Below are 144,179 nucleotides of genomic sequence, written 5' to 3' on the forward strand. Positions count from 1 at the left end.
AACATTTTAAAGATATCTCAGCAAAAAACTTAATCAAAAGGTACTTTGCGTATTTATTTCCAATAATGATTTCAAGATAATGTCATGTAGGTTAATATATATATATTTTTTATTAAGTTTTTCTGTTTATTAAGTCTACTATGAAAAAGGGAGCATCACTCAAGTTTTGATATTTCACTACTGGATTTTCATTTTCCACAATGTGTATTACTGTTGTACAATGTTAATTACCTTTCCTTGTTTCAAAATTATTTCGTGTTACGTTCTATATTCTATTCCAACCATAATAGGAGAAAAGCCAAATAAACATTTGACAGCAAATTGACGCGATCTTATTGGCCGAGAGCTTGATTAATCTATAGTATTCACTATGGATTTACGAAAAAATTGCATTTTGAACGTCGACGAAATATTATTGGAATTTCGGAAGTAAAATTAAAGTGGATATAAATAGGTAACTACCTATATCCACTAATTATTACACTATCTAAGTGTAATAGTGTTATATTACAGGGTGGTCCGATGACCTGGTGAAGGTCGCGGGAAGCCGCTGGGTGTAAGCTGCACAAGACCGGTCGTTGTGGCGATCTTTGGGGGAGGCCTATGTCCAGCAGTGGACGTATTTCGGCTGAAAGATGATGAGATAAATAAAGACATTTTAATCATAAATTCTTGGCACAATATAGTTAGCTGAGTTATTAGCAAATAGCTTGAAATTCGTAATCTAAGTTTGTTATATCTTTATTTCTAATTCCATTGGAATAGGAATCCAACACAGAGCACCTCGAATTATCGACGATCAAGCCATTTCCGATCTGCTTGACCCTTTGGCTGCATCTTCTACCGATTTTTTCACGGGGAATGTTCCGAGGAATTGTTTAGATTAATCCCGGCTGCTGAATTTCACCGTCGGACATCTCGTCAAAATTCTAAGTTTCACCCGTACAATCTAGATATCCAAAAACCCACAACAGCGCAATTTTTAAGATATTTTCTGCCTCGCACAACCACTCTATGGAACCAGCTTTCGCCGGCGGTTTTTCCGAACCGATACGACTTAGGAACCTTCAAGGAAAGAACGTACTCTTTCCTTAAAGGCCGGCAATATAAGCACTATTTTTTAATATAGACGACGACGACGATGCGAAGCAGCAGAAGCTTTCGGCACTGTTTTTCTTCATCTCTAATACTTCGAATGGGATAGGTTCTCGTTACTATAGTAAACTAAATATTTTGTACATTTTATTAGTAAACGTGTTCGAGTATTTGGCAAATAAAAGACTGATTAGTTTTTATTCTTTATTGACATTAATATTCAAAAGTGGTTTCATATTATAAATACAAAAATGGTTTTCCTTAGTCGGAAAAGAAGACAAATCTTACATTTTCTATATTTATATCTAAAGGTCGTCCTAATTTTTGAACCTAAAAAACTAGTAAATAATATACATCACACCAATGGTTAATTTTGAATTAACGCGAAAAGGAAAAAAATAATAATAATCGCAAGGTATGACCAATCACAAACGACGATACTGACGAAATAACTATACACATCTAGGGGTAATAAAGACTACATTTTAATACAGTCAAAGAGTTATTCAATAATTAAAAAATAATATGCGACGCCTTTCCTCGGCCGCCTAAGAGGAACTACATATTCTAAAGTCAAATACTGTGACTCTAAAAATATTAAAAAATCTTATCCAACCGGTCCAGCTCCGTCTTTCGCCAAAGCAACGCTTCGCGCCTTTCCCTGTCAATCAGCTTAAAATACATTACGACTAATTACAATGTATAGATTATACTCTAACTCTAGCTATTTTTTAAATTCTACTTCAATTAGCTCTGGACTATAATTACTGTAGTTTTGGACAGATCGATTAATGTCACAAAAATAATAATTTTATAGCGCATGTGACACAAATATATATGTTAAATATAGTGCGGTACACAAAATATACCTCCACCGGAGGAACGCGTGTCGATGGTCGCTATTGCGAGTGCTCAACTTATTATTGCATTGTAATCTCACTTAAAATTGATACAAATATACAGTTTTGTATATTTTCATATCGAAAATAACTTTCATTTCCATAAATGTTTATCAGACACCTGAATGTTTATTTTAAATTAGAACTCTCTACGCATTGTCAAATTGATTTCGCCTCAAATGTTTGATTTTTGTTTGACATAATTATTCAGAATTATCCTCCTTCTTCACTACTTTGTTATCGCCTGAAAATAAATAAAAATGTATTAATAACTAACGAATATATTAAATAATAACTAATTAAGATAATAAATATTGTCTTAATTATTAATGTTAGAATTCTAACAGAGTTCTTATTATATAGTAGCAGAATGAATTGTTGTAACGAAAGATATAACGACTGAGAAAGCAATAATATATAAAAGAAAAGGATAATTTGTTTACATATTATCTTTGTAATATGTAGCTGTTTTCAAGTCTAAGATATAAAAATGTGAGTGCCTACCATTAGGCGTGTCGGGGTCCTGGTCAGTGTTGGAGCGCCTGCGCTTGCGCGGGAACTTCCAGTTGCCCGCCGCGTGCTTCACCTTCGGTAGCGGCTCCATGTCCAAGACCTGCGGTAATGTATAACAAAAAAAAAAAACGTTTTTTCATACTAAAGTAATAGGACTTAGTAATTGATTTATATTAATGGATTTATAACATGACGTGTTTAAATAAATAAGGTCTTGTATTGTTAATAATTGTAACTTATTACATTAGGCATACAAAATATTTACTATTACCTAGACCCTTTAAAATATTCTATTATCCTATGTGAAATCTATATAACACACCAAACTACAATTATGTAAAAAATAAGTAATATTTTTGAAATAAAGTTGTTTTGTTTCAAATTTATTTTTAAAATAAAATAGTTGCCATTTTATTTGAAGAATAAATTTGAAATAAAATAAGTCAGTTTAAATTAGTTAATTAATTACTTTCAAAGTGAAAGAAATTTTTGTATCTATTTAGTTTCCATTAACTTAAAATAATCATATTTCATCATAAAAATGTCAAAAATAATAATCTCTTGGTGGTAGGGCTTTGTGCAAGCCCGTCTGGGTAGGTACCGTCCACTCATCAGATATTCTACCGCCAAATAACAGTACACTGTATTGTTGTGTTACGGTTAGAAGGGTGAAAAAAACAAAAAGAAAATGAACTAGTCTATTCCAATCGAAGATGAAAAAAATAAATAAACCTTAGATACATTTAAGCATTTCATCCGATTTGCTAATAGCTGCTAAGCTATATTGTGCACTACTATTAGTTCTTGATTAATAATTTATTATTTATAGCACAACGCCATTTCACTATATTATTCAAGTTCTGGACTATTGATATCCCGTTAATTCGATGTAAAATTTTGTTTATTTGGCTTTTGTCCTCTTGTGGTTGGAATAGACTATATATATTTTAGTATTACTGACATATTAGTGACAACACAAGTAACAATTTAGTGTTAGAAAGGGAGAGCACATCAACGAAAATTATCGTTTTTTTCTTCTAGTCCAATTAACTAAGTAGCAGGATTTATCGAAACATCTTCAATAAACTTTACTATATTTTTACAATACCTTGTGTATCTGTCTGAAGGCAATTTGTCTCAGGAACTGCTGAGCCGATGCCGTTAAGTCTTCACGTTTCTGTGGCGGTAAGTTTCCGAGAGCATCCTGTAATGTACATTAACACAATTGAAATCAAATGCACTTTGCTATTCAATTTCATAGTCAATATTCGAGTTAGATATTATGATTCAATTTTGCTTGGGACTTCCGTGTCGAGTTTTGATTATATATAGTGTTAACATTACAAATTTGATTTTTCACCCTACCCTTCACTCATATTTTTGCAATAGTTCCTATTTATTTTTGAGATTATTTAGAATCAATTCAACGGAAAAATTACAGCCTTAATGCTTGAAAGCCACAGATGGCATTTAAGCGGTGCTGTATCAGCTGTGGATTCTAAAATATTTAAACAAACTACTTTACATTTATGTTACTTCTGTAGTCAGTGTCAACCAAAGCAAGGCAACCAACCATTTAGATATAAATTTTAACAATCACTAATTGCCCTTATAAATATTTTAGTTTAAATGCATATATAATAATGGTATACAGTGGGCAAAAGGAACTTTATTTGTACTGTTTGTAGGTTATGTATATTAGTGTAGTAGACTCACGACGAGGTCCTTCTCGCAGGGGTCACGCAGGCCGGGCCCGTGGTCCAGCAGCAGGCCGCCCGCCGCCGCCTCCATGACGCGGCGCAGCGCCTCGCCCGGCGACAGCGCGCCTCCCGCAGACTGCATCACGCCTGACACCAGCAATTCCATCGCCTGCACACACGACTCAAGCTTTATTGCTTTGTACACGAGTTGTATAATTATTTCTTATATATCGTTAGTATATGTAAAAGTCAACTTTTCTCGAGTAAAAAATAATATAAGTGTTAATTTAACGTGCAGTTGCTTCGATACGGACGAACCCTTATCTTATCAGTCGATAATATTTTGTACTCACGTATGGATTGAGAGGTGTCCAGTTAGGTATCCGCCGGCAGAGGTCACGCATGATGCGGATGATGATGACACAGGACTGCAGACTGGCCGCCCTAGCCTGCATGTCAGCATACTCGTCAGCGGTCTCGCTCACCACACACACGCGCCACACACGCTCTTAGTTCTCACTCACACCGCGGGCCGCGACCCGCTTATTACAACGTGAGGACCAACTGCGTTTCCCTTACTTGCCCTCGGCGTAGCTAGGCAGTCCTCACAATGGCAGGTGTTATATGAATCGAGTAGACGCTTGTTGGATTCGAATCCAAATCTAAGATAGTCTAATGCACTATATTATATGTTTTAAGTTAATGATATTCGAGTCTAACCGATTCCACCTGACATTATTTTTTTACGATGTCGTTCATTCCAAAATGTTATGCGATTTAAATAAAACCTATCGTATGACCGATGATTATTAAAATCCTAGCTACGCCCCCGACCCCATCGGCTATCAGAGTGCTAGGAAACGCAGCTTCGCTCCTACGACGAGCACTTGTAGCCACATGTTCAAGGGAGCGGAATAGTTATAGCAAGTTTTTTCAACTAAAATAAAGGCTACTCTGAATGATAAAAAAAAATAAACATGTGACTAAAAAATACGTGCGCACTCCCTTTGTCTAATTAATTCATTGTAGTCAGTTTATAAATAAAGCGGTCAAAAATTGTAATAAATAATTTTGTTAATTCTTTTTTTTTCTTGTAAAATATGAATGCAAATTTCCAAATAATTTTAGGAGCAGCATCTAAAGCAACGTCATCTAGCTATCCACAATCGTCGTCTATAAAGAATTTAAATTACCAATGCTGCCCCACCCTCTTAGCAAAAAGATTATTCAGAAAATTATAAGAATGAACAAAAATGACATAGCTCTGCAAGGTATTCATGAATCGAGTTGAAGTCGTCAGCAGTAGGGGAGTGCGCACACGTTGTAATGTGGGCGAATGTACCTGGAACCACTTGGCGTGCCGAAGGGCGGCCAACGCGTCCAAACACTTCTGCCGCGGGAGCACGTCCTTGTCGTCTCGCTTTATGTCGCCACCCTCTAGCGACAACAATACAAAGGGTGTTTGACCATCGAGGTATCGACAAAAACGGGACAAACGAGTCCCTGTCGGCCCGCAAACGTCCGCCGCATTCGCTTCCGCGGTTTGCGTCGAATCGAACGAGACGGACTCCAGTGAATACATAATTTTTTAAGAGATAAGTATAGTGTAAATGGAGCCGACAGGGACGAAGATCGTTTACTCCGTTTCAGTAGATATAATATACCACTGCGGAGGTCGACGCACGTGATATATAGGAGATGATCAAAAATCCTTTTCTTCTCGCTGCTTACCCTACTCACACCTAAAAATAAGCATTCGACACAGTGCCCGGCAAAGCCGGGCGGTAACTTTGAACAAATTATCTTTATATTAAACGATAAATATTATTAGAATATATATAAAGTGAAGATATAAAACATAAATTACATTTCTTATAATAGATAGTTTGTTCTGAGAGTTTGGGGAAAGGATGCGGATAGACGACTTCGACAACCGGTTACATTAAATTATAAATGGTTACAGTAATATGGTGTTATATGTTAAATGGAAAAACATTATTTACATGTTTCGAAGTGTTCGGGTGTATTTTAAGATGAGATTTTACTAGAAGATTGGTAAAAAGGTATATCTAAGGCAAATTGAAAGGTAGTGTAATAAGTGCTGTGCAGTAAGTAAAGTAAAATATTATTGCTTAATTTGAAGCAAAACTAATGTAATTAAAGATTTACTACAAAAAGCAATTTTATTAAGCGAGAATAATTGATAATTTTATTTTACATCGAATGTTGAATTGTCATTTTCTTCTTCCGAGTATTATTTCACTATTCATCTGCTTATGAGCATGTGTTTATATGTTTATATGGCACGTTCAGAGTGAGTGTATTAACCCGAACATAACGAAACCGTCCCGCGTCGATGGCGAGCGAACCAGTTGTCGCTCATCGTGTGGAGGCAGGTAAACGTCTTGCTCACTAACCTGCGGGCTCGCGCATGATGGCGGACGTGAGGCTCACAAGTACGTTGACAGAGCCGTCTGATACAGACACCGCGCCTTCTGCCGGCAAGAGCTCCACTTTGTACTTAGGCTCCTCACTCGAACCCTGGAAACAAGTTTAAATATTTTAAAAGTACCGATAATTAAAATTAGTTTGAAGTGTCAAAAAATATTTTATTTAAATAAAATAAACAGTACCGATGGCACATGCGTGAATGCTGTGAAGAATTATAAAGATTACGTATTTGTAATTTTTTCATTTTCATAATTTTATTATAAATATGTATCACATATGTATGTACTTGCAACATGTTTTGCCCGAAAAATTGTAAATATTGTCAACCTTCTTCAAACATACCAATAATATCATACCTTGACTCTGGAGAGATGGTGCGGCAAGTCAGCCGCGACCCGTTTGAGCAGTGTGACGGTGGGGCGGTCGTGGCACAGTACGACGAGGCGCACGTCGCGGTCTCCGCGCAGGAGTAGCCCCTTGGCCAAAAGCCCCACGCGCATTACGCCCTTCAGTGCGCGCGCACCCGCTGTGCCCGGCCCCGGAGTTGCCGGAGACCCGCTCGGCGCCGCCTCACCTTCGCCCACGAACGAGAATCTGCGCGAAAACACGTGTTATATGTGTGATACGTACTGGTACGACATTTGTAGACGCGAACTACTCACAGCTGGTTATCTCGACCGTCCTCCTTCCCTTCGGGTTTTTCTTCTTTCTTATCGTCCACTTTAGCTGCGACCTTTGCAGGTTGTCCCTGAAGAAGAGTCACCGTTTTTGTTTTGTTTTGCAAATATTTCAAACCTTGTGAAGATGAAAATACAAGTCTCACCTTGAGCTTGCCCTGATCGGCGAGTGCGTCAGAGAGCGACTTGAGCGCCTTCTCCGTATGCGAAACGGCGCGCTGGATGTCCTGCAGCTGCTGCTCAGGTGGGTATATGTCAGCGTGCTTGGCCAGCACGTGTCGGTCGTCCGAAGTCTCGGGCCGGCGGCCGACAGGACCGTATCCCATACCCATAGCCTGAGTGTACATATAATTATATAAATGTGTGTTTGTATTATAATAAGAGTTAAATATTTATATTAAACGCACGTGATGATGATGGTGATGTGGTCCGCGCCACCAGTCTGCACCCTCCCAATACACGCGGTCGTCTTCTTCAACTCCCTGACAACATTATTTACAGATATAAAAATACTAACTCCAACAAAATGTTTTCTTGTACTAATAAATCTTAAAACCATTTTATGTGAAACTATATTTTGATATTACTGATAGTGTTGATTTCTTCCTTTAACATAACATGTTACACCTTTGATATAATTATCTCTTGGCTTGCTTTTTTTAAGTCATAAAACCATATTATATTTAAGAAGCATAGACGTTTTGCGATACTAACATCGTGCATACGTCGTCGCGCCCACAGCTCGTCGCGTACGAGCATGCGTTGAGCTTTGGCCTCAGCTAGTTTGCGCTGGTGCATGGACGGCTTAACTTTAACTTCAAGGTCTGGCTGAACCTGTATATAATACCCAACAAATTATAAATGTATGTAGGTTGTAAACATTCACAAAAAGGATAAAATATCAACAATCCTCATTTAAATTTGTAATCATTGGAACTTCGGAACTCTTGGCAGCTTTAAGCTATCAGGCTCTACAAAGATCTCAAACCTTTTACTAAGTAATCATTGGACGATCAATCAACTCTTTGCTCTAAATAAGAAATATCTTATTCGGTGTTATTTGCTTACAGAGATATAATGTTATGGATGTAATTTCTGAAGAACATTTCATGTTCAGGCTTTAATTTCTGTACTTTTCTGAACAATGTTGGTAATTGTTGTCAGTCCAGGCAGAACATATAAAATTTGAATATATGTTAAAGCCAATCAAGAATATTCTTTTCAGGTCATACTCTACATACAGACTATACTCTAAAGAATACATTAATTTTACGTCACTAGTGACTCACTTTCTTCTTATACTGAAGTCGATGACGGCGACCCTTCATGTGCATCTCTTTGGCGTTGGGGTCGTTGAACTTGCAATCACAAAGCTTACAGTTGAAGCTGAGCGCCTTGCCGTCGTCCCCGCGGATCTCCTCGATGTAGTCCTGCCCCACGGGCTGCACCTCGGGCTCTGCGTCGGCATCGTCTTCCCGCTCGTCCTCCTTGTCGCCTGGCGGGCAGTCGGCGCTGCAGCCCACGGTGCTGAGGCCCCCGGACGCCACGAAAGCGATCTTTGGCGCTCCGGCGACGGTCTTTTTGGCTAGTGGATTTGGAAAAGTCAAATTTTCTCTCAAGTTTGAAATTGACACGTTCGTTTATCGACTTTTGGGCCTTTTTTACGAGATTATATTTCCTTGAAAATGACGTATTTTAGAAGTTCTGCTTCTACGCCATTGTCAGGTGTAAGATACACCTTTCATATTTTGAAACATGTATTAGTTTTTATTATAGAATGCACATTAAGCTTATCAGTACATTACACTTTTGAAACTTATTATTTTGGAAGGCGATGTGCTTGAGATGCAGTAACGAAAATAAATGTACCGATGCATAAAAAAGGCCCACACAACACACACTCCATATCTGTACCGAGTGTTTTTAAATTGATCCGATGAGAAAATTTGACTTAGCAAATCACAACTGCCGACCGCGCAATACAGATATGATACTGTGGCGTTCAGGGGAGTCAGCTCAGTGGCACATCGCAAATATGTTCTCCATTTGTAAACAAACATTTCTTATTTGGAGATCATATCCGGTATGAGTTTATACATCTAATATACTAATTTATTTGAAATCTTGAAGAAATTATTCAATTATAAACAGAATATTGTGTATCCTGTTTAAAATTGACGGTAGATCTCATAGAACGACAGAATAGACGTACATGTCGTAACATTCGAAGGAAAATCGGCTAACTCGCAATGTGATCACTAACCGGGCTGAAGCTTGACGGGCTCGGTGGAGGGGATGGGTTTCCCCAGCATGGTATGCAGTTTGACGACCTTTTGGTGCTTGATGCCACGTACGTGCGCCGCATACGCGTCGGCTCCCGTGCACGTGACGTCACACAGCTCGCAGCGCAAGGCCGAGGCGCCGCACGCGCGCGCTCCTCCGCCGCCGCCGCCCGCCGCCGCCAACTTCACAGCTGCCTCCTTCTTTTTGTGTTTCTGTCCCTCCAGGTGCTCCTTGTAGGTCTGCGGGCCGGCGCAAGAGATGCGACACACGTCGCAGTAGTGCAGTTGCTGTGCTTTGGGCGGAGGCTTGGGTCTCCGCCCGAGTCCAGCGCCGACGCCACTCTTGTTGTAGTTCTTCCAGCCGCTGCGACCACCGCCGCTACGTTACGTCATTTTATCAACCGTTTCACCCGGTTCGGTTTATGTGTGCAAGTGTACCCGAATATGGAGGCATTTAAAAAAAAAGTATTACTTTGATTAACGTTGATATTATTGCACTGTGGTGGAATATCGTGAATGCATACACTGTAGCTTTAAAGTTTAGAAAAGAAAATTAACGAAAAATAAATGTATGTATTAATTCGCCGTAAAGCGTGTACCGCAGTGTTTCATAAAAACCTAATAAATATATTAAGGAATAAACAATGCTTTAGAAGGTTCGTGTCTAATCACACCGAACTTAACCTGTAACCATGCTTTTTGAAGAATCTAAGGAAATATATTGTATTCTAGTTTTATCTTAAGCGGATAAATGAACATCTCCATAGTCGGGTCATCAACAAATAATCTACAACAATTTTGGATACTATATTGATCTCAATACTATTTTATATAATTATTTAATAAAAAATATTGATTTAATAATCTTTGAATGAACATAACTTAAAATGCGCCTGAGAACGTTGTAATAAAACTATTTCTATAGAAACTAAACAGAAAAGATGACGAAGTTCAACTCACCCGCCTCCGCCCGTTTTGTTCTGCTGCGCCACATACATGGTCGCCGCGTTGTAGAGAGCTGTATCATAAGCAGAGGTGCCCCTGTTAGCCGTCTCTACAACAACATAGCGCGATCGCCTCTAAATTTTATATTATTCGATTAATCAACTCTTTACTCAAGCTTGATACTATTTTCTTTTAAGAATAATGTCAGTATTTATTTGTTTAATAATTTACATGAATTTATAGGGCGAAATCGCGTATGGCTGTATTTTTATATTCTATATGGTGCTACTACACTGCAGTTATAAAATTTTATAAGACATTATTGAAAATTCCTTTTTTTTTACAAATTTAACCAAACATTATCATGTTTTCATGTTATGTAACATTATGCATTATAAATATAACAAAACTAATAGTTATACAATGGTATACAACAACTATGTTAGTAAATATTTACACTAAGTTAATGTTCAATAATGTTTTAAAATAATTTATTAATGTAGTGTGGCAGCACCAATACATATAAATAACTATACTACTATAGAAGGGAATATGTATATAATATTTTTTAGGCATTGTATAAAATATACCACAGACAAAAATTACTAAAATAATATTCTTTGATTTGACACAAAACATTATACATTACATTCCCCACTTATTAAGACTAAGAATAAATGTAATATGAACTAATATAGAAAACCGAATGGTAATGTCAGATATGACAGTTAGTATATCTGAGAGAACCATTACAACTACTAGAAAAACCTGTATATAGCGTTTGTAGGTGGAAGTGATAATATTCAATAACAAAAAATATTAATTGATTATTCAACCTTTTATTCTTATGAATTAAGACTTTATTCTCTAAGAAATTAAATTCAATGATAAGAACAATTACATGTCAAATTTTTATATTTTTTGAGCTCTAGATAGTTCTAAATGAGGTTTATATAACGAATTAGATTTAACCAAAAAATAGCTTGTGAATCGATATTCTTACTTCTATCTACAAACACTATTTATAAAATGATTATTATTATTCAATTGTATATATAAAAAGCAGATTTTTATTATTATAGGTATTATTTTTATATACAATTTTTTTTTATAAAATACTTCTAGAGTGCAAAAATTAATACCAACTATTCTATAGTCACTGTGCTCACTAATTACTCTAATTGTAAACAATTTTATCCTGATGCCATAGATTAATTTAGAATTTACATATGTATAGTTTCTTTGATTCAAAATGAGTATAAGGATTGTTCACGTATTTAAACCCTTAGATAAGGATTGTTTGTAATATTTAAATGTGAAGAACACTGTAAACTAAACAGTTTAGCATTGATAGCTAAAAATATATAATGTTTGTTTATATTACGTGTCATGATAGAGTGCAGCACAGTACTATCCTGAACAGATAATTATTCTTAAACTTATTCAATTTTGAATATTCTTATTAAAAACAGTAAGTATTGAGTAAGTACTTTTAATTCATTAATTTAGTCGTTAAGTTGCGACCAGTTAGAATTTCGTAATTTTCTAGAGCAGAACCAGACAATAAAACAAACTAAGTATTACGGCTAACCTGCGATTAACCGGCAATTGGTTTGGTTGAACCCTTTAATCCACCCATAATGATAACATAAAATAACATTTATTGAGATAAATTATTGTTATTTTTTTTATTTTTTTACTTGTTTATTTGTTGTAGCTACTATATTCGTTTTCTCAGATTACAAGGTATCTCAATAAGTTCCACCCTGCAAGGGGTCACAGGCAATACATATTTAATCATCTGACATCTTCGGACGGACAAAACGTTTGCCGGATTGTCGCGGGTTAACTATACTTAAAATATAGCATAAAATCTTATTTAATTAATTTATAATTTGATTTTATTAGTGATTGTCAATAGAGTTTAAATTAGTTACTTGCATATACATGCAAGTAAGTAATTTCACCTCTTTTGATTTGCATTGCTTATGGTTTGTTCGTTCGCCAACTATTAATATTTCCAATAATTTCTGTTTTCAATTCTTCAGCAAGTCACTTATTTGGATAACACATAAATTGCCAGTTTTCTTTTTGTGGGCAATCAATTTTAAATTTAAGCAGTGTCATACAAGGGTACGGTACTTACGCTTGGCGGGCTGCGCGGGCGCGGAGTAGGGCTGCGAGGGGTAGGAGGCTGCGGGCGCGGGCGCGCTGTACACGCTGCCGTACGCCGCCTTGGCGCCGCCGGAACCGCGCGCGCCCTGCGCAACACGGTCAACATTAACTTTATACCAGTCTTCATGTGGGCTTGTTTATTTTTTTGTATTTATTGTATAAAACCCACAAGTAGTACTACTTCAGAGGCAAATCCACAAAGAAAAAAATTAAATTGGTTTTAAATGTAACCTACTCTTAGATTTAAATTATATGAATATGATTAATGAATATCCGATTGGTTAAAGCCAACCAATCATATAATTATAACTGGCTTATAATTATGATAACAGTAAAATTTCGAGTTAGCCATTACCAATAAAATATAAAAAATAAAAAATTTATTAGATAACTATACAGCTAAAACAATTTGATTAATAGGAAGATACAGAACTAAGTGCATTAAGCTCGATATATATTTCACAAACGCTACTTTAGAACTATCAAAAAAGAAGTCAATGTTACCCTTTCGCAGATATCGATCGAAATGCTTTATACGATATTTTTTTCCGCGTATGGTTAACATCGACAGTCACCTGTGCGTATGTGGCAGGCGTAGAGTAGGCGGGCTTGGCGGTGGCGTCGTAGGTGGGCTGCGGCTGCGGCGGTGCGGCGGGATACGCGGCAGCCGCCTGCTGGTAATACGCGCTTTTGCTGGCGTCGTATGCGGAAGCAGCGGCCGCTGCCGCGTGCGCGTGCGCGTGAGCGGCTGGACACAACACAATTTTTATACACCAGGAGATATGGATAAGCCTTATGATATAATAAATTAAGGGAACTGAGGCCGGATTTCAGAGATACAAGGACACCATCACCTTAATCATCAATCATCGATGGACTTAAGTATAAAATGTATATTAATATAGGAGTTTTTTTTTTCAAAATGAATATATACTTCATTCAAGCAGGCTTTTACAAATATTTTTTAATCGTCATTTAACAAACTATATTAAGTGAAGCTACCACCGGTTCGGAATGCAGATTCTACCAAGAATCGGCAAGCAACTCAATAGTTACTCTTTTTCAACATTTGAAAATACAAAGCCATGTTTGAACTATCAATACAATTTTATGCCTATTATATATATAATCCATCTTGCCTGGAAGTCAACAAGTATTAGCTCCACGCTTTTTTATCATATATATCTTTTTTGAATAATATGCCTTCTTTACCCAGTTTTTTATAAATTATTAGAATTTATGAATCAGCAAACTTAAAAATATCTGTGGAATTTTAGAATAGAAACGGATACCTTGCCCCAAGAATGATTTATTGACTTTGCGGAGTTGGAAACTTGGCGTTATAAGCTTATTGTCACTTCTTGTACACATGCAATGATTATCACTGATTCTATCAAAGAGTTTTGACTGGAGGACTGATTCTATCAATGTTACTATGATATATATAATATTGTTGTAAATATATTGTGCCGCAACAGTGAGTATTCCTACTTTGTTAAAAACATCCCGAAGGTAGTCTCTAGGACTGCTCTCTTTTGTAAAATAAAAACAGATTCAATATCTGCAGCATTACCCAGAGTAATATGCCATATGACGTAATACAATGAAAATAATATAGGTTGTTTTTTCTATTTATTTGGAAAATAATGAGGGCCTCCAGTCTTTTGTCACACCTTCAGACCTCTAAATCTGGCCCTGGTAAACCAACTTGCTGAGTAAAAATATTTCATATAAAAATAGTAACATAGTTTTTCCTGACAAGTAATGTTTATGCAAAATGTTTAAAATTGGACCAGGTATTTAAGGTTTACTTATGTAAAATCAGTGTTTGACACATTCCCTAGGTTGGTTATCACATATAGTTTCCCTGCTAGCTAGGTTTTAGAAATATAACAATTGCTTTAATTTTACTGTTGTTTGGTATTAAAATTACCCAAGCTCGGGGTGATTTACCGCTTAATATAATAATTGGGGTTAATGATAAAAACTTTTTATCTAGGAAATAATCAATTTATTTTAATGGTCATTAAACATGATGGATATTTTAGTAAACATAACAAACAATAATAAACTACAATTAGATTATGAAATTTTTCGTTTTGTGTCAATAACCATTCTTATTTTGGTTCCTTTAATGATAAAATCTTGTCATGTTTGATAAGATTGGACTTGTTTTAGTAACCTTACGAATATAAAAAAGTTATTCTTCATACCTTGTGTAGCGGCCGCAGCCTGATACGCAGTATCGTATCCTGTTGCTGCGGCACGTTGGGTCCCGTACGTCGCGGCGGTCGCAGCCGGTGCCACGGCGTACCCCGTTTGGCCGCCGTAAGCTGCACTAGCTGTTGCAGCGCTAAAATTACGACATCTAAGGTTAAGTCAGCGAATCGCGTTATTTTATTACGAAAACTGCGATCAATACATACCAGGCGCCATTTTGATTACATAGAAATGCTAGCACAAGTCTACATTCGACTCATGTTGGATTACAACTTTTTTAGATGCATTTAATGTGATAAATTAGTTCGAAATCACTTACCCATATTGGGTTCCTCCATGGGTAAACCCAAAGTAATTATTTGCTGCCATCATTTACCACTTTTTCACGTAGAAACTATTCATTCACTTCTGAGCGTAAAACGAGAAATAAAAGGCCGGCGTTTTGTCTTTGATAGAAAAAAATGGCGACAAATTGGCATAGACAATAATTGCAAGCGGAAACGGATTTCACTTTATAGATGCGTTCAATTTTAATAAAACCAAAGAAAAATCTAGGAATAGGCGAGCATATCCGCAGATTTGAAATTTATTAGATACCACGAGCCTTCAAACCCTTTATTCGTTAATAGTGATGTAGAAATAAATAAATAATAATCTAAACGTGGCAAAAGCACAGATTAAGAGTTACATTAAATCGTGGAGGAGTATACTACGTGACTATGAGACCGAAAATTTATTTCTCTTCATATTACTCTTCAATATTTAATAATATCCGAACTTTCTTCGGCATTCTAAATATGAATATAGCAACCCGAATATATAAAACCCGTTTTGGCTTGAATTATTAAAAAAATATATTTTGGAAATACTATCTAAACCGTATGATGAACCAAAATCTTTATTTAATGGATCAAAAACTTTTTGTCGAAGATTTTGACATCTTAAACATAAATGTTTATATAGGAGTAAATAAACGATGTTTTAAACGCTTGCACGTTTCATAGGATCGAAAGGATCGAGCCGATCGAGAAAAGAGCTCGTCTACAATTCGAAGCGTTCTCCGATAAAAGCGGTCAAATAAATGAAGCGCGTTCTGCGGAGTACTCGACCAGACGTGAAAGCAGTATTCCATGTCGGGCCGGAATGTGTTTTGTATAGTTTCAATTTAAGTAATAAGCCGACGTGAAAAAGTACTGTCGTACCTTTCGGAACGCATCCAGATTTTAAGATTACAATTTGGTTTCGCTTTTCAATTGGCCGTAGAAGTGAACGAGGCTTGAAATATCAAAGACAAGTATTCCGATAGTCGTTGTTGGAGCCAGGAAAATGTTTTCAAAATGTGAGTGGAGACTTTTTAACGGATAACTTGTTTGAATTAAGTTTGGTCACTTAGTAATTTTAAATATTTAGCGAAATACTAAAAATTTTGCAGCGCCTTCCATCAAGACTTGCATCCCATAGTAGTAGAGTATTCTTCCAGAATAAAAAATGAGTTCTGATACAATGCTGACAACGGAGACAATTTTTTATACATTGCTTAACGAAGATTCACCCTGAAACTTATGTTGTCAGCATATAAACTTTTGTTAAGTAGATTGCTAACTTACCGTGTCCTATTAAACTTTTTACTGAACTGTAAGAGTAAATAACCTAGACTAACAGATAAAAAAAAGGTTTTTTAAAATTTCAATATTACCTGCGCTAAGTAATTCAAATTTCGAGATCCTATCGATAAAATGGAGTGTTTATGTGCTTTGTTTTTTATAGAAATAGTGGTTACCTATGTAAGTTTTAGAGTACCTAAATAGCATTAATGTGTATCTGTATGTTTGAAATGTTGTCGTATGAACTTTTAAGTAACTGTAATGGATTGAGAGATGAACAAATAGTTTTGCATGTAAAAGGCATTATAAGATGTTCTTTTTAAGAGGCAGAAATATATATTTTAATTGTACTTTTTATGAAGATTACACTAGCGTGGAAACGTTATAAGTTTTAGGAAATGAAAACCAAAGACTGGGAATGATTGTATAAAAATAAAGGGATTTTATGGATAAAGTAAGCGATGAGTTATTGAAGTTATTAGAGCGAATAATTTTGCTTTTATAAAAAAATACAGCTTATAAAGAAAATAAACATTTTTCTTAATTTAGTGAGTTCATTCAATATGTTTTTGAAAAAAGAATGGATGGTATAAAAATTCTTCGGTTTTTTTGCAATTACTTGCAATTACTGCAATTACTGCGCCTTTATAATCAAATGTATTGATACGATACAAGTTAGGATATTTGAGGCTAACTCAATAATAATAACAAGATTTAGAAAGTTTATCCTATACCGAAGTATTTTCACAAGATAGAAAGATGGAATTTGGCTTAGATAAATGTAAGACTAATTTTGTTAAAGTTAGGAAATATACATCATCTACATTGCTATCTACTAAAAACCGGAGAGGAAATAGAATCACTTGAATTAAATGAAACATATAAATGTTTGGAATATCATCAGTCTACGCCTATAAATTAGTAAAACCAAAACAGATTTAATAAAACAGTTTAAGCATCGAATCAGTGCAATGTTAAAAACCCAATTTAACGCAGAAAAGACACGACTAAAGCAATTAATTCTTATGCCATTCCTATTTTAACCAACTCGTTCGAATTATTAATAAGACAATAACTGACTTAAGTAAAGTACAACGCTTTATAATGCGTGAAATCCTTAGTTTATTACGTCTCGTCTGTGTCATCCGCAAAAAAATCAAAATAAGAATTATTAGCAGCCCGTAAATGTCCCACTGCTGGGATAAAGGCCTCCTCTCCCTTTGAGGAGAAGGTTTTGGAGCATATTCCACCACGCTGCTCCAATGCGGGTTGGCGGAATACACATGTGGCAGAATTTCGTTGAAATTAGACACATGCAGGTTTCCTCACGATGTTTTCCTTCACCGCCGAGCACGAGATGAATTATAAACACAAATTAAGCACATGAAATTTCAGTGGTGCCTGCCTGGGTTTGAACTCGAAATCATCGGTTAAGATGCATGCGTTCTAACCACTGGGCCATCTCGGCTCAAATAAAAATAAGAATTATGAACGCTTCAAATACAATGCGGAATAATTTGACTAGTTTGGTACTTAAGTCATAACTTATTAAAAGAATGCGACTTTGCGTTCGCAATAGGGGAAGTCACTTCGAGCAAGAACTTACAAAATATCTTAACTGTAACTAAATTTTATTTTAAATTTGTATTAAGTAAGTAAGTTAAGTAAATAAGTAAGTTTTTTGCATTGGTTATTAATATTATTTTAAATCAATTTTGTGGGAATTTTAAAGAGCGACCTTTTAGTACGAATTCGGGCATGTTCGAATACGAATTTCCATCAGCGTCCTTTCTGATCATTTTATTTCGGTTGCTTTGAAATAAATTCCTAGTTTTTATACATTTTCGGAAAGCTAAGTAAACGATTATGTTTTTAAAATAATCTGCAGAACAAGTTTCATAATGTTTTTTTTGGGTTTTTTAGGCATATTTGAGGGAAAAAAATAAAAAAATATATTGAAATAATATCGTTTTCCGTCTCGCATTTTTAAATTTGGACCAATAATTATTGTTTAAATATTGAAAAATATTCAGTATTTAATCGTTTTTCTCAATCAGAAGAAAAAATTAGATTTTAATCGATACTTTTTTTTAAATAAATTTTTGAAGTTGCAATTTTAACTTATATTGAAAAAATCTAAAAAACATGATAACTCAAATGGTTCACTTTTGCACTATGCATATGGGGGTTAAAATTATCGCAAATAGTCACCCCTATTACCTCCTAACGGGAATATGTCGAATTACCAATAATCCTGTATATTATGAAGAAAGAAAATATATGATATTCTCTTCTTATTATCATAAGAAGAAAATAGGAGGATCCTGAAATCTCTTCATGAAGGACACCGCCACGATATCAACCATCCTAACGTTGACAATAATGCATCAAACGAGTGGTTGAGTCGAGGCGATCTTTTCCAAGAGACGGAGGGGTTTATGATAGCCATCCAAGATCAAATTATAAATACCAGAAATAAATAAAGATATATCATTAAAATACCAAATTTACAATAAATAAACAGATGTTACAGTACTTCGGAGACAATACAACACATCACGGGAGCTTGTAAAAGTATCGCAGAGACGAACTACAAGCACCGTCATGATCAAATCGATCGGTCAAAAATTATACATCAAAAGCTGGCTTTAAAATTAAATTGAATACTATCTAGTCAACCAGTTCAACCCGTTGAAGTTCAAACTAAAAATATAATCCGGAGACTATATTAGAATACCACTCACAGGTTGTACTTTGACCGAGCAATCCTAACAGACAAGACTACACATTATAATAGACCAGATATAACACTTGTAGATAAAATTAACAAAACAGCACCGATAATAGACATTGCAATACCAAACACTCAATACAGGTTAAATACCGCATGTTGATTAGATAGTTGAATTTTGAATTCATTCAATAGTTGGAACATTAAATTCCCAGTGTGTCATTTTTTTTGTTTCTACGATGACGTCGCCGCAGCCATACTTGGACATCAAAATATAATTTTAAAATTAATTATAGTTATTTGAGCAACAAAAATTCAGGCAGGTTACCTCTATTGATGCGATTTAATACCCTAGAAGAGTTTTTGCAGTTTGTTGTTAACGGCACAATTACACAAACACTAAAAGCGGCGTGTCAAGTTTGAGCATAGCAACTTTTGTTGTTTAAGAACGAACTTTGGGCACGCTTGATCGAATGGTTTTTGGTATCTATCCTACTCTAAATCTATAGTTCAGACAATTCTTCTTATTTATTTACGCTGGCCTTGTAATAAACTTCCTTATTTGAGTTCCTGATTGAGATTTGATTTCCTTATTTCCTAGAATATTTTTATTGCAGAACATAATCATGAACATTGATATATAATTGATACGAGCATGCCGTGTACACATGCTTTGGAATGTAATCTAGCTCAAAATTGTGTAATTCCATAATTTTAATGTATGTTCTGATTGTATTCTGTTTGTGTACCTATGAATAAATAAATAAATGAACGAGATAATTATGTTATATTATATATTATGATAAAACGTGGCTTAGTAATAAAGTTGTTTAACTGTTATTATTTTATAACTGATATATATTCGTCCAGAAACAATTAATCTAGGCACCTTTAAGAATGATTAGATTAAAAAGGTTTATATTCAATTTAACATACAGCTAACCAATGGAAGTAGGAAAAAAGATAAAAAAACCTTAGATTTATTATGTATTTAATGCGATTTGCTAATATCTCAGCTATATTGTGCACTACTGAGAGTTTATGATTAACATAAATTTATTTATAATACAATACTATTACACTTAACTAGTAATTTCCACTTTAATTTTACTTCTAAAATTTCGATGAGTATCGTCGACGTTCAAAACGCATTTTTTTCGCAAATCCATAGTAATTATCATATATTAATCAAGCTCTCGTACTGACCTGACTGATCAGGTTGGTCTGAACCAATCATATTGCGTCAATTTGCTATTAAATGTTGTTTATTTGGCTTTTTTCCTCTTATGGTTGGAACAGAGTATAGCTACATAAGCATTAAAATACTTTATAATCTGTTCAGTTTATTTACCCTTTAATAGAAATGACACTAAGGACGGGTTGAGTTGCTTTAAAATACAAAAACAAAATACTATCACAAAATAGTAAATACAAATTAACATTGAAATTGAAAATTGAAACATTTAATCAAGCCAACTGTCACAGAAAAAGGTAAAATCAAAAGAACATTTCGTCATTATTCAAACAGTTGGTAAATACATTTGAGTTGAGAGTTTAATTATAAATTGACTGTTTACCTTTATTTTAGTTTTGCAAATTATGTCTTTCTCAAGAGTGATCTTGCTAGCGTTTGCGGAGAAGGAGCGTCGCAAAGATCAACTGAAAATAGGAGACGCATGCTTCGGGATGTTCGTAATCAGCTGTTGCTCCCTCAAAAAGAATTCATTGCACAGTTTCGATTGAACAAAGATGCGTTTTTGGAACTCTGCAGTGACGTTATTCCTAAGCTGCGGGCTACGGAAAGGTCTCATGCAATTCGTATTGAACTAAAAGTAAGTTAATAGGCAAATACCAAGTTGTCTATGCCAAAAAATCGAGTTTCCCTAATTGCTCGTTTTGTCATCTGAATTCTTGCCGCACTGTACTTTTACAGTAATGGGTCATACCAGCGGCGAGTAAGAGGTTCCTGCCTGCACAATATGTTTCAGCCAGCACTGTCCAGATGCCTTGAGGAATTCACCAATGCCCTTAATTTGCCAGAAATATTAAGAAAATATATAAAATTCCCATCTCATAAGGATAAAAGAGAATCAATCTATTATGACCAAGTAAGTACATACCAGGTACAAGAAACAATACTCAACTGTTAGTAGATTAATGCATCTTTAATAAGTGCTTTAATTCTCTCATGACATTATTTTGACATATAAATATAACGGTTATTTAAAATAATGAATTCCTTTTCAGATATGTGATGCACAGTTAAACATAATTTATGTTGATGCATCTTATGGTGGTGCCTCTCATAATAGTTTCATCTGGGCTCAAAGCCCTATAAAACTATATTTGGAGCTCAGGCTTCACTCTGAGGAAGATAGATGCTGGCTCTTAAGTATTTAATATAAGATCATATATCTAATTTGGTTCCAACTCAATTATCCTAGCATACTATTATACCATTAAACATTGTTTAAAGGTGATCCAGGCTTTCCTCAAAGGCCCTATTTAAGGACGCCTATAATCAGAGTATCAGAAGGAGCTGAAGAATATTACAACAAACTGCAGCATATACCCATAATGTGATAGAGACCATATTCTCTTAGAACTTTTGGAGGACAAGTTTTAATATGGCACCAAATTTATCTTTGTTTTATTTGAGTTCAGCTCTATAATTTTTCGATTAAATGATATGTTTCTAAACCATTTTTTTTTGTGGACTTATTATTTGTCAAACCATATTATAAATAAAAAGACATATTATGTATTGAGAAATATTTTTTAAATATGCATATCATATCAAATCCACATACTGATTTTAATAACTTTTGACTTTTAAATATGTGCTTTAAAATTATATTGAAATCATCTGGCATAATAATCCTCTAAACCAAAGGCTATCTTGTATATGTTAATCATGATAATAAATTGTATATGACAACCTATAGGTAATACTGTTAGGCTGTATGCAGTTGATTAAATAGAAACAATGCACATTTCTTCTTAGAAAATATGTAGATTCTGGTACTCCACTGGCTAATACTATTAACTGAGAGTGTCTGTGGTAATTTGCGATATACGCTTTCTCCTAATTGATTAGATATGTCATGTTTCATTAATATTCTCCAAAATGTTTACAGCATGTGGATTTTCTTTAATTAAAACTAGAAAACTATTTGAGATTGCTGCTGCAATTCTGAAATAATTGAACATATTTATAAAGGCTCTATTACAATCACTTCTACAATATGTTCATCACAAGACAACAACTTTTTAGATTATATCATATTTATGATGTATGTAAGACACACACATCACAAATAGTCTTTTGTTAACACTGTAGCAACGCTGTTCCGTCGTAAAGTTCTAGTTTGGTACAATAAATAGAAGTATGTCAGTGAGACAAACTAAAAACAAAACGATACTAAACAGTTTACAACGCAGCCACTTCATTCTTTTATTATTTAGGACTTTCTATACTTAATTTAATCCAGAAATATTATAAAAAAAACAAATATATGTAGAAAATTTGGTACAATAATAAAATTAAAAAAGACAGAATATAATATCAAATACAGTACTGAACATTTAAAACAATACTAGATTTATGTTTACAAAACAAAAATTTAGGCAGATATCAAATTATTAACATTAATAATCTATTATCAAAATATATCAAATAAAACTATAATAATATAATATAGAATGATATTTGAATGAGGACAAAAAAGACTTAACATTTTATTGACCAAACACTACTATACTCTCGGGGGCCAATTGGAGATTTTTTTCTTAGTATTCTTAATTAATGTACCTTACTGCTGCTTTGGTTTGGTTGTGTTTCAAAGGCTATGTCACCTTGTATGATTTTATAGAGACAGCGGACTTGAGAAAATAAAATATCATTTGTTATATATTATTAGTTATTATTTTATAAATAAAAAAATGTAGGCATAAATTAGTTTCACCTGAGGTCTTGCACTTTAATAAATGTGTTCTATTTTTTTTTCTGATAATCTGTCACCCCAGTAATAATTTAAAAATGATTGTTAAAATATTCAATATGATGAGTGGAACTGAAACAAAATAAAAATGGCATATTATATAGTTCAAATTTGTGTTGTCACATTAATTTGATAAATACTCAAGTTTTATAGTGTGTATTTATAAAGTATGGTTGAATTACAAATTGTTAGTAAATCCACATTTTTAAATTTAATATTAAGTTTTAATGTTATAACAGTGGTAACTTTAGAAGGCAACATTAGTTTAATTACAGAAAAAAAGGTCAAAAAGACTGTTTATCAAATTTATGGTTTTATAACATTGTATATTTGTAACCCTATTTGGGTTACACAGTGAAAACAATAAATGTTTTATTTAATATTGGAGTTTAAATTGATATTAGAATAATAGCAATTACTAATTATATTACAACTGTAGCAATAATCCAATATTTACTTACTTCTTGTAACTGTTCGTATCGATCTTACTAAATTTAAAACTTGGTATTTCATTGAAGACTGGTCTTCAAAGCCTTGATTTCGGTTATTAGCACCCCATCCCACTGAAAGTAAAAATCTTGTAAATAGTAGTACTATGTTTATTAAATTAAATATTTGAACACATCAACAAATTTATAACAAAAAAACCAGCCTGAAGCCTTCATAAGATTAATTTTAATATTTGTTATACTTTAAAAATTTATATGCAACAGATAAAAGGTTATAATTTACTCTTTTGCATGAATCTTTCCTCATGGAGAACGCAGACGGCATTTAAGCACAGCAAAGAAGCTTCAAATAGGTTCCACAATGTAAGCATTTTAATAGTATATAATTAATTGATCATATAATTATCAAACTTTGATGTAAATAAGAATTAAGTAGAGACAATTGTTTTGACTTTTGACAGCAATTTAAGTATGACAAGACACGAATTTCTGTAAAGTTGTCTTTTATCGGATACTTGTCAGAATCTAAAATAATGTTTTAATATTTTTTATAGTTATTATTTTATTTTGTCCTTTTAAAAAAATCCCATTACATATATTTTGTCCTTATAAAAAATTTTCATACGCAGGAATATACTATACAAAAATTCTATTTCAAAAGTCATCTATTGGCAAAAGCTAAAACTGTATGAGAAAAAACTTTTGCTATTATCTAAATGGAAAAATTAAAAAAAAGAAAGTCATAGATTTTTTTTTGTTATTTTAGCTTTCAAATATATTATGAATTCTCCCTTAATCTTTTTTTGTTTTCTAAACAAAGGTAGTGATTGTAAACTCTTGTTATTTACTTAGGTTAACTTTATATATTTTCCTAACCTAGTAAGTACTAACACTATTAATTTTTTTAATGATATATAATATTTGTTGTAGCTACGTTAATGGTACTATGTTATCTTTATAGTGATATAGGGTAATAGGGCATTTTACAATGTATTTACAGAAGTGACTGCTTTTTACTAAAAAAAAAAATGGATTCACAAACTAGGGATATTTGTGAACATCAATCTGTATCAAACGACGCAGCTTTGTTACAACTTAAAGATAATTCTGTGGATAATATAAAAGATAAATCAAACGAATTAGAACCAATAACATCTTCAAGTACAAATGAAATCTTAAGTAATCCTGAAAATACTCAAAACAGTAATCTTAACACGACAATAGACCCAGAGCCATATAAAAACTGTCACTTAAAATTATATGCAGAAGATAAAGGTCCCAAATGGTACCCTGTCAGAGGTAAAATAGTTACACCACCAGTTATCACTAAGAATCTGCCAGAAGCATTTAAGTTTATGCCTATATTTGGAGCACCTAAAAGTAGGCTTGAATTGCAAGATTTTCAGAATGCTAAAGTTAGAGAATATGTGGGATGTGATTTAGGTGATGAAGAATTTAACAAACTTGCATCTTACTGCAGGTAACAAATATATTTGTAACAATTTTTTTTTTTGTTTAAATGGAATGTAGATGTGTAAATAATGCCACCCGACACTAAGGTATATTTACAATGTAAACTGCTAAAATATTTGCAATTTAACTTACACTAATATTAATGTGCCACAAAACATGGGAACAGGCATATTATGTTCTTTTTGCATGTAATTAAACTGGGTTATTGACCATTTAAACCAGTATAAAACCATACAAAATGATGTCATTTGATTTGAACTGATATTTGAGCGATTTAATTGTAGAAAAATTGAATAACAAAATAATTCAAAATAATTTAAAAAAACATTATTACAATTTATGATATTAAATATTTTTTATCATGTAGGAATTTTTGTTTTGCCATTTACAAGAATATTTTTATTTTAGTCCTATGCATTTAAAAACTGGAGCTGAATTAGTAATGCCAACCACTTATCCCACACAAGGCCCATTACCAGATAAAAATGTGGATAATCTAGATTTAGATGGAGCAGGTGAAAATCTTTGTATTGTGAAGAAGTTGAAACTTAGAATCGAAAAAGATGTAAATAACCACTATACAAGAAAGCTTAAGTACAGAGGTGTGCGAGTTATACCACCATCGCTGGTAAAATACATTTTGTTGTTTGTAAAAGACTTTTCAATGAATAATCTGACATTTTATTGTTTGTAGTTCCTAAAGAAATTACTAATATTGTAAAATATTAAATCACATATGCAATGACATGTTTATATTGCCATAGTCAACATTCATGAAAATTGTATCATTGTTAAAAATTTAAATTAAAAGAAAAACTATTTTTTTTTCAAAGATCATATGTAGCTCATACTTTTTTAGCTAAAAGCTCTCATTTTTTTAAAATTCTGATAAATTGGCTATCAATTGGGTATAATTTTGTTTTGTAGGATGATGACTACAAAATTCCTCTAACACCTTTGGAGCCCGGTAAAGACCTAGTATTTCATATAAGGGTATATCGGCCCTTCTACTGCAATGGAAGATATAGAAATGTAAGTTTTACAAGGCTTTTTATTTTATGAAAATTATTGAAATGTTATATTACCATATAATGTTTTTGCATCTCTGACAGTTTTAGTGAACTTTATAAAAATAGTGTAATAAAATCATAAAAATAATCAATGTTAACATTGAATTGTAACAGCCTGTAAATGCCACTGCTGGGCTCAGGCATACTTTGGGGGTCCATAATATAAATTATAAGTTAACATATGAATATTCAGTGGTCACTTTTAACTACTTGGTCCTTTTGACTCAACCATTATCATGTGCAATATTTATTGCGTATCACCTTTTAATTTTAGATTGGCTATTTTACCTAAAGGCCTCGAGAGATCGATTTAGCACATTATTTTGTGTATGCAATGATAACAAATACTCCCGTCATGTCGGTTCTTAAGGGTTAAGATTGAGAAATGTATTCAAATTAATATGGAATTACCGTTTCAGAACACCCGCCATTCGATATTCAGTAACGAGTTAGTGCTGTTGGGCAGACACAAGCTGTCGGTGTTGCGCGACCACATCGTGTGCGCCAACGACGTGGGCATGCGAGTGGACGTCTCCGAGAACCCGGACGATCTGCCCACCACATCCGCCAAGGTTACACTATAAACTATTTCACTCCCCATTTTTATGGGATTTAAAAATAACCCGAAAATTATAAAAGTGCGATATAATTTCTCATTAATTTCAATTTATTTTTAGGGTCATTAATCATAATATATAAATATTAAAAAAAATGCAGTACAAAAGTTTAGCCTCTTATGAATATAATCTTTTGAAAATATCCTAAATAAACATTACTAATACTTGATAAATTATTTGTTAAAAGTGCATATTTTCAAAAATGTTTTAATTAAAACTTTTGGACGGTACTTTTTGTTTAAGTAACTGATAAATACTTTGCTTAAAATCACTTTAAAAAGTCTCGCGATAACGGCTAATCCGGTACAAGCGCTCTTAAATCTATAAAATTTAATTCTCACAAGAGTAACGGACGTAATACTTATATCATTTCTTATTAGTTCAGATGTTTTTGTATATTCTACAATAATATAAATATATTGTATATTGCAGGAAGTGTTCCCGTCTGGTTTCCTGTTCATAAATAATGTATTCTATGTGGACACGCGCAAGGGATGCGTCGACTACTCAAAGCCCATTCGCGAATGGGCCGCCAAGAGGGGCTTAGGAGAATTTCCCCACAAAGACATGACCGAAGTGACGTTAGACCAAATCGTCATTAGACTCGGCCATCCAGATGTAAGGAGTAGTGAGAAATATAATGTTATTGATATTTAGTTTCAGACAAATGAGTGAAATGAGGTACAGCGTCATGTAACTTTTCCGTTGTGAGAAAAATGTTTTAATCATTTTATTTACCGATAGACTTTGCGGAGACTCCCCATAAACATTTTTTAGTTTTGGCTATAAATTTGACGTGCTATCATTGTTTATCAAAAGCAAAGACACGAATAGACGTTTTGGTATTGATATTAATTTTGACCATTGTTCTGTCGATTGATGCCTGCTTCAAAGCGGCAAATATATATGACGCCAATTTTGATGTTTGAGAGATAAAAAAAAAGATTAACATGGATATATTTTTAAGAAGAATAATATAAATTAATTTTGGTAAATTGGTTCTAATATTTATTGTATGCAGCTTATACATATAACTTAAGATATTATAAATTTGAGAATATATCCATCATGATCTTAAGTATAGACTACTATAGTAAAAAAAAAAATAGTCAAAGTTCCATTGATCCGGGCGAGGGGCGGCTGGGTGGCTAGTAACGGCAGTGCGTGGCAGGTGTACGTGCACCAAGGGCGCTGCGAGCACCCGCTGTCGGTGTCGCGCGTGCGCGTGCTGCGCGCGGACGAGTGCCGCGCGCGCTGGCCGGCGCACGGCGCGCTGTCGCACAACCAGACCGTGTACTGCGCCACGTGCGCGGAGTTCGGCGCGCGCTGGATCGTGACGGGCTGCGAGCGCGTGCCCTTCGACCCCGCCTTCTTCTGCGACACGTGCCTCAAGCTCTACCTCTACCGGGACGGCAAGAAGATCTGCTCCTTCCGCGCCTACTCCTACCGCGGCAACGAGCTCAACCTCCTCAAGCCGCCCGGCTGAGTGCGTGCCGTGGCGTCTGCTGTCATACTTATCTTACGCTGACTAGTTTTGTTAAAACTCATTTTTTTTTTTTAGCATTAGCAGCCCGTAAATGTCCCACTGCTGGGATAAAGGCCTCCTCTCCCATTGAGGAGAAGGTTTGGAGCATATTCCACCACGCTGCTCCAATGCGGGTTGGCGGAATACACATGTGGCAGAATTTCGTTGAAATTAGACACATGCAGGTTTCCTCACGATGTTTTCCTTCACCGCCGAGCACGAGATGAATTATAAACGCAAATTAAGCACATGAAATTTCAGTGGTGCCTGCCTGGGTTTGAACCCGAAATCATCGGTTAAGATGCACGCGTTCTAGCCACTGGGCCATCTCGGCTCTTCTCAAAACTCATTCGAGTGACCTTATCGGATATGTAGTTACGATTTTTTAGCACTGATCAGAACTATAATTTCTATCTATGTGTCTTCAGAGACCTAACGTGAATACGTAGATCAGTTTGCAGTATTTCATTGTTTCTTTAGTAATCTTGATAAGATCGTCTATTTACATTCGGCTCGTTGCCATGTAAGTTTATTGTAATAGTTAATAAGCTAATGTAAATAAAGTACGACGTGTATATTACACTTGAAAATTAGAATAATTGTTAACACTAAAAATAAGAGGATTTTTTATTCTGTGATATGAAATAAATAGTTAAACATTATTAAGCGATTGATTAGTTTTTATTTTTCAAAAATGGCTATAATTTATTGTCCTACAAATTGATAGGCTTAAACGCAAATTGCACCGATTTAAGAAAATTTTAAATATCCTAATTGGGTGACTATTTCTCTTTATCAGATCTTAAAAGTAGAAAAAAGATTTTTTTTCTGACTTCATGTAGCACTAGTATGATCATTTAGATGAGAGGCATTTATGCATCATAGAAATCAATAAAAAAATACTAAGTTTTTGAATACAGTGCTTAGTTGTAAGTTTTTTTTTCTGCAAATATATAAAAAAACTTTTTACATGTCATACCATAGTCTAATGTGTTTTTTTCTGTCTGCTTATTAGTAAACACAGCGAAAAAGTAGTCTCAGGCACACTAAGCACGACCGTCACTCACACATACTTTTATAGCTCATTTATCAATATCGAAAGTTGCGTGGAGATTGCCCTGGTCGTTGGATTCTATTTTTTTTTTGTTGTTGAAAATCACTTTATTTTCAATTTCTTTTTATATTCAAATTAAAATAAAAAAAAATTTAAACTCAACTAAAAAAAAGTATTTATATACAATATTTTGAGTTCATTTTGTTGACCGTGGAACTGTACTATAGTGTAAAATTTCAACTCCATTTGATTAGAAGCAGTGATTCTAATTCAACCTACAAGATTTGACCAAAAAAGCATTGCAAGGTGAACTAAAGCTTGTAACAAAACTAAAAATCTTATATTGTTATAGTCGATTTTTGTTGATTAAATAAAAAAATCAAATTAGTGTTGCTTATGTCGTAAACAACCTTTCAAATTAACTTAAAAAAGCATAATTATGCTTCTGATTGTTATTTTAATAAACGTTTTTAACAATGCTAAATCTATAAAATTTAGTAACACTTAGATGTGCAGATCCATAGCTACGCCTATGTTACGTAAGGAGATGGTAAGAAGTTAAATCGGTAAAAAACTGGTCGATAGTTCAAGTTACGCTGGTTAAGCATCCACTAAATGAACTGATCGATGACGAGAGGGCTTGATCAATTGCAGTGCATGAAGAACCGACACGCAAACTTATGCTAGACTCAATAAATAGAGTATTTATTTAAGGTGTTATTTAAAATTTCTGTGAACAAGTGAAATTTCTTACAGAATTTCGAATTCGAGAAGCACAAAGTATTTATTGACAAAATTGAAAAAGAAAAATCTTGCATATCCAATTTAGGATTCATACGGCCCCTGGAGTTTAGTTCTACACTACAGGCTAACTACTACTTACTACATTAATGTATTGGGTATCTTGTATAATTTCTATTAATTTGTCTTTATAAATTTTAGATCTTCCTGTCAGTAATAATAATTCAACGACTCAGACTAAACAATAACATTGTGCGTTTTTTGTAACTAACTGCTACGGTTGATTTTATAGCAGAGTGGATTATGGTTTGTTATTGTTAGTAAATAGATGATGTCACAGGACGGAACAGATGCATCGCGTGTGACTTCTGATTGTACAGGATAAACGTTTGTGAATGTAACTGATATGTAGTTGCTACTCTACTTGTATTATTATAATTACGACAAAATTAAAGGAAAATATATGTTGGATTGTGTTCATAGCGAACAATTAGGATTAAAGCGTAACACGTAGCTCACTGTTAGCATCACCTTAAATTTAGGAAAACTGGAACCTTTTTGTCTTAGCTACACACCATATCTCGACATTTTACTAATTTGCGTAATATGGATTGAGAAGTTAATTTGTAACGTATTCAATCAAAAGAGAATATTATTCGGGTAGGACTGTAACTAATAAAATCTGTTTATACAAAATTTTCAAGATGAAAATATTACAATTTTATGGAAAATTGTTCCCATCAATCTTTTTTCAAATAAGTCATTTACAACTTAGCTTATTAACTACGACTTGTTAGATAGTCGTTCCATCTTCATTAAAACGTAGGTGCAACTTGCATATCTGGGACATGCAAATTTGAGCCACAAGTGTTTTCGTGAACTGATTTGTTGATTGGACCACACGCAGTTGAAATCTTCACTTCTCCTCAATTGACATAAAAAAATTAAAAATACCAATTATAAAAAATATACCTTAAAATGTATTCATGGTTTGAAACATTGCAGTGCGTTTATAATAAAGTAGTATTGAGCCAGCCTTTTATTTTGTTACAAAGGGAGAACATTTAAATGATACTGCCAATCTCCCTTTGCCAACTTCTTCGAGTGCTTGGACTTTTCTTTAGGAGATTTGCACTTTCGAATAGAGCTACCTCAACCTAAAAAAGAGTTTCGTACCTAATGGACACCAGTTAATGAAGTAAGCGAATCATAAATTAGTTCACAAACGCTTAGAGGTTTAATTATGCATATTAAATACTGAGCAATGCAAATAAATGCTATTTGTATTTCTGATTTTTTATCATATCATTACTTCATACATACATTCTATATCATTCTAGAAGATTATAGATCGTGATCAGTGATCATACCTGGTTATATTTATACCTCTAATGCATTTAGTGGGCGTACTTTATGAATACCTATGTCAATTGCTGAATTAAGATAGTGTCGAGTCCAGGTGGTCGATGTTTCCGCGGGGGCGGCTCGCACGTGAACTGGAACACGTGAGTTACTAGTTAAGGGAGATCGTTAAATGTGGGAAAATATAGTAGTTGTTGATGTAATAATGGAAATTTTACCTCACAACCTCACATTTAAGAACTGAATTGAAAAAATATTTTTTTAATTTACCTACTCCTCGTTTGGTCTCATTTAAATTTGAAGAAAAAATATGATTCGGCTATCTAATTTTTTGTTAAAAATTTATAATATTATTTAAACCTTTCTCCCGCTGGAAAATAGCTGCACACGCTAACTGCACAACTATTTAAATTGTGTTATCTTAGAAATTACGCCACCTAAGATGCCTACTAACAAATTATTTAACCGGGTTAAGCTAGAACAATACCTTAATAGTTAACAAGTGGCACACTTGTGTATAAAACTTTGAAAAATAAGGTTACAAAACAATAAATAAATAAAATAAAATAAGGTTTTTACAATGATCTGTTGTGTAGTAAAACATCAGAGGATACAAAACATGGAATATTTTATTCTTTCCCAAATCTTAGTCATGAGATCTTATTTTTTTACTTCTTTATTTAGCACTGATCTATTTAACCAGTTTAAATTAATTCTTCATCCATTCCATCGGGCTCGGAAAGGGGGATAGATACAGGCATTCATATTCAAATACTCTACCATAAATTAGAACTTATATGTCATAAATTTTATAAGTAATGTTTTTGAGAATAAACTTATAACCCCTACTTTCCGTTTGCATACGGTACAGAGAACGTTTTTGGGCAATAGTATTCTTATTAAAGCTAAATAAATTAATAAATCTTATTATTCATTAAAATAATAATGTGAGTTTCTTGCCGTCTCTTCTCGCTGGAAGCTTCTTTCCGAAACGGTGGTAGCGTTTAAATATTGACGATTCAAAGACGCTTGAATGTGAAGTTTACTTGAATAAAATACATTTGATTTGGTTTGATTTGAGAACAGTGACACTTTATTTTAAATTCGAATTAATATTTATGTTTTCATAAAAAAAACTTTAAATATATTTTAAGCATGTTAAAAATATATCTTGCTGGCTTCCAGTCGTTCTATAATCAGTAGATTCCAGTAATCGGAATGAAATATTAAATTATGATAGTAGTAATATACCAAAAAAAGCTGTACCTGATATGTTACGTTTCATGGATATACTTAATACAAAAAATGTATCGGAGGCTTAAGTTAATCTTTTAATTGCAACTGTCGCTGTTCATGTGTCGATAATATAATATAAGAGAAGCATACTTTGATTATAAGTATATACTAGTATAAAATCTATTTATATGTTAATTGGAAATCGGGATAAATGTATATATAATTTTATTATGACACTATATTTAGGTCACATACCGATGGCATGAATATTTGCTATCAAAATTTATCTTTTAGATATTCTGACAGAAGAGCCTCCACTGATAAGGCTAGGAATTTCAGATGTCTATACGACCTAAGCATCTGTAGAACAACTTGTAGCCAAGAGATAAAGAAGGGTAAATAGGTCACCGAATAGTAACTGTTCACCTCTGACAATAAATAGTAACATTGTAAAATTGGACCAAAATCCGTGCTCTGGTTTCCCAAAATATTTGGAAGTAGTCAATTTAAATATGGATTTATGGAGCTATCTACATGTAGATAGATATAAACTATTAAAACTATTAGCTATTAACAGTATCAACTAATTTTAAATGAACTTAAAGAGAAGATGCCAATTATTTAAATGAAGACAAGCTGCTGTAATCAGAAAATATCTTTGGTTAGCTTAGTTATCCTTCCATTTTAGCTTTGCCTGAATCTATCTCTCAATTGTTGTATGTAATATTTGAGCATAAGTGTATATGTATGAAATATTTAATAATTTCTACAAAATTTACAACATCGGATTAGTGATACTTTTTGCACTTATCAAAGATGATGAGAGTACAATAATATGGTATAATCATATGTGCTGATGAGATATGGAGCCCGAAGTTGGGAGACGTAACCCTTAAATGTCTACATATAAAGCCATCGAGTTTGAGCTCGTTTAATTCAATAATATATTTTCTAAAACGACGAGGAATTGATGATGGAATTGGAAATTGGCTTATGGAACCTTGGAAATCCAGTAAGCCCATTGAGTTTGAACTCATTAGTTTTTTGTTTTACCAAAAATATTATTTTAAATAGGGATAATTGTGTTGATTCTTACTTGTCCCTTTTTTGTGCTGTAAGTACTGATAAAAGCATGTTTTATACTTTTTTTAACTTATTATTAATTTGTCTTTTTTTCTAATTAATTAGTAAGTTTTTCATGGGTACGCCACTCCGAGGTCCCGGGTTCGATTCCCAGCCGAGTCGATATAGAAAAAGTTCAGTAATTTTCTATGTTTATTGTCTCGGGTCTGAGTATTTGTGGTACCGTCGTTATTTCTGTTTTTCATAATACAAGTGCTTTAGCTACTAACATTAGGATCAGAGTAATGTATGTGATATTTTCCAATATATATTTATTATATTTATATTTAAGTTTGAAGACCTATTATTTTGTACATTTGTACATGTGGAAGAAATATATCTTTAACCAGTAAGCTATAACCAAAAATTTATATTAGCACCTTTAAATATTCCTATAAAGAATAATTGATAATGTTTAATAAATAAAAAAATATATGTATATCAAAATACTGGACTCATATCTATATAGTATATACATAATTTCTTAGCTGTGTTAGCAATTTCAAAGAGCGTATTTATACTATATACATAGAGAAATGAGTATTCATTTATTTTAGACCGGAAAGCTCAGTAAATCATTGAAATATGTAACGAAAAATACACAATTGTTAAATAATACGTTATAAACATTATATAAGATGAAATAACTATGTATAACTTCGAGAATGATATCACCGCATGCATACACATGTTCTCGCGATTATTATGTCAATATTACCTCATCGCCTCTTATTTGAACTAACAGCTCCCGCCTTCTACTATGTCATTAATAGTTTTTATAGTTTAAAAACGTTTATAATACAAAGATGACATATGAATATTAAGCGCGCAACACGGTAATGGTATTATAAACATTGGTATATATAACAAGAAAAATAAAATTGTATTTACGTATGTCATTTTTAAAAGACTTGCAAATAAATGTTCATTATGTATTATACAAAAGTGTAAATTTTTGTTATATATAATATCACGTAATTAATTAAGATTATATTGCAATAACAGAAGAAAAATAAAAATTAGCTCAAACGATATTAGCCTTTTGATATCAATCTCAACGAAGATATTAAAATCTAGGCATTTAAGTCCACTTCTTTAAAGAAACAGTTTAATGCACTTTATAGATATGTTATGACATTTGTGATTTGTTTGTTTATTAATTTGGATCAAATGCTGGAGTTGGGAGAGTAAGTTCTTAATATCTTATTGGGTCAAAAAATTGTCGGTACCAGCCTATAGTTAGGAACTCGGCAATAGCCTTAGAGGAGGCTCATGTGATGGAAAGTGACTACCATCGCCTAAGGACTATAATACCGGAAAGCTTGCAGGTGAGTAGCGTTAAAAACCGCACTGTTGTAGATTTCCGTACATCAAAGTGTTATGCATGAAATTTGAAATTCAGAAGCAATGTCCGAAAGTGAAATTCAGCGGCTGGAATTATTCCAAACAATTTGTGGGAACATTCCTCTTAAAAAATACGGTAGATGACGTAGAGTAATCCAACAGAACTACGAAAAGCCAAAGGATCAACTTTTCTTTGAATACGGTCATATTAAAGACGCTGGTATTGGCGAGCTCCCGCCCAAATGTAAGAGTAGTATCCATATGAGGCCGAATTGGTCCCTTGACAAAGCACAAATAGTTTTAGATAGATGGACCGATGTGAACTATACGAGATACGGCAAATGGTGACTTTTTAACAGTTAACACGAAACCTAGTGTTTTTTTAGGATTGAATTTTACTAGTTTTTTAAATAAGGCCTAGTCCTAGGCTTTATTTAAAAAAGACTCGACTTCACACATAAGTTTACTCCGTTTCTCATCGACGTGTTCCCGAGAAATACTGGCATTTCTTGAAAAGCATAGAAAAAAAGTCAAAGCTAATTTCCATCCCATCGCACTATGTGAAGGAATAGTGCACCTGTCTACGCATTCAATGGTGTTCTGTACGATCCCCTGCATAGGTGCTTATTCCTGGTGAAGGTGAAGACATGTTCTTCACCTTCAACATTAATACACTAAAGACACACAAAATGGTCCCGTAGGTACTTATTTACGAAAATAGCTTTGAAATAATACTAAAAAAAAAAATTTTTCTTAATAAAAGACTGGTTAATTTGAAAATAAATAAATTAACTAGATAAACGATTAAAAATTAGGCTAAAGTTAGGTCATTTGAAAACTAAACCGGAACAAATAAGCAAACAAGGTGATGTTATAAATTAGCGCATCTCGATAAAAAAAAATTGATAAATTACTTCCCTCTAATTTATATTGAAAATTCTAGCGGTTTGACTCATGAGATTATATTTGATAATATATTCTATATGTAGGACGTTGGGGTAAATAATAGAGCTCACTTCAGTTTCAGTATATTTCACGGAATAACTAAATATTTTAAGAGACTCTTGAAGAAGATATTTTAAATTGACAATACTCTTAAGTAAGTATTCGTGGCTAGTAGCAGACAACTCTTTTATTGTAAAAGAAATAAAATACTTTTTACAAGAGACTAAGTTTTGCTTATAAAAATCATTTGATAATCCAACACTATAAACGCAGGTTTCCTCTCGATGTTGTCTTTCACCGCTGATCAGAAGTTGAATTATAAATTAAATTAATCAAAAGATATATAGTGCATTCCCTCATTTCAATCTACGATCTTTACGAGGTTTAATCCTTATTCCTTACCTGTATCAATTGAAACTTCTTGTTTCAGCAGCTTATTAATTTACTTTCAAAATATTATGTACAACTTCATGAAATAGTATCCAAACAATTTATTAGTTAATCACTAACTGTCTGGATTACTTTATTATATTGCATTGACCATAGATAGTTAAAAGGTTTCAATTGATTGATAGAGCTATAAAATTTACAAAGCGGCTCAGAACAATGGGATAGCAGAGATAAAGGCAATTTGTTCAATCAATTAACGGGATAATCTATGAATTACGTAACAGGGATGATAGCATTCTGATTACGTAAGACGTATGTTGTTTTAAATCTTATATAATTAGGAAGATTAGCTGTTAGTAACACGATTTGACTTTACACGTGGCATATTTAGCTTTATGGTGAATGCGGCGGTAAAATTTTGACTTTGAGATAAACATCTCAAACATCGATATTTTTTATTAATTTAATTTAAATTTAACAATGTATGATTTTCGTAACTTAACCTTACATGGCAATTTTTCGTAACCTTACATTGCAATTTTTTTTTGCGAAGTGTGTTTTGAAAATAAAAAGTTTTATGTTTTACTAGTTATTACTTAAATATCTATTGAAGTCGACGAAGACGAAGAACCGTTGAAGTATGAGAAAGATTTAAGATAAGTATAATTAAATGTGTACGTTTTTCAGTGATATAAGCATTGTCTATTAATTTAATTATGATTCGCGAACGCCATCTAGTGATTAATAAATTGTTAATGTTTCTTGAAATTAATTATAGCCAACAACTGGGTCACGTTGCAGCTAAAGAGGCTGCAAACACAGATTAGATATCGTTCGCAAACATCTCCACGATAATGTTGGCACAGCCCGATAACTGAAAATAATTACACTATTTCGAAAATGTAACTTTTGTGAATGTTTAGTGTTTAAACTAAATGGTGTAAATAGAACAAATTAAGTGTACAAGTAAAGAAGTTTTTCTTTATAAATGTAACAATTATAATTTGTAACGGAATTTACTAATTATCCTTAAACTATGTTAGTTTAGCAATGTTATTTCAAAAGCTGTCTGTATGTTTTGAATATGTATAAATTATGCTTTTAGTATACGTTTTTTTTTGGTCATGGTTTCCTGTAGGGTTATTTTTAATATCTTATTTTTATATGTTCTATATAAAATCACCTTCTCTTAGCAACACACGCTTATCAACATTCTTAAATTAATCTTCGTAGCATTTTTTTGGCTTGATGAAATTTTAACATCCACATATACATAACTATTATATTATATATTCATCTTGTACTCGTTAAGATGGTGATTTGGTAAATCGTAGATTGCCTTTTTCAATATCTGATATATTATAAGTACTCGTATATTTATTGTTTTAATTAATTTTGAATAAATGTGATCGATTGATTTAAAAATATTTTCTTATTTTAAATTATATCACGAGGGTCGCATTTGCACAGACGGGCTTACGCAAAGCCCTACCAAAATGTAAACAATGCCCCGATGGAATAATTACTAACGTACTAGTCTACTAACTAGTCGAAATGATGTTCTTTCGAAATTTTTATTCTGAGGGAGGCGCGTCCACTTCATTTTTCAATTTTACCCAATAGAATGAAGTAAAAATTTTTGTTGCTGCTTGAGCATAAGGAAACTAAATTTCGATTGTTTGGAATTTGTTAATTTTACTATTTGTGCGAATACTGTTATTATGTTTTCTGCATAATTACATAATTAGCTTCACCATCATGAGCATATTATTGTGTCAATTAAAAGAGCTATACTATTAATAGTCTGGATAGACGAGTTAGCTGTTAAAGGTTGAGTATCTGTGTTTTTGGGAGAGCAGTCAGGGGTAACGGAAACGTTTTTAGTGGAAGCTTTTGAGTTCAAGATTTAGAAACAGATCGATTGGTTTGTCTGGATTCTCGGGGTAATAACGTTCAACAACAACAATAAAGATATAATGTAAACTAAAATGAAGGCATCATCAATAAAATATATTCTATAATAAAAACAATACAAACCGAAAACGTAAGGTAGACACAAGATCCACAATAATCAAACTATTTGTACTTTAAATTTAAGAAAATGATGTACCAGACGTATAAGAAAAAATGTGTTTTTCGATCAAAGCTAAAGTCAGCCCAAAAATACCTCAAAAGGTACTCTACTCGTACAAAGTCAATTTACACGTATCATACAATTATTACGTTAGACAGAGAGAGAGAGAGCAGATAAACTTATTTGTACCTCATTATTATGTATACGAGAAAAATCCAAATTTTAAGAATTCCATCGCGCAAAGAATTTATAGTAATCCATTTTAAGATGTCAGTGTACGATAACAAAGTAAACATTGTAATTTAATCAACGCTATGTTTGAAAAAAAAAGATGTTTGCAAATATTTTGTTTTATGCCTCAAGATGTTTGCCCTATCTTAAGTATTCATTGGTATAGCCAGTACTTTTGTCTTAGATCCTTATTCTAGAATAATCTTCCGATGTGTTCAAAATAAGTCTGATATATTTTTTGTAATGTAGTTTGAAACTTGGTATTTCGAACAACATTTACTTGTACAAAGTCTTACTGAGGCGCGTTTGGGTAGGTACTACCTATCACATATCGTACCGCCAAACAGCATTTTTTATGTTCGGGTTTGAAGGTGACTGAACCAGTGTAACTTGTGCTTGTTACAAGGGACATACCATCTAGGTTCCCAAGATTGGTGGCGCATTGACGATGCAAGGGATGGCTACAGACGCTACAGCACCATTGTCTATGGACAGTTATGATCATCAGATGACCACTCTGCCAGTCAACTTACTTATTTAGAAAATCCAACGTTTCAACATTTTCGTGTCTTGTAAAACACATAAAATCGTAATTACTATTCAGATCAACCACACTCCAGTCCGATTCTTTCAAAGCAATTCGTATAGAAAAGAATATTTGGTTGATATTTTCTAAAATTCATCGAATTAAGCATTATGATGCTGCCGGGTTTTAAATAATAAAATGTTCTTTTTAAATTGGTCAGACATGGAAATTAAATAAAATACTTCGTAGACTACACTGCGTTTGTTTAGCGCAGGCGCTTTGTTTTGCGAACATTGTGATTCCCATCATGGACAAGTTTGGCTCTGAAATCAATTATTACTGCTGTATTTGTCTTCAAACATTGACTGACCTATCATTTATAATTATTATTTATAAGTATTAATTGTGGTTTAATCTTTCTTGGGTTCAAAGACATATGTTAGAACCCGAGGAAATCATATACGTAAATAACTATTCATTGAAACGTCTTTAATATTACTTACATTATTGGACAATAATTTATAAAGAGTTATAATGTTTTAGGCTGCGAGAAAGGATCTTGTTTGCCACAACTGCGCGATAGTAGCTAGTACGGGCCTTGTTAGCAAGAAGAACAATAATTAGCAACTCCAAACAGAAAAATTGTAAACAATCTACCGAGTGAAATTATAAATGAAAATAATATATAGATACTTACTATATTACATATCCAGTTTTAGGCGTGACATTATTCTTCCCAAGCAGGAAAAAAATTAAAAGACAGATTAAGCACGTGATAACTTTAAAGTTTACCTAGATTTTGATATAATCAATTATTCGCGTATTCACTTTTGCTATCTTAGCTTAAAATTTTACGTACTTGCATATAATAAAGACAAATAAAAGAAATCTTCTTATTCTTGTTTATTTCAAATTGTAGTTCCAGTTATTTTATATCGATGGTTTCCTCTTATTATTCGATATATTAACTATATTGATCGAACATTGTGCACATGCTTAGGTGATATATTGGGGGTGTAAAAGTACAAACGCCCCTTCTGCAACACATTATTTTTGAAGTGTTATGGTCTGCCTTAAGTCAATATAAAACGTCTAATATTGCCTTTATTTCATCGGGTCTACCACTAAATGTTTCGGTAGATCATTTGTTTAATGCAAAAACATTTAGTCTTTGTTTAAAATATCAATTTACATTATTTATTTTTTTAGCATTAGCAGCCCGAAAATGTCTCACAGCTGAGATAAAGGGCACCTCTCCCTTTGAGGAGAAGGTTTGGAGCATATTCCACCACGCTGCTCCAATGTGGGTTGGCGGAATACACATGTGGCAGAATTTCGTTGAAATTAGACACATGCAGGTTTCCTCACGATGTTTTCCTTCATCGCCGAGCACGAGATGAATTATAAACACAAATTAAGCACATGAAATTTCAGTGGTGCCTGCCAGGGTTTGAACCCGAAATCATCGGTTAAGATGCACGCGTTCTAACCACTGGGCCATCTCGGCTCTTTTAATTTACTATTATTATAATTAAGTCCTTAAATATATCTACAATATACCAATATGGATCAAAATTAGCTACTGTATAATTCTTGACCGCGTGGAATGGTGGTAAGAATTCTAGATTGATACTTAAAGTATGAAATCATTTATTATTATATCGTAATAGCTTCATTCCTCCTCCTTATATCACACATACATAAGTATAATAAAATACATTTATCATAATCTTTTACACTTGAAGCATAGGAAAAAAGAGACACGTTGGTTTATACCACTGTTAGACATAATATCCTTTTGTGAAATAATCAATAAAATATCTGTGGCCTTTTTTGCTTTGATTTATAATTCTGAAACAATAAATATTTTGAAGAAATAAAACATTAATCATTTTTGCTGTCCATTCAAGATACTATGCAGAATGTGCTTCCTCTTTGAGTACAGAATAAATAAATAAAAAAAAAAAATGTTTTATTCTGATATAGGTTAGCACTACCATTTTCTAGCAATTTCTAACAAGCCTACATCTTAATCTACATCCGAGTATGCCTGTAAGAGATCGCTATTAAAGATAAGTCTGCCATAAGACTTGCAATTTATATAATTGAATTCAATGATGTTATTATATATCTACATATCAGTCAAAAGGTAATTATAAATTTTAAATACAGACTCAAAACTGTTTTCAACAGAAGAAATCTTAAAAAGAACTGAATAAATTGAATACCATATTTGTAAATATATGTGAAAACGTAAGAATTCGTAACACCTGCGCGTGCGTCCGTGAGACAAACGATCAACATTAAATATATAGGACAACGCACAGTCTGCGTACACAGAGTATAGAAATTTAGTGGCTATTTATGTTTTATAAATTATAGTATTGATATAAATAATTATGTGAATGTTTAAAATGCTGCCACGATGAAACCGTTCACTATAGTAGGTACTGATATGTCGTTTTTATATCTGGATATTATGTAGTACATATATGCAATGTAAATATATATTTGTACTAAAGTTACTATGAATATAAAGGTTAGGTTTTATGAAACTATCAATCTGGTAGCTAATCGTTATCGTAATAATTCTAGAGAATTACATTTTTTTTAACCAGGTCATACCTGATTGTTTAAATATTTAGAGTATCTGTATTTGTCACGAAAAAAAAAATGATATTTATTTATTTGTCGGAGCTCATCAATCGGGTTCGTGTTAATTATTTACTTGTACGGAACGTTTTTTTATATATTGGTTTTCATGTGTGTACTTTACACATAATACATGTTAAAAAATAAGGGTTCTCTTAAATACTATAATTGTTATTGATGTTAAGATTACCGGTAATATTTACCAGTTATGTTACCGGTTAGATGTGCTCTGAGATGAGTTAAACCTTCGAATTTTATAAATATATACACGAGCGATATCATTTGATATTCATAGTTTATTATTCAACACATTGCTATGGAACTAGCGACCATCTTTTTCATAAATAAACAGTTGAACTAAGCTCCATTTGAATACAGTTATTAATACTGAAATGTGTGTTTAAATTGAGATTAATGTTGTAAACAGGTTCCACTTGAGTGTTAAATAAGCCATAATTTAATCAATATTAGTAATTGGAATGAATTATACTATAACTTTGATATTGCTAGTTTCCAGGTCGAGATGGCGATTGTGAGTGAAGATTGTGTATCGAATTTAAATATAGGCAAGCACCACTGATTATATTAATGTGGTAAATTTATATTTAGAAATCCATTGTGCTCGGCACTAATAGACAACTTTGTCAACAAACCTTCATTAATGAAAAATTTAAATTAGATTGGCTGTAGGGTATATATGGGATGTCATTTTAATTTTAACTATTGTTTAATTCTTTAATGTTCTATATAATTTTACAGATATTTTTTAAGATTGAAAATATAACACGTCTGTCTATATTTTGAAAGCTGTTCTTTGGCAATTAGCCCCAGAAACACATTTTATAAGAGAACAATGATCATAAGTGACGCATGTACTTCGATTACACACTGCTGAAGAATTTCAATGAAGGTCGTTTCAGGGTTATTACAGAATTCACGTAAAAACAGAATCAATCGATAGTGTTTGAAATTACTTGGATTGTGCTACGGTAAATATATAATTCGATGATTTACACCCGGTAGTGAAGCGAAATACTTTTTTTATTTGCAATCAGCCCTAAAGTTATGACCAAATCTGTTCAGTGATGGAGTTCATCCCATTGGAGGCACCACTCATCTGTTGCTCAGCTTCTGCCGGTCTTCTAGCACTAAGATATGATGACGTTTTGGTCGTCTCATATATTGGTTCATGGTGAGCTGGCGAGCGAGTTCGTTAGGATGACGGATTAACCGCTCTTTGTTATATGAAGTTAAATACTTAGTCAAAATTAATGAATATGCAAGTCTTTGTTTAGACACTTAAATATGGTGTTTACTCTTAGGGATACTTTTGTAATCGGGGTTAGAAACTGCATCCTTAGAGTATACGTGTACTCTACATTAAGTCAATTACTTATGTGTATTTTATTATATTTACTTTGCTTGTATGTGTGTAAATACTGCTAATAAAAACGTAAATAAATGAACAAAACAATAATTTATAAATAACAAACCATGATTACAGCTGTGGTTGGTTTATGTCAGTATACTGACATCATTTAGTAGAATTGTTCAATTCAAGTTATAGGAGGTGGGTATTATCTATATGCGGTTTTTCTAAGAAGACAAATTCCGTGATTTGTGGTTTATAAGCCGTAAGACAGTTCAATGAGCTACACTTTGATGTTGTTATATATTTTGGTCTTTTAAAGCGTTTTCTATTCTATTTATTATATATATATAAAGCTATTGGCACAGTTGATAAAATATTTTGTATTTCATTTATGAAAAAGAAGTTTGATGATCTTCTTGCCAATTCTTTTCGGTAGAGTCTACATTCCAATGTTATATAAATTCTGTATATTTAAATGCCTTACTTCAATATTGACAGACCACTACTAAAATGGATTAATATAATATTTGAATAAAGATAAATGTAATTGTAATTATATCTAGAGTTTGAAATTATATATGTATGACATTCATTTGTTATATATTTTTAATTAATTTCTTCAATCTCAGACATCTAAAGTAAGCACCCTAATCAGAAATATTCACGTCAATATTGATTACTTCCTTATGTTATACGATTAATATTATTAAATGCTTCAATTTCACTTACGTTATTTATTGAGGAACGCTCTATAGGTGTCCGGTAGACTACGGTCCCCATCATCTTAAAGCATCGTAATCATGACGCCGACCAAACTTTGCCAGCCGGTAAATAACGTACATATGTAAGTAAAATGGTAACGTTTAGTAATAATTGATATATTTTTTATAAAACAGCTTATATTTATTCCATCGGTATGTTGTTTTTTTATGGTATAGGTCGATGGACGAGCAAATGGGGCCACCTGATGGTAAGTGGTCACCGCCGCCCTTACACAATGGCGCTGTAAGAAATATCAACCATTTCCTACATCGCCAATGCGCCACCAACCTTGGGAACTAAGACGTTATGTACCTTGTTCCTGTAGTTACACTGGCTCACTCACCTTTCAAACCGGAACACAACAATACTGAGAACTGTTGTTTGGCGGTAGAATATCAGATGAGCTTGCACCAAGCTCTACCACCAAGTAAAAAGTAAAATAAAATAGTTTAAATCATTTCTCTCTTTTTAGGATGCAGTACAACAACTTGCATTTAAAATCTAAATAAATATTTCCAGGCATCTTGCCGATGAAAATTTGAAACAGACGAAAAGTGTATTAAGTTAATTGATTAATCTTATAATATTTAGTTCTTAAAGAGTCTATTATAAATTAAACTTATTTATATAAATAAGCCAATCTTTATGTAAATAATATGAAATAACAAAGTACATGCCGAATACAAAATTTTAGTTATGTTGTGTTATATTAGATTCTAGGAATAATGGTTTCAAAACAGTAATTTGATTATGTTCGTCCTCAAAAATGCCTTAAACTTGTGCTATGAGCACGACAATAGGTCAGCTCTATTGTTCCAGGACTGGATCCAGTCGAACTTTCACACCGCTAGTCGATCCGTTAACCGTTAGCTTATCGAGTCTCCCTAAAACTCACGAAAGTCTTTAGAAATTATTATAACTATTTTTTTTTGTTGATAATATTTTATTATTATTATATAATTAAATACTGAAATAAAAGGGAAATAGAAAGAGTTTACAACTTTCGAAGTATTGAGATAAATAAATACACAGAGAGTTACATAATTATATAAATCGTTAAATGTATACATGATAGATAAGTTATTCTCAAATATCTGTCTGAAATTATATAAAAATAAAAGATAATATCGTATATCGTCTTAGTTGGTTACAGATTATTATGAAGGATAAAACATTTTTTTACACTTAACCAGTTGAAGGAATCCGCCTGATTGTGAGGTGAGATTGTGTAAAGGAATAAAAAATAAACATATTACACGTAATGAGTCTACCGTAATATAGAGTTTTTATTGAACGCTCTATGTTGCTTGGAAATTATTACGCTGTTGATCTTGATAGCAAAACCGGTATAGATGGTCATATTTTCAACTGAAGTTGAATTTATATAATATTTTATCCTTTATAAACGACAGTAAATCAATCAATCAAAAGCTAAATAAACTTTATCTCAGGAGCTATTATACACTTTATCTCATACGTACTTATAATTTACTTCGACAATTAGCCAGATTGAATTAAATGTAAAGCTTACACAGGCTCGGAATGCAATATATGTAAAATATCATACTAATAGAACAATTAAATAACCAGATTTTATGTTATAGTGCAAAGTATCCAATTACATACAATTTATTTCACTTACAATAACTGTATTGAAATCATTGATGATTTTATTGGGAACTTATATTGTGTGTGCAAAAATTTTGCATGCTCAAGATGTAATACGGATGTGATACAGATCTGATATCTTTGGGAAAATATTGATAGAAAAACAAGCACCCACTCGATCGAGGCAATAAACAAACATTAGGTAAAGAGCACTAATAACGTAACGGAAGCATAGATCTAAGTGGTAGAGCATACGTGCGCGTGCGCATAACATGCGCCCATTGATAAAGCTCGCGATTTCAGTCAGTTGGCAGTGCGCCGCCGTCCCGGACGCACGTGTCTCGTTGTTCTCAGTACGTAGCTGTCGCGTGTCCTATCAGAGACCAGTGGCATGGTAATTGTGATAAAATAATAAAAGGATAATAAATAAGCGGACCCCGGGCGCTCGACCGCCCATTGCCTAGCTACGAATAGGTATCGTATTACGTAATGTTTAAAAAAATATATATATTTTATTAATAAATATTTTAAGAGTATGTCATTATTTTTTGTAAATTAAAGATAATTTATTCAAAGCTTATGTCTAAGTAAATCACAACTAGGGATGTTTTTGTTATTGTTACACTGATTAACGGTTCTGTTTCGTATCGTTAAGTTTTATAATAAAATTACCCTGACCATATTATGTTCTATTAATCGTCTAATATCGAGAAACCATATAATAAACCTTACATTTTTCATGAAACGATAACAATTTATAACATAAAATAAATTATTTAAATCCTACATGAAAAGATAATTAATTAGCCTTTAAGATAAATAAAATACATATTATGTTTAAATTTAAATAATATTAAAAATACTATTCCGAGTTCAGAAATTCAATTAAAATCGACATTTGATTTCGCAATTATTCGAATGCATTAGTGTTTCAAAATCGTATATTTAATTTTTAAATGCTCAGATTTAATATTAACACAAATTAAAAATATTTTTTGTACAGTTGATTAATTTGTGAAAAGCCAGGTGCTAAGTGGAATATATTCGATACTTACCGCGAATGCCGACCCCATACAATTCGTAACAAAATACGAGAACTCGACGGCTAAAATTAATTTTATTTACGAGAATTCGTTTAAAATCTCGTCGTTCCTTTATTCATAGGCCTTTGTCAGCGATCTTTATACAATAAATTCAATAAACAGCTTTTTGAACTACCCACTCAAAGCGTTTCATTAAAATAAAATAACACGATTTTCTTATTCCAATTTTTGTCAAGGAACAAAAACCGTGTTAATGAAAATGGAATTACGTAATGTAACTTATAAACGGACTAACTTATTAGGAGAGTTTCTATAATAATGATTTATTAATGATTAGTTTTTGAAGATGTTACAACGATGCTATACGTATAAACTCAACTACATAATAGATTTCGGAGTCCTAATTAAAATTTGCTATCATCCAACAATTAGCGTGTGCGTACATCCTCAGTAAATAGGGCCAGGGTTATGCTACTGTTATCAGTATAGGAACAGCAGAAGGCTAATTTGCGCAATCGCAATCACGTCCGTTGACAGTTACTAAGTTCAGTGTGGGAATTTCGTTTATATTCATAGTTTTTTTTCATTGTGAATCAGTAAATACGTGTAATGAATTAATTAATATCTGTTATATGAGTAAGGTTTCTGGAAGAGTACGATAGAGGTTTTTTCAATATTTAGTGTTCCGACACTAGAGATTTAAAAACCAGTAAAATATTAATGGTAATCCGCGTGGAGGTGGGAAAACAACCAAATAATAACAGCTTTATTAAGGATGGTTAGCATCAGGTGAACGGTTAGCCGTGACAATCTGCCAAATCAAATCATTTTTCTTGCAGTGTTATGAAACTGCTGCACCGACCCCTGATAACTAATATAAGCAAGTGAAGCTTAATATGATATAATCTATGTGTTAAAGAATATTTAGGGTAGAGACAGTTCCTATGTTCAAAATTCAAATCTAAGTTATTTACAGTCTTGTGTTCATTATCAGATTCTGTGCGCCTTTCTTTCAATGTAAATTTTCGTTTTTATTCGTATTTTTATGTAATCAAATAATGTTCAAAAAAAAAAAAACGTGGATTAATAAGCGTAGGATCATTATGAGTTTGTCATGTAAATAAGAAATATACAAGTATGTTATTGAGTAACAAAAATAAAATTTATTAAATTGTAAGCTTTACATTGTTTAATAGAGTTAATAATTCTTTAGACTTCAAGCCTTCTAGGTATTTTCACGTTATTGAGAAGGATATGCTTGGATTGATTTCAGGGAAAACTTGTTCCTTTTTTCTCAAAAGCTGTAAACATATTAAGATTTGCAGCAACCGCTGGCGCCTTATGACAATGATAATTTATTTCATTATTTTAAGAAAGCAAGCACACAAGTAGGAAGTTTCGGTGCGTAGACATTAGTACTGCAGTAGCAGATAAATACGAAATCTATGTGTTATTTGTTGTTACGCCAATTATCTCTGTAATCACATTGTCCATTGGCCACACTCACCGTTTAAACGAAATCACAGAAAAAATAAGTATTACTCGTTGCGAGTAAAATAACTGTTGACTGGGTAACATCGAGATTGACCTGCAGAAAGCAACACTTTATTATACAATTTCAATATTACATTACCCTACGTTTAAAAAATTTTCACCCGTTTATTTGGTTAAAGTATTATTTTTATTGTGATCGAGATCTAATAAAATGTATAATTTGATCTCATATTGTTGTTCATCAATTAATTGAATTTATTCATGAAAACTTAAACAATTTTTTTTCTACATTATCTAAGTCACATTAATAATATTACATTACATATAATTTATTGTTTAATATCTGTTTCCGGCATAAGTTACAGCTCATTATCCGGATGAATCATGTCATGTCGAAGCCTACAAAAGCTCGTCTAATTATTTATTACTCATAAAGCCCTAGGTTCTTATGTCAAGACTCAAATCGACCTTACCCTTTAGTTCCTATTCGGTATGCGTTTGTATTATGCTGGTTTAGTTAAAATTTATTTCTTTATTGTATATAGATATACATCTTATATAATGAAAGTTTTATTTATTGTAACATTAAATTTTGTCGTTTGACGTTTGACAGCGTGCTTCAGTTATACAATTCGCATATCAGAAAGAAATACACAAATAAATTTAGTGTATAATTTCTAAAAGGTATTTGTATACATTTATAGTACTATAAAGATTAACCTTAAATACATTAATTCACTCATTCATTTTTTCAAATATGTATTTTAGCTTTTAACGTGAGTAACGCACCTAATTTTTTAAGCAACTAGTCCGTTAAGAATATAAAAAAAAAAACAAATTAAATCAAATTTTGCAATATTTTATCATACTTTCTTCTTCTAATTTTTAAACTTTTTTTTATCATGTATATTCTGTAACTTAATTATCAAAATATTATTTTATTTAAAATACAATAATTTAAAATATCTTATAGATTTTAACTAAGTTTCATTTATTTTTGCCTCTGTGAATCAAATTCGGATGCAAAAACATACTTTTTCTTTTAGGAACATTAATAGTTCGCTGTCAGCCCTGCGTCTAGGTCTAAGATTAATACGACTGTTGTCATTGGCCTGTATGGGTTAATTTGTCATTGTATTCGCGATTTTACTAGCTCAAACTCAAATACAATGGGATCTCATAAATATGACAGCCGCTGTCAAAATTGATGTTTACTACCCCACGTTAAGGATTATTTTCATCTGGTTCCGTATAAGAAAATTAAGTGTTCGAATGAATTATGAATAATTCGCAGCTGTTTAGACTGTCATTTGTTTATGTGGTAATAAAAACTATCGTCGAAGTGGTTTGAATATTAAAAATAAGGTAAAATAACAAAGACATCGCTAATTCGGTATCAGATTATATAAATGTTTTAAACGAGTTGTGATATTTTAATTATAATGACATTTAAATCGATATATAATTTAAAAATATACATCGATTTAAAAATCTAAATATCGTGTGTTGTAGACAAAAAAAAAATCTTATAGATTGTACCGTATCTATTGTCTCCTCCATCTAAGCTTTAAGCAAGCTTTAGAACAATAGTTCAAAGGGTCATGATCGAACGATATCCACATTGTTAGACCTCATATGTACCGTTGAGCCACCGATAATAAATAAATTCAATATTGATTTAAACTTTTAACTACTAAATTTTGTCTAACCCTTACTATTAGTAGGGGTTTAATAGCGAATGCAATTTATGCAAAACTATAGTTGAAATCTCGTTTTCGTTTCCGTCCAGGATTTTCTGTTAATAACTTCTCAGAAATAGGTTGTTTAAATAGTCAGTATTTACACTCCCGTGTTTCGGAAACCATGTAAAATTGATGGTTTTCTGCCCGATGTTGCGCACACTCCCTTAAAAGTAGCTAGTAGTCGCTGTAGCCGAAATTGGTTTGGAAGTCATGATTACGTCGACAATGTAACTATTATTGTTAACATGATATAGTAATTAGAAACATGATAGTGGTTTTTTAAATTATTTAACTTAACAAACATGCCTACTTTACGCTTAAGATTCACACGTCTTAGATTTGAATCTCAAGATGCTAAATTTTATAAAATTTACCTATTGCAAAAAATCCAATACTTGTTTGTCTGTAATACTTAGTTTTTATTTCACAATATTTAAATGAAACTCATTCACACCTTTGATTATTGTATACTTAATATTATAGCTTAAGGCTTCCTTGAGCAATTTAATTTCGAATGCGAAGATCATTTCTTATGATATCTCCACAGTAAAGTATAATAAATTTCCCAACGCTGGGCAACGGCATCCTCTCATGTCATCCTCTCTTGTAAGTAATGTATTTTCGCGTCTGTTTTTCTCGTTTTATGACGAGTTAAGCCGGTTAGATGTGTACCGCAAAATAATTGCGCTATCAGTGTTTACACTCACATATCTGCTTGGAATTTCTGCTATTTTAATCATATTTACATTCTAATCTACATCTTGCGACATATAATATGTAAAAAAAAATATTAGTAAAAATGTGAACATTTAACTTCTATTAAGGAATAATTACTTTTTGTTTCTCGCCAAATACTTTTACAATAATAAGTATTCATAACAATATCTCAGAAATCTAATAAGAACTGATGGAAGAAACTCAGCAGGTAATTCCAAAAATATTTCACTTATTTAGTTATAAAGGGTAGACTAATATAAAATTGATAGCTTCTTTCTAATATTATCAATATAAATAAGTAATAATTACATAATACTTATTCATTTTGTCACAAATTCAACAAAATAAAGTTTAATAGTACGCAAGCTGTCAACTTTAAAGCTAATATAAAAAAATGAACGCGGATTCCTCGTAATCGTTCAATGAGATGTAACCAAGGCTGCGTTGTCATTATTTGTCTATTTAGGTCTGTTAGAGGAGCATTAGTGGTGCAGTTTTTAAGATAATCTTAAAACTAAGATAAATTGATGAATTGTTCTCAGACTTGATCTTTGATATCATAACCAGGGAATCATTAAGATAACATTTAATTTCATTCCTAATCTGAATTGCGATGCAACGGGAAAAGCTAATATCCCACCAGGTCATGATTATTAGAGTAGTTATTTTTATTTTTTTATGAACATTAAAATATGACATGTTGTTACAAATTATTTATATAAATATGTAAAGGCTTTAGGAAAAGAAATGATATCCTCTTAAAATAATTTGGCCAAGGAGAGACTAGCCAATTGAGCGATATGTATTATAGTTAAGTTATTAAGTTTGTAGGCAAACACAGATATACTCTTTATTCCCCCACCCTCAAAATCCAAAGGGATCTCAAGTCCGATACGACTGCAAAGAGTTCAGGCGTTTTACATTCTTTACGAAAAACACAGTAACTTTGTTACGGCCCGACCAGGAGCTTGATGATAGGACGTAGATTTCTAGGCCCATAAAGCTAGCTACGAAACAAGTAAGGCTGTTAATAGAAAATAATGCATAAATTTAATATAAAAGTTTTTTTAATAAAAATGTTAACAGCTAAATTGTGGAGACTAGGGCTGATTAGTTATGTTACATTGACAGCTTCACTTTTAACATAACCTTTACGCTTAACTAGAGGAAAAAGATAGGAATATTAGTAATTTTTCGAACACAACTATAATAACTTTTATAGATGTAGGAATAAAATCCAGGTCGTGTTAGGCTGATAGAAAAATCCGCAAAAGCTTTTTCGTATAATATTATAAAATACATTGCAATGATCCTTAATAAAGGAGAGGCCAATAAGGGTATTGTGTAGTTTATTATTTGTCTGGAATAATAATTCAAAAAAAGTCATACAACATATTATAGCATCCCGTCTTATTGCCTTCATTGGTGACAGTTTCATTTTTCGTCAAGATAATCTTAATTGCGATACAACGGAGAAATACTGGCTACAAAATTTCAGTTGATTTCCTCCCGGCTATAACTTATACAGTTGCTATTCTTGTATAAATTAGTACAGCATCGGCAGTCTTATTATTGCACTTTCAATTATTTCAGAGCTAAGAGATACCAGCTGGTCACCATGTAGAGATCTTTGTTCACCGAGATCAAGGAAATTGTATGAATGTTTATGCATTAGTTAAGATAATAATATCCCAAGATGTGCTCCATAACATATCTTTGATCTGATAGCCGGCTGCTTCCGTGTGCCCTTTCTTCGACTATGAACAGCTCTCTGTCCTACGTTCGCGTTATGATATATGATACAAGCCAAGTTTGATTTATGAAATTAGGTATTATGATAATGTAATATCATAGGATACAATTATCATTTAAGTTTACACTTTAATGATAATTGTACTAGTATTTGAAGTCATCCTTTTTGTTTGTACTCATCGTAATTAAATCGTTCCTATTAATTTCAAGCCAAGACATCACAATTTATGAATTTAGGTTTTTCATAATGTTTTTTTTTTTACTTTGATTGGATACATTTTCAATACTTTAAAGAATAAAGATATTTTAAAATTTTGAGCCGAAATGAGAATAAATATGGCGGGTTTGAAACCAAACAGGCATACAAGTGCCAAGTTTTCATGTGCTTAATTTGTGTTTATAATATTTATCTCTTGCTCTTCGTCAAAGGTAAACATCATACGGATATGACATAATATACGGATAATATTTATATAATACGGAACCTTGTATGTATAGAATTAAACACATGTGAAATAAATTTTAACCCTTCATTTCAACAAGAGACTACGTAGCAGTTTGACACTCACTGACTGTTACTATTTTACTCCAAATACAAAACCTATGACCAAACTTTGAAGAGGCTGTGTTATGATGGTTATTCAAGCTAATACAACTTATTAGGTGTTATCTACATTCTAACAAGTCACCAATTAACGCCGGTACTACAACCTATAATATGTACAATCAATAGTTTAACGTTTTAGACGTTACTTGTTTAAGCTTAAAGCTAGTCGACTACTGTGTCCAATACGATTTGTCTGTAAGACATTGCCTGAAAATGTGTTGTATTGAAATAATTTGCAACAATCTTACGGTTAAAATTGCTAAATATTTTTTTTATTAAGTGTTCTAAAATAAAGTGAAAAAACACGTAATTTACGTAAGTAATTTAATTAATATTGTAATGGAATTTGAATAAAAATAAAGGAATAAAACACGTGGGGCCTTCAGCAATTTTTAAAATCTAACTAATAAGCTAGCTCTATAAGATTGCACTGATTATATTACGGCTAAATATTATTTTAGCCTACACTACTATTCGCTTTTATGCTCGCTTTTACTAAAAGTGGATATATATTTTTTATTATATTTCCACTTGTAGTATATTTTGCTTGATTTCGTATTCTGCTACTTCATTTCTGAATATATTTAACGACAAATTTCTCTTGTGCGATCTACGATTTTAAACTCGATTAATCGTACGAGCCACATTGGGCGAAAGGTAGGACCTCTCTTTCGGCATCAACCGTAGCCGAAACCTTACAACTAGAATAAGAGCATAGTCCTCCGGGTCGTTTCATGTTCCGAATGTGAAACACGTTAAATAATATCGTCTATCTGCTTTTCGTGCTGTGTTTTGAAATAAACTATTCCTGTGTTTCCGCACATGTGTTTGTAAGTACTCAAATTTTATTTTAAATTGAATTCACACATATATACAAATGTATGTATGTGTGTGTTATTTTATAAATTAAGTAAATTTTTTGTAGAGGGATGTCGTATTTCATTTTATAATGGAAATTTTACTAAAAAAAAAAATGACTGAGATATCCAATTTAAAGTTTTATTAACTAGAACAATTTTTTTCTAATTTTCATCTCCATTGTTACGGATGTCTCTCCGGATCAAATTGTGAGCGGTTACTGAGGAAGAAATAGCATGTATATCTTTTTGTATATTTTTAATTTTTTCCAATATACCTTTTTTAATATTTTTTTTTTATAATTTATATAAGTCCAAGTAATTGCATCACATATTATATAAATTTAGTTATTCGAATGTTTTTCTATTCTGGAAAATAATCTATCGTGTATAAATTCTCTGTCGTAGTTTTGTTATATGTATAGCAAAACTACGACAAGCCGTTTATATATAAATATATATATATATATATATATATATATATATATATATATATATTATTTTAAAACGTATACAAATTTATTCAATATATGAATTATCTCAATGAATTGGTTCTTTTTTGATATTATTAATTAATAATTATGTTATTATAATAGTTTATGAATGACCGTGGCATAAATAAATGATAGATCGCCTAGTTCTAGATAATGCAACTGGACCAAATTTAGGAGTTAATTACTCTAGGGTCATAGAGATAACCTACTTCGTTAAGATTATAGTTAACCGATGTACTTGCATTTTGTTAATTTAGTCTAGAATAACGCATGCGGTTTTTGTGGAATGTAATCAAATCACATTGATGTATTCTACATCGCTGTGTTATATAGCAAAATAGTAAGAGAAATCGTTTAATGCAAAATATGACCGATATGGAATCATGTTACACCAAGAAACATTGTATCTACATTTTAACTTAATCGCGCTTTTATTTATTTTAATTATAATTCTACATCAAACACATTAATGCGGTTTGGGATATTGGATTTTATTAAATAATTAATTACTCTGACAGCTGAGATGGTCTAGTGTTTGGAAAACGTAAACCAAGATAGGCTTGGGTTTCAATCTCACTGAAGGATGAATATGTCTGTATGTAATTTTGATGGGTAAAATAAAGTTAGACCAGACACGATACAATAATTCTATAATACGCAAAGCTATTTATGCTAGAGTCAGATGTCAGAAATATGTATGAATGCAATTATATTAAAATTACAAAAGAGTTCAACTGTAGCCCCGGATTTGTAGAATGACTTGTGGGTGGTTGATACCCTGACGCGATTAAACTGCACTCTACCACCAGTAACTAGTATTTTAAGACAATTACCCAATATTAGACATTTTTTTTAAGAATGTTGACTACTGTATTTCGTTTGTAATGTATGAGACTATCACAAATATCTATGGTCAGCCTCTATTCACCGGTACAGTAACAACTAGCTAATTGATATATTTTCATTTCGTTTTCATCAAAAGATTAAACTCTTTATTCACGAGATAGTTTTACACTTTCATTCGTGAATTTTTTGCGCAAATTTTAGCTAGTGTTTTGGTTACATTGTATATTCTGTACTTGAGTTTTTATTACTCGATTTATGCAAATCATACATCGCAGAATACTTTTTTTAATTAGCTCTGAAGAAAGTCTAATTATTTAATTCTTAAATTCCAAGTAAAAAAGAAACATATGCTACAAATACTAACCGAAAATATTTTTCTTAGAATAATATCAACTTGAAACACTTACGTAATTAACCCCGCGCTCCACTTTAGTTTAGTGTACTGTTTAAAAATCTAATAATACAAGAATCGGGGTCGTCGTACGTGCGTTTGTTTACTTTCTTTAGTTTAAGATGATAATCTATCAAGTTGATTGATGATTTTGATACATTCCGTTTATTTTGTTAATTTATTAGGTCGGGGCTGTTCCAATAATGGAAGCTTTGCATACAAAAGTACATTTCAATAAAATACAATATTCATAATAAATCTCGAGATTTTTTAATGTGAAATATCTCACGGAACCTCTCAGGGGTAAGACCGACTCGTATGGCTCTCTTATGGCATCATGCCGTTTTCCAAACCAGTATGTTTTTAAAAATGCTTAAGGAAATAATGTTTTAGTTTATCTATGTTTGTTTATTCCTTTTCTTCAATTATAAAATCTTTCACTAAACATTAATTTCGATGTTTCATATCTCTAGGTCATACCGCGACGATATTTTTAATACAATAAACGAGTCTTCGATGTTCGTAAAATATTTCATTGATATTCGTAGTCGCGAAACATTGTAATAGATATCATTTTTTTTTTTTTTTTTGATAACATGTTACTCACTAATAGTTAAATAGATGTACAATTATTTTAGATAGTGAAACATATATACTAATCCTGCTAAATCTAGATTAAATCTAATCTAATAATGTCTTCCTGAGTGATTTTAGCAATGGCAACTGCGCAAGCTACTGCCACCGAAAGACTTTGGCACTGTGAGAAAATAATATTAACCAACCCTCATTATCGCCAATGCGCTATCAACCTTCGGAGTAAATTGGATCAGTAAGATATGATCTCTCTTTCTTTTATTCCTGAAGTACACAGCAATTCGTATAATGTTTCTGTTTTAGTGGTAAAATATATGATAAGTGGCAGGTATCTACCTAGGTTTGTATAAAGCTCTAACACGAAATATATAAAATAAAACTTAAAAGTTATATTATCGATGATTTCGGATATATTAGTCAAAGTCAAGTCAAAGTCAAAAATCTTTATTCAATATAGAAGTGTTTACATTTGCTTTTTGATAGTCAAAAATCTACCACTAGTGTTAAGCCGTTTCGTTTTTTAATTACGTTCTCCAAAGAATACTAAAGAAAATATTATGATTGGGCATAATTGAAAACTGTGTTGTAACAACATTAGTAGACACGTTTGATAGCACAGATAAGCTTATTAAGGCTTGTACAGTTATTCGCATAATGCTCTTAACTGGTTATATTTTTGAAGAATCATCGGATAATCATTCATCAATCATTTAACATCAACGTCGGACGCCAGGCGCCTCGCTGTCTACTTGTCAGAGTTCGACGACCTAAAAATATTTTATTTTAATTTTAATAACAGTTAATTTAGTTTTTTTTTAATAATAATAATAAAAAAATATTCACGCAAAAATTAAACATATTAAAAAGAAGTTTACATATAATATTTGATGTAACGAAATAAGTATTCCTTTAATTAAAAGTTGTAAGTAGTCTATTTATTTTAACAAGAGTGAAACTTAATATCCTTTATGGATTATTTATATAACCTGTGTTAAGGCTTTAGCTTAATTATCCTTAACACACTTAATTTTTTTGAGAAAATTAAAAGTAACACAGTATCACATGATATTATAAAATTGATAAGCATTTGCAAATGATACGCATAATCTACTTTTTTTTTCATTTGAAATTACTTATAATTAAACGATCAAATTTTAATTTTTGTAATAGGTCTTGTATGGTTTCATCTGGTTAGAATATATTCACCTCGATTTAACGCGTAAGTGTCATAAGAACTCTTGTTAAACACTATCGATTGAGTGAAATCGAGTAATCAGCGGCCATATAATATGTATTGTGACGGAGAAGTGATCACCTTGCAAAAGTATTCTCAAAGAGGCATCAGTCAGACCAACGAAAGTTAAAGTTTGCCAAATCTGTTTTTCATGCAGTAGGCAACTGCACCGACATTACATATTGCAAGCGAATTAAAATTGTTCTAGACCATCTGCATACCTTCGAAATCCAATCGAATTCAACCCAGATGATTAAGGCAGTTGTTTAAGGCTCTTACCACTGCGTCTTATAAGTAGTCATTAAATAAAAAAAGAATATGCTCTACTTCAATATGACTATGAAGTAGGAATATGTAAAAACATGAAATTGGAAACATTTATTATTTTAAACTTTTCTATTTAAATATTCTATTTCAAGGCTAATTCTATGAAACATTTTTCTACCAAACATTTAGTTTATGTTTTATCGATTTGAATGTTTTGCAGAGCACTATTTCAGTTGAATGTATCGATTTTTTTAGGTCAAGAATACAAACGAAATTATCAGAACCTAAATTACTGACACAATTAGAAGTGAATTCTTTCAAAAATAGGTCACCTCTATAAGCTGTTCTGATTGTTTGTTAACATTCAACAAATAAGAAAACTTACAATTAGGACATAAAATCTTCGAAAAAAACTCACACACTCTAGTTTTATAACGCACTGATTGAATTAAAAAAGAACAACATTGCACTGTATATAAGAATCACTTGTATGTGCCTAGCAAGGTTAGTTTAACCAAATCTAGGAATGCAATTAGAACATCCTCCAATTATGGCATCAAATTGAAACTTTGTAAGTATTAATAAGAACAATACAATAACTTCTTTTGCTATCAAGATGATCTGCAGCTGCAGTGCAGCTTTTATGGCTTCTAGTATTCCGTCGTTTTTGGATTAATTTGGTTTGTCATGAAGCGTCCGATAATAATTCAATTTTTTTATAATCGTTTTGAATACTCACAATTTTATAAGTTATATTAAATATCTATTAAAATATACAGATTATTAAAAGTCCATATCTAATTATGAAGTGAACATTCGAATGGAATTCCACTAAAGTTGTAACCGATAAATCTTAAACAACAATTAATCTAAAGAATTAACATAAATGATACACCGGCGTGTTTTGAAAAGAGTATTATTAATTACACGTGTAGCTTGAATCTTAATTAATGTACGACGTTATAAAATGAACCATTGCTCGCTATTAAGGGGTAACATTATTCGAATTCGGAATACGTTTCATTTGTTTATTATGTTTTCGATCATCACAAAATTTTGTATAGCTGTTGTCCGGAGTCTGTACTCCAAAGTAGTTTGTGTGAATTTCTGTAAATATGTTATTATTAAATATGTTAGTGTATCTAACAACTGCTTACCTCATACGCAGTCGAGGTAAGCTGTGAGTGGAAATTAGATACTCGTTAAAATATATTAAGTTAGCTTATTATAATTATACGCATTCCATCGATATATCATTTTTTTTTCCCCATTTCCCCAAAATTTAACTAAAGTAACTTAATAACTTTTTTATTTAACTTATCTAAATACTAATTAGACACAGCAGTAAAACACACATAGACAGTATTTAATAATTATAATATCACAAATAAATTTTTGTACGTAAAATCTTGCTTCTCCTTAAAATAGTACATCACTATAATATTAAAAAAATAGGATCGGAATCCTGTTGTAGAGAACAGATAGGATAATGAACGCGTATAGGTTTGTTTATTTGTGTGTATAACTGATGCGCGGGCGTAGCATGCGTTAATAACCGGCCAATTGGGGACGATCGATTTTAAGCGCCGACTCACATCGGGGAGCGGAGCGTGTAGCGGGTTTATACAATATGTTTAACTACAAATTAAAATATATCTAAAATCCAGTCTTCAAAAAATCAATCGCGCTATTTTTATCCGTTTTCCTTAAGTTACACAGTTACATTTTTATTAAATTTGGATGATTAAGGGCATTGTAATATTTTCCTCGGTATAAAATGTTGTTATTTCAATACAAGCCTTACTTTACTTTTAATTCTCTAAACAAACGTAATTTTTTGCATAAACATTTATAATCATTCTCAATTCAAAAATTTGGTTTTTCATAGTACACATATGAGTTCAAATGTCGTTTACAAATTTTGGCACTTGATTTCAAGTATAAAAGGTTCTTATAAATATATATAATTAAAAAAAAATTGAGACTTGTGATACATTTATTTAAATATTACGATAAAAGAGCGAAACTGTGTATTATAAATTATATATGTATACATAAAAACATTTATACGTATCGCTAAGCGTTGTGTAACACGACCTCACATCTTGAAATTGATCTAAAGCGCCGACGCATCCTGCAGTCGCATCGTGTAATAACGGCACGCACGCGCACGCACTCTTGACGCACATCGATGATCGACTCGAGTATGTGACACTCAGGAAATTCAGGACAGGAATTCTAATGAGACGAGACGTATTTATATTGTTAAAGCTAGTTTAAGATCTTCCTTGACCCGTCACGACTTCGCGGATTATTTTTTATTCTGAGATATTTTTTAGGAATCAAAAGATCATTTGTGCCACAAATGATCTTATCAGATGTCACATATACGTATGTTACGTATACAGCAATCTTTTACAGATTATACCTAAAGTTACAATATTACGGTTACGGTACGGTACGGTTATAATTGCCTAGTTTGGTAACTTGTTTTTTTTTTATTAAAAAGTTTAGATTTAGCATAATTATATAGATGTGATAATTTATTGTCTAAATTTAAGCTCATCTAACTGCGAATCACACGTATATATGTATATGACATAATTTCGCGCTGTGTCTTCTGGTATAAGTTTCATGAACATGGCTTTAGGATTTTTTTTAAATAAGACATTACAAAAAAGTGTCTCCGCATTTGTCAAGATTAATTAAGATAAATGGCGTTTTGGAGAAGGTTTTAGTATTTCACGCTTCTCAGCTTAATCCTCTTTCATTTAAGACTGTTAACGTGACAAGCGTAAAAGCCATGTTATTGTTTAATTATAATTTAATTCTTCTTAGCATCTTGTATTTCTTAGTATTCAAGAAGAGCCCAATTTGTAGGCATTGAACACGAACGCTAAAATAATGTTTATATATTTATAAAGCAAGTGACCTTTTAGTAAAAAAAATGTTTTATTTATCTCGATGCATTAAATATCGTTATCGTGTTAAAGAGTTATATATTGTGTATTATACTTATGAACAAACTTGGTTCTATATTTTTATTTATATATTACTTGTTGACTTGTTTAAACTCGACGACGTAATGGTAGTTCTAAGCAAAATAGGATTTACAAATATTTTTTTATTTATTATTTTTATATATACCTAGCTGATCGACCCAACTTCGTATGAGTAAAATTCATATTAGTTTACCCGTTGCATTACCCCCTTTAAGTCTAAATAAAAAAATAATCCTTTTTTAGGTGATGCTTACATTATGGAATATACTTTTGTTCTAAATTCCAGGTATATAGCTGGAATTGTCTATTGAGACTTAATAGTTTTAGCGTTGATACGCGTCAGGATAAACGAGTTTATAAGTGTAGATTTTATTTAAATAAGCGCGATTTTACTCATTCATAATGTTGTCTCGCATTCATTAAAACAATTTTTACTATAAATAATATATCAGATTTATAAAGCTTAGTATGTTTTATATATAGTTTTTGTTTTATATATATAGTAACAATTAGTAACAGTATATCTACTATTTGTGGGTAGAGACCTACTGTCCTCTTGAACAGAAGATTGACTTACGGATAATTAAGAAAAAAAAATCCCAGTCACTTAAATGCTTATTACATCAAACGTCTACGTTTTTAAATTGTCTTTCAATTTGCTGTATTTAGCGTTGGACTCTATATTATAAAATACTTGTGTATTGTACGAAATTATCATGCCCTTCAGATTTTTCTAAAGAGTAAATAAATTAAAATATTTAATAAATTGTATATATTTTTATTGGAAGATTGCTGAATCCTAAAACGTTGAGAAAAGAAATGACATATGATTAAGTAACAAGTAACAACACCCGTAACAATGACCTCTGAGATAATAATACTGCATTTATCGTTTATAATTAATGTTTTTATTGAACCCGGTATATAGGACAGCGATTATAAGATTTGTTACCATATAATATAATCATATTTATTCGCACAAATTATTTTATAACTGACTACGCCTCGCGGATTCATCGATTGTTTTTGGTTTTAACAAATATATGTACATGTTTATTGGTATTGCTATTGTATGAAATAGGTAGGTTTTAATTATTGTGAATGATTTTGTAACAGATATAGCATATCCGATAAGATGACACAAATTCGTGATTTTTTTAATAACTCGCATATGGAATAAAACCATTTTTGACATTAACTTAAGTTACCTATACTAATATTATAAATGCAAAAATGACTCTGATTTTTACTATTGGATGGCCAAATCACTGAATCGAATTAGATGAAATTTGTTATAAAGCAAGCTTGAATCCTAAGGAAGGACAATGGCTATTTTATATACCTGACGACCAATCCCTTAAACGCGAGCGAAACCGCGCGCGACAATTAGTATTTATATGGTTTCGTATCGAACTGCCTCACTATATCAGCTCGCTTGGTTGGTTATACAATATGTGTCTGCAGGTTAAAAAAATATATTTTGGTTAAAATATTATCATACTATGTAAATACAGGTGTACGCTTTATTTGTTTGTGAGTCATATAGTTTTATGAATTTAACCATAATCTACATTTTGTAATCCAAATATAAACTTTCACAAAATGTTTGTAATTTCAAAAACAGAAAGACCTATATGAATAGGTATGAAGTATATTTATGATTCCTATATTTTTCGGAAAGTATAGAATAATGTCTGAAATTCTAGACGAAGATTCAAAAAAACTATACTAGTATCACATGATCAAGGAATAAATCACGACAATTTATGTATGTACTACAATTGATAAGTTTTAAAAAAATATTAATTTGTGTTAAAATATTTTATAACTAAATTAACCATAATTAATAATAATAGTATATTAAAATAAATTTTATTTGTAAGTAAAAATTATCGTCCCCATTTTGCTATTCGGAACAATAGTTTTAAAGATACAAGAAGAGATTTAAGAAGAAAAGACGTGAGCGTGCGTTAAGATATTTTATCACAGTGCGGGCAAATTGTTCGCTTGGCTGGATATTTGATGGAGATTGTATTATAATACCCATTTGATTGCATCATATTGCTTTAATTATAATATGGTATAACATTAATTTCACTAATAAGACAAATTCGGTTACCTAGTACTACATTATTTAGATTAGTTGGAAACATTTTGTGGTGAAATTAATTCAAGGTAAGGTAAACTTTGGTGGGAATATGGAATCCACACAAACAATTTCGTACAAATAATTAGTTAATATAATTCAATTCAAAAAATATGATTACATTATTTTTATACTTTAAGCGAAGGTTATAAGTCAAATTCTGAATGAGTTTTATAATAATTCAGTGCGTAAAAATATCACGATGAATTTCGGCCACATGTGAATCCGTTACACCGCTGATTAGCAAAATGGCCGAATAAGTAGTCCTTTGTCCATCTGTAAAATTTTAAATAATGCCTTCCCTTAAAAAAAATACTTTCAATAAAAACTTTTTAATACTTTTGACCCGTTGGACTTACTGCATGTCAACTTGGGTGGGTACAACTCATTAATCATTTATCATACTTGTATTATACAACACGAATAAATTTGCGTGTAACTGTTTGAATGGTGAGTGAGCTAGTGTAATTAAATCCTATAATATATATAAAAATAAGTTTTTTTATTGACAATGGACATATTTTCGTCATCGTAAGTTTAAAATATCATAAGCGCTCAGTTATTATGATAAATATTCTACAAGCATCAATTCCAACATTTGAATTACTTAGTTTCATTGTTTTTAATCTTTACTGAATCCTTTTTTTTATCAACAGCCACAATCACATCAGCAATAATAATATCGGAAATTAACTTGTCGGAATGTTTTTCAATGATCTTTCATAACACATCGAATATTGCTTCACGTATTACGAATTCTTCTAAATCATTCCCAGTAACGCCTACAAGACTGCACTGATATAGAAGATAATCGAAATTGATCCAAATAGGTTACCATTAAAAATACACTTTATAGACATTGATACAAGGACTAAAATTGTATGAAATAAAATTTTTATTTCTGTTTTTAACTATGTGTTTATACAACGTCAAAATGTTCATACTTTAAGTGTTTAGGGAGAGTTCGTTTAATACTATTCATTTTTATCAAGGTTACTTGTTTATTTATTTTAAGGATACTTTATACGAAAGTTTTACCGATACGTCAGTGTTACGTTTCTTTTTTATTTTATTACTAATACTAAAAAGAGAGCATTGATTCGTTTTGGCAGTTTTTCGATCGTATCTTTTGAATTTAGAAGTACTTATAAGTTTAAATATAATATTAATAACGATTTTATATGTGCTATCCTGATTTATAAATATTAAATATACATTAGCAGCAATAATATTTTGTCTGAGATATATACATATATTTTTAAAAAAAACTTGTTAAGTTTCCAAAAAAAGGTGGCATGAGTAATAAATGAAAAATGTATTTTTTTTTAATAATAATATTATTACAGCGACAGAGGGCCAAGGTCGCTCGGTAAAATGTTTCCAAAGCTAGTGGTAACGGTCGGTAGTGCGGAAGATGGGTGGTGGGCGGCAATGGACCAATGAGTCAGATGCGCTAGAGTCGAGCGACACTTGTTCATACCTACTCTTACCGTTTATCTATAATAATACTAGCCGTTACCCGCCCGCTCCTCTCAGCGTAAATTAAGTGTGTAAGGATTCATGACTAACTAGAAAATATCCGGCGAGCTTCGCGTTTTTTCTGAAAATAATTAACCGATGCGAATCGTGCGCCACTTCTTTTACATTGACAAGGTCGTTTGTCGTAAAGGCCTTTTCGTAATGAATGAACAGCAAATGAAAGTGAAAAGTATATACGTACGAGACAAACTAAGGAATAATTATTTCACATTATTAAAAAAAAAGTCACGATATAGTCGATTTATTCTAATGGCCATATTGGAATCCTATCAAGATGGTAAGGAGGTTGTAATTGTAACAAATATTACAAATTTTGGAAAACATGAATGTTGTTAATATTTTAATCAGAATATGTTAAACTGTTAAATAAAACGGATTAAAAATTTTACATTAATCAGATCGTCTAAAGACGTAACAATGCAACGTCACGTGGCTATGACTGACTTAATATTGGTAATCACTTCATATTATAACATAAAATCTCTCCGCCGAGTTTGTCTGTCTATCTTAATTCGATTAACTCAAAAACTACTAGCGTAGAACTCATTAGGTTTTGTTTATATAGTCTGAAATATGATGATGATTGTAGAAGTCGGAAAAAATAATGCTGAATGTACCTTTAATGGCGTACACCGCGTAAACCAATATATTTATAGTTATGTGTGTACGGTTTAAACTTTTTATGCATTTCCTTCAGTTCCTTATTCTAACCGTGTGTAGCCGGTATGTGTAGTTACCAGTAACTAGTAATATGATATATTTTTTTATATTATTTCACTGTTTCCTATACGGATGTAAGCAGAAAAAGAATATTAAATTTTCTATTATATGACAAAATGAAATTAATTTCCTAGTTTTAATTATGATGATGATAGGTATTCATTTAAAAAACAGTAGATTCATTGATTCAAATTATTTCCTATATGAATATACTACATAATGAATAAATAACTACAAGAATGAATAAATCTCTTAAATTAAATATAACTAACCGAGAAACAATTAAAAAATAAACGTTTTAAACAATTGTAATGAGAGTGATTGTAGAGAGAGAGATGTAGTGCAATAGTGCGGGTCGTCGCACCGTGTTATCATTTCGGCACGGATCCCTCCCCCCGCCCTGCCTGCCCGCGCCCTATCGTATCTCCGCTGTACTATGAGCGATGCTGTAGTGATTCTACTCATTATGATAAACAACCATTACCGAAATTCTGCTATCTCCTATCAACATTATTAACACTTAATCGTTATAATATAAAAACAGAAATAGATTAATAGAATTGAAAATATTAACCGTCTTCATAATAATCTTAATCATTTTTCGATATTTTTTTTATCATGATAAAGCATGTTAATTGTATTCCAGGGTGATGGTGGCGTGATGAGGCTGCTGCTAGTGACACTAGCGCTGCTCCTCGGCGCCGCGGCGGACCCGCGACTCCCGCAGAGCACGCCAAGACCGCGACACTGGTCGCGAGGCGCACGTACGCTAGCCGATCGCGTACCTACACAATTTGTCGGGTAAGCTTAAACCTACTTTACCTATGTTCGATTAATTACAGTTTGCAAGTTATTAAAAATCTCTCTGCTGGACCATGACCTTCCTTTGAAAGCCTAATTTACCTAATTTTGTTCAAATGCCATGTTTTCCTTCACCGCCAAACAAGATATGAGAAGTAAATATAATTAGCCTTTAATACATTTATTTTATATTTCATATATATATCTATACTTCAATCAAAGATTTTTGTACACAATTGCCATTTTTATCTACTAGGCTATCTCAGTTACGTGAAAAACAAATGATATTTATGAGGACTTAATAAAGCTATTTGTTACTATGCTCAAAACTTAGTTCTAATACAAATAACCAATCGAGGCTCAGTGACGCGTGCTGGCCGTATCAGTGCTTTTTTCTATTACAAAATAGTTCACGTATAAATTAAATCGGACTTACATTTATGGAAATCATCGCAAATATCTACGAATGGGATCACTTGATTCAGAGAAACGTGAGTCACGTTCAATAAGTGAGAGAATGCAGCGGCGAAGGCGCAGGCGCAGCTAATCGTGGGTGCATCGATCTTGTAGCGCGTGGACGTTCGGGGAATATTTAGAATATTGATCTAGGTTTACCATTTCTCGATGCAAAAATCCTTCTGTTTTGCATATTATATTTATATATGATTAAGATGTATTATTTATAATTAAATTCACTATTCAAATATATTATCGCTCATATCATAGTATCGCTTTGTTGGCACGGACATCGAGTATCATAGAGAAAAAATGCCAATTTCTTAGACTTCTGACTAAATATTTATAGTTAATGCAACGTTTTCTTTCCTATATTCAGGTTTTTATGTTTATCTTGTTTATTTTCTATTATATGAAAATATTTTTTTATTGTGCAATAATGAGGATATAATATTAATATTTTATAAGATACATAAAATAATTCGTTTAAAATTCTTTAACACAAGCAAATAAATAACGTTCGTACATATCGAAGTAACTATACTAGTAGAGGGAATGATGGTTAAAGTTCCTACACTTATCCCTTGGGAGGTTACACGACCTTGGCTAAATAACCTGTCCCAGTGAACCTTGGTTGTTCCGCTCTTTCGCTTCGGACCCGAAATTTGTAAGCGTGAAAATTAACAAGGCGTGACCACCCACTATTCTACGCAGTGTTATCTTACGGAGTATACAATTCGGCTGTAACCTTTGATGATACGAGCGACACTATTACGATATTCGGTTCAAAGGGTGTACACAACTAACGTTTCATTCTATTCTTAGATCTGATATGTTTTATAGTATTTTTACTTGAATTTAGTTTGTATATTAGTTTCGAATTATATGCAAAGCTAAAGGACCAGTGTTATCCTTTGTTCAATATGCATTCATTTCCTAATATGTCATTCCATTTGACCTACATTCAGAATTGCCTTCAAAAACCGTAGCAAATTGATCATGATGCTTTAATTTAGACAGCTGATTTTATTACAAGGTTATTTATTACACATGTTGATGAAAATTGTTCTGTGTTATCGTATTTTATTATTAATATTATACGTTTTCAATGTCTTCTTCCAAGTCGGTAATTTACATACAAATATCCTTTACTGTTGTGTTTGCTAGATGTAATGATGGTTATGGTTTAATTTAATTATAGGATTACATAAGATTAGTGTCATATCGGTGTGAGTGTTACTCGAGTAATTACTCAGCCAGTCAGTAATTGTATGACATCCCTAATGGGATGTTCTGGTTCTGTTCTGATCCTTGCATTGTCAACCGATCCGATTTTATTTTCTGTAGATTCTATATTTGAATGCCTATATCTTTGTCCTAAGCTACCGGAATATTAAATTTAATTACAATCGCTTCAGTAACTTGATCGTGATATAAAAGAACAAACAGCCGGGGTAATTTTGCATTTATAATATAAGTATTGATATAGTTTCTGTTTATACAAAAGGTACCTATGTAACAATTTATTTATGAATAGTTATGTTACCATGGAAACAGTAGCAGAAAAAATAATAAGACCGTAAAATATTACGAATTATATTTTTTTACGCTCTCCTATAAACTTTTGCAACAATGGTCACTACCACAAAGGTATAATAGAGGTCGATTTTATGTTACCCAACAAACAAACTAAAACTCCGTAGAGTCATTAACATAATGTCTTATGTCATTTTATTGCTTGCTTACAAAATCCTATCAAGTAATTAAATTATTATCATCCGTTTCTGAATGAAGTATAAACATATGATAATTATGCCTGTTATTTTGTAATTTACTGTCGTAAGAAAGATTCTTCATACATAAAAATAATGGTTTGTATGTTCATCCCTCGTGCGTTTCTAAACTATTCATCCGATTGTGATGAAACTTTACTGAGGTTTTTTGCGTAAGCCATCGAAGATCCTAGCCTTTGTTAATTCTACCCGTGCGCAGCCGGGACGGGTAAATAATTATTTATAATAATAAGGAATGTTATAAGTGTAAAATGTTTGTTTTAGTCCCCACGTGTGCCGGAGTCGTAACAGCACGCATTGCTGTCCCGGATGGACATCCAGACCTAATTCACTACTATGTGTCGTTCGTAAGTATTTGATATATATTTTTTTAAATAAATAAGTTAAATCATAATAAAAAAAATTATCATCAGGTTATTAGTTATATAACCTCTTTTTTCATATTAATACATTTAAAAATCATTTTAAGATATAGCCATATATTTTTTACATGCCGACTAGGTATACGTATCATATGATTAATTATTTTATGTGTTTTTTAGCAATTTGCCGGCCCGACTGTGGCTCGCCAGGTTCATGCGTGGCGCCAAACATGTGCCGATGTCCAGGCGGAGTAGAGGCGCCGTCGTGCGGTGGCGGCGGCTTTTATCCTTACCCTGGTCTGTTTTCATTGATTACATGCATATTTTATTACATTATTAAATATCATAGATGTCTATAGTATAATTAAATAGTCACTTTTAATATTACTTATTCAAACAATATCATATGACGATAGATTTTCAATCATTTCGCTTTCCATTAAATCAAATTGATCTCAAATTTACTTGGCGTGTCTATTACACTGCAAGGTAAAAAAAAACTATTCAAATGATTATCCGACGCATATTATGTATTTCCTTGGAAATACATTTGATAAACGGTTGGTTCTCCGCCTACAGCTGTTGCTTGTTAAACAAAATATTTTAAGTTTGCTATTAAAAGATTCAACAATATAATTACTCTATATAATGATAGACTAATACTAATACTTAAAGGAAATTCGTCTTTTACAAACAAACAATTACAATGATATCATAGTCATGGTACATTAAGGTTTGGTTGTTAATTAAGAAAATTATATACAAGGCCGGATTAACCAAGCCGGGACACGTTTAGGGGCCTTTCACCCTTTTCTAGCTTCCTAATATATATATATATATATTTCTTGCCATTGCATTTTTTTTTTCATTACGACGTATTTTCCTATATCATAAAGATATTCCATCACGCTAAAATAAAAGAAATAATACAAATTAGGGAAATATTTTTAACACATTATGCCCCAATTTTCGGTCTGACTAGGCAGTTGCCTACACTGCGTAATAGATAATCCGCCCCGATCACATATATCTATGTTTACTGTATAGTGATATATTTAAACATAAAACTAATTATATTTTCAATTTTTTAACAGCACGTACGCGTGGTGGGTGCAGACGGATCTGTATGAACGGCGGTACCTGCACTAATGGTACTTGTGCATGCGCGCCAGGTTGGAGCGGAGAATTTTGTACAGAACGTAAGTCAAAATAAATGTTTTACGATAAACATGCAACTACCTAATATTATTTTAAGTTTATTTAACCATTATCTTTTGTTACAGCAATTTGTAAAGAGCCATGCTTACACGGCGGGAGATGTATAGCTCCAGATAGATGTGTGTGTTTCCATGGTTTATCCGGTACTCGGTGTGAAATCGATCGTAGAACGGGTAAGTATCTTTAATTTTACAGTCACAAATAATGCAAGTTAAGATAAACGAAATTTTCTTTCCTACTTATCTCCTAATTAAATTGTATTAATACCACATGTTTTGTTAACTACAAAACCTGTGTTCAATCTCCATTTATGATCATTTTAAGGACCCTGTTATACTGACACAAGAGGCGCACTGTGTACTGGGGCGTTAGAAGGCGTAGTCTGCACGAAACAACTTTGTTGTGCCACGGTCGGTGTTGCTTGGGGACATCCTTGCGAGCGCTGCGGTGACCTAGACTGTCCAACAGGGCATTTGAGGAATTTAGCTACTAAGGAGTGTCAGGTAAAGCCTGGTACAGTTTTAAATATTTACCAGTTAACTTAAGCTACCAGATATTACAAATGTCTTTTAATAGCAGTCATTTTATTGCAGTTATTTTATTGATTAATAGTGTACACTGAGCTGAGATGGCCCAGTGGTTAGAACGCGTGCATCTTAACCGATAATTTCGGATTCAAACCCAGGCAGGCACCACTGAATTTTCATGTGCTTAATTTGTGTTTATAATTCATCTCGTGTTCGGCGGTGAAGGAAAACATCGTGAGGAAACCTGCATGTGTCTAATTTCAACGAAATTCTGCCACATGTGTATTCCGCCAACCCGCATTGGAGCAGCGTGGTGGAATATGCTCCAAACCTTCTCCTCGAAGGGAGAGGAGGCCTTTAGCCCAGCAGTGGGAAATTTTTACAGGCTGCTAATGCTAAAAAAAAGTGTACATATTACATAATTGTGCTTGGAAGGAATTTCAATAGTTGATAACGGTATTTGTATATTTTTTATTTAGTTACAGTAAATAAATAAAAAAAATGACCAGAGAATATCGAATACATAAAGAAACAATAGTAAAGTTTTTAGAAAAGTTGGTAGCTTAGCTTTCAACCATTTAAAATAACTTTTATTCTTTAGGATATAGATGAATGTGCAGCTGTACCAGGGCTGTGTGAGGGGGGCCGATGTATTAATTCGATCGGTTCATTCTCTTGCGAGTGTCCCCCTGGTCAGAGGAGACATAGAGTCACGAACAACTGTGAAGACATCGATGAGTGTGAAGATCCAGATATCTGTCCGGTTAGTTGATACAAAAATAACATGCTTTTAGGAATGTGTCTAACTAGTTAATAAAACTATTAATTCTAGTCTATGCAATTATCTTGATAGAATTGTCTTTGATAGTTAGTTACAAAAATTGAATTTGTTCGTTGCAGAATGGTAAATGTGTGAACACTGAAGGCGATTATTATTGTCTCTGTAACCCACATTTTATCCCCAGCCCCGACAAGAAGTTTTGTATAGGTAAATATATTTAAAGATATTTTTTAACATACACTAAACTTTAAAGTATTAATTTGATTATTTATTCTGAAAAAAATATTACAGACGGTCGAGTTGGCAGTTGTTTCACGTACTTAGGAGAGACAGGGGAGTGTGCAGACCGACTACCGATGCCCCTTTCAAATAGAGATTGTTGTTGTGGATATAACATGGGCCGAGCTTGGGGTGATCTCTGCACGCCTTGTCCACCAAGAGGGTCCAGTGAGTATTTTTGAAGATTTAGTTGGAGTATTACTAGTTTTAATTAATTTGTATAGAATACATTTAATTACATTTAACTCATATGAAGAGGCCCTTGTCAAAGTTTTGCTTTTCTTATTTCAGCTGAATGGACACATCTTTGTGGTGGTGGTATGATCCCACCAGATTGGCGACGCAACGACACCAGTGGGATAATCTCAGGTGGAGGTATTGATACCGCACAACCCATCGCCAAGATTAACGAATGTATGCTGCGAAATGGCATTTGTGGTTTAGGAACATGTATCGATAAAGATATCGGGTAAGAAGTTTCCAATGCAACATCGATATAAAAAAATTAAATTAAATTTTACACATTAATCACGATAAAGAAAATTATAAATATCAGATTTTTAGCGAAATGATAGTGTTTAGTAAAATATTAAACTTAATAAAATAAGATATGTTTGTAATATGTTCTATGTTTTTATAGATATCAATGCCAGTGTTGGGACGGCGCTGAGTCCGCAGAACAAGATGGAAACCCAACGTGTATTGATATTGACGAGTGTGCGCTCGAGTATTGTAAGGGTGGGACGTGTATTAACAAGCCTGGTGGATTTGAATGCAGGTTAATAAATTTAAGATTTTCATAACCATTTGTATTAAGAGTAACTAGACCTATTGTTACGGACTATTGAAAATTTTCTAAGAAACTAAAACATATTAAGCGCTTTAAAATTGTTATAGTGAGATTTTTCTTCTATATTTGTAGATGTCCTCCCGGTTTCGACCCTGTAGAGAACGGGCTTAGATGCAGCGACAAAAACGAATGTGAAATGACGAATGGAGGCATGTGTACAAATGGAGTATGCACCAATATCGGTGGAGGGTATGGATATGGATAACTTATTATATTTTCATTTAGAAAATTATATTAGGAAAAAAAAGTTAAAAAAATAAATTAATTTATATGTTGCATTTTCGTCCAATTTTATTAAAACTGATTGTTTGATGTTTCTCATTATGTAATATAATATATAATTGTAATAAAATATACGTAAAATAATATAGCTCTAACCAATATGTACAGCTTTGAGTGCACATGCAACCCTGGCTACGAGTCAACGGAGACGGGTCACGCTTGTCGTGACGTGGACGAGTGTGCGGACAACCCGCGTGTGTGTCGCCGCGGGCGGTGCCGCAACACGCCTGGCGGGTATGAGTGCGTGTGCGAGCCGGGCTTCTCGCGCTCCGCTGCAGGCTACTGCGCAGACGTGGACGAGTGCATCGACAAGAGTTTGTGCCAGGTTATTAAAGTAAAAGTTTTATTTAAGAAGAACTTTCAAAATTAATAAGATTTCTCTAAATTCCTCACTTAAGAAATAAATGTCGTCAAAAATGTCGCGAAACGTTGCAAAATCGCAATCTTTCTTAAAGGTACACTTAGGTAGTTTTGCATTATATCAATTTTCAAAGAAACAAAATTAATAACTTGTATTTAGATTAAAATTTATTATTTAATTACAAAGATGTACATCAACAACACAATTTCCAAATAATACTTTTATTATTGGTAATTTTAGGGCGGACGATGCGTTAACGGCGAAGGCTCCTTCCAATGTGTCTGTGAAGCGGGTTATCGGCCCACTCCAGACCGTAGCGCGTGTGTCGACGTAGACGAGTGTTCCGAGCTAAAAGTTTGCCGAAACGGCCGGTGTCACAACACTCCGGGCTCATTCCGATGCGAGTGTCTCCCTGGATTTACTCTCAGCAATGATGGACGAACGTGTCTCGGTAAAATGAACACTGTTAACCATAAATTTAATATATTTATATTAACAATAACATCGGTTTTTAATATGTGCGTTTATGTTATACCAGACGAAGTTCAAGATTTGTGTTACGAAAAATACGAAGAAGGTCAATGCACGGGACCTGGTACAACGCCGGTTACCAGATCTCAGTGTTGCTGTAGTTCTAGTAAAGGTAAACAATATTCTTGAATAATCGACAAGATTAATAGAAGTGACATTATATTAATTTTTTCTTTTTATTTAGGTTTACATCTGGGCTGGGGTGTATCTTGTAAGTCATGCCCCGTACAGGGTACTAAAGATTACGAAATTCTTTGCCCTGAGGGTGCCAGTAAAGATAACGGGGGTGCCGACATCAATGAGTGTACCATGATTCCTGGTATCTGTCCACACGGCACGTGTGAAAATCTTGAACCCGGTTACAAATGTATCTGCGACCCTGGATATCATCCCGATGCTGATGGTATTTGTAGGGATATCGACGAATGTGATATGCATCAGTCGGTGAGTGGTTCAACAAACGAATTTTGTTAAAATAATAATATAAATGTTTTTAAACACTTATAAAGTTATCGCATATTATATCATAAGGGTAATAAAGGAATGTATTAAACAAAGTTGTACATTATTCTTTTTACTGTGTTTCAGTATTGTACTGGTGGACAGTGCCGGAACTCAATGGGCAGCTTCACATGCGTATGCCCACCCGGCACTAGATACGAGCCCGACGAACAAATCTGCAGAGACATAGACGAATGCGAGGGTGAGGTTATTTTCATCGTCAAGGATTATGACAGGGGGGACATACCTCCCATGTTCCCAGTCGCAACAGGTTACAACTTTGTGTGAACGTATCATCACACTGTCTCATACGCATTGGCTTTTTAACATAAGGCCAAGTGTCACGTGATTCCATTGATCGATGATGATGATAATTCTAGTCTTTCACTTGTTGTTAAAACATAAATATTTTTTTGTAAAACTTTTGAAACATATATGATGAGCAAGTGAGAGGCTACACAATATTTTCTAAATTCAGATAGGTTCCGAAACGATTATACTTATACTATATTTTGAAATGTTAAATTTCATTGAATACACTTAAATCAATTCATAAACGCAAATGTAAAATAATCTTTAATAATTAATGAGTCCTAACATTCTCGTATAACTCATACCCATGAAATCGTTATCATTGCACTGCTTAAGCAATACCATATTACTTTAAATCTAAAAAAATCATGAATTAAAAAATAACGTTTTCAGTAATAAATACTTACTATATTTGTAGTTCTAGTTTATATAGTATTAATTTTTATAACACAATAAATTAAAATATACCAAAATATGTTCGGTAAAATTATTTGCCCAGTAGTTTTCATTTGTGCCAATACTGCAAAGTATATGATATGACTATATAGGTTGACATCAAAGTTACTTCATTCTAAAGTTATATTGATTACTTAAATCTAGTTCCGTACTTGTTATATTTTTAAAGGAACCTTAAATATTTTGGTTAAATTACAGAACAATCCAATCCCTGCGACAACGGAAGATGCATCAACACTCATGGAAGTTACGAGTGCGAATGTGAACATGGATTCGTTTTAGACGCAACCGCTCAACACTGTCTCGGTAACCATACCTTATGTTTTTCCTACTGAATTCTTACTAAAATATGCATTCATTTTAATTTTGAATGATGACAATATTAAATATAAGTTATGGACAGGAATAATGAACTGTCCATTTACTTGTCTTATTCCAATTGCGCATTTGGTTAGTCCCTGGGGTTAAATGCCGTGACCGATTTACGATCAGTGAAATATTGTAGACATATTGTAGGCTGGCCTGAATCTCCGGACCATGCGGGTTCTTGATAAAATAAAATAAAAAAATATACATTGCACACAGAATTTACATATAATTGGTCTTCATTAGATAATCGTCGCGGCTCATGCTGGCGAAGAGTTGTCGACGGGCAATGCGAAGCGGCTGCTCCTAATACGCTGCTAAGACAGGAGTGTTGTTGCAGCGTGGGACTAGCGTGGGGGTCTCCCTGCGAGCCCTGCGAACCTGATGATTGTCCTTGTCCGAAAGGATTTGCCAAGGTAAATACTTTTGGCTTTCTATTTTACTTGTTTAAATATGATCAAAACAGTTTTAATTAAAACTGAGCCCTACCTTTTTATAGTTGGATGGTGCAACATGCCGCGATGTTGATGAGTGTATGCTGGATCCAGATCTTTGCATTGGTGGAGATTGTGTAAATACTGATGGTTCTTACCGCTGTGACTGTCCTTCTGGATTGACACTTGATGCTTCAGGTATTAATCCCTTTTGATCCCCTATTTATTTATTTATGTAAATGCTACAAATAGTGTAGTAGTATTATATAAACTTAAATTAATAGACGGAAGTCATACCCGTCTAATTTATTGTGGAGATGTTATACTTAGTTGCGTAACAGAGGCTCAATGAGATATTGAAATGCTCCGTGAATTGTTTCTGTTTAACATTTTCACAATAAATTCTTTGAAAAGATCAGCTAAAGGAATTTCGAATTTAACAACATTTGCAATTGTGTAAAAAACTATATACTCGGAAAAAACTGTGATACACGTGTATGGCGTATCTGGTTAAATCTCATATGAAATATCGTGTATAGTGAAAACATTATATATCTCCATCAACTTCTTTCTTAAAGACAAACAAATTGCGTAAAATTAATAAAGCAAAACAGCAAAAAAAAATCTTTGATAATTTATTATTAAAAATTAATAATAAATTATCAAAGTTTTTTAAACTGTCATTTAGAAATATTTATTCTTATTGAATATCGTAGGTAACCGTTGCGTGGACACTCGTCGCGAGTATTGCTACACTGACTACGTCGGCGGTCGCTGCTCTAATCCACTGCAAGTTACTGTTTACCGTGCTATTTGCTGCTGCTCCTCACTTGGAAAAGCCTGGGGTGACGGACGATGTGAACCTTGCCCTAAAAAAGGTAAGGTTATTTTTTATTAAACAAACGTAACACAAAACATTGTTTTATGCATTCCATTTGATTCTATTTGCTACCCGTCCTATTTTTACTTACAGTATAAATTGTTGTATAATAATAAAGTTATTTAAAATATAACATTATAATATTTTCAGGCACGGACGCATATCGCAACCTTTGTATTTCTGACGTCAGTGGACCACCTACTATCTGGGACCGACCTGTCCCGGGCGGTCCGAATAGAACTGATATATGGAGCCACACAGGTGACGGTGATACGATCGGCGGTGGTTGGGACGTAGACACTGGGGGTACTTGGGGAAATGGATCTTTGGATAACTGGGGAACTGGTACTGGAACGGGATTAATTCCTGGACAAATGGAAGTAAATGAGTGTGCTGCATTCCCGGGCCTATGTGGGCATGGCAGGTGCAGAAATATGCTCGGAACATTTACTTGTGATTGTTTCCCTGGTTACGAGAAGGTAATTAAAATCCGTTATAATCCGTTAGTGTATATTTAAAAAATTGTAATTAATAATCCTTTAAAAATAAAGTATGAATTGATAAATATTTGACATATTTTTACTAGGATTCAAAGAATCATACGTGCGTTGATGTGAATGAGTGCGAAATAGTAGACGATGTTTGTGGTGCCGGTGAATGTCGCAACACCGAGGGTAGCTTCACGTGTCAATGCCGTCCAGGGTACATAACCGACGAGTTGTCAAAGGTTTGCGTTGGTGAGTCTTGTATACATATCGTATTCTTTTGCTTATAAACTATACTCACTATTTATATTCTGCATAGTCGTCACATTTAATTTGTACATGTCATGTTCCAATTCAAAACTTTATTTGTTCGTGTTAGATATCGACGAGTGTACAGAAAATCGCGCGTTGTGCCGTGGTGGTCGCTGTGTCAACACTCCAGGCTCATTCCGTTGCGAGTGCGCACCGGGTATGGAGCTCGCTCCCGACCGATTGTCTTGCAAGGATGTCGACGAATGCTCAATAACATCGGGTATGTGAATTATATTGGAGAAAGAATGAAAGTGACTTGACTGTGTAAAATTTTAAAAATACTTCTATTTAAATAATGAATGATTTATTAAACGTGTGATTTTTTTAGGAATTTGCAGCAACGGTGCTTGTGAAAATTTAATGGGAACATACCAATGTGTTTGTGATGAGGGTTACGCACAATCAACTGTGAAATCCCATTGTGAAGATATTGATGAGTGTACTGAAGATCCCACTCGTTGTCAGCATGATTGCATTAATACACCGGGGTCCTACCATTGTACTTGCAAGTGAGTACGATCCACATGATGGTTTTTTTTTATTTAATCTATCACAAACTTTATTTTACTATAACAACATAATATTATCGTGTGTTTTGTTTTTGCGTAGGTTAAAATTTCTACGCATATAAAAATATACTCGTAATATTTTTATTTTAGCAAGCAAAATTGGTAGAAGTTTCAAGTAGAAGCTAGCAGTTTCTGTATATTTTTTTAAACGGTTTTCATTGTGAACTTAATCTTTTTAGGGATGGTTGGCATCTTCGAGCAGACGGTAGAACCTGTCGCGATATCGACGAGTGCAGTGGTGGAGCGCGCGTTTGTGGTGGAGGAACTTGTCGCAATACGCCCGGTTCCTACATCTGCACCTGTGGCGAAGGGTTATTACCATCGCCGGAGGACACCAAACCCACATGCTTAGATATCGACGAGTGTTCTGATGTGAGATTATTTTTATTATTCGATTTTATTTGACGCATAAACCAGAAATTTTAATAACATTTAGTAACAGGTTATGTTATTCAGTTTTTTTTAAAAACAATTGGTAATATTATAATATTTTTGTACTATATAGATACCTGAACTATGCGGTGCAGGCGAGTGTCGCAATACCATCGGTAGTTTCGTGTGCCGCTGCCCTGACGGCTACAGTGTCAAACCAGAACAAGGCCCTGCTTGTACTGATGACGATGAATGCGAGCTTGGCACCTGTGACTGTCACCCATCATCCGATTGTATTAACTTGCCAGTATGTGCACTTATCTAAAACTGTTTTACCGAATGCCTCTGAGAGATTCAACACCTATCACTTTCCTTCTGTGCTTATTGTTGCCACCCCCACATGAAGTTCACTTTTATGGGCGAGAACATTATAAAAGTAGAATAATTAAAATCATCAATTTCAGGGTTCATTTCAATGCCGTTGCCGTGACGGCTGGAGAGGGGATGGTACCGAGTGCGAGGACGTTGATGAATGTCTCACCAACAATGGTGGCTGTCATCCGCGCGCTACTTGCAGGAATACTGACGGATCGTTCATGTGTTTGTGTGACACAGGATACAAGGGTGACGGGTTAGTTAGTCTTATTGAAATGTATTTTTTTCTATTTTTTAAGAGTACCAAATGATTATTGGAGTTATGCATAAAAGTTTTCAGTTTAAGATAAACGTTGGATTGCAAAATAGCCGTATTCTTAACGGTTCATATATTTTTGTTTTAGATATTCCTGTGTAGATATCGATGAGTGTGCGAACGACCCAACACTTTGTGAAAACGGACATTGTACAAACATTCCGGGTGGATACGAGTGTGATTGCGACGTCGGGTTCACCAAGTCGCCTGATGGAAAATCTTGCCTTGGTTAGATAATTTACTTAATCATTATTTAAAGTTAATACCCATAAATTTTTCACACCTTGGTCAAAGTCAAAGTCAAAAATCTTTATTAAATATAGAAGTGTTTACACTTGCTTATTGATTGACAAAAATCTACCACCGGTTCGGAATTAAACACCTCGGACCCGAGAAGAACCGGCGAAAGAAACTCAGCGGGATATATTTTTTTCTTTTTTTCCATATTGCATGTACAATAATAATTATATTTTAGTTATTTGAAACAGCCTGGAGGCGATCACTTCATTCCCAAGGTGTGCAGTCAACTAAAAAGTCATTAGTGTTGTAATATCCTTTAGCACACAAACGCTCTTTAACGATTCTTTTGAATTTTATAATTGAATAATTTTGAACGTTTTCTGGGATCCTGTTGTAAAAACGTATACGTTGCCCCAAAAAAGAGTTACTAACCCTGTGTAATCGGGTACTTGGAGTAACAATTTTATTTTTGTTCCTAGTGTTAATAGAATTTACGTCACAATTTATGGGAAAATCATTTATGTTTTTGCGTACATGATCAAAAACAAATTGAGAAGCGTCAGTCATTATTTTAATTTCTTTAAATTTACCTCTTAACGAATCTTCGACAAAGGGTTCGCCAACTTTCAAACAGAAGCCTTGTAGCTTTAATCACATTATTTTACTGCATGATACATATAATATAATGTTTACCTTTACGTACTGAGTACGAGATAAATACTAGGCTAATGAGGTGGTTGATCATAGTGGTGAACTCATGATCTTCTTCAAAGATTTATGTGTTCTATCCAAAAACTATTTCGGCTTAGAATTTATTATTTGCTTCAAAATAGTGTACATAATCATCAAATAAAAGATTTTTCTAAAGTAAATTTTTTATTTAAATGTATTTTTTGCAGATATGGACGAGTGCGCGACTTTCGACAACGTGTGCGTGTTCGGTCGTTGCGTAAATACTTACGGCATGTTCAAGTGTATCTGTGACAAGGGTTACCAATCAGACAGTATTGATGACTGTAAGTATTAAATTATTCTAATTCAGTTAGGAAAGATTCTTAATACACTAATTGTGTTTTTTTTGGGTGTTGATGGCGTTGAAAGGTTAATAAAATCATTTTATTTTGTTTCTTTTCATTTCAGTGATGCCTGGTTTTAACTGTACTGATGTGGATGAATGTAAATCGCCTCAGTCTTGTCAGTACGGCACATGTATAAATACGCAAGGATCCTATATTTGTCGCTGTCCACCGAACTATGAACTAGTCTCCGATGGAACTGCTTGTTACGGTATTATCGAGTTGATAAATATGCCTCTTTATATTTATATTATGATATAAAAATTTACCATCTAAATTGTATAATTCATAAAAAATTAATCGGTATATTAAATTTATCAATAATATTTAAATTTTATTTCCAGATTCCAGAAAAGCTCGTTGCTATGGAAAAGTAGATTTGCGCTCCGGAACTGAACAGTGTCGTGACAGTGATGAATTGTCTGAAGATGGCACCATGGCAGCATGTTGTTGTTCTGTCGGTTCGTTATGTTATGAAAATTTACAATGATTTGGATTTTATGCTTTTGACTGTTGTAATATATTTTCGTCGAAACGACATAATTAAAATTGTCTTTATCAGGTGCTGCTTGGGGTAACTACTGCGATCTCTGTCCGGAACCAGGCTCAGAAGCTTATAGACAGCTATGTCCGGGTGGCCCCGGCTATCAACCAGTTTTAGAGCCGGTCAGTTTCTCTTTTTTACAATGCCTTATATTTTATATGTTGTTTGTTAACTAAAACAATGTTTTTCAATATATTTCAGCCTTCATATGTAGTGACGTTGGCCGATATTGACGAGTGCCAGCAGCACCCGGCATTGTGTGAGCATGGTACTTGTACCAACACGTTCGGTTCATTCGTATGCACGTGCGGCGAGGGCTGGCAGCTGACGGAGGATGAGCAGCGCTGCGAGGACGTGGACGAGTGCGCTCGACCCGATGTATGCGGACCAGGCGTGTGCCGAAATATGCCCGGCTCCTACGTGTGCCTCTGTCCGGAGGGATACGTAGCCATGCCCAATGGCAGTGAGTATAAAGTCCTATTATATATTGTTATCAGACAACATTTATAAGTATTATTAACGCGAATTGTAAAGATATTATTGAACCTTAAAATAAAAATAAACTTTATTGAAACGGATGACAAAATCTGTATTGGAAATTGCAGAGGAATGCGTGGACGTTCGTCAACGACAATGTTACATGGACTGGGATCCAGATACGGGTCATTGTTCTGCCGCCGTCGGAGTTCCGCAGACTAAATATCTATGTTGTTGTTCCGTCGGCAAGGCCTGGGGAGCACCTTGTGAATCTTGTCCAGATAAGGGCTCTCAGGAGCATATGGCATTATGTGGCGAAAAACCAGGAGAGTATATTAATCCAATGACAAACGAAACGAAGCCGATTAACGAATGCGACATAATGCCACAACTTTGCAAGCCTGGAACTTGTCATGATACGGCAACTGGGTTCCAATGTGGCTGTGATCATGGGTAAGCTTAGCATTTATAAATAAAGATTACTGATCTATAATTTTATACGATTTCAATATAAACTTTGTAATATTTTGGTCAGATTATTATTTACTGCTCTTGAAAATAAAATATTATAAGGAAATAAAAAGGTGACTTTAATAAATATTTTTTACTCAGATACGAACACGATAACACTTCCCATCTATGTCGAGATATCGACGAGTGCACATTACATCGCTCGCCATGCCGAGGTTTAGCGCAGTGCGTGAACTTGCCTGGTGCATACGAGTGCAAGTGTCCGCCTGGATACCGCCTCACCGCCTCGCTGGACGAGTGCGAGGACGTGGATGAGTGCGCGGACGAGCGGCTTTGTGAACACGGCGAATGTAGAAATACAATTGGATCCTATCGGTGAGTTGTGTAAACAAGCGCGTAAATTAAGCTAAAACAAGGCTAAAGACAAGCAATATTTCATAGGCTTTTGCGGTTTTTCCTATTTTTCTTAAAAATAATTATATAATATATAATTATAATTATAATCAATATTTTTTCAGTTGCGAATGTAAGCCTGGTTACACACTGCGTGAGAACGCGTGTCGAGACGTTGATGAGTGCAGTCGCCCGCGTCCTCTCTGTCGCAACGGCACTTGTGAGAACCTACCAGGTTCATACGTATGTCACTGTGACGAAGGATTTAAGCCAGGCGCCAATAATGATTGTATTGGTATGTAATTTCTCGATAAGAATAATATTTAAAAAACAGAATTAAATTAAAAAAAAAAACACCGTTAAGTGAAGCAACTACCTCTCCTTTCTTACCAACACTGGTTTATCTAAAGTGCGTTCAAAAACGTCGTTTGTCTTGTCTTTCATATTTATTAATCCGTGCTTCAGCTAGAAGCGAGGCAAGGCAAATCTGCGTAGTATATTATTAAGTTCTTAATTTATGCGTGCTCGCATGAAACTTTTTGAAGTTCATTGTTTTTTTGTTGACGCTAATTTTAATTAAACCGTAACTGGTAGGATTTTTTTTCTCCTTTCCTTAAATAAAGATAAGATTTAGAAGTATTTTATAATTTATTTACAGACATCAACGAATGTCGTGAAGGTGGTATGGTGTGTCGCAACGGACGCTGTCGTAATACGGCCGGTTCGTTCCGCTGTGAGTGCGCGCCCGGATACACGTTGACAGGTGATGGACGTAACTGCCGCGATGTCGACGAGTGTACGGAATTGCCTTCGCCGTGTGGACGAGACGGATCTCCCTCTTGTACTAACACTAATGGCGGGTAAGTGAGATGGTGCTATCATGTTTGACAAGTATCAGTATCGTCTCAATACATTCACATATATTTATTATATTAGGCCGGCGGATTTTATATGTTATATATGTATGTACGTAATACCTGTTATTACTCGGGTTTTCTAATTAAAGCGTGAAGCAAGAGTACAACGTTTGATGTTTTATTATGTAATCTGATAAGTGCATCTATTAAGACGGGTTTTTACAAAGTCCTACTTCTAATAATTGTTATACTTTGACTGCAGGTCACATATATCAGATAAGTGCGATTAGTTGTATGTTTCTCCGACAGATATAAAACTATTACGTTTTGTGTTTTACTTTAAGGTGTTTGAACCGGTTAGGAAAAAGAAACATATTTTTTTGTTTCAGCTATGAGTGCTCATGTGGTATCGGCTGGCGGCTGGTTGGGAGAAAGTGTGTTGATCGCGACGAATGTAAAGAGCTGCAGTACGTTTGTGCTGGTGGGGAGTGTCATAACTTCAATGGCGGGTGAGTTACTGTGTTCTGATAAAGGATCTTAAAAAAAGGAGGATATTAAAAAAAAAACAAAGAGTCTCCTAAATCTTAACACTAATCTCAACTTATAGCTATAAAATTTAATATGCAGATAATTTCAAACACAGGTAAAGGTATTGTAAATAATGAATAAAGTCACGCAGTTAATACAGTACTTTATTTACCTATATTTGTTATTACTGTTTTTTTTTTTTTTCCTGTTTATGTTTGTGTGCAATAAAGTTTTTATCTATCTATCTATCTATCTATCTACTTTATCTTTGTTGAATTCTCAAAACTTAAGTAATTTGTTATGTTATCAAAATAATTATATCATGTTGTTTTGTAAAATGTAATTTATTACAATATTATTTCACTTTGCTTTGATTTTTTTTTGTAATATGATTACGTGTATTTAATTAGATACCGCTGTGACTGTCCGCTTGGATGGCGGTTCGACAAAATAGCAGCGATTTGTGTCGATGAACGTAAAGAACTGTGCTATGACGAGTGGGATGCTGGACGATGCCACAAAGCACGTCCATTGCAGTTAGGTCGGCCTGATTGCTGTTGTTCCGAAGGTAAGAACACCTTAAAAACTGTTGGTTTTTTAACTAGTGGCATTGAAACGACGCAGCTCTCTAAACCCAAAAGTGGGTACAAATATTACGCGGAAAGATAGACGTTGTGGACAAATTAATTGAATCGAATACGAATTATTTTAGGAGCTGCATGGGGCCGATACTGTGAACGATGCCCAGTACCGAACTCAGCAGAATTCCTTCGCATCTGTCAAGGTGGAATGGGTCGCCCAAATTTGACACAAGATCTTGACGAGTGTAAAGTCCGTCCCGATGTATGCAAAGGTGGTCATTGTATAAACACTGATGGGTCTTTTCGATGCGAATGTCCGCCAGGATACATTCTCGATGGTACAGGACTTGTCTGTGTCGATTCAGACGAATGCGCTACTGATCCAAGGATATGTGGAAACGGGACGTGCACCAATACTCCTGGTGGATATGAATGTCGATGTAATTATGGATTTACGCAGGGTACTGAGCAGGTAAGCTATTTTAAATTAATTTTAAAACTTTTCACACAATTGGCCAAAAAAGATTGCATGTTTTCAGGGTTCATGTATGTATGTTTCTTTATTTCACCATCAGTTTTACATGCTTGAAGATTTGGATGTATGTGGTCCCTGTAGAATTTTTAAACCATCCCAAGTGGCACTGCCTATTCATAAACAAATTAAAATATTTAGGGCGGTCGTGTTTTTTAGTTTTTAAACTAAATAATTGGACGTTGCAAATCCAGTCACTTATTTGATAAGTCAAATATTATCTACGAATATTTATTGGATTCTTAACTGGTGCGCCTTTTTCAGTTTTAACAGTAATTTGTACAATATTTTTCTAATTCGTTCCCTAGACGTGCGTCGACATAGACGAATGCGCTGAAGGCCGGGCTTCTTGCTCGTTCCGCTGTCACAATACGGCGGGTTCGTTCCGCTGCACGTGTCCCTTTGGCTATCGGCTGGCGCCCGACGGCGTGCACTGCCGTGACGTAGACGAATGCGCCGCCGACCACGCCGTCTGCCCGCACGCCTGCGAGAATGTCGTTGGCTCTTACATATGCAAATGCCCCGAAGGTGGGTGAAATAATAATATAGTATGATATACAATATAAAATTTACGGGTTTATCTTATGGGATAGTGCAGCTTTATGAATGTACGTTTTATAAAAATATATTTTTGGTAACAATATTGTAAAATACTTATCAAAGAATAGAATATATTATAAACAGCACTGATATCATATAACAGTTTTATAAAAAAAATATTTTAAAATTATTTTATTATCTTTAGGATATAAAAGGACATCAGCTCCGCACGATGCTCCGGACGCGTGTGAAGATATCGATGAGTGCGCAGAGCGGTCGGATCGTTGCGCTCCTGGCGTGTGCATCAACACGGATGGCGGGTACGCGTGCGATTGTGACGCTGGCTACGAGCCCAGTGAAGATGGACAGTCTTGTATCGGTGAGTTTTAAAATATTGAATAAAAAAACATGATTATATCCGTGAAAACTTGCTTCTCTGTTCTGTAACAAGTAAACCTATTGTTTGAAATGTGAAAATATTTGTTTTGCTTTTTAGATCGTCGAACCGGAATGTGCCACAGATCTTTGGTATCAGGTCGCTGCGTACCTGAGCCTTGGCCACGGTCTTTTGCTTCCACACCAACACCACCAACACAGGTTACCAAGTAAGTGAAATTGATATATGTTTATAAAATGACATCATGATTTTTAATTGTCATTGAAATAATTGAATAAATTTGGAACAAATATTAAATGAACAGCAACAATACTTATAAATTTTATTTATATTTTAGCGGTCATCGATTTTTAAATAGAAAATAATATTCTAAAGATTATAAAAGTGGTTTTTACTTGTAGAGCGCAATGTTGCTGTACTCTTGGAGTGGCTTGGGGACCAGAATGCGAGCTATGTCCTGTTCCTGGTAGTCCAGAACGGTTGGAACTCTGTTCGCGAACTAATCTAATACCGGGCAGTATGGGCGGTGGTGGAGTTATTGGAGGGGGAAGTGAAACAATGATACCAGATATTTACGGCGATGTTGATGAATGTGCGGCCATGCCGGGTCTGTGTGCTCCGGGACGGTGTGTCAACACTATAGGAAGGTTTGTACTATGCAACATTCGTTCTAATTAACTAAAGAGTCCCTTTGTATATTCATATTTCCAAGCAAAGGAATAAATAGAATTTGTAAGCATATAGATTGATTTCAATACTGTACGATACGATACGGTTGTCTGTAACCAAATATATTTAAATATATTGGAATACTCGAATAATAATTATTTATATGTAATATTTAAGTAGATAGTTACATACCACAATATGGTATATTAAATTGTAGTATATAAAACACTAGACAATACCTTTTCTTTGCAGCTTCCGTTGTGTTTGTGGACGTGGTTACAAAGCAGCTGGTGACATTTGCGCTGACATCGACGAGTGTATATCACGACCCTGCGATCATCTTTGTAAGAATACTGAAGGTTCATACGAGTGTCTCTGCAGACCTGGCTATGAAGTGGACGAGGATGGTGCCAATTGTAGGGATATAGACGAATGTGAACGAGGAACACACACTTGCCAGCAAACTTGTACCAATACGGATGGATCCTTCGAATGCTCTTGCCAAGACGGTTACGAGAAACGCGGCGATGCTTGTGTGGGTGAGTAAACATACAATCATTAGCAGCCCGTAAATGTCCCACTGCTGGGATAAAGGCCTCCTCTCCCTTGAGAGGCCTCCTCTCCCTCGAAACATACAAACATGTAGAATATTCTGAATAATGTGTTTCCTATGTAGGATTTTTCAAGATTGCAAAGACCTCGGAAATTACCAATCAAAATGGCACATTATTTTGTATCACGTTTTTATTTTGTATTACTTTTTTTACAGATATTAACGAATGTCACGAAGAAGGGTTATGCTCCACTCCTGGTAAATGTGTGAACCTATTGGGTTCGTATCGTTGCGTTTGCCCGCGAGGCTTTCGACTTGACATCACGGGCACCAGGTGCCTCGACCGGGATGAGTGTGAGGACGGTCGCTGTCAGTCTCCATGTAGAAACTACGCGGGCGGATACCGGTGTGATTGTCCAGCAGGTTAGTAGCTTTATAGCTGTGCCCGATTGTTTTTTTTTTGTGTTTTGTTTTGTTTTTGTTAATTGTTAGACATATATTTATATATTTTTAAATATATGTATATTTTTTATATAAAATTAATTTAAAAAATCTAATTATACTGACTTATGTATACTTATGACTGATTATGATGACTTAGATATATTATTTACATATTGAATCGTAAAAATACACCTTAGTCGTCTGTAACTTTATGAAGTCGTTTATATTAAAGTTAATTAAAAAACATAGATATTCATATACTTACATTGTGTATTAATATGTTAATTAATTAATAATAGATTGATAAATTATTTAAGAAACAAATATTGTGTCAGGTACGTCTCGTTCGTCGAGCGGAGTGTGTGTGCCGACGGACGCGTGCGCGAGCGCGCCGTGCGGCGCCTCGCCGTGTTTCCCTCTCGCCTCCGCTTACCGTTGCGGATGTCCTGCCGGGTACGGATGGGATGCGGGACACGCGGTCTGCTTGCAGGTAATGACAAAACGCATTTTAAATGAAAACTGTTGTAACTTTACAACAGAATAAGGGGAACATTTGTGGTAGTTGCCAAAATTTGCTAATCATTATTATTACATAGGTAGTATAAAACGAAGTCGCTTACCGCTGTCAGTCCGTATGTCCCTTAGATCTTTAAAATGATGTGTAATTTAGATATTGATGCGGTTTTTTTTTAATAGATGGATATATAATAGTATTTTTTTATTATTAATTAAATATCAGGAAGGAACACAAATGCAAATATTGTAATTTAAATTATTGTATAAGTTTGTTTATAATATGAATATTTATTATTACCAGTTGGCTGGTGGTTGTGCAACGGCGAGTTGCTTATTTGGATGTACACCATTCGGAGACTCCTATCAGTGCGGGTGCCCTGCAGGCTATCAGCTGGTAGGAGCTGGACACTGTCTCACTGCTCTGGACGGAGCACTACCTCCTGATGATATTGGAGATGCTCCGGTCTTCCCGGTACGAGATCAGTACAAAATTGGTGGAAAGAATGAGCTTATATCGACAGAAGGATGCTTCAGCTGCAAGGTAATTTTTTTAAGCGGTCATTTGATTAATGGGGCTGATAAGTTAATATTTATAATGTCTGAGGGTGAATTACAAGTATTTATATTTTTTGTAATGTTAGTTGCTAATTTGTATTGAAGGTATAATTTTTGGTCTACAGATGAATGGACGCAGACGTAGGGCTCCAGAAGAAGGTATAATTTTCGCAAATGGAACTACTCTTGTGAGACGACGCAGAAGACGAAGCAGACGTTAGTATAATAACTGAATATCATTATCAAGCTTGCTCGTATTCCATTTATTTCGGGTGCAGTATTATTATACTGCCAGAAAAAGAATTTGGCTATTCGTTTAAGCATTATATATAATTTTACGGAAGAAGTGAATGTTAAGTTAAAATTATATTTACTTTGCAGGTCGACGTTCTCTTTTAGAGCCAGAAGCCAGACTGATCGTTGTAACTGCCACTCCAAAACAAACATGGGGAAGAGCGCCTTTACTCCGACTAGTACCAGCTGAAGATGATGGCCACCCTCATTATCGTATCGCTTACGGTGATACTGAAAGAAACTTCGTTCTATCAAAACGAGATGGCACATGGGCTTTACGCCTTAGGAAACATTTGAAATCAAAGGAGATTCTTGAGAAGCAATTAGAATTAGAGGCTAGGTTCGTAGCACCTCCAGACATGAGTAGAAAGAGAAATAAACGAGAGATCGACGAGAACATACCAGCTCCATTACGACTATACGTATCGGTTCGTATCGCGCCACCGAAGCGCTGATTTAGAAACGTGTAGTGAGACCAACCTATCAGCGTGTAGAGAATCATAAACCTTATCTCATTGTTTTAGTGATGAGATTGGCATGCTGTACGAGTGAAATAGATGTAAATAAAATATTAGGTGGATTAATAAAGCACTGCCATATAAATGCGAGTCAATTTGTGAAGCACTGCCATTTTATTTATGTATTATTATTTTTACGTATTTTTTAATTATCAAATTTTCTTTTTAATATATCAGCGTTTTGGTTTTTAATAAGGTTTGTCTCACTGCATAATGAAAAGGTTTACGTGAAGTTTAGTTAATGCCATTAAATATGCGATTACATAATAAATATATAATGTTATAACAATCATTTAAACTTACTAATCTTGATTATTTTAATCTTTTGCGAAATAATAATAAATTCACTCAATGCTACATTTACTATTAAACATAAATGTTTTTAAATCGAATACTGTAGTAACATCAATAAAATAAAGATTCATATTTACTATGATGAAATAAATGTATAATAATCGGTTTCTTATTATGGTCGCATATTAATAGGTTTTGGATCGTCATTCAATTATTCAAGTCTGGGACGATCTCGTCGGCAGTATTAATTATGTGAGGTGATTGAATGCATAACACCTAGATCTAGTTAGGTATAGTATCGATTATATCATTCGGTATCGATTCCATTGGCGGTTTCATATTAATAATTCAAATAACGATTACAATGAATAAATATCGTCATTCGATTTTTATATTTATCGAAACCATTAGCGACTGTGGCTATTTCGATTTAAACTTTTTTTTAATATTCCGCCATTTTCAAGTGCCAGTGCCAAGTGTTTAGAATTAAGTACGAAATAGCAAATATTTAAGAAAATTATTTATTTTACATTTTTTTTTTCAATATTTAATAATGAAGTTATAAGATCAACTTATTTTTTAATGGGACTTTCTGGGACTATGCTTCATCAACCGTGTATGGTTTTAAAAAAAATGCAATAGATAATAATGTTTTATTTTGTAAATATGTGCATACAAATGGATATGAGTAATAAAAAAATATATTGTTCGTTATATAACAATGTTTTAACTTAGGATGTAAGTTGAAGTGGTAAATTTTTAATTTAAAAAAATAAAGAAAATTTTAATTACCGTATTTTTTTTTAATAAGCTGATCCCTTACCTTTAAGTTAACATTCCTTTTGTATGTCTATAGATGTCTTGGGATTTTAGATTTCCATTGGAAACTGCTTAGTTATTATGATTTTGTAGAATATTATTTATTTTTTCCTTCTGTCATAAGATGTCAAAATGTAATGTTTTTTAAGTCGTACGTTAATATTCAATATAAAAAATTATCGAATACAAGACATAATCAATTTACACGTGATTTGTAAACCTGCACAATGTCGAAGAAACCAAACGAAGAATTCTCATGTGAGATGTTTAGTAACAAGTTCTTCATTTTGTGCGGAGCAGGAGGAGCCACAGCTTGCGGCAGCACACATACCTTACTAACGCCTTTAGATTTGGTAAAATGCAGGTTACAAGTCGACCCAGCGAAATATAAATCCATATTTAGAGGTTTCTCTATATCTTGGAGTGAAGGTGGTGCCCCAAACTTGGTTAAAGGCTGGGCACCTACACTCATCGGTTATACATTACAGGGAGCGGCAAAATTCTCAGGCTATGAATACTTCAAGTATAAATTTTCTACAATGGTCGACGAGGAAAGCGCGTATCTGTATAGAACTTACTTATATTTAGCGGCAGCTGCATCTGCGGAGTTCGTAGCCGATGTTTTCTTAGCACCATTTGAGGCAGCAAAAGTTAGGATGCAAACTACGCCCGGCTATACGTCTCAAATGAGGAAAGCGATGCCTCACATGATGGCTACTGAAGGATTCGGCGTTTTTTATAAAGGTTTAACGCCACTTTGGGGTCGCCAAGTCCCATATACTATGATGAAATTTTCATCTTTCGAAAAGACCTTAGAATATTTATATGATAATGTTGTGCCAAAGCCAAGAGAACAGTGCACAAAGTTCGAGCAATTACTAGTTACGTTTACTGCTGGATATATAGCTGGAGTGCTCTGCGCCATAGTATCACATCCATCTGATACCATCGTGTCTAAGTTGAACAAAGATCCGAGCGCATCGATCGGCAGTATTATCTCCGAAGTGGGTATGTTCGGTATTTGGCGCGGGTTAGTGGCGCGTATCATCATGATTGGCACACTGACCGGCTTGCAGTGGTTTATATACGATGCATTTAAAGTTTACACTGGTATGCCGCGACCTCCTCCAGCTGCAATGCCAGAATCTCTTAGAAAGAAATTGGCTGCCAAGAAGTAAAATGATAATGTGTTGCTTATGTAAATGTTTTGCTACTTTAAAATAAAATAGTAATAATTTTCATTATTTATTTTAGTCTATATTTGTTTTTAAAATAATATACACTTTAATTCAACACATTCTAATTCTAATTTAACACATTAATAAAATATTTGATATTTCGAAATTTGAGACGCTATGCATATTCGATATATAAATTGATATTATATTATGTGTATTTCCTAGTAAGCAGCATTTTATGAATATATAAAGAAGACTGGGCAGCTATTAGTTAATTCATTCTGAACTAAAATTTACCTGTTGTTCAATAAAATGCACATTACTTTTTTAAAATAAGAACAACAATGTGATACGATGAACGATATGTGTACATAAAATCATTATCATAAAATATTCATGGATGATTTTGGCTATGACAGGTCAAGAAAGTCCAGCTAACTATGCTAGAAACATAAGTTGAGCATGTCCACTCCTTTTAGATTATGTGAGTGAGTACTTGTTATATCCATACTTGTGCACCGTTTAGCGCAGTTGCTAGTCTTTCTTAAGAATGTCTACCGTTGTCGAAGTTAGTCAGGAGGATATAAATAAAGTGCGACGTAAGACCAAAGTTTTATGTTGGCAAGATCAGGGCCATCATAGCCCATTCCGTTACCCTACCGCACACGACAATATGGGGCTTCAAAAATCGTGGATAATATTATTTGTTTCTTTTTTTTTATATGACCATTTTATATAATTGCAATTATATATTATATATAAGTACACTTAAAATATGAATGAAACGTCTGTGCTATTTTTTTTCATACTTTACAAGATATTTTATTACAATTGTCTGAAACTGAGGTTAACTTTTGCAAAACAGGTAGTTTTACTCTTATTTCTAAAAGAGGTCGTGAGCCGTGGCCCACGTCTCCCACACTTTATGCTGCCACTGCTTGAATAATTATATACCATGTGAAAAAAAGATATTGAATGAAATGCATGATATATTTATAACAAATCTGATATTAAATTGAAGTCTATAAATATATTTTAAAATGCACGCCTAAATGTTTTTGTTCTATATATGTAAATAATAATATTTTGTTTAAATACGTATCGTTCAATATTGTATATATGCTTGTATTTGTGCTTGGCTTCAATTTATGTGCATACCAAGGGTATTTAGTGTCAGTTACATAACTCTGATATTTCAGACATAGGCATTGTAGACGTGTTCTCTTGTAGACTAGAAATGTCAGATGTTGGATATTTGTGGCACGCTTATGTCCAAGCTTGGAATATTTGGAATGTCAACGAAATAAAATTGTTAAAATACACATAATTTAAGTAATCTTACATACTTTCAGACGGACTGAAATAAAAATATTTTATTTTATTCTTGATTATGTTCGACGTACGTTAATTAGTTATTTTATTTGAAATAGGTAGGCATACTGACAAATGGGCCACTAATGACAAAAGTATTCACACAGTTTCACATTGAGACTATAACACTATTAACCATCTCTTACGTCGTCAATGCCAACCAACCAATATTGTTACAAATATTGGGCTATTGGGATAATAGCGGAGGAATATAAGGTCTTATGTCCTTTTTGCCTATAGTTGATGTACCTACCACCCTTCAAACCGAAACTAATGGAGTGGAGAATATGTGATTAGTGGGAATAATTATTTACGTAAGAATTATTAGCATCGAGGACTTAAGTAAATTATACAAATGAACAATTAAAATAACTACTGTATAATCCCTAAATATAAAAGAAAACCCTTTTAAAATAATGTTTTGAATAAAATTGGCGATATCCATAAAATTAAATCTTTATTAGGTCACACTTTTATCGTATAAACTTTGACACACATTCAACTTTTGATTAAAAAAAAACCTATTTTGATTGAACGATTATTGAGTTGTTAATTATATATAACTAAATGGATAGTTAAAATATTAAAACCAGATTTAACATCTAACCCATCAAGAACCGTATATGAGATATTGTCGGGTTTCCTGGTACAGTGTCCATCACAATGAAATACACTTAATTCAGAGAAACTTTATTTGTTATCTTAACAGTTATTTTTTAATGTTAATGCAAAATGGCGTCGTTATAACAATGTTCGTTTCTTAAGCTTGCCTTCGAATGAATTAAGTGTATATTCACATCTACAACTTTTTATAATAAACTAATGCAATTTATATATTAAATAAATATTCAAAATGGATATTTATTTCGTATATAAAAATCAATGTTTTACAACCATTGCCGATAAATGGCGATATGCGTATATATTTTAGTTTTTTTTTTTTTACTTTTTTTTTTACTTTATTAGGGAAACAAACAGTACAAGTCATTCATAAAGCTATAGCATAAAAATTAGCACATATACCAGTAAAGTTTCCACTTATATGCAGAACAAAATTAAAATTATAATATCTAATATAATATAATATATAATATAATAATAAGAAAAAACAAACCAACCAAAGAAAAATGTCTATTGAATATTAGAGCCTGATAAATAACAGTATTATGTTTATAAATAACTATTTCAACACAATTTTTAGGCGTTTAGACATTCATCTAATAAAATATAACAATATAAACGATGACTCAAAATATAAACATCATTATTTGATATCCATTGCATGGCGATTTGCGCCCATATACATACATACCATCAAATGCACATATATACATATAAACATAAGTATGCTTATTATATGCCATTCAAAGTCGAAAATGACAATACTTCAACCTTGAATCGCTTTTATAACATATAAGATGGTACAAATAACTGTAAGAAAAATACAATGATAAGAATATTTATTTATTCCCATAAACGAATTCGAAGTAATAAATTCTCGACTGGGACGTCCAATAACGCGTTCATACCTCCAGAAGCGTTTAAGAAAGTGAGGACATTAACTCTTCCCTATCCGGGGCAGCAATAACAATAATGCAGGGATTTATACGTACATCGTGCCCCACTTACCGGATTCATCCGAACTCGGTAAATGGTCCGGTCACCCCGAACCGGCAATGTTTTATAAGTGGCCGGCCGATCGCAAACACTAACCCGCACATTTAACATAATCTTGGATTTCTCTTGAGCATCATTTTGTTAGGAGAATATCTTCTAAGCGTATAATAACAAAGGGTATCTTTTAATTTGTATAAACTATGTAAGCTTTATATTTATCCATTATTAGTTAGTTATGAGTTTTATTTTGGTTTATTGCGTAGTATCTTATTAGTTATTTGTATTCAATGAATTATAGGGACAATAACTGCAGTTGTAGCTTTAAAAATGTTTCCCACGGAAGTAACTGAACATCCTTAAAATGCAGCAATGCGTTCTTATAGATTTAACAATATTTATTATTTCGACTTGGAATAAAAAAAAATATAGAAACATTGAAACACTGTGTACGTAAATAAAGACGAAGTCATCATGATGGTACATAATTTTTTTTTTATTATTTATAGAGTTTAGCCACCATTTGTGACTATGTCGCTCTGTTAGTTACACAATATTTTTTTTTATATTTAAACGTAAGCATTTGTTAATTATAGTTAGTTATAGATTATGATACATAGATATATGTGGTTATAAATTTTCGTGGTAGTTATAGTAGTATTAACTCCAGTTTCATTTTAAAATGCACGTGTATTTTGATATTTTGGGTTTAATAATAATCTGCAGCCATAATATATAGAATTTTGCTCATTAATTTAGCTTTTCTGTTTCGATGTAAATAATATTGATAGTATTATTCAAAATTGTTTTATATCCTATGTAATAATATTATAAGCGCAAAAGTAACTCTGTCAGTCTGTCTGTCTGGTACGTTTTCTCGGTCAAACCACTGAATTGATTTGATAAGATTTGGTATGAAGTTTGAATTCCAAGAAAGGACATACTTCTTATGCCTAACACCTGACTAACTACTCCTAAAACGCAAGTAACAGGGGTTAGTTATTGAATAAAAGTTAAATTCGGATTATATAGTCTTTCTATTTTAAACGAATGGTGAGTGCAGGACCATATCCACCGTGCCGGGCCCCTAGGCCCGTTTTCCCATCTATACCTAAAATATTTTTTATCAGCACAATTTATTCATAATTATAATTATAGATGTATTTTTAATATATTACATAAATTATGATAAAAGTAAAAATGGAGCTGGTCGCCGCAGGGCATGGCGGGGCAAAATATTACTCTTCCTTTTGCGGAGAAGTTAGTAGCTTATTGTCGCTGTAGGTATTATGCATAAGGGTATAAGCGTGTATGTAAACTCAGTTGACCATTTCTCCATTCTTTTCTCCTTTGAAGGAGAGAGGTTTTCACTAGCAGTATGTCGTTTAAAGGTTTGTTAGCTGGTAATTGTTAATTAAAGTGAGATATACCATTTAAATTGATTTTATTAGTACTCTAACGTAATCTTACCCTCCTGATGGTTAGTGGTGATTTTCGTTTTTTCGTATCTTCATATAGAATCTTTTTATCACGTATCATATATATCGTGTATAAATATAAGTTAGCATATACAAGTATACGGCACAAGTAGTTAATAATATTACAATGCATTTGTACACGATGTTTGACACGACGCATAACGTGACGTCGTAGTAGTTAAATGTCAAGATAGTCGTAACTCCAGTTTGAATGAAACGTACACTGACTGAGGCGTTAAAATATTACAGTCCTTTTTCCTATATTCTCAGCGTATTGTCTATTTGCAACTGTTTGCATTTCAGCCGAAAGTCACCAAGCTAATGAACCGCATGTAGATTTTATTCTAGTTACACGAAATCTGGTATTTGTGGAAATAATTTTCAACTTTCCACCATATGACTAGTAAAATAGTGTACAATTTATTTAAAAAAAAATTAAGAAACATATTGCGTGTATCAAAATAGGTGAGAAATTATTATTAAAATTTGCACACTCTTAAGAAGACGAGGTGGCCGAGTGGTTAAGGCGTTGGACTGCTAATCCAATGTGCTCTGCACGCGTGGGTTCGAATCCCATCTTCGTCGTATTATTTTGTCTTGAGCTCCAATTGAGCTCTGTAAAGTTGGTATATTTTTTTTATAGTTTATTTTTGTAATTGACAGAAGTATCTTAAGAAACTGCGAATGAGAGCTAGGCTGAACTTTTGCGATTGTCTGTGTGTGAGCTGTGTATACAAATGCATCCTGTGTATACATATGTGTATATTATTAAAATATAAAAGTGCAATATATGTATGTATGTAAGCAGATCAATTATTATTTATTTAATATGATTATTATAATACTAATTTTTAAATAATAAAATATGAATTTTCTTTATTTATTAAATTATATTTTGATTACATTTTATTAACATAGTTTACGAAACGTTTAAAATTTATTTCATTTTGTTATTTTAAGCATAATATAGCGAAAGAAACTTTGTTCCAAAAGCATGTCCCACGACACCTCTCGTTTTAACTTTAGTTTTGTAATATAACTATTATAAATTACAAAGGTAACGTATTTTGTTTGTTTTGGTAAGCTTAGATTTTTCAGAACATAATAGAGGGTACTGGGTATTGTATATTAAATGAAGATAAAATAAGAGTAATAAAACGTTCATACATTCATTCATTCAAACGGCAAACACGTATTGTAGATATAAAATTATGATTGTATAATAAAAATATATTTAAAAGAGTAAGTGAGTAATTATAATAAAAGAATAAAGTAAAAACTTAGTAAGTTTTTTTTAAGTAAATCAAGACAAGCAATTAATACAAGAGTTTTTTTATTAACAATAACAATGTACGTAATTTTTTTTAAAGATTATATTCTTGTAGACATTATTATAATTTTTAAAACTTTGTTCTGCTGTAATCGTTCATGTCGCTATCTTTAAGCAGACAATCTTCTGACGACTTGGGTATATTTTGCTGTCTACGATCACCAAATTACTTTTACCTCAGTAAAAATAACATTGACGTAATCTTGTAAAATATCAATTAAAGACGCTATAAAAATATTCTTGAATGAAGTAAGGTTGATTTAAATATTTTATTCTATCTATTTCGTTCCAATTTATAGAAATATACCTACAATATTTATATTAAATGTGAATAAAAATAAAAGATAATGTTTAAATCGAAAGAAAAATGTTGGAACTAAAATTTTTGCAGTCAAAGATTTGCAAATTCTGGGGATACGTACTGGTTAAGCTTGTTATGTTGTTGCCATTATAGCGTTCACTCAACTTGAGTCTTATCGTGTTAGTATAAGGACTATTTTTCTTTGCTGATTCAAATAAAACATGGTTGTTTTCCCTCTCGTATAGAGCATCCAAAGTTTAGGAACAGCATACGACCAAGTCAGGAAATACGAATGAATAAAATAGCGATCAGGTATTTGTAGAAATACAAGACTTTAAATTATACTAACGAAATTTAAGGTATATTATACACTATGTAGAATACTTGTGAATAAAAATGAGTTTTACTGAATGTTTATGTATTCTTCTTGAATGTTTTGGTTTTTAGTATTGGTGTCGTGAAATTATTATTTCATCGCTTGCCTAGAGACACTTTTTACTTAGTGGTAATACTTTATATTAAGCCGGTCTGGGTAACACTAAATTAATTAATATTTCTTGTATTTCTATGTTGCGGTGTCACATCATCATATTTATGACTTTTTTTAATTTATCAATTTACTAAGAAGTCTCAGTTTAAACCCAATTTTTAGTAAGCTTTTTATTTAAAACGACCTTTGCCGATTCAAATTGTCATATCTACCAATTCAATGCGCTTTATCTTTCTCGTTTGATCGGTTTATACACAAAGAAAATAATTGGAACTTGAAGAAAGTGAAGATTTATTATGATTGAATGTAGTTATATTATATTCAACTGTAAAAAAATACTTTGTCAAATAGTACTAATAAGAAGAAGAAACCAACAAAACCTCTTTATGGATGATTGCATTGTGTAAAGTTGTGCAATTCAATTTTTTAATTTTTTTTTTTTATAATTATTTATTTTAAGAACACAATTGTGATATATGTAATAAGACTTAATTATAGGTGTATTTACCAAATTTACAGTGCTTCTATGGTAATATAGTAATAGTATAGGAGGTAGACATATAATCAAATTTCTTACAATAAATATTTATGCTAGAAAGTCTATCAAAGTTTGAATTGATTAGGAAAATATTCTTTGAATTAGTAACATTATGTTTAATACTACAAATGAATAAATAATAATTGTAATTATTGCGTGGTAGCTTAACATTTATTATATTTTATAATACATTTAATGTTCAAAAGGACTTGGGGAAAATACTCGAATAAAGTATATTTTGATAAAATATAATTATTATATAACTTACAGCCGAAGGTTCTACATAATTTGTAAAATAATCATGTACGGATCAAATAAGGCATCGACTTACTGCGAAGCATAAAGTGGCCCATTAAACTCTAGTTTTCTATTATGACTGCAAATTTGGACCTTTGCACCATCACGACATTTCAAACAGGATATATATTTCAAAGTACATTTAATATAAATTCTATCAAAGCCACATATTGTTCGCACAACTCACGTATAATTATAGTTCTATGCGTCAACGACTTAGTATAATGATCTACGGGTAAGAACATATCCTATTTTCTTTTATCAATTAGCAGCGATTTTTTAACGTATGTGCATGTTGGTACAACCATCTTAGTGGTCAGAAATTAGGATTGAACTAGCAACTCCTAAAAAAAGTAATAGTATTGGCCTTACTCCAGCATGCTAATCAACTCGGATTAATGGTCATGTGGCACATTTACATCCAATATGTCATGCAGATTTCCTCACAATGTTTTCTATTTAACGCTGAGAACCAGATGAATTAAAAATATAAAAACAAATTAAGCACATACAAATACATCGGTATGAACTCACAATTATCGGTTAAGATTAACGTGTTCTAACTAATTGACCATCTCAGCTATTGAAATGTCAATCTATAATACGAAGGCATTCAAGATACGTTACCAATTTGAATAAAAATATCTCGAAACCTAACAAGCATTTATCAAAACGGTTTAGGCTTATCCCAACATCCGGTTAGGTGCATGTACAAATGGAACAAACACGGGATTCTGTTGTATTGCCCTTCTAAGTCGGACCCTAATCAATTAAATTTTAAACCTATCTTAAATATTTACAATTAAATTAAAACGTGTTTGAATAAGACGGACTTTAATTTATCTTTTTAAAGCTCACACTTAAAATATATTATAAATATATAATCGTATAATATATTTGTTGATTTATAATGAAATTGCTCGTTAGGAATTGTATGCATTGTATTTATTCGATGTGGATATATATTAAATGTAGATTAATATATGCTGAACATATTTTATAATGCTATTGAAATCACTTTGTTTAATCAATATATTATAACTATAGAATAAAAGCAAGTCTCCAATATCGAGTGGTATTAAAATAACCTGTTCTTTGTACAAATTTTGTCAATGAAAAGTCTGACTACAAATATTAATATTTAAAGTATTGATGGGAATTCAAATATAATACAATTTCGGATGTATATTTATAGCCCATTGACTGAAATTCGACCAAAATTCATTGCTAATAAAAATGAGATTTAACAACACAAGATTATTTTATTTATGGTGATAGAGAAATATATATAAAAAAACTATGAATGTTTCATTCATATAGTGTATTTACTTACAAATATAATCTATACTAATATTATAAATGCGATAGTAACCCTGTCTGTCTGTCGCTCTTTCACGTCAAATCATTTATCAAAAGTAAAGAGCAAAGAGGGAAACCAATTCATTTGAAGATGAAGAATTCAGAAAGCGATATGGATTTACAAAAAAAAACGGCTACTTTTATAGTAAATTTAGTCCACGAAGACTTGCAGCCGAAATATCTACTGATTGTGGTACCTCACCAGAGTTGCAAGTATAGACGGCAATAAAATGTTGGGGACGTCGTGTCGCATACGATTTTATACATAATATTCATTCTTTTCATCGTTATCATTAATCATTATCTTTTTATCATTAATTGTTTATTTACTCGTTTTAAAATATTTTTTTTTTTTGTTTAGATTCAAGAAGGTGCTGGAGACTTTAATGAGTTGTCTTAAGTTACTACTAGCCGTATATACAACAGTGTGGCGCGTGCGCTAGGACGACATTACATATACGACAAATGTGAGCCCTCAAAAAATAGGCGAGGTAAAAATGCTGCAATCTTTCAAGCTCATGTTGCATGGCGCATTGATCCCGACTTGCAGGTTAATCATTAAATAAAATAATAAGAACTAATTTTAAAAATTTAAGATACAATTAACACTGAAATAAGAATGAAATTTGTTTAAGAGCAACTTTCAACAAATACAAGAATTAATAAATTTGTTAATAGTAGTGAATATTGTTTGAGATTGAAAATACAATAATAGCAAAACTAGATTTAAAAAGCACCTCTCTTTTAAATCATTCCTTGCCGCTATCTTCATTACATTGGAGTTCGTGTCGGTGTTTTTATTTTCTATAAGACGAAAGCGCTAATTCACCAAATCTTTTAAGATAATCTTAGAAATCAAAAAACAGCAAATTTTACAAATTCATGCCTAAAAATTACAGTGCAAAATTGTTGACTTGTGAATATGACAAAATTACCAACCAACCTTATCTCCCTCTAGCCAATTTTATTTTGATGGACTTTTATTGTGAAGTTTAACACTTACAAAAGATTCGGCAAATGTGCGTTTGATGTATTGTTCAGGAGGTTTTTTATATGTTTTTAAATTATTTTATCAAGCAAACGTAAGGGAAATATGTAACTAGGGCTTGTCCCTAGTTACATATTTCCCTTTTGGCTTGTTACTATGATTTCTTCGCGATTAGTGTGTATACACCCGTGCCTCCGAAAGCAGTTCTCGTTTCGCCGCTCATATCAGATTTGCCGTCCCATCATATTATGAGATTGAGGGAATAGAGAGTGCATCTGTTTGTGAGAAACTTGTGCATTGCTATATCCTGCGTAGTTGGCTGATTCCTTGAGGTTACCGAAATCGGCCAGGATAGCATCATCATCACAATTCAACAAATTTTTTATTCTATGTTCATATTATCTTGCGAATTGGCTGGTACTGCAGGCAGAAATGTATATAACGAGTAAATGACATTTAAATAATTATATGTTCATAATGACACATAAAAATCTAATTAACTAATTAATTATAAAGTCTCCGATGAGCTTCTGAGACTGTTTTAATGGACTAAGATTATTTTATATTACTCAAGTAATAAACTTTTAATTGAATTCTTATGTAAGTTGAAACATTTTTTTTATGTGAGTGTTTAAAAAAAGAACTATTTTTAATTCAGAAATAACTCATACTGAATTTACCCTGATTGTTCGTAAAACTTGATGGTTAAGTTTTATTCATATTTGTTTTTGTAATTTAATCTTCTCTTCTGATGTGCACGAACTGCTGTAGGTTGAAGCGAAACCTCTCGAAGTTATCGGTGCCTATACATGGGTCTGGCCATACAGCTCGGTAGGAACTACTTTGAGAATGAAGTTGATTGAAGAATTTCTTTGGTAGGATCATCATAAGGTCGCTTAAATCGCATTATTTTTACAAGAATGAAAAACGTAGACAACAAAATTTAAATAAATTTACATGTACTGTATAAAAATCATCTAATTTTTATATATTCAAATAAGCCTTTCCTATTTATGAATTTTATGGATGGGAATATTAAAAAATATGTAAGAAATATTAGCTATTCTTTAATTGTCTGTTGGTTCACAACACTTAACTAGCGGAAATCTACTGAAAGTAAACCAGATACTTAGTTGTTTGAGAGTAGAATATGTGGACGGTACTTATGCTCTACTAGGAACTGAACTTGTTAATTCCAAACAAGCAAAACCGCAACAACTGGCTATTTATATAATAGCAATATTATACACAGGAATATTTCAGTTATATTTTCAGCACGTTCTCAACTCGGAGGAATATTATTTAACTGTCGCACAGCTTCCTGGGAAAGTTAATTTCAAATAAAGTCATTACACATTGAAACCCGGTAAAACTGGGTAAAACTTTGAGTAATGAGACCGAATTATGTCTACTGGATTTTATGTTCGAAATTGGAGGGCTTGTAAATAAAATTAATGCTTTTACTATATTATTATTCAGTTAAATGATATAAAAAATCTTATAATTTATGTATATACTTAAGTATATGTTGGTTGTCGTATGTGTGTGGCTACTACCAACTAGTTTGCCTTTGTTTGGTCTATTTTGCATTAACTTGTGGTTAAAAACCAGTATCTTTTGCACGATGGTAACTTCATTATCTGACATTTCGGCAAGTCATTTTTTATAGTGACTACTGCCTTAATATTTTTTAATATGACATGAGCTATCCTTTCAATTTTTTTTATGTCATGAGTTACTTGATACTTTCATTGTCATCTAGCTTTGTTAATTATTGCTTCGTTGTTTGAGTATTAAACTATTCGAATATTCATAAGGATACATTTAAATTTATTATCACGTTTTGTAGAAGGTAATTTATGAAAAATATAACTAAATTTCTATACTCTTTATAATGTTAATCAATATTAAAAAATTAATACAACTAAATTTTAATATATGTTTTTTTTTTTATTTCCTTTTTATACTTAATGTTACGTAAAACTGAATAAAATACAAGCAAATAAAAAGTATCGTGTTCATACTACGTTAATGTTTTTTGGGTTAATTTTACAGCAAAATTCTAGTATCTTGAAAAAGTAGAGTTTTCTCCCAAGTTGTCATTCGATCTATTTTAACATTTGACCCAATTACAAAGCCATCCGAGTAAGAAAACAACAATTCTTTAATTACGAATGACATTCACTATAGTCGTTTGTTTTGTTTTGTTATAAATTTAAAAAACAGAAGCAGGGACTATTTAATTTGTAGCTTATAATTAATGAACTTAAAAAGAAATTGAATGATTTGTATCGATCAGTTGTATCGATTTTTATAAATGATATATACAACTAAACCTATTAAATGAGAACGTTTGTTAACGAGAAAAGACATGAGTTTGATCGCTAGTCTGATTAATTACCCAATATATTTAGAATATAATGTAATGGAATATAATTGTAACTGACATTAATAATAAATAATTATCTTTCAAAAGAACCTGTGTGTGAAATTGTATTGTTGTCGCTGAAAATGTGTGATCATCCATGGTCATTTCAGGGACCACTGTCCAAAAAATCCTGCATGGAGAACTTGGCATAAGAAAGTTGATCTCTCGTTGGATACAACATTTGCTTGGCGACGATCAAAAAACAGCCGTTACAGGTGTCGCAAAGCTCTGCTGCGATTCAACCGAGGAGAGTCAAAGCATGTTTAGGATATGGTTAGTAGTAACGAGTCTTGGATATATGCTTACGATCCAGATTCTAAGCAGCAGTCAACTGCCTTGTTCTTCCAGGAGCCAACAAATCGACTAAAGTCATACGCTCAGGGAGCTGTTAAAAAAAATACTTGCCTCTTTTGTGGCAAAAACCTCGCCACTATAGTACTAAAAATCGCAAGACGGTTACTGCCGACTGGTATACCACTATTTCTTTGCCACAAGTCATCACCGAAATTTGAAAAAACAATTCAAGACGTCGTATGATACTGCACAATGACAATGCAAGTTCGCACACCGCTCGCCAAACAAAAATTTTTTTGGGCAACCCAAAATGTCGAAACTTTAGATCATCCGCCTTACAGCTCTGACTAAAGCCCTATTTTATTATGTTCCCCAAAATTATGCAAAGTCTTAGTGGTCAACGTTTCAGCTTACCTGAAGCTGTTGGCGCATACAAATCGGCCATTTTGACTACCCCCACTTCGGAGTGGAATAAATGTTTTAAAAACTGGTTTGAACGCATGCAAAAGTGTATTAAATATCGCGGAGAATTCTTTGAAAAACAATAAATAGTAATAATCTATTAGATTGTCTATACTTATTTCAAACGACACAAATTAAAAGGCACCCCTCGTTCTAGTGTGTGTGTACTTAATTTTTTTGACACGTAGTTTGCTTTGACAGTATATCTAGATATATATATAATCAAAGAAATTATTATAATGATATGATTTAAAGAATATCTCAAGGTTATACTTTACATAATTGTACCCTTGTAAATTTGTGAGGCTAGCGTATTATGAAGAGAAGTATGACAGTTGTCGGGTTTCGCGGTGACGTCTGCCCTAAGCACTGATAGGAAATCCATTTCCGTTAAGGACAGATATTTCCAGAAGATATGTACAGTCAGGGTAGGAAAAGGTTCGTCACCTTAAGGTCTATTTTCATTTGCTCAGTATCCCAGGAAAACATTAAAACTCTCGGGAAAGCGGGTGAAACCGCAGGACGGAAGTAGTTAATAAAATAGTAAAAATAAATAGTGATTATGGTAAAATTTATTCATTTAAACAAATCTTATATATTTTATTAAAAACGAGTATATCTGTTATTTGTGTCAATCACAGCTTGTAGTCGTTGTCGCATTGATCCAACAAGGCGAGAGTATATGTTGATTTCTCTGAAGCCCTTCCAGACACTTCGGCTATGTTCTACGACAGCTGCTTTGGTTCTATCGTTATTATTTATCCACCACTGCACCATCAAACCCCATAGATTTTCGATAGGGTATATACGCCACTGCTGCAGGCCAAGGAGTCATCACTACTTCCCGGTGCCTATGGAACCAATCACATGTCACGTCATTACATTAACCGTCACTTAAAATAGCGGCCGAATAATATTACAATCGTTTTTATTCTAAGATTACAAGATATCGCAAGAAAGTATATGACACTGACAGACTTTGACAATTGACAATTAAGATATCATTATCTACAAAATAATTAAAATCTTCTAATGACTAATTAGGCCATAAAAAAGTTTTTATGTTGATATTGACACTAGACGTAGTCCAAAGATGTTACACTATTTTGAGCAAAGTTATCATACTATGTTAGTTTAATTTTATATGCAGTAGTCCGTTCAGTGCTTTTGTTTCAAAAGGTACTAAGAGTACGAGTAAAGGAATGAGTTTGAAAACTGACGAAGGTTTTCTTACTCTGACTGTACATTAGTTTAAATTGACCTTGTCATTCAAGAATGAATGACATGATAAATTTAAACATCGAGCAATCTCAATTTTTGTTATAAGAATGTTATAATCGTTAATATTAAATTATATTTCAATGGTTTATTAAGATGGAAAGATTTTTGAACTCAAAAACTAATCACTTTGTACCTGGCAGACCATAAGGATATGTATTTGTATGTAATTGAAGGGACTGTTCATTATTTCTTTGAAAAGTATGAGTTGTTACATATATTAAGACTTAACTTTGTATAAAAACGATTACTAGATTGCATGATATTTTTTCACAATAATTTGTAAACGTTATTAATTATAGTATGTTTATACATTTACGCTACAAGTGATGTTAATACAAATATGTCAACGAAACCTTTCCTATATTAGAACTCACTGTTTCCAGCTGTTTTGTCAGTGATTAATTAACTTGTTGTTTATAAAGTGTTATAACAAAGTCCCTTGTCTCTGGTCATACGAGGGTTTTTACACTTATGTGGTATAATCAGTGATCAGCTAGTAGCTAATTTATTTATTTAATTTATTTTACTATTACTAGCATTTACTTTTTAGCCTTATAGGAATACTTATACATATTTACACCTCCACTGGTGACAAGAGGGTGAGGATCGGAATTGCGATTCAATGGAGAAATGCTGCTAGCATTCTTGTCACTTTTGTATGCCATCAAGTAGTAACTATTTTTAATTCATTTTGGACTTAATACACATAAGTAATGTTTGTGTTTTTGCGTGTAATATTTAAGCAATAATGCAAGATCTGTAGTATAATTATTTAAATGTATAAATTTATAGTGTAGATTATTGATGGCACACGTATAAACCTTAGTGGTTTTTTAGCTGCTATCATTATATTAAATATTGTACTCTGTCATTTTAAATGGATAAATAAATTAAAAAAAAAAGTATTATTTAATGTAGTGATGTTTTTGCAAGTCGAAAAAGATAGATTGCTTCTGATACGAATCACACAAATTACACATACCATATGTGTATTTTGTGTTGTGTTTAAATTGAGTAACGTTTTGTTGCTTTTTAGTCCCCACTGACGTAATATCCGTACCTTTGGTGTATATTTCTCTTATTTGATTGAGTTTTTTAGTTTGATGTGACTGCTGGTTTCCTTTGATACTATATAAATATTTGTTATTGATCTACCTAAAAAAACTACCACAAATATATACCATAGGTACCATCTAAATCTGTTTGTATCTACAGTATTTTCCTCGTTTACGGTGCATTGCCAATACTTTAAGTGCAACAAATCTAGAAAACACCTGACGTTTTACATTTTTCATGCCGCAATAACTTTATACGCACACAGAAACGTTAAGCCATTGAAATATAAAGTATTCATAACATTTCAATGAAATACGAGTAACATTATTATTCTATTCTCAATCACTACTTAATTCACATTTTTAACCAAAACAAATAATTATGTTTTGTTTTGTGAAGTAATTTCGTTGAAAATTTCAACGAAATTCTGCCACATGTGTATTCCGCCAACCCGCATTGGAGCAGCGTGGTGGAATATGCTCCAAACCTTCTCCTCAAAGGGAGAGGAGGCCTTTATCCCAGCAGTGGGACATTTACGGGCTGCTAATGTAATAATAATGTTGTGAAGTAAAATTTTATTACACTTATTTTTCGAACGTTACTTGTAGTTGTAAATATTCTGTTATTCCAAACATTCGATAGAGAGACGAATAAGGAATCGCTAATAATATTTAAAATATACTCAAACTAAAAAGTATTAGTTTACTAATACTTTTTATATTTTCCTGCTTCTAAATCTTTCAAAAAGTGTGTCTAATGTTAGTTGTACACTCATCTACTTAGTGACTAAATATGTCCAAGTACTTTCACTTTTCTATAATTTAATCTAAGAAGCAAAATATAGAAATTTATAGCCTTAAATGTGAAATATTCAAACATGTATATAGCTTTAGGAATCAGATTTAGAAAAGATTACAAACATTTTCATTAAAAAAAACTCTATATAATATAAACAAAGTTCTCCATAATATATTACAAAGAACTATTTTTTAACGCGAGACAATCATAACAGTACGATTCTTTGGAACGCCTCTCATCCGAGAAATTTGTCTATTGTTTCTATAGAGAGTGCAGCGTGAATGGTAGAGGGTCGCTCAAAGACTGCTTTGTTGGCAAAATGAAAAAGCGATGATTGAAAATGTCATTTTCTCACAGAAGCTGATGAGATTTCCCATGCACTTTAGTTACTCACTTTTTTTTTGTTTTTTTACAAGACAGAAAAGCTAATGTCCTATCTTTGATCATAATTTATTCATAATTTGCTATCTGTTAGACATCTTATGCTGTTAAGTTAAATTACATTTTTGAATTTAAATTTTCGTAAGTTATCGGAGTAAAAATTTTAATATAAAACTATTGCTTTAAAAAAAAAGCTATATTGCTGCAACTTGCGCTTTCGAATTTTGTTTATTTACGTGTGTTGTTGTAATACGAGCTGAACCCGCGGCTTTACCCATGCGAAATTTATAAATCATCATCTATAGCACACAAACCGTCTCCCCTAATTTTACCCGCTTGAATGGGTTGGGTGAATTAAAAAGTAGCCGCCAAATTTAATCTAAGTCGGTTCAGTGGTTTAAGCTTGAAGTGGTAACAGATAGAGTTACTTTCGCATTTATAATATTGCTAGCTAGTGGGCTAGCATTTAGGGCGTAGGTCTAAGGTGCCTTATATTTTTACAACTGACAATATGTTTAAAAAAAATCAATAGATCGGTGACCAAATATACAGATATAAATTGGCCATCTTTAACGAATTTCTATAGGTTTCATTCTAGTAACATGATGATATTTTTTACATAAATCAGTATCAGTATTGAATCAAACGATCAAGAAAACATCATGAGGAAGCCTGTCCGTGGTGGATGTAAATCTATCACGTGTACCCATCCACCCGTATTGGAGTGCGATTTTATTTGATTTCCTCTGCAGTGCGATTTTAACATAAGCCTGTAAATAGCTAAGGCCTCCTACTCTTACTCTTAACCTTTCTACTTATTAAGAAGATACTTATGGTTTTTCATTTTTTATTCTTCTTCTTAATACCAAGAGAGAGAGAGAGAGAGAGAGGGGTAAAGACGGCTCAGCGTAGCAGATACCAATGAGTGTATTTGAATGCTATTGCAAATTACATCAGATTAATACAAAAAATTAAAGTTAAATATAAATAAAATAAGTACAAAACAATTTTAAGGTAAAGGGTTTTATCGAAATCAAAGATAATACCATTGTTATCTTGTATTGTTTTTAATTAACTTAAAACAAAAAAAAATTGGTCCTCGGTATAAATCGGTACACAATTCTTCTCATCAATATAGGGCGTAGACTCAAAAATTAAATCGTGGGGCGTAGCGTAAACTGGGCAAATACACTTAGGGAAACCTAAGTAAATATACAGCCCACCATTTTATTTTTAAGTCTAACCAACCTTTTAACTTAAAAACGTTTTTTTTTATTTGATTTTCAAGGTTTTAGCTTTTGTTTGATTTAATTTCTGATTCTATTTAATTAATTTAGTGCCTGACTATTACAAGGTTTCTTTTCTGTCAATTCGTTGCGAGTTAACTATTACAATATAATACTTTCGAAGCCTTTATTCGACTCAATAAAATTCGAGCAAGAATACATAACAGCGTGGCCTACAGTGTTCCCTTGCCTTTTGTGGACTGTTGTGGCTCAAGACTAAATTAAGGGCAAAATCCTACTTTCAGCCGTCCCATAATTAAACTTTGTTTGAAACTATATGGGTTTAGGGTGAATAAGATGTACGCCGTCTCTTTTAAAGTCGATTCGATCTGACGGCAGATGTACCGTCAGTTCAAATCAACTTTGTACTTACGGATGCGTTTGGTACATTTGGAAATGTGCGTAATTTTTGTACTGGTCGCACTCAAGGTCTTTCACCTTTCGAGTTTTCGGAAAATGTTGTACTCTTTCTTTTTGCATTTTTCTACCATCGGTTTAAAACCGCATACGAAAATTATATTCGATATAATATATATTGGTAAGGTGTCTCTCTGATTGACTTTAATGATTCCTGATTTAATAGTATTTTATTGTTTTAATAGCGGATATATTTTCAGAAAATAATTGCAATAACGTCAAAACGCTTTTGCAATTATTTTCTGTCTAAGTGATTTATGATCCGATGGAATGATTCTCCGGAGTTGTAATCTTTATGTATTGTATGTGCTATAAGCAGGATTAAAGTATTAATTTCCAATAAGATATATTATTATAATTTAACGTATTTCATAAGTTCTTTTATCCCAAATGCTATATTTAGCAAAATTGTTGTAACTGAATTTAATACTATTATTGTAATATAGTTTTATCAAACCAACTTTGATGATTTTTTTTATTATATAACAGCTTCAATACAACAAGTCTATATTAAGTTTCCAAGTTTTGAAAAGAAAACGCTAACGATATAAAAAAAAAATATTCACCCTAATGCCAAATAGTCCTCTACGGGCTTTAACTTTTTACCTTAACTTGGGTGGTATCAATATACCCACCCGTCGCTATCAATCTAACGACATATCATTTTAGCTACTTTGATACGAAACATTGAATTAGGTAGGATCCATAGATCCTTTGATTAGAATTCAGTTTTAATATAAAACCTGTCTTAACTTTATAATCCGCTATGTATGCAATTGTGTTCATGTGTATGGCAATATAAGAAATACACTTACTTATTGGTGGTCAAATTAAACACTGCCATCGGTTCGGAAAAGAAAATACCTTATATTGAGAAGACCCGGCGACAAAAACAAACATACTTTATATATAAATATTAGTTATACCTGTAATACTACTGGTCGCCTTTCATCTGATACCCATTGTATATATTGTGAAAAAATATATAATCCACTTTTTTGTAGAGGCGGCCATCTTTGATTTTCAATGACATTTAATATTTTTTATTGTATTGTTAACAGAACTAAAAGTGTGTACCAAATATCAGATTAATCGGTCAACAGGAAGCGGTAATTTTTTTTAAAGGGGGCAATTACTAAATTTGAGCCAAAGAACAAACAAGGCCACCTTAATAAAACGCTTAAAAGTATTATATAAAACTTGTTTTTCGCCATAATTGTTCTGCTTAATCAAAATAATTGAGTAATGTTTACAAACGGATGTTTATTATAAAAATATTGTGTATTTATTGATAAAATATATTTTCTACCAATATTTAAACATTGGAGAAGAATGCTCATATAAAATAATAAACATTATATTATATCATAATACGAGTATAGACTGTGTCAGACTGAAACGGATTAAGTTTTTCTTATTGTTTTATATTATGTTTTCCAATTTTTAGACACCTCAATGTCTAAAAATTGAAATAATCGGACACATATAATTTTGAAAAAAAAAACACTTTTCATGTTTTATTTTCTATTATTTAATAATAAGAAAATTTTCTCCGTATCAATTTTTATCAACAATTATATTTTTTCTATTAAATGGTCTTTGAATAACGTGTATAAGTTTTCCGTGTATTGATTTGAATATTGTTCATAAACTACTATGGTCTTTTATTCCGACCCAGAAGAAGCCTTCTGAAAAGTAGTCGGAAAAGCCGGACTCTTGGAAAGGAAGATGTTATGTTGGATTCTTACACACTATGACCTCTGCGATAGCCATCTGGTGGCACGGGTCAAAGAGTTTGCCGTTCTATAACTACATAGTTATGCTGTTCCACTGCGAAGAAGATTTCAAATAAATTTAACACTACATTCATTTGTCAAGATCTTGAATTATGTACAATATTCATTATTGATTCGTAAAAATAGCGTTTTGAATAACGGCGATGTTTTTATCGGAACTTTGTTAGGAAATATCATGTTAGATTTTTTTAAAAATATTATTTTATTTAATAGCTCATAACAGGGAATGAAATTGGTAAGGTCCTAATAAAAAGTAGTTTATACATTTAGTAAAGTATTGTTGAATTTTCAGCCAACATGACCAGCGAATAGAGTTTTCAAAGATATGGTGGGCAGTCCTCGGTTTTACAATATAATCTAATGTTTTAGTGGAAATCAATAGATCACGCCCTGGATAAGTACTTTAATATCGGACCCTCGTCAAACCTTAATATTGGTTTCGATATCACACCTACCCTTTATGTCTCTGGTAGACCACTAAAGGCTGAAACGTGCAAGCAATTCTTATATTTATTACTCTATATTACAATCTATTTTCCCTTACACTACGTATATGTGACGCAATTTCACAGTGGTGCGTTGGATCGTCGTATGATTAGCGATTATCGCTCTTATTGTTGTGGTTTTAAGATTATATTTTGATATAAATATAATGAAATAGCGAAGTATAGGTTGCGGTAAAGATTTAACACGTGATTAGTTTGACTTCATTAGTCAAGAGTACTGTTAATGATCCATAAACGATGGACAAACAATGAGAATATTATCTGGTTTTGGTTTGGGAAACCCTATGGAGCGTTATATGTAGATTTAAAGTGAACTGATTTGAAATACTGATTCAAATTATTCTCAAAATACCTAATAAAATTGAACAGGTTTTATAAAAAAAATATAGACGATGTAGAAAAAGTTCATTAGTTTTCTATGTTGTCTTGGGTCTGGGTGTATGTGGTACCGTTGTTACTTCTGATTTCCATAACACCAGTGCTTTAGCTTCTTACATTGGGATCAGAGTAATGTATGTGATGTTGTCCAATATTTATTTATAAAAAAATAAGAGTATATAAAAATCGAGTGATAGGAAATTATATATTTTTTTAATTAATGTGGCTTATTATAGTTATTGCCGGGCCTGTTCATAGATTTAAAAGTAAGTAAGCTACGAATTTGCTAATGAAAGTTTTTTATAATTATTCATGTACAATATTTTACTTAATTCGTCGCGTCGCCCCTTTAAATATTTCGTATACAATTATACGATACGACTCTCGAGCCACCACTCTCGTACGTTGATGGTACAGAAACTTTTACGCAATGTTGGCAATATTATAAAAGTACAAATACACACAATGGAAGTTATATAATTAATAATAATTATATATTTTAATTAACAGTGAATTATTACAATTGGACATCCGAAAATCGTGAAATATGATGTTATATAACAATATTTTCTAAAAAAGATATCACATCCTCAGTAATAAATTATATATAAAAATTTCAAAGTCTTTTGACAAAGTTCATTTTGCACAACAAATAAAGTAAAAGTTGCACAATCTTCAATACTTTTAAAATAAAATTGTTTGGGTCGAATTGTTCTTTTAATATAATTATTTTGAAGATATTATGTCTCATTTTTTTCCGATATGAATCTGTTTAATTTTAGCGTTAAGAATTCAAAGTCAAAGTCAAAGTCAAAAATCTTTATTCAATATAGAAGTGTTTGCACTTGCTTATTGATTGTCAAAAATCTACCACCGGTTCGGAATTTAGCACCTCGGACCTGAGAAGAACCGGCGAAAGAAACTCAGCGGGATATATTTTTTTTAACCATTTTCCATGTAGGGAATTAAAATAGTTAAATGAAAAAAGCGTAATATGGAAAAGTATGTAAACTAGGATATATTGTATCAGTCATTTTTATGGTTAAAAATGAATCATTAAATTTTATTAAAAAAGTACGAACTAGTTTTACTTATATTTTATCAAGACATGCTCACAGGAATTAACATGATAGTTACACACTACTTATTAACTAGCTAACAGTACGTTCAAAAACAATGTGCCATTAAGCGAGTTATTGAGATAATATGAAAAAAATATTTTTTCATCAGAAATGACTTGCGTAGGAATATTTTTGATAAAAAAATTCTATGTTTTGTTACGTCGAATAATAAATAACACGACGTCACCATCAATCAATCGAGTCTTTACTTAATTTGGAAACAGCTTTAATTTTATTATGGTGGTTGATCGATCGTGCCTCGAAACTGCAAACATTGTTGTGGACAAAAAAAAAGTTTCGAAGATTTCGCTGAGTGAATTACAAATTGCTTGTCATGGACAAATTTTATACTAAAATAATATTTGTTGTGCAAAATCAACTTTATTAGAGGATCTATGAGCTATGAGATTAATTAAAAAATGATATATTTTGAGACATACTTAACACATATTACGAAGGTCTTATGGAAAATTTTTACATGTTTATGTAATTTAACGTTATAAGTACGTTTTCAGATGTCAACATTGTAAGGAATTTCTCGTTGTAAGTTCTTGAAGATAAAATTTTGTGTTTGCAAGAAATGTCTGTTATTAGGAATGAATGGATCCTTTATAATTTTTTCATCTTGCGTGTATTGTGAGCAGATTGTCGATGAGGAGACAACAACAGTAAGCTGCCCAAGATATTAAACGTATGTGCACGAGTGTATTCTCAAATACAAAGCAATCTCTAATATCTCAATCAAAAGTCCGAAAGGACGGCAATCCAATAAGAACGAAGAAAAGTCACTTTTTAACGTTTCAGAGGCGTTTATTGTCTTGAAAAGCATCACACGTAACATTCTATAGTGTGTGCTGTTTATATTGCAGACTAATTTTTATTTTTAAGTTAAAACTAAGCTCTTTACTCGAACTTTAGAATAAAATTTAGCGAGTTAATTTTCAAATAAAAAGAAGCATTTTTAAATCAAATTATGGCTGTCGTGGTATGGTTATCCACATTGTCACTTACTTTTATTAAAATAATGTTATAGTGAGCATCTCAGGATTCAAGTGTTGATTATTTTAGGAGAAGAAAAGAGCACTGGGGAAATGGAGATAGCTCTTAGTAATGAAATATACAAGTTCACTTTCATTCATAACCGAGACTAGCCAAGAACATATAGGACATAAGTGAGTGAACGAACATGTTTTCACTCTCTATACCCTCAGTTTAATAATAATCCGATGAGATGGCAAATCCGAAACGATCTTCTGGTCATTATGGCGTAGTTTTAGGTGAGCTTAAAAGTGCTTGGGCTCAAGACCAACAGCAATGAGATGTTAATTTCCTAATCGGTGGTATATTTTTGACTATCAATAAGAAACTGTAATCACTTCTACAATGAATAAAGATTTTTGACTTTGACTATAATTTTGTAGTTAAAGCGTTGCGAAGCGAAATGGCGTCTAGACAGATATGGCTGTTATTATTGCGCACCCCAGTGCTAAGCATTAGAGACCATTATACATGTATTTATTTTAAAACTTGAGGTTCCTTCCGACATCAATCGTGTTGTAAAGTAATTAAAAATGGCTACCCGATTTTATTCCGCTCTCTTCAAACTTTCCGTTGTAAAACTTAAGACCTAAATTGGTTTTTCGTCAGGAAAAAGATTAATGAAATAACTACTTTCGAAATGAATGGAGGTTTTTGAACGTTTCGGAATAACGAAACTCGAAAAGAGTTTCGTCTTGTCGATACTTATAGGATATTTTGTAAACAGGAGCGAGATGTGTCTTTGCCTGTGTATTTAAAAAAATACTTTTCATATAATATTGTAAAAAGCTTTATAATACAATTTTAGCTACTCTCTTCAAGTCTGTACTGAAATGATCGTAGTGCTATCACTGTGCAAAAAGAAAATAATAATATTTTCTATATCTAGTTTGGTTACGATTACGGATAGATTTTTAATTCGGATTTCCGATAATTTTGGTTACGGGTACGAAGCCCCATAAGATGGTTCAGAGATATAAGAGAGAAATAAAAATATTCACTGATCTGAAGACAATCATGAAATGCACATTTTTAAAAATATTAAAGTATTTGTGACCTGTCCATGCTCAAATGAAAAACAAAATCAAAATTCCCCTAAACTTTGATATTCGCTGGTTTTAACAAAGTTAAGAAGTTAGTAGTTTTATTTGTCAAATGAATATAAATTTAATACATCTGCAGGTATATTTGAAAAAATTGTATTTCATAAATACATTGGGATAAGGATAACTTCTGAACATCACTATTAATAAATATTAAATATAATAAAATTATAACCAGGAATGCCGTTTCTTTCTTCAGACATTTTTTGCATCTACTAAATACGAGATAACGAATTTAAAACGATTTCCATCCATAATACAGTTACCCAAAATTTTTACTTTATGTTAAAATATTAATTTTCCCAATTATATGCATAGAAATTAGCGTTAATTCAAATCGAGTTGTATGAATAAATCTGAAAGTTTTCAAACTCGCCGCGTTAACGAATGGAAAGTTTTGATTGAAATGAGTTTCGAGTTTTAAATTTAATTGTGTTTTATCAGTTAATTGGAAATATGCAAAAATAATAACATTTTTACTGCAAGTACCTCTTTATATACCTAGCTTAATTTAAATATGGTTAATATCTGCATATATCAATAAATATTAACCTTTATTCATTTAAAAATCATTTATAATCTAATTGCAATAATATAAGTGTTTTTTAATAAAACACATAAGCAAAATATCTATTATTATTTATAAAAAGCGGTTTTGCTTAGGTGATAGAATAGACCAAATAAAAAGTAGCCTATGTCCTTTCTCTGGCTCTAGACTATTTGTGTACCAAATTTCATTTAAATCGGTCCAGTACTTTTGGCGTGAAAGCGAGACAGACAGACAGACAGAGTTACTTTCGCATTTATAATATTAATATTAATATAAGTAAAATAAGTAAATAATAAGTAAATAAGTATATATAAATATATAAGTATGGAAGTATGGATAAATAAAATGTTTATATGTGTCTTTTTATGCTTTTAATGCAAATAGATAATAGATCAATTAATAGATAGTAGATAAAATAGACGAGTTTTAACATTATCATAAAAAATCATATTTTTAAGAGTTTCATCCAAATGGGTCGTTCAGATGTACATATATATACACATCTCTCAAATGAGATGAAGTAAATTCTCGTAAAATCAACATTGACCTTTTATTTTTTTATAATATACTAGCTGGTGCCCGCGACTACGTTCGCGTGAATTTAAGCCTCGAAAGTAGGAGTATTATATGTTTGACATATCTGTGTATCTTTAAGTCTGTCGTGGCATTGTAGTTCTAAATAGGTATTTGACTGACTGCGTAATGTATATTACACGATATTATACGTAGTGCCGTCGAGGATTGAAGCATAATTTTTTTTGCAGTTGCGACAACGCGACAGAGCCACATAAAGCTAGCCGTGTGCACTGGACTCGCTCAAAAGTAATCGTTTTTTTTTTGGAATAAGAAGTAACCATATCTGAAATCTGTGCCGTACCCATTTTTTATATTTTTTATTTATAGTATATTTAAATGCAGAGGGATGATGTAATACTACTGGAACTCTTTAAAAAGGTTTTAACCTCATCAGCCCTGGTTCCATAGCATCTCGATTTTAATGAAATAAACGCTATATGTTACCCCAAGGTTACTTACTACACTATAAATGAATGAAAACCGCATCCAAATCGGTTAAGCCGATTCCTAGATTAGCGCTAACAAACGAATTGATAAACAGACCAAAATTCTAAAAATCATATTTTGTGATCTATTGCGTTAATAAATACTCCCAGTAATATTTGTTCTCAAATATCTTCTATATACAGATTTCAATCATTTACGATTTTATTATATGTATATATTTTTAGTAAAGATAGGCTGCCTCTAATATTTCGACAACTAGCCAGAATTTAATAAAATTATTATTTTTACGACCACGAATGTATTTTATAATTTAGGAGAGGTGTAATTGTCAGCCATAAATAGGTATACGTCGTTGAGTTTGCTCAATTTGGCCGATAAATATTTTCAGCAAAGCGTCTCGTCCCACACTGATTTATTAGTGACAGAGGGGTTGCATCACGATTTACGTGCAACAATTACATAATGAAATCGTTAAAAATATTAAGACATATATGTAGCAAAAGTAAGCCAAAAGATTCCTTGGTATCGTATTATACAATCCAACAATGTCTAGGAAAAAGTCTTGTCATAGATAGCTTAGGAGCAAAAATAGAATAATGACGGAAAAATTCCTTATACTAATTGTTATTAAAATTTTGTGAACGGAAGAGGAAATCTTATAAATATTTTTAATTTATAAATACTTATTATATATATATTTTTTGGATATCGAATACCGAGAAAATATACTCAAATAAGTGAAGTCTAGGTCTCGTAGACACTAGTGATATTGTGCTGCATTTAAAATTTCCCTGTCATCCATAAAAAGCCACTGGTCCCATTTTACGGGTTACTTGAATTGTATATCAATGTCGAACAATAAACGTATCCACCTACAATGAAGACTGTAAGCGGATTCCAATTCTGAGGTGACTGGCTGGAAAGCTTATGAGACCAAACGTAGAACTACAGAAAATGACTTGTCGATTCAGTTCGGAGGCTCTCCTTCGTTCAGTGCAATTATAGCTTCCCAAATAGCAAAAAATGTAACTTAGAAATTATTAAGTAAGGATTGATTTTGATTTATGTCTTAAATAAAGCATTTTATGATTTATGTGAAAAACTAACAAATTGTTTAGTATTATGTAAAATAAATTTATGATACCAGTCGTAGATTTTCTAGTAGTAGTCGTAGTATCTACAGCAAAAAATACTAAACCCACAGTTTTATTTACACAGTAACAATGGAGTTAGTTGAAATTCATTGATTGTGATTATTGTTTTATAATAATAATTGTTTACTAATACTATACGATTACGTAAAATTCTAAATGTATTTCTAACAAAATTTATCGGGCTGTTGTCCATGTGTCAACACAATTCTAAAATCATTTATTTTACTTTACAGAAAAATAATATGAATTTTTATTTTACACCAACTGGACGTTGGTTTTAGATTTTTTTACGAATTTACAAATTATACTCTATCTACAAACGTGTCCATAAAATCAACAAAGCCAATATAATCTGTTTCAAACTCGCTACAGCGCACGTACTCACTAACTTACGTAAAAAATTAGAATAAAAAAAATGTATGTACCAAATCTAAAATATTTTTACTCTAACATTTATACAGCCTACCTAAAAAATAAAGTTATGCCAATAAAATAAAGCAAACATTTTGAGAAGTTATATCCCTCAAAAGGAAACGAGCTAACATAGTTGCTACGTGAATTTAATACTTTAAACATATTTTTAGTCGTGTTTAAATATTATGAGCATTTAAAAAAAAAAAAACGATTTCGATGAATTTGGAATATGGGCTAATTGACAGTAATCGGCTGCTTATACATATATAATATGCATTTTCTCTATTACAGATAAAAAATAAGGATAAATAATGGCTGTCACGAGTCGCCTAGCTTAAGTAAAACAAGAAAGAAGAAAACCAACAGATTGATATGGAATATTAAGTAACTTAGAGTTTTCTCAATGAAACAAATATAAGATATATTATTCTTCCTACTTTTCCTTCTTATATAATAATTATAATTTTATAAGTATATAAGTATATTGTAAGTTTAAAAAAAACCGGTAAAGAACATTTGTGAGCTCAAGAATATTATAAAATTAACGACTTTATAGATGATAGAAAGCTTTGGGAATGAAACGATCGCCTCCAGACTTCAAAATATATTATTTAATATTGTAAACACAAATATCTACCAAAAAAAGATCTCGCTTAGTTTCGTCGGTTCATGTAAAATCTGAGGTGTTCTTTCCGATCCGTTCGTAAAATTTTGACAATAAATAAGAAAGTGCAATAATTCTTTGGTAAATAATATCATCACTCAATAGAGAAATGTTGAATAATCAAAATAAAATAATGCGATCATTGGCATTAAAATAAAAATCTTTGTTTATAATAAAACTTAGACAAATGTACGTACGTACATAGCATAGAGACGACGTTGACGACCCGAGCCTCACTCAATCAGTACCATATTAAATAAAGTCGCAAACCTAAAATGTTAAAACCAAGTTTTATAAAGCTTGTCGACTTCCGTCTTTTACATTAGATTATGTTGACGACATAAAGTCTATAACTCTTGGAAGACTGCTACAAATGTAACGACGCTATAGCAAATATATGTGTCAAGTGTGAGCAGGAGTTACACAAGTTCCGTACACAGTTCACTACTATTTTGAACTTCTGAAAAGTTATACTATCATATATTCTGTCGATGAAATCTAACGACTATATTTATATAAATATGTAATGAGAAAGGTTTTTGTTTTAAATAATAATAATTTAGATATAATTTTATTAAATATCTTAAATAAATTACACGCATGATTTCTTAATAATACAATATCATACTTGAAATGACAGTACAGTTAGAACTGTAAAGTTTGACCTAATTATAAAGAACCCTAAAAATAAAAGGTTACTCAGTCAATGGACGGACGATTCAAAGGTGCTACTAAATACGGTCATAAAACATATTTCGAATTTGAGCCACCGTTATTGAGGCATAAATTTTAAAACAGCATCTCCGTAATTCGGAATAATTTATTGCTAACACGAGCCTCGCTGGTAATGGCTCCGCACTGCAACGCGACAAAGACGAGCGAGTAGTAAATTAATTTATACAATGGCGTATGGCTCGAGTGATAGCGATTGTACTACCTCAGTTACAACACAGCGGAATTTCGTGCAATTAGAGAAAATGGCTTTGCAAATAATCTATATTTATTAAAAAAATTGTAACAGAAAAATAATAGTTATTATTAATGTACCTCAGAAGAAAGACAAACGCTATGGGCATTTTTGTTTAGGCCATTGTTTAACCAGCATTTGCTCATATACATAAAAGAAAGAACATATATTTTATGGATAAAAAAATATTAAAAAATTGGGTACCTATATCTTTTTCATTCATCGCTCATTCTATAAGTAAAAATAATATTGCGCATCAAAATCCGTTGAGTAGCTTAGAAGAAGGAAGTGGAGATACAGCAGAAAAAAAGAGACATTGTTTTATACTATTTATATATTTATAAAATATCTAACTTTATAAAGGCCCAATGGAATATATTGTAAAATTAATTATATGATAACAACAGCAGTTTCTGCAGGTAACCGGCTTTAATAGACGCGGAATGATGAATAATGCTAAATAAAGTTTTTGAACGTCCTTTATCATTTATCTCTATTGATTTTTTATAAATTCCTAATTAAATGTGATTGAATGAAATAAATAAACTAAAACATGCTACTTTTTTCAGAAAATTAAATCAATTCTTAACATTCTAAAAGTCAGGAGTTTTTCGGTATTAACTACCAAAATAAAAAGTAGAATAGTGCGTACTGTATTAGTAATGAAGTCGTGTAGACTCGGAATAGTAGGCGTAGAGGATTAACGATAGAGCGGAAGTCAATTTTACGATGCAATGCCTTACGTATTTTTAACAGAGTTAAAAAAGTCTCTCTATTTTTCCAGCGTGTGTGTGTGCACAATTTTACAAAAACGACTGAACACGAGCGAATTTTAATTAATTCACTGGGGATCTAGAGTTTATAGATCATTTTTATAAACAGCATATTAAGGTTTCATTTTTATTTACAAACTAAAAGATGTGTATTTGTAAATTAAATAAATAAATAAAAAGAAATAATAATATATAAAATAAAGTTAAACGTAAACTAGACCAACTAATAAGCCGTTTCATATGAAAGCAATCTTCAAGGATATTATCTTTACCTGTTATTGGCATTGGATTTGTTTAGGCCTTTACATTGTCAATGAGCTATAAACCGTGAAACCCCAGTCAACGAAAATGTCGTGGAAAATGTTATGTTGTTCAGCAGACGAACAACATCTTTTATTGGACGTATAAAAAGTTATTTAGTGTGAGGGGTAAGATGGTGGGTTCACTGAAAATAAACACAGAATTTATATTATCAATATTTATTTTTATATTTTATAAATATTGCACGGAGATACAGCCATATATATTGACTATGAAAAACAAATAATTTTGTTACATTTAAAAATAAATAAAAAATACCTAAAATAAAAATTTGGTATACTCAATTTATTTTGTGATACAAAAAATAGAGATGATATATTTTATTTTATCTGACAAATGACAAAAAGGTCGTGCAAAGCGCTAACAATAGCACCAGCAGCGGTATTGCAGTGAAAAGGTCCCGTAGTAATGGGATTATGTATCTATCGCTTCTAATTAATTGCCATTGTTAACTGTACGAAACCTTAAATTGGAGATGATTAATTTTCAAATATATTTTGTAAGGCTTCATCACTTTTCAATGGAAAAGTTAATTGAAATTCCGTGTCTGTTGTATGAGCTAATACTAAGAATTAGTTACCCAAGCGTTTAAATAAAATGGGAAATAATAATAATGTTATAGACAATCGTAACAAAACCATTATACTGAATTTTCATTTCAATTGCTGTAACGTTTGCATTAAAATTTTGTTACTTTACTTAAAATATACGTGAACTATAAATAGACTATTAGTAAAGTATTATACTTGCCTATGAATTCCTAAGAAGAAACAGGCGAAGAAATTGACTAAGATTTTTATTGTTAAATAATTATTAAAAATAATATTAATAAAACCGTTGTCTAATCGAATGCAAAACTTATTTTTTGCGAAGAGCGTTGTGTTGTTTTCACATAATTTATGTTAATTTAAGTATACTTTTTGTAAATACATTTATTTATCATAAAAAGAAAAGGATAAGAACTGGTTATTGTGGGTTATCCCTAAGAAATAGACGTATACCATCGCGGACTTTTTTGTAGACCTTTTTAGGGTGTGCAATGCTGAAGTACATTATTTTGACCTATCTCTTAGGGTTCAGTCAGCCTTTGCAATGTAAGTGCAAAAAAATGTGTTTATTTACGAAATCTCATTTGAAACCTCTAAAATTATCAGTATTTCTCTATTATATTATGTATGTATTATACATATAAACCTTTCTTTTGGATCATTCTATCTATTAGAAAAACCGCATCAAAATCCGTTGCGTATTTTTAAATATCTAAGCATATAAAGGGACAGACAGACAGCGGTAAGCGACTTTGTTTCATACTATGTAGTGATATACATACAATGGAGAATAGCTTTATATTAATTTTATTACAATAATAATATTAGTTTAAAGCGACAATCTCATCTTGATACCTTTACAATATCTATTAAGAATCGGAGCGATATAAAAACACTTTTATTACAATCTTTAGTAAGACTATATTATGTGTAGAGAATTTTATACTGTTTACAAAACAATGTTCATAAAATGTTTCACTGTAAGAACAAAAACAGTAATAGAAACTAGCTAAGCGTGCAGTTCTATTCCACACAAGTAAGAAACCTAACTCACGGCTATCGAGCAGGCCGCCATAAATCCCCCATAGACATTGTTACGCCCTTAGATAAGGCGGCAAAACAGAGATAACGTTGGCTCGATTGATCGTCAATGAGTAGAAATTCATTTATCTAAAGAAACACAATCAATCGATGAAAAAACAACCCTATACTCTGAGGTATTAGATTGATTATTGATTGTATGTTAATAAGTTTAAGCTTCAGTTCGTCTAAATGGATAACATTGCAAATTTTCAAGTTTATAGGTCTGTATTATTACACAGAAAGTTTTCTAAAACGTTAGCTAAACTGTTTCTAAATTCAGTGATTTCGCTTATATAATCGCCTCAGTGAACCTTTTAAATTATTTAATACAATAAATTTGTCTGAAGATTGTTTTCATCAGTGTGTCTCATAAAAATGTTTACTATCTTTCATTGAATTAGATTTTGATAAGCCTACATGTACGACGGATTGACAATATTAATTCAAAAATCATTCCATTTAACAAAGTTAATACTATAAAAAATTTGATTCGGTTGCTTTTTTATATAATAAATTTTAAATCACATCCGGATCATTTTTTAAATATTAAAATTTTAAAAAAACGAAAAATGGTGGACGGATACGGCAGAAATCCTAATATGAAAAAAATTATGTGTTTTAATTTTTTTTGCCAAAATGCAATGTTTTATAGAATGTCAATTTTCACAAAGATAAATAAATTGCGCGTTGCATCTCTCACTAGTAACATTCACTGATAAGATTATGTGCACGATGTTGAAAAATACATTAATTTTCAGGTATGGTTTCTCATTAGAAAAGCTGTAGCTTAACTTGGAAGGAAGCACATAATTTGTGACCGCTATCGACACGTAGATAAAACCGTTCGATTCGGCGCGACTTTAATTTCTTTCCCGGCGATAAATGTCCTACACATATCCTTTTCTTTTCGATGAGGTGAGAGTGAGATGGTGCATTTTTTGAGACAAAGGATCTTCGGTGTTGAAGCAAAATAAAAAAGTACAGCAGTGAAAGCCAATAAGTTGCTTTCAGGTCAATTGTCAATTGTGCGGAGGCTTTATCTCTTTGTCGTTTAAAGCTAAAGATTCAAAAGTTCAGGTGAGACAAGTAATTAGATTGTCAGGCATACGAATAAGGACTTGAGGATTCGTTTTTATTGAAATTGTCAGGCATGAGCAATGATCTCGAATTACGAGTATGGACTAATTTTGCGTGAACATTGAGGTTAATATTTCAAATAGTTATTGGGAAATATTTGGTATAGATATTAGGCAATAATCACATCTACTTCAAAAATACATGTTCAAATATTTATTAAATTTTCATTGCGTATTTCTGACTTCGTTGTTCCATTTTTTGTTGGAATTCGGTCAAGTGAACCGTGCTATAGGGGAGGTCATTCTATTTATTTTCACATCAGCAGTATAATAACCTAATAATGTTGTGTGAAGTAACATGAAAAGTTATTCATTTAAAAATATATTTGGAACGTAATGAATGTGCTAATATTTATAGGTTATTTTTAGTATGACCAAATTAAAACTATATTTTTAAGTGGGAAAGATTTGTAGAATCGTCTCGAGTGCAAATTTACAAACTTAAAAATTTTACAAAATTTAAAAACTAATTAAACGAGTACGATTTTTCATAATACTAAGCTATATGTTGAAGATCTCTCCATAAAAGGACTCGTGCTTCTCAAACTCAAAATTTATTTACTTTTTCTTGATTTCTATTAACATGGATGAGCCCGTATATTCCAATATAAATACAACGCAGATACAAAAACATTTTGAAAATCCTAAGACGACTACGATTGTGTCGGAAAAATAATATAATATATCTGATGTTTGTAGCTACAGTTGGAGTTTTATCTGTATTGGTTTATTCCTAACATTTTAGCGATAAAATAATATCGATGCATGTCAAAAAGTTTTCGTCATCACATAGCTAATCTTTCTATTATTTTGGGATCAATTTTGAGACTATGAAATTATCGGAACTTCGGAAATCGGAAATGATATTTCTTTCCAGAGCTGTATTTCCAGATGAAATGGTTCTTTGAATAGAAAAAACGTATCTACCGCCAAGATGCAATACTTAGTACTATTGTGTTGGTTTGAAGGGTGACCGAGTAAGTATTACTATAGGCACAAGGGACATAACATCTTAGTTACCAACTTTGATGTCGCATCGGCGATGTAAAGAATGGTTAAAATTTCTTACGGTGCCAATGTCTATGGGCATTGCTGACCACTTTTTCTTAGGTGAAACAGAAATTAAACTTTCGTTTATGTGTTAAATAAATAAATACAATAAAAACGAAAGAAAGTATACATTAATGCTAGAATGTTTTCGAAGCGAATATTCCATATATTGCGATATTTCCTTCAAACACATTTCATATCCATTCTTAAAGATATTAGAAATGAATGTATGCCTGTTAGATTTAAGACAACAATGCAAGCCACATGCCATTTAAAGTCAACATCTCGAGTCGTAATCCCGAGCATGTCGGGCGGAAATTGCACACGGCTCGAGATAGCAGAAGATACATAGCAAGCGATATGCATTCCATACTATCTATAATTGAGTGCTATCAAGAATATTCAATTCGGACAGCAACATAACGGGAGAGGTTAAGCAAAGAGGTTAGAGAGAGGTCTGATTAAATTTCAAGTGACGAGGAGGAATGACCCGTGCTTAAAGTTGAGATTTGTGATGTCACTCTATTACACCGTTGTTAAGACTTTGACTACCGAGACTCGAGACTCAAGGTCAAATGTTTTACTCAGTGTGTGTATGTCAACAGAATAGAGATTTAAGACCTCGTCTACTTAATTTAATTTAACGTACACGTAAGACTAGAACTGCTCTGCTGGTACTTCTCTGATATAATAACGTCATGTCAATAGCCAGTGTAATGAAGTAATAATACGCATAAATCTTAGACAGATTATTACATGTTAAAATTAGCCTTTTGCCGTTAACTGCTGGATGAAAACCTTCCCCATAGAACGCCAACCATCCTGATCTTGGACAGTCCACATTCATCCGTCACCTTTTTTAAATCGTCCGTTATCTCCACTCTAGCACGTGTCGGCCCCTAAGCATATGTATAATATAGTCGGTATATGTATAATGCAGGTTTCTATTGTTGTACTAATATGAAAGAAACGAAACGAAGTACCTACATGCCAAACAAATGAAGTGTACATAAAACCATTCTAAATTCATAAAGCAGTTATTAATAACATAATTATATAATAATCAAATCAATAATTTGATGACAAGATATTTGATTAGATTTATTTATTTGTATGAATTAAGCTTACGATTCGCATATTGACTCATTATAATTATATTATAAGAATAGGAACGTCGCATACACTGTAATATGCATACCTATACAACGTGTACATGATTTGCATTAATATGGTTTTAGTGTAAGTAATGGCGGTATTCGGTGTGAGGCGAGGCCGCATCCAATGTTTAATCTAAGCGGTCCTACCTGCCAGCCAAGGTTTAATGCAGAATACCTGCGGTCGAGGAGATATGGTCGGACGTCCCAACAAATGTTTCACTACGTGAGTCCTTAATATGGCCGATTTAGAGCCTAATTTAGCTACTTCAATGAAATTTATTTCACAGTTGTAATAAAATTGTAAAGGTACCGCGTTACTTAGAATAATTGTTGAAAAGATTTATCGAGTTATTAGAGTGATGTAGTAAGTAGTTTTTAATGATTAATACACGTAAAGGTCATTATATATTTTTGGAGATGGGAAAATGGTATAACTTTTTGGTGTTTAAAATAAATTTATATTTATTGAACCCTCAATGAGTTACGAGAGAATTGAACCAGATGAAAGTTCAACCTGTGATCAACGATTTAAAGACTAGAGTATTGAAAACATTTTCGTTGCGTTGATAAATAAAATTAGTATGAACACACATATAGAACATTCGTCGTTTTATGGAGTACTTGGCTTTTACTACTAATCTTTATTTATTGCTTAACTCTCACTCACAGATAACGTTAATTTAAGACACGTTAATATTGAATTGTTTTTCATCTACGATCGCGACGCTTTCCATTATGATAGAAGATGAATACTTTGTTATTTAAAAACTTTGCTGCCATAAGCCTCTTGGATACTAATTGGCAGAACGCCTCAGGCGCGTTATCCGAGTATTCCGTGATTAAGCCTTCGTTTTTATTCATATAAAATAATAACTTTTTGAAACGATATGTATCCCTGGAAATTGGAATGGAGTAATAAAATACATAAAATAACGTGAAAAGTGATAACGTAGGAACTGGCTTTTACTGACAAAGAGTCAGTAAATTCGGGGTAATATTTAACTGTCTTAAGTGAAGCAATTATTTCAAGCTAAATGGTATCTTCGCTCGCAACTAGGTTTTAAGTGTTGGTTCCAGCGTTCGTGCTACCATACTTCTTGGTTGCATCACAATTAACCGTCCCGGCTCTAGATACACTTCTGACACTATAAATCTAAACCTAAGTCTCGGTATTAGTTCAAATTGTCTTGTTCACGACGCTACGAAATTCGCACGATGATGAAACTAATTGATTCATTGAAAATAAACTTTATATGCTCAGAAATAAGGTATATATTTGTTATTAATATAAATATATTGAAGGGTTTCAAAGTTTCGACTTCAATGTAGTGAAAATGAATGGAATTAAAATACTTTCATAATAGTTATTGTTTTGTTGGTAGGTCTGTTATTCAGTCAAAGTTGAATTTTCGATAAGTAAATCAAAACTGTTTCCGAGAGATCTTGTCAAAATTAGACAGTAATTGGTAACTTTTAAAGTAACAACAGTGCACAAGTGTTTATATGTCATCTCCATTAGCTCCATTATCTGTAGCATTTGCTAAAATATTCGTATATTAATAATAATCCGTGAATCTAATATTGTCATTTTTACATAAAATATACAATTATTTTAATTGTTTAATGTTTATCCGCATCAAACACTAACTAATTAGTTATTTCCATATTCCTCTCGAAAGGAATTGGTAGCTTAAGTTAACAAATCATATAGGCATGCTCTTACTTGATTACAATTTTTTGGATGATTTTTTTCTTACATGAAATTTGTACCTTAATGAGTCTGAGTAGAAAATATATTATCAGTTCTGAAATCTGCTTTTCTCATCTGTCTAAAGTCTAGACTTATTCAGGTTCAATATATCAGTAATTGAGTTAGACTCCATTACTACATTTATTTGCTAATTAATCTTTGTAAGTGACTTTAATTAGTGAAAGCATTGAATTTTGAACATATTAATATAGAATATTAATATGAAAAATAGTATTTGATGTGAAACATGTCTTGGCGCACTTTAGGGGGTAACATGCCGATCTTAACCCCCTTATATGTGAAGCTTGTATGCTGTGATAGCAAGTTACAGTCATCCTAATTAACTAAATAAATACACTCAAAAATATACCATGTACCTGGTTGATATATATTTATTAAAAAATAAGTTTGGGCGATGAAAAAAGAGTAACAGAAAACAAAATTTTTTATAGCATTTTTGTTTGTCTGTATGTACACACTAATCCCAGAAACTGCTGAACGGATAATCTCGTGGGTATCAGTGGTAGGTTAAGCTTGGCTTGAGTAAGATTTAGGCTTTGTCCCAAGCTTTCTATCACGATATTTTGTTATTGTTAGAGGACCTTCGACTAGTTTTTGCAATTTATTTTTAGTCATCTAATAACCGTGCCTTAGTGATGAATAGATCTGTGATGCTTTTTTCCTCAAACATAATGCACAGGGATAGTGAGATCTGCTCGGCATATTTTTCGGTAACGCCCAATCGAGTAAGATTAATGACGTATAGTTAGGAATACGCGTCGTTAATCTACCACCTAACGTAGGTACCTACCGTGTCCTACAATGTCGTGTATAATATTCCTTAATTTATGTGTAGCACAAGATTTCTTCTCCAGCAATGTAATCCGGACTGCAAATACAAATGTATGGGACTGAATTTTTCGATTTGTCAAACAGGAGTGCGTAGTAAAAGAGATTTTCTCGCTGATGAAGTGAGTTATAATAATGATAAATATATATAAAGGCAGATTCGCACCTCTATCATAAGCCATTTCTTTATTATTTTTTTAAGAAATTACAGTATAAAATTATGAGAAATAAAGGAAATTCGAAAACGACCTCAGACCTTTGGTATGTACCAAAACATTACAGTGATGTATTATTTTATTTGTATCTCCACATACATATGTACATGTTGCCCGTTACCTATCATAAAATTTTGTTTATTATATATTCATATAATCAATGTATAATAATTATACATTGATTATATGAATATAATATATAATAATTAAACATAATTTCAGTTTTAGGATAATATATTTTTTACGGTTTGAATGGAATGTGTTATGGTATATAATTCCGAGTCTGCAATAGAAGACGTAGTTTCCTTGAAGGTGTGTTATTTGTCTTCGTGGGATTCCGATTACTTTGGACGATCTGGATGGTATTCGGCCAGTCATTTCATAAATCGGATCATCTTTATTTTGGATAGCCACGTTAAGTTTATTGTCTGGAATCTCTTTCCCAATGCGTCTTCGCTGTCATTAATATAAAATACGAAGGTCTTCAAGTGACGCGATAGTGATTTTAAGAAACTTTTCTTTACATAGTATGGAAAATAATGTAATCGCTCAGTACTTGTAGTATCTTAATAATTCTGGAATTACATTAATTATTATTACATATTTACATCATTAAATTATTTATTATTTTGACGAAATAAAATAATTAGATTAATTTGTGTCCGTCTAAATTATAATTAGAATTATGAAAACGGCGTCGTACAACTCGGAACCACATCAAGGGCTTCAGTACCTTTATACTGGCAAATAATAATACGAAAGCTATTGCAGTCTACAATTACAATCAGACTGTATATACAAATTATTACAAGACAATTTTAAAAAATAAAATTACAACGTTACACACGAAACTGAACAAAAAATAAACCTGACCTTAAAAAATAGATACGTATATACCTTAAGTGGGTCTCTTACCTTTTTAAAAAAACTATTACTTTTACTCCGGTTTTCTTTCAGTATATTTGGAGCAAAATTCAATAAAAAAAACGGGTCAGACACCAGAGTGATGGTATAAGACACATAGTCTTACTTTACTGGACGTCCAAAATCCAAAAAAAGTTAATACATATTGCACTAATTCATTAAATGATATAGATATGATTATCAATAGGAATTTTAGACGGATTCTTTATATACGATTTACCGTGTTGCTTTTACTAAGCAATCTTAATGTCTAATGTTACGTAAGGGATAATTAAGCCAACCCCGGTGTTAACCCCTGGTTATATTTCGGGTATAAAGATTTTGATACAAATATATCATAATTATATAAACTGTCTAGACTGTGTTTGTGAACGAAATAACGAATGAATAAAGAATAAATATATTCCACTGTTATTTAATGAATGTTATAAACAATATATCTATATTTTTTTCGGTTGGTGTATTCCTATTGGTCCATGCTGACCTTGACTTGAATTAACATCAGTAATGGTCAATCTATCGATATTATCAATAAAATTGTGATTTAGTAACATCACCAAATTAATCAGCGCCATCTATTGATAAGTAATACTATATTATGCTATTAGCATACAATAAATACGTTTCCTTTATTGAAAATTATATCACATGATAGTTATTTATATGTCATAAATAGACAGGAAATTGTTAGACGAAGTTGCAGGTAGTTAGTCCTCTTCGTGGACATTCCTCCGGTGATGTACCGGTACTGTATTGTAATAGTTCAGATTTGACCATAACTTAAGTGAGTAAACTCTAATGATAAATTTTGTCTTATAAAAAAATAATGGACTATATTAAAGGCGAATGCTCAAAATCGCGTGTTATAGTACAGCGCTTCCGGTAAGGGACTGCTTTAAGCCTCTTATAAGAAATAAACGGTTACAAAATTATTTTTAAGGTAAGTAATACTATTTCATTCCTTTTTTATTGGTCTTTCATTAATTAAAACACAAAGATATTATCACGAAAAGGTACTATTCACTAAATTATACTATAGCAACCATTTTAATATTAATTAAGCATTTAATAGCAAAACTTTAATAATAAACCTCTAAACTTATCAAGTTTTAAGCAAAACTGCTTCATACTTATACTTTTAACTTGTAAGGACGCTCATTGTAAGAACCAAGTTTTATATAAAACAGTCAAAATGTTCGTACTAAAACTATATTGTCTTAAATATTTTTAAAAATGAAATTTTGTAAAAATTCTAACACTAGACAAATTATTGTATTGACTGTTTTTTGGTCTAGCTTATTAAGCACAAAGATATTAAGGCACGGGTTCAAACCCTGGGCGGTTCAATAAAATGTTAATTGGGCTTATTCGTCATGACATATTTAGTAGCAAACTGAAGTAGAAGTTTTTCGGAGAGTAAGAGAACTGACAAATACAAGTGTTTTTGTTGACGCAAGTACACTTACTTGCGTCAACAAAAACACTTGTATGCGTGCACACTATAATATTATAGTCCAAGAGCCACTGATCGGCAGACTTACGGTATAGTTCCAAGCCCCATATTACTGCCAGGTATACTGCTTCACCTTCTGTTGGTGAAATGGAGGTTCAGTATTCCCATCGAGGGTTCCTTTGAGCGGTGATCGCAGCAAGTAGATATCTTAAAATATATAACAAAATATGTAGAAAACTTCAATGGCAGACACTCCGGTTCCTTCTATATTTTTTATAATTTCAAAGATATTCAATACAGTGAGTATTCTAGTAGTTTAGTAGTGTAGTAGTGCTCGTATATTTGCCGCTCTCATCACGCAGTTAGTGTGCATGCATGGAATTTTTAATTGGTTTTTGTATTAAGCAAATGCTTATTTCTTTAAATCTGCTATTTATTTTAAAAAAGTTTAAGGAAATGAAATGAAGCTTGCCTGAGAATTGTACATTATTCGTGTTAGAATCACATAATATCATGTTACTATTTAGAACTTGTTGTATTTTGTATTACGCCAAATATATACTATTTCTATTTATGTTCTATTATTATTATATTTCCTCTGTTCCTGTTTTCAGAATAAGTTTGAAATCCACAACGCTAGGCCGTCTATTTACCGTTAAATTATGAGCCGTCTATTAATTAATTATTATATTCTCACTATCATAGAATATTGAATCCTTACGTGCTTTCGGATAATGCTAGTTACTGTATTATCTTTCAACGTATATACACATATGTATGGAGCAGACCCTTGCTTACAGTCTAATTGTGTCTGTTTGTGCGTAAAAGGGATCGCTTAATTACCATAATGAAAGGGAATATTTGTTTTGTTTTGAGTGGAAACGAAGATCGAAAATCAGTGTAATTTGAGCCATTGTTCGTATGGTTTCGTAGAGATTGTTCTGGGGAGTTGATTTTATTATTTATATCAACACTGACCCAAAATATTTGTACTAGTGTCTGAAGTTTGTGCATCGTTTTCGCAGGAACATAATGCATTACAAAGTGTTTGTAACCTTCCTTCACCTGGTATGCCTCGTGATTTGACAAGGTTTTATTTACCCCATTTCATAGTGCCTATGATTTTTTGTCATACTGTAGTGCGATTCTGTAATAATTCACTTCGTATCTCACCCGTGAAATGTTGACAACCGACTTACGGTGAAATGACAATTTGATACGCATATCCTATGAATTTTTGTTATGTAGCCAATGTGGCATATTACTTTTGATATTTCAGACATATATTCTGCGGCGAGTTTCGAGTTATTAATTTCTTTTCGATAGATGTTCCTGCACAATCTTCGAGGAACAGCCCATAGCTGCTGGTGGTGCTCAGGTTGTCTGACATTATATATTTAAAAGTAGTAGTAAAGTAGTATCTTTAATTATAAGTGAGTCTACGTTAAAGTACCTCTCTGACTATAAAACTTACTTGCGTTACATTATTTAATTCAAACTTAGCACTGACCTTTATATCTTTAATGAAATTTTAATATCCTTGGATTATTGACTCAATGGTTTTTTATAGTCTTTAATGTATTTCAGGGTGGTAGAAAATTACTTTTAATTTTCAAAAATAATCTTCTACGTACACACATAAACATCAAAATGTTTAGTTTTAAATACTAGAAAGTGCAGTATAAATAAGTATCAAGAATATCATTATAAAAGGTTATATTCGTGTTTCATATTTATGATAAGTGTAACAATTATTATTAGCGTATGCGGCTATGGGCTCTTGGATAACAGTCGTAGGTTCAATCAGGGTCAACTCAAATTCAATGATTTTATCTTTTATAGTACCAGAACACCAATCTTGAAATTGTAATTTATGGTTTTCACAAATATTTTGATTATATCATGAGTTAACGAGACTTTTTTGTGCAGAATATAATGAAGATTAATGTTTTTGGCTCCGATACGGAATCCTCGCGTGCTTGTAATTTACAAAACATAATTCGTAATTTATAAAATGATCATTTTATTAAAAAAAGGATATTATTAAAAATTGGATTAAACGTAGAGTGTAAAACATTTTCAATTACATCCTCATTATCTCGTCTAGAGAAAGTTTCGGTGTAGAGGATTTCATTTATAACTCTAGGAAATAACTTTTAACTTTCATTGTGATTTCAATGTTATAATACTAAAATGAATATAAAATATACCGGCCAGTAAATTCTGCGTGCAACCCGAATTCATATAAATGCATTACTCGTTTTACTAATGGATGTCATGCCAATAGTGTAATTCCTTTTAAACCATCATGTGATGATTCACTTAATACTATCTACCAATATTTATATTAAATAAATATCTCCGTATATTTTTGTTAGTATAGTAGTTTGTATGTTTGCAGATCATGTAGTATATACAGTTGGCTTTGTTAAAGTCTCGTGTCTGGAAAAGGACGTTAAGCTCGAGAGTGGGAGAGTAGGTGCACTTGCGTTTGTGTGCTCGCGCAGATGTCTATTTGTCGTTAAGAATGACCAATCGATTAAGGGGACATTATCTTTGTTTAAAAACCATATAATCACGATCAATGATTATATTCTTAAATTAAATGTCAAAATGATTACATTGGTTGCACACAATTTAACTTTCGGCTACGACGTTAACAAGTAATGAGTACATTATAATTGGAAATCACCATACAATTTCAATTCCATGCCAATTATTATTTTTCAGTCGTAAACTGTAGAAAAAAGGATGACGGAGATCTTCCATATAGTTTTATAGTTAGACACACTCTATTATTAATATATTATTATAAATAATAAAAAGTATATTTTATTTTCAAAAATCTTTCATATATACAATTAATAGCATATTAATAAACTATGTTAAACATTATTTCCTTCATAATATTATTAATAGATAGCACTAGTAAACAGAAATATGATCAAAATTTATCATTTCAATTAAAACAGACACTTCAGAGATTTGAACAATTTCACAGGAAATATAACGTTATTTATAAACTGATAAACAATACATAAATATAACTAATTTCCAAACATGTTTAGATAAAGGGAAATAGCATATCAAAGGTTATTTCGAAGAGATATGAATATTATATTTGCTTCGTATTACGTGACGGGCTGATCCTACGCGTCCTTTGGGACCGGCTCAAACAATAAGCCCCTTAAAGTATATACAAAAGAAAAAGACTTTTATAAGCTTTAACGTATAGCTTAAATTCCATCGGCGATACATCTTAAAGTACGTCACGAAGTTACAGAAAAAGTTCCTGAAAACTAACTTGTGTGAACTCCGCTCAATCGTCCTGTGTGAAAGGTTATAGTGAGGTTAAAATAATATACCAAAATGAAGTATTTAGAAACTAGCGGTCATTAAAGATATTAATGTTAAGATGTGCTTTAATATAGTTAATTTACCTTTCTGGTACATTGGGACTTTTCGCATTCTCCAAAATAAAATTATCCAGATGAGGATTTATAATTATAAGATAAAGTTTATAGTAGGGCTTTGTGTATTGTTATAAGCCAGTGTACAGACATGTACAGACACATTGTATATAATATGTTCCCGCTGGATATATATTAATAGCCAACCTTAGAAATAATTTGTTATATGAATACATATATTTTGTAAACTTTTTGTTTCGTCTACAGAGACAAAAAAAAATTAAATAAAAATATCGTGCCAAATATTTATCATATTACAAATGTTTAGCTTCTACATTACCAGTGGGAACATGAATAAAATTAAAATAAAAAGCGCAAAAGAAATGGTTACGAAAGTTAGAAAGAAGAGACGAGCACCGAAACTTGAATTGCCTTGGGACGCCCCTTAATCAGGCGCTGGTCCTTTGAGTTATATTATTTATGTTTTCTTGATCAATTTGATTACGTTCTAAATATAAAATAACTTAAAATTATTTAGGACTACGTGACATTGACTGATGGTATGGAGTTCGAGGCTATATTTTTTCGATTCGTATTTTTATTTAAACTCTGTATCATAGCGCTGTATTGGATTCAAATTAAGGGTTGGATCAATCAAAGAATTATTGCATTTGTATGATAAAATATTGTCAGTACTTTTTAACTCGAAAAGCGCAAGTCTTGTGTCTGATGTATACGATTGTGTCGATTTGCCGCCCTATCGAACTATAATACTAATTTAATAGATAATCTACCTGTGCTCACAATATTAAAGTCGTATTTACTTACGCACTATAATTTCCCCGCACAGAATCTTCGTTGACGTCATGGTCGAAATTCAGGTAGATTAAATGGGATGGTCAAACATAAATATATAAAATATCGCCTCTTGGGTTTTCATCTCACGGTCGGCGGTGAAGAAAGACATGGATCATCAGCATTGGATCAGCGTGGTGAAATAAACGCCAAACCTCCTCCTGAATAGGGTAGACCTTTGCCTAGCTATAGAATATATAGGTATATACTTTATACATATTGTTTCATATATAATTTTTAAATATCTACTGCAAAATAATACATCAAATGTTAGTAAAGAGACATTGGGAAAGACGAATCTAGACGTCATGTTATAATTCCGATGCAAGCGGGGCTTCGTGTAAAACAGTCTTAAAAGCATACGAATGATAAACGCAGGGTTGTCGATCGTGAGTTTAACAAATCGGGCTTATATGGACGGTTGGTATAGGGTTATTAGTTTTTGTTTAATGTCTGAATCGGGATAAAAAAGGATATTGTCTTGGAATATAACCTGCTAAGAACATTATACCAAGGTAGTATTAGATGTCGCTGTTTTATCAATCGAAATTATTTTAATTGCATAGACTTTATATAACCAGTAGAAAAGCTACTAAGGTATATGTCGGAGAAGTAGTTGGGTTTACAGCTTCCATCGCAGTGAAACGCAATCAATATAAAGAATCTTTATTAGTTCTGTTAACAATTTATTGTCTTTTTAAAAAAATGTGTCAATGCAATATGGCGTTGCTATAACAATGCCCGTTTCTAACGCGTCCTTTTCGAATGAATCAAACGGATATTCACAACTACAACTTTTTATAATAAATTAATGCAATTACTGCAAATTCATTCTTAAAATATAGCTTAATATTAAAGATGAATATCTATTTGGTTCTTATTATTAAATATAGCTCTTAATTAATTACAATTGAATTACTTAAAAAAATAATATAATATTTTTATTACATAGTCCGTTATGACACATTACAGGTGGCGCTACAAGACGGATCCAAATTAAGTTTTACTTATTGAATAATAGTGTTTTACAAATTTACATAATAAAATATAAACATTAAAATGATAATTGACAATATACTTATAATTATTATTTTATATTATTAATATTTTAAACCATTGCCGATAAATGGCGACTTGCGCCCATACGGCCATACTGACTCCAGCGCGTCCCCTGCGCTGTTACATGTTATGATATAATTTCATACAAGGCATCGACCATGCTGGGATCTAGCCAACACACAAGGCATAGCCCATGCTGGGATCTAGCCAACACATAAGGCATCACCCATGCTGGGATCTAGCCAACACATAAGGCATCACCCATGCTGGGATCTAGCCAACACATAAGGCATCACCCATCCTGGGATCTAGCCAACACATAAGGCATCACCCATCCTGGGATCTAGCCAACACACAAGGCATCACCCATGCTGGGATCTAGCCAAAACATAAGGCATCACCCATCCTGGGATCTAGCCAACACATAAGGCATCACCCATCCAGGGATCTAGCCAACAAGACCAGGTTTAAGGATACGCATGGTGGCCAACCAGCGTTTTAGGAAGGGATATAGGATAGGATAGGTTAGGAAAAATAAATTTACACATACACGCACATATTAATTATATCATTAAATAAATTATATCAACAAAAAAAATATATATGTTAATTACACCATAAAATAAATCATATCAACAGAATGTATCATACAGTATCAACATTGACCGGAGCGGAAATAGAAGCACCGTCACGTTAATCAGTCTCATTTGATTCCTCCGCCCATACGGTAAATTCGTCCGAGTTGACAGAATCATTAAAAAGGTCTGATTGAGATCGTAGGGGCAGGCCGTAAGGCATTATGACTTACAATTTTTTTCTGAACACCCACGAAGGTTAACATGTTTAAGTCTGTATCGATCATTTGCCAATATATCTAAAATTTCCATCGGGCTTTCAAATTTAGGACCTAATATAGTGGTGTGTCGTTCATGGCGCTGCATCAAGACGAAATCACCGACTTTACCTCTACCAAAGCGCATTTTATCATTAAGGGACCGCTCGTCCATCCGTTTTTAAGCATTTGATCTAATGTCCTCTAAGTTGTCTGTCAGTATGTCATCGTCAATTTGTAGCATTTTGATAGCAGGTGGGAAACATCTTTTACCTAATAATTATTCCATTGGATTTATTCCTGTACTTTTTATACTGTACAGTTAATAGATAGTTGTAATTTTTGTAAAGCGGTGAGCCATGGCCTATTAGTCTCTAACGGACATATTATCTTTTAAGACTTTCATTAATCGTTCAACTCGCCCGTTGGCCCTACTAGCTCCCTTACCTATTACATAGTATTGAATCTCATATTGTTCGCAAAAATTTTTAAGCTCTGTATAGATGTCATGCTTTTATCCTGATCGGTAATTAATAATAAATAAAAATTAAGTAATAAATTTTGAAAACATTTGATAGCAGTTTCGCTTGTACGATCATTGGTATAAAGCATATGGACATACTTAGTGAAACCATCAATAAATACAAAAGCATATTCAGGTTCGTTGCATTTCCCGTTCATTCATCCGGTTATATCAGCATGAACTGTATGGAAGGGCACAGCTATTTTATCAATTGGATGAAAAGTAACCTGTCTAGCGCCCGATATCTCCTTTCTTACTCTACACATAACACAGTTTTCTACAAAGTTTCTAACTAATCTAGTCATATTAGGGAACTAATACTGCTCGCAATTTTTCAAGGATATTTTCTCAACTAAAGTGTTGAAGATTATCATGGTAATAGGATATAAGATTTTCACCAGTAATTACGTGGAACTATAATTCATTTATGTGTTTTATTATTTATCTGTACTTTACGTCTCAGTAATTTATCCTGAAGTATAACGTGAGTATCTGCTCTATTTTTGGGAATCGAATCACTATTCAATTGTTCTACAATATTAGCTAGGGTTGAATCGCGTTTTTGTTCGAGGAGTTACGTTCGTCACTTTGACGCCGGAAACAATTTTTCTCTGAATGTCCTGTACGATGACAATAACTACACTCAATAATTTTAGCATTACTGTAACTACCACTGGAACCGGGATTGTTATTTGATTGCAATAAAAGAGAGTTATGCTTAGAGTTTTGCTTTGTTGTTATTTTTATCTCTATAATCTCGAGATAAATGACCAGGCTTATTACAATTGAAACATATAATTAGATCCTTTGAAGGTCCCGTAAGACGTAGTTTTTTAGAATCGTTATATTTTACTCTCTCTATTTTCAATTTTACGTTTTCGAAATGTTTTTAAAATCGATACTAAATTGGGGAGCGATTCGGGTGTATTTCTCAACAACTCAGACCTAATAAACTCAGGATAAATACCTGTGATCAGTGCATCTACCACCTCGGCCGCGGAAGCTTCTGGTCTAACTCTCTTGAAAAGCGTCCAGGCCGTCGTAGCATATTCAGCGTAGCTGCTCGCCTGGTCCGAAGTGTAGCTGCGCCATTTTTGCACATCATCCGCGTACCGGAACTCTTCACCAAACGTATGGATCAGCTCCTGCTTCACTTGCTCCCACGTCGTTGAGTGCAGCGACCAGGTGTCGGCCCAAACCTTGGCTCGTCCTCTCAATTGCAGAATGGCCTTCATTCGAGCTTCGTGTGGCGGAATATTCAATTTTATAATGGTTTGATCAACATTAGCGCACCAGTCCCTGATGTCATGAGATCTCTCATCAGGGTTGAACGGCGGAAGATAAAAGTCATGGTGTCGCCGCATAGTTACGATCTCCTCACTTAATGTTGCTCTTGCAGCGCTTATCGCAGCTGTCCTCGTAAAAGATGTTACAAGACCCATAACTTGTTCCATAGTGAATATTGACTCATCCGGAGGTCTTGAAGAGTCTCGGGGCTGTGATCCCACCGCTGCTGTCGGAGAAGTAGTTGGGTTTACAGCTTCCATCGCAGTGAAACGCAATCAATATAAAGAATCTTTATTAGTTCTGTTAACAATTTATTGTCTTTTTAAAAAAATGTGTCAATGCAATATGGCGTTGCTATAACAATGCCCGTTTCTAACGCGTCCTTTTCGAATGAATCAAACGGATATTCACAACTACAACTTTTTATAATAAATTAATGCAATTACTGCAAATTCATTCTTAAAATATAGCTTAATATTAAAGATGAATATCTATTTGGTTCTTATTATTAAATATAGCTCTTAATTAATTACAATTGAATTACTTAAAAAAATAATATAATATTTTTATTACATAGTCCGTTATGACACATTACAGGTGGCGCTACAAAACGGATCCAAATTAAGTTTTACTTATTGAATAATAGTGTTTTACAAATTTACATAATAAAATATAAACATTAAAATGATAATTGACAATATACTTATAATTATTATTTTATATTATTAATATTTTAAACCATTGCCGATAAATGGCGACTTGCGCCCATATATACATAGTTAAAAAAAATAAAAAAAATAATGTTTTTTTGCCGGAAAGCCTTTTCTTATCTTAATTCATTTTTTGATATAAACCAGGTAATGAACTGACTTTTTCATATTGTGTTCATGATTTTATAAAAAAAAGGAATACGTATATGTAGATATTATTACACAATTTTTACAGTCAACTTAATACCTATTCTTTGTAAATAGAGTATATAGGTCAGTTATTGGATGGGAATAGTTTAAATGTGATTATTACGAGAGTAATATTTTTGTTATAATAACTGGCACACCATATACAACAGCTTTCTAATGCAAGGTGAGAAAATTTACCAACAAATCCAAGCCACCTTTCTCCTCTCCAATAACGAAATGTTTAACTGGACCAACACCCTATCCCACCGACTATCTTCTGAGCCGAGGTGCGATCTCATAGGAGACACTTTCAGGAAGAACGTCACTCTCGAGCTCGAAAGGGCTCAATTTCAAGGCTGAGTCTAGTACTCGTCCCAACGTCCGGTGACGATGTAAAGGCCAGTAGGGCTAATAGTACTACTATATACACGATACAAAAAAAATGAGAAACCAAATTTGGTTTTCAATGCGCCTAATAGTTATCACAGTAATTAATTGTCAAGTTAAAAGGCTATTATATCAGTTATTCTTATTTAACTTATAGAAGCCAATCACCAAATATAGTAGACAAATTTATTTATAGAAAATATATTAGAAAATTTAACGCGTACCAACCCTACGTAGCATTGATTCACACAGCACTTAAAGTTCGTGTCAATGAAAATCCATGCCAGACGCGTCACTCGTGTGTATGACAATTTCAATTTAATACACCCCCCTGACTGCGCACGATACAAAACATCAATTTCCATATTTTTTTATTTATTTAAAGTAATAGAATCTGCAACGGAATACGGGAATACTCACCAATTTTTTTATCTCTTTTAATTTTTAAAAGTTAATAAAATGTTCGTGTAATAAATATTTCATTGAAGAATAACTTAAGTTAAATAGGCTATTACAAGCAGTTTCGAATTTCATTTTACAAGACAAACTGGAAAAAAAATTACCTCGATCCTTAATTAAAATACTCAAAATATTATTTATTTGTAATTAAAATGTTATTTGTACTATATCCTGCATAAAAATTAACGAGTATTCCACGCTTTTGATTAATTATATATTTTTTATGTATCATTATTTTTACATATTAAGCTTTTAATAATTGACGAATGCAATAGTCTCTGTGGGATTTTATTACACAAGTTAATGCAAGATACGAAACGTATAATATATAGTAATATGTAACACTGTACTTATTCTTTCAGGGTCAGCATTCGAATTTTATTTGGAACATACATACATTCGTGGCTTGGACGCTTACTGGTAATAGGGCTTGGTTCGAGCTACTAGATATTGTAATACAAAACAACCGGTCTTTGTTGTGTTCCCGTATGAGGAATGAACGAGTTTCTGTAATTAAAAACACAGGTCACTATTACAATTGGTAACGTATTGTTTGTTTAAGGAATGACTGCTTCCTTTTATAATGTCAGTGGACCATTGCTGGCTTTAATGACGTTGCGTGTTTGCGATTATACTTTTTTTCTTTGAATGGCAAGTTTTATTTTTGTATCGTTGTGACTGAATGCTTGATGTAAATATAAATATGATATTAACATGGATGCGAGCGTGGGTTGAGATCCAAGTCATTAATCATTAGCTCTTTCTTTAAGTATATCGAATTCTGTGGATTTCACAAGTTTTTACGTAATTTCCATCATATTTTAGTTCAGCAGTGTATGCTTATGTTCTTCATTGGGATGTGTGTTTTATATATAAGTTATTGATGATTCATAAAAATATAGTCAGAATTTTTTTTTATAGCAGTAAAGTATTTTATGATGCCAATCAGTAAAGATTTCAGCAAGTAAAAGTCATCCTGAACGAGTGTCTGTGTTGATGGTCTGCAAAAGAAAGCGATGGCACAGGTGATTTTATTTTGTACCTTTTATTGTAATACCTTTCTTTCGGAAGGAATTACAATAAAAGATTATAATAAGATAAGATAAGATATTGGCAGAACTAGCTTTATGCGATTTTAAAAGGGCATAAATGACAAATTCCGAAGTCTGACACAAGATACTTTATTTTTATTCATCCAGATACTACTATTGCAAGACTAAGGATATTTTCAGTTTAATATGTTAATCACAATACTATCAGTTCTATCAGGGCCACCTATATTGCATTTGTATCAAACTCCATAAATTTAATATAACTTTCAAAATAAAAATATTCAATTATTTAAGGCAATAATTTAAATATGAAACTCTCATAGTCATTGTTAGTTAACTCCGGACCGTCGATTTCAAAGTTATTTCGTTTGGTAATTATAAATGATTGAATAAGTTAACCGACTGCGCGTTAAAATGATTGATGGTAATAATTCCGGCCAAACAAGTCGTACTAACAAATAATAGATTATCGTGGATTTCATTAATGGCCGCGTGTCACACCGATATGTAACATTGAATTTATTCTTTGTATTTTATAAGCATTTATTTGAATTAATTTCTTGTTATATGTCGGTGAACTCTTGCCACTGATCTTTTAACAACTTCCATACAACTGATTGGTCTAAAAAAGACATGGACATATATTGATGCTAGACGCAGTGAAAAAAAAAATTAAATTAATTTTAAACAGGTAGGTTGGCCGACAAGTGGGTCATTTGATGGTGGCCGGCGAGTAGTCCATAAACATTGACACTATAAGAAATATCAATAATCGTTTACTTCTGTGGAACTAAGATTTAAATCCCTTAAACAACAGTTAGTACAAAATTGAATTAAAAAGCTTTCGCCTGTAACTTGTTTTTTTTTTTAAAATATCAAATCGATAAAATGTATTTGCAATAAACACGTTGTCGGATTCACATCTGTTAGGATCTTATTAAACAATGATGTTTCAATGTAGCTCGGTACATCTTAAATTTAATGAACATGAATGTCCTGTCTATGGTTCCTGGAACACATAGCATATAAATATAGCGAGGTATCAGGATCACGTGAGCAAAATGTAGCCTGACAGATGATAGGTGTATGCCATTACTAGCGTCCTGTTGAACAATGTTGTTGTTACATCCTGTTATGTCACCGTTACGAGGAAATATAGATTCGTTTAAATTGCAACGGTATAAAGTCATCCGGTTAGCCTCGGGCTGTCAGTCGGCCACCGAACGCAAAAATAAAAGTCAGAGAAATTCACAAAAGAAGTTTCTGCGTAAAGTTACCAAAAAGGAATGGAAAAAGTTCTCTCATTATAACAGAATTAGGAGCGGTTTCAAGGAGGCCTCAGAAAGGGGAAAATTTTGTGAAATCCAACCACTTAGATTTGTTACATTTTACAGAGAAGTTCGCTTGAATATGACTTAATTGGAGTATTTTATTCTTTAGAATAATGTTTTAATTATGCTCATATAACTTATTTATTGTATAAAATCTTGACAGTTTTAATCATTTGATCTAAACTTGATCTTTAAATTGTGCTTAATTGCTCAAAGATCATTAATTTTAAAACAGGTCATTATTATTAAAAATATCAACAGATTTCCAATCTTTTGAATATTTTTTATCTATTGGATTGTAAAATTATATAATATGTGTAAATACTATAATTTTGAGTATGTCTATTTAAATGAATTTCTTTAAAAAAAAAAGCGACAAATGCTATCTTAACGTCTTAAATTCTTCAAGAAAAGCCAACGAAACTAGTTAGAAACACTAAAAGCAATACGCGACACTAAGCTTCTCCCAGCTCTAATTCTGCGCTGAATCCTTGCACGAGCTGAAAAATAGCTCTAACTCCTTGATTAGACCGCCCTATCTTCTTATATATTTGTTG

General features: G+C 32.4%; 6 protein-coding genes and 1 non-coding gene across 16 annotated transcripts; 5 read left to right on the top strand and 2 right to left on the bottom strand.

Annotated features, from left to right (window-relative positions):
- Positions 1–1,294: 1,294 nt before the first annotated feature.
- LOC125067595 (zinc finger RNA-binding protein) lies at positions 1,295–15,409 on the bottom strand. Of its 7 annotated transcripts, none has more exons than XM_047676253.1 (19): positions 15,277–15,409; positions 14,951–15,090; positions 13,313–13,485; positions 12,709–12,796; positions 10,578–10,635; positions 9,599–9,996; positions 8,625–8,920; positions 8,050–8,169; positions 7,743–7,817; positions 7,482–7,670; positions 7,321–7,406; positions 7,015–7,252; positions 6,625–6,748; positions 5,550–5,644; positions 4,561–4,656; positions 4,224–4,376; positions 3,616–3,711; positions 2,499–2,607; positions 1,295–2,238 (listed from the first exon to the last, which is right to left on the bottom strand). In XM_047676253.1, the coding sequence occupies exons 1-19, from the start codon at positions 15,327–15,329 to the stop codon at positions 2,198–2,200; spliced, it is 2,628 nt and encodes an 875-aa protein (XP_047532209.1). In that variant the 5' UTR covers positions 15,330–15,409; the 3' UTR covers positions 1,295–2,197. The 7 variants fall into 7 exon arrangements, with proteins under 7 accessions (XP_047532209.1, XP_047532205.1, XP_047532208.1 ...); XM_047676249.1 differs by having other exon boundaries at positions 10,578–10,671; XM_047676252.1 differs by having other exon boundaries at positions 9,599–9,981; positions 12,709–12,823.
- A 5,321-nt stretch (positions 15,410–20,730) lies between these two features.
- On the top strand, positions 20,731–21,950 carry LOC125067784 (putative nuclease HARBI1). The gene is made up of 5 exons (XM_047676547.1): positions 20,731–20,783; positions 20,881–21,124; positions 21,281–21,400; positions 21,540–21,684; positions 21,769–21,950. The coding sequence occupies exons 2-5, from the start codon at positions 20,969–20,971 to the stop codon at positions 21,873–21,875; spliced, it is 528 nt and encodes a 175-aa protein (XP_047532503.1). The 5' UTR covers positions 20,731–20,783; positions 20,881–20,968; the 3' UTR covers positions 21,876–21,950.
- A 1,225-nt stretch (positions 21,951–23,175) lies between these two features.
- On the bottom strand, positions 23,176–24,197 carry LOC125067772 (immediate early response 3-interacting protein 1). The gene is made up of 3 exons (XM_047676526.1): positions 24,026–24,197; positions 23,755–23,856; positions 23,176–23,365 (listed from the first exon to the last, which is right to left on the bottom strand). Exons 1-3 carry the CDS (start codon positions 24,111–24,113, stop codon positions 23,310–23,312), a joined length of 246 nt encoding a protein of 81 aa, XP_047532482.1. The 5' UTR covers positions 24,114–24,197; the 3' UTR covers positions 23,176–23,309.
- A 329-nt stretch (positions 24,198–24,526) lies between these two features.
- On the top strand, positions 24,527–29,058 carry LOC125067659 (snRNA-activating protein complex subunit 3). 2 transcript variants are annotated; one of them, XM_047676365.1, is made up of 8 exons: positions 24,527–24,621; positions 24,704–25,222; positions 25,624–25,843; positions 26,143–26,247; positions 26,705–26,857; positions 27,335–27,520; positions 28,074–28,448; positions 28,808–29,058. In XM_047676365.1, the coding sequence occupies exons 2-7, from the start codon at positions 24,771–24,773 to the stop codon at positions 28,386–28,388; spliced, it is 1,431 nt and encodes a 476-aa protein (XP_047532321.1). In that variant the 5' UTR covers positions 24,527–24,621; positions 24,704–24,770; the 3' UTR covers positions 28,389–28,448; positions 28,808–29,058. The 2 variants fall into 2 exon arrangements, with proteins under 2 accessions (XP_047532321.1, XP_047532322.1); XM_047676366.1 differs by lacking the exon at positions 24,527–24,621 and having other exon boundaries at positions 24,642–25,222; positions 28,074–28,441; positions 28,769–29,058.
- A 17,110-nt stretch (positions 29,059–46,168) lies between these two features.
- Positions 46,169–90,136, top strand: LOC125067943 (fibrillin-1-like). 3 transcript variants are annotated; one of them, XM_047676861.1, is made up of 52 exons: positions 46,169–46,240; positions 65,938–66,092; positions 68,606–68,688; positions 68,884–69,000; positions 69,798–69,902; positions 69,987–70,094; positions 70,246–70,424; positions 71,050–71,211; positions 71,349–71,436; positions 71,521–71,676; positions 71,800–71,977; positions 72,149–72,286; positions 72,431–72,547; positions 72,749–72,965; positions 73,242–73,452; positions 73,540–73,644; positions 73,717–73,976; positions 74,121–74,304; positions 75,000–75,107; positions 75,414–75,583; positions 75,667–75,799; positions 76,318–76,479; positions 76,632–76,960; positions 77,068–77,218; positions 77,346–77,498; positions 77,607–77,787; positions 78,027–78,219; positions 78,353–78,526; positions 78,684–78,850; positions 78,999–79,138; positions 80,050–80,166; positions 80,291–80,437; positions 80,571–80,687; positions 80,789–80,892; positions 80,972–81,233; positions 81,376–81,700; positions 81,860–82,093; positions 82,237–82,406; positions 82,770–82,971; positions 83,358–83,477; positions 83,907–84,064; positions 84,209–84,549; positions 84,918–85,137; positions 85,355–85,528; positions 85,646–85,754; positions 85,948–86,193; positions 86,468–86,754; positions 86,985–87,191; positions 87,548–87,702; positions 88,030–88,269; positions 88,409–88,499; positions 88,665–90,136. In XM_047676861.1, the coding sequence occupies exons 1-52, from the start codon at positions 46,238–46,240 to the stop codon at positions 89,030–89,032; spliced, it is 9,021 nt and encodes a 3,006-aa protein (XP_047532817.1). In that variant the 5' UTR covers positions 46,169–46,237; the 3' UTR covers positions 89,033–90,136. The 3 variants fall into 3 exon arrangements, with proteins under 3 accessions (XP_047532817.1, XP_047532818.1, XP_047532819.1); XM_047676862.1 differs by having other exon boundaries at positions 74,121–74,235; XM_047676863.1 differs by lacking the exons at positions 86,468–86,754; positions 86,985–87,191; positions 87,548–87,702; positions 88,030–88,269; positions 88,409–88,499 and having other exon boundaries at positions 85,948–85,963; positions 88,715–90,136.
- Positions 90,137–90,357: 221 nt separating this feature from the next.
- LOC125067756 (phosphate carrier protein, mitochondrial-like) lies at positions 90,358–91,386 on the top strand. Its single transcript, XM_047676506.1, has one exon. It carries the CDS (start codon positions 90,436–90,438, stop codon positions 91,384–91,386), a length of 951 nt encoding a protein of 316 aa, XP_047532462.1. The 5' UTR covers positions 90,358–90,435.
- Positions 91,387–96,352: 4,966 nt separating this feature from the next.
- On the top strand, positions 96,353–96,434 carry Trnas-gcu. Its single transcript has one exon. It is a non-coding gene; the product is annotated as a tRNA-Ser (tRNA).
- The last annotated feature ends 47,745 nt before the right edge of the window (positions 96,435–144,179 follow it).

Source organism: Vanessa atalanta, chromosome 12, assembly GCF_905147765.1.
Source record: "Vanessa atalanta chromosome 12, ilVanAtal1.2, whole genome shotgun sequence".
NCBI lineage: Eukaryota > Metazoa > Arthropoda > Insecta > Lepidoptera > Nymphalidae > Vanessa > Vanessa atalanta.

What these genes read in the sequence shown, in the direction of transcription:
- LOC125067772 (XM_047676526.1), bottom strand. Translation starts at nt 24,113, where the DNA reads ATGCTTACATTGTGGAACCTATTTGAAGCTTCTTTGCTGTGCTTAAAT. An exon ending in GGAAAGATTCATGCAAAAGA is followed by an intron (nt 23,857 to 24,025) that starts GTAAATTATAAC and finishes TTTTACTTTCAG; the next exon opens with TGGGATGGGGTGCTAATAAC. An exon ending in GATACGAACAGTTACAAGAA is followed by an intron (nt 23,366 to 23,754) that starts GTAAGTAAATAT and finishes ATTTTGTTTCAG; the next exon opens with TTCCACTCATCATATTGAAT.
- LOC125067943 (XM_047676861.1), top strand. An exon ending in TTCACTACTATGTGTCGTTC is followed by an intron (nt 68,689 to 68,883) that starts GTAAGTATTTGA and finishes TGTGTTTTTTAG; the next exon opens with CAATTTGCCGGCCCGACTGT. An exon ending in CGCCAATAATGATTGTATTG is followed by an intron (nt 82,407 to 82,769) that starts GTATGTAATTTC and finishes ATTTATTTACAG; the next exon opens with ACATCAACGAATGTCGTGAA.
- LOC125067756 (XM_047676506.1), top strand. Translation starts at nt 90,436, where the DNA reads ATGTCGAAGAAACCAAACGAAGAATTCTCATGTGAGATGTTTAGTAAC.
- LOC125067659 (XM_047676365.1), top strand. Translation starts at nt 24,771, where the DNA reads ATGGATTCACAAACTAGGGATATTTGTGAACATCAATCTGTATCAAAC. An exon ending in AAACTTGCATCTTACTGCAG is followed by an intron (nt 25,223 to 25,623) that starts GTAACAAATATA and finishes TTTTTATTTTAG; the next exon opens with TCCTATGCATTTAAAAACTG. An exon ending in GCAATGGAAGATATAGAAAT is followed by an intron (nt 26,248 to 26,704) that starts GTAAGTTTTACA and finishes TTACCGTTTCAG; the next exon opens with AACACCCGCCATTCGATATT.
- LOC125067784 (XM_047676547.1), top strand. Translation starts at nt 20,969, where the DNA reads ATGCTTCGGGATGTTCGTAATCAGCTGTTGCTCCCTCAAAAAGAATTC. An exon ending in AATCAATCTATTATGACCAA is followed by an intron (nt 21,401 to 21,539) that starts GTAAGTACATAC and finishes ATTCCTTTTCAG; the next exon opens with ATATGTGATGCACAGTTAAA. An exon ending in AGATAGATGCTGGCTCTTAA is followed by an intron (nt 21,685 to 21,768) that starts GTATTTAATATA and finishes CATTGTTTAAAG; the next exon opens with GTGATCCAGGCTTTCCTCAA.
- LOC125067595 (XM_047676247.1), bottom strand. Translation starts at nt 15,329, where the DNA reads ATGATGGCAGCAAATAATTACTTTGGGTTTACCCATGGAGGAACCCAA. An exon ending in GCCCGTCAAGCTTCAGCCCG is followed by an intron (nt 8,921 to 9,598) that starts GTTAGTGATCAC and finishes CAAATCCACTAG; the next exon opens with CCAAAAAGACCGTCGCCGGA. An exon ending in CACATCACCATCATCATCAC is followed by an intron (nt 7,671 to 7,742) that starts GTGCGTTTAATA and finishes ATGTACACTCAG; the next exon opens with GCTATGGGTATGGGATACGG.